At 30.3% G+C, this 144,179-nt stretch overlaps 11 protein-coding genes and 1 non-coding gene across 22 annotated transcripts; 9 read left to right on the plus strand and 3 right to left on the minus strand.

The window, feature by feature from the left end:
• The first annotated feature begins 26,247 nt into the window (after window positions 1-26,247).
• LOC123220170 (protein FAR1-RELATED SEQUENCE 5-like) lies at window positions 26,248-29,296 on the plus strand. 2 transcript variants are annotated; one of them, XM_044642207.1, is made up of 3 exons: window positions 26,248-26,531; window positions 26,911-27,457; window positions 28,826-29,296. In XM_044642207.1, exons 2-3 carry the CDS (start codon window positions 26,918-26,920, stop codon window positions 29,027-29,029), a joined length of 744 nt encoding a protein of 247 aa, XP_044498142.1. In that variant the 5' UTR covers window positions 26,248-26,531; window positions 26,911-26,917; the 3' UTR covers window positions 29,030-29,296. The 2 variants fall into 2 exon arrangements, with proteins under 2 accessions (XP_044498142.1, XP_044498143.1); XM_044642208.1 differs by having other exon boundaries at window positions 27,084-27,457.
• A 1,105-nt stretch (window positions 29,297-30,401) lies between these two features.
• LOC123221907 (protein FAR1-RELATED SEQUENCE 5-like) lies at window positions 30,402-34,177 on the plus strand. 2 transcript variants are annotated; one of them, XM_044644883.1, is made up of 3 exons: window positions 30,402-30,555; window positions 32,039-32,600; window positions 33,655-34,177. In XM_044644883.1, exons 2-3 carry the CDS (start codon window positions 32,049-32,051, stop codon window positions 33,865-33,867), a joined length of 765 nt encoding a protein of 254 aa, XP_044500818.1. In that variant the 5' UTR covers window positions 30,402-30,555; window positions 32,039-32,048; the 3' UTR covers window positions 33,868-34,177. The 2 variants fall into 2 exon arrangements, with proteins under 2 accessions (XP_044500818.1, XP_044500816.1); XM_044644881.1 differs by having other exon boundaries at window positions 30,436-30,555; window positions 32,001-32,600.
• A 9,678-nt stretch (window positions 34,178-43,855) lies between these two features.
• Window positions 43,856-49,155, plus strand: LOC123220031 (protein FAR1-RELATED SEQUENCE 7-like). The gene is made up of 3 exons (XM_044642028.1): window positions 43,856-44,137; window positions 46,390-46,963; window positions 48,157-49,155. The coding sequence occupies exons 2-3, from the start codon at window positions 46,397-46,399 to the stop codon at window positions 48,340-48,342; spliced, it is 753 nt and encodes a 250-aa protein (XP_044497963.1). The 5' UTR covers window positions 43,856-44,137; window positions 46,390-46,396; the 3' UTR covers window positions 48,343-49,155.
• A 2,266-nt stretch (window positions 49,156-51,421) lies between these two features.
• LOC123220144 (calmodulin-like protein 3) lies at window positions 51,422-52,271 on the minus strand. The gene has a single exon (XM_044642171.1). The coding sequence runs from the start codon at window positions 52,177-52,179 to the stop codon at window positions 51,553-51,555; it is 627 nt and encodes a 208-aa protein (XP_044498106.1). The 5' UTR covers window positions 52,180-52,271; the 3' UTR covers window positions 51,422-51,552.
• Window positions 52,272-84,138: 31,867 nt separating this feature from the next.
• On the minus strand, window positions 84,139-84,220 carry TRNAS-GCU. The gene has a single exon. It is a non-coding gene; the product is annotated as a tRNA-Ser (tRNA).
• A 1,378-nt stretch (window positions 84,221-85,598) lies between these two features.
• Window positions 85,599-92,018, plus strand: LOC123221585. Of its 3 annotated transcripts, none has more exons than XM_044644408.1 (7): window positions 85,599-85,756; window positions 86,309-86,447; window positions 88,001-88,127; window positions 88,224-88,336; window positions 88,805-89,914; window positions 91,406-91,443; window positions 91,527-92,018. In XM_044644408.1, exons 2-7 carry the CDS (start codon window positions 86,313-86,315, stop codon window positions 91,711-91,713), a joined length of 1,710 nt encoding a protein of 569 aa, XP_044500343.1. In that variant the 5' UTR covers window positions 85,599-85,756; window positions 86,309-86,312; the 3' UTR covers window positions 91,714-92,018. The 3 variants fall into 3 exon arrangements, with proteins under 3 accessions (XP_044500343.1, XP_044500345.1, XP_044500344.1); XM_044644409.1 differs by having other exon boundaries at window positions 85,604-85,756; window positions 86,313-86,447; XM_044644410.1 differs by lacking the exons at window positions 91,406-91,443; window positions 91,527-92,018 and adding an exon at window positions 90,258-90,567 and having other exon boundaries at window positions 85,600-85,756.
• Window positions 92,019-101,957: 9,939 nt separating this feature from the next.
• On the plus strand, window positions 101,958-105,815 carry LOC123220910 (serine/threonine-protein kinase-like protein ACR4). Its single transcript, XM_044643510.1, has 2 exons — window positions 101,958-102,451; window positions 102,568-105,815. The coding sequence occupies exon 2, from the start codon at window positions 102,815-102,817 to the stop codon at window positions 105,584-105,586; it is 2,772 nt and encodes a 923-aa protein (XP_044499445.1). The 5' UTR covers window positions 101,958-102,451; window positions 102,568-102,814; the 3' UTR covers window positions 105,587-105,815.
• Window positions 105,816-108,051: 2,236 nt separating this feature from the next.
• Window positions 108,052-113,800, plus strand: LOC123220911 (conserved oligomeric Golgi complex subunit 8). 3 transcript variants are annotated; one of them, XM_044643512.1, is made up of 13 exons: window positions 108,052-108,169; window positions 109,059-109,232; window positions 109,309-109,461; window positions 109,706-109,854; window positions 110,438-110,515; window positions 110,611-110,704; window positions 110,807-110,881; window positions 111,034-111,330; window positions 111,735-111,802; window positions 111,901-111,955; window positions 112,106-112,244; window positions 113,068-113,252; window positions 113,336-113,800. In XM_044643512.1, exons 2-13 carry the CDS (start codon window positions 109,116-109,118, stop codon window positions 113,627-113,629), a joined length of 1,704 nt encoding a protein of 567 aa, XP_044499447.1. In that variant the 5' UTR covers window positions 108,052-108,169; window positions 109,059-109,115; the 3' UTR covers window positions 113,630-113,800. The 3 variants fall into 3 exon arrangements, with proteins under 3 accessions (XP_044499447.1, XP_044499448.1, XP_044499446.1); XM_044643513.1 differs by having other exon boundaries at window positions 109,082-109,232; XM_044643511.1 differs by having other exon boundaries at window positions 108,060-108,169; window positions 109,087-109,232.
• Window positions 113,801-114,677: 877 nt separating this feature from the next.
• LOC123219914 lies at window positions 114,678-118,149 on the plus strand. 2 transcript variants are annotated; one of them, XM_044641883.1, is made up of 4 exons: window positions 114,678-114,875; window positions 115,136-115,228; window positions 117,186-117,649; window positions 117,760-118,149. In XM_044641883.1, exons 3-4 carry the CDS (start codon window positions 117,206-117,208, stop codon window positions 117,910-117,912), a joined length of 597 nt encoding a protein of 198 aa, XP_044497818.1. In that variant the 5' UTR covers window positions 114,678-114,875; window positions 115,136-115,228; window positions 117,186-117,205; the 3' UTR covers window positions 117,913-118,149. The 2 variants fall into 2 exon arrangements, with proteins under 2 accessions (XP_044497818.1, XP_044497817.1); XM_044641882.1 differs by lacking the exon at window positions 115,136-115,228 and having other exon boundaries at window positions 114,680-114,875.
• A 2,620-nt stretch (window positions 118,150-120,769) lies between these two features.
• Window positions 120,770-121,852, plus strand: LOC123220349 (tetrapyrrole-binding protein, chloroplastic). Its single transcript, XM_044642544.1, has one exon. It carries the CDS (start codon window positions 120,951-120,953, stop codon window positions 121,689-121,691), a length of 741 nt encoding a protein of 246 aa, XP_044498479.1. The 5' UTR covers window positions 120,770-120,950; the 3' UTR covers window positions 121,692-121,852.
• Window positions 121,853-127,559: 5,707 nt separating this feature from the next.
• On the minus strand, window positions 127,560-136,848 carry LOC123221870. Of its 4 annotated transcripts, none has more exons than XM_044644830.1 (12): window positions 136,597-136,843; window positions 136,376-136,452; window positions 135,972-136,047; window positions 135,789-135,885; window positions 135,660-135,711; window positions 135,195-135,256; window positions 134,167-134,230; window positions 133,700-133,757; window positions 133,520-133,606; window positions 132,563-132,656; window positions 131,834-131,937; window positions 127,560-127,770 (listed from the first exon to the last, which is right to left on the minus strand). In XM_044644830.1, exons 1-11 carry the CDS (start codon window positions 136,677-136,679, stop codon window positions 131,845-131,847), a joined length of 843 nt encoding a protein of 280 aa, XP_044500765.1. In that variant the 5' UTR covers window positions 136,680-136,843; the 3' UTR covers window positions 127,560-127,770; window positions 131,834-131,844. The 4 variants fall into 4 exon arrangements, with proteins under 4 accessions (XP_044500765.1, XP_044500768.1, XP_044500767.1 ...); XM_044644833.1 differs by having other exon boundaries at window positions 135,813-135,885; window positions 136,597-136,833; XM_044644832.1 differs by lacking the exon at window positions 127,560-127,770 and adding an exon at window positions 130,787-130,939 and having other exon boundaries at window positions 136,597-136,848.
• Window positions 136,849-139,489: 2,641 nt separating this feature from the next.
• On the plus strand, window positions 139,490-140,242 carry LOC123221326. Its single transcript, XM_044644151.1, has one exon. It carries the CDS (start codon window positions 139,650-139,652, stop codon window positions 140,061-140,063), a length of 414 nt encoding a protein of 137 aa, XP_044500086.1. The 5' UTR covers window positions 139,490-139,649; the 3' UTR covers window positions 140,064-140,242.
• The last annotated feature ends 3,937 nt before the right edge of the window (window positions 140,243-144,179 follow it).

Consider the following 144,179-nt stretch of genomic DNA (forward strand, 5'->3'; position numbering starts at 1 on the left):
CTTTTTCTAGTATAGTCATATTCATCCTTTCAGTTAATCCATTTTGTTATGGTGTGTTAGTGCAAGATATGTATCTTAGTATTCTAGATAGCTTATAGAAATCAGTAAATTGCTTATTACCAAATTCAAAGTCATTATCTGTTCTTAACACTTTAATATTTTTACTTGTTTGATTTTCAACAAAAGTTTTTCATTCTTTAAAGAAATGAAATGCTTGATCTTTACTTTTCAAAAAATACACCTAAACTCTTCTAGAATAATCATCAACAAATGTTAAGAAATAATATGCATTAGAAAGGAAATTAGGTACTTGTGGGGATCCCCATAAGTCTGAATGAATATAATCTAGCACTTGCTTAGATTTATGAGTTGTTGTAGTGAATTTTAGTCTTTTAACTTTACCTAAAACACAATTTTCACAAAAATCTAAAACACCAATTCTGTTAAAATCTATAAGTTTCTGCTTATCCAACTCTTGTAACCCCATCAAACTTATATGCCCTAATCTTTTATGCCATAAAATTTTATAATCAATTTTATTAAACTTAGAGACCATTGAATCTCTTACAACTGAACCCTTTAAAATATATAGACCATTTATCAATCTACCTTTCATCACCACTAATGCACCCTTCATAACTTTCAATATGCCTTTTTCATATTTATAGCTATACCCACTAGAATCTAACAATCCTAAAGAAATCAAGTTTCTTCTCAGTTTTGGGACCAACTTGACATTCTCCAAAATTTTAATAGAACCATCTAAAAGTTTAAACTTTATCATACCTATTGCAGTCACTTCACAAGACTCACCATTCCTCATGAGAACTTTACGCCCATTTACATTATTTAACTCTAGAAACCAATCCTTTTTAGGTGTCATACGGAAGGTACAACTTGAGTCTAAAACTAATTCATCTCTAGACATCTCTTCAAACAAAACTAAGACCTCTGCACTCTCATAGCCATCTAATATGTTTTCTTTCTATCAGGACAATTCCTTTTCACGTGCCCATCTTTGTGACAGTGCCAACAGACTCTCTTAGGTCTAAATTTTGACCTAGTGACTTTTCTATCTTTATATTGAAATTTCTTTTCAATTCTACCCCTAACTTGCAACCTATCTCTTATGGTTTTTCTTTCAAATTTTATTTCTAATTCTTTAGACCTTAGAGCTCCTAATACATCATCCAATGAAAGAGATTCTCTACCATATTTAATGGCGGCTTTTACATCCTTAAAGCTTTCAAGTAATGGGTTTAATATGATAATAGCCTGATTTTCATGAGAAATTTTTTCATCTATATTAGCAAGACTAATCGTGATTTTATTAAACTCATCTAAATTCTCTTCTATGCTTTTACTGGGATTCATTTTAAACCCAAGTAATTATTCTAATTTCATGTAAAAGGATTCTAATTTCAACCACAACTTTGTTGCAGTATCAACATCATCTACTTGCCTTAATACATTATCAGATAAGTGTAGAATTAACAAACCTTAGCTTTTTCAGAGTCTGTCATATTAGCACACCAAGCTCGTTCTCCATCGAGGGCTTTGGCATATTTTTGTTGGACCAGAATCACTCTCATTTTTTTCCTCCATATATTGAAGTTGATATTTCCATCAAACTGATCAATATCAATCTTTGTTGGTGTCATATTGCTATCCAACTGCCTTTTGGTCTTTTTCCACTACAAGAATCAAAAAGAAACACAACAGTATCTAGAATACAGTCAATTAAGTCTCCTTAAAGAATTAGGGTTTCTTTTCCACAGATTCTTCGCAAGACAGTAACAACAAAAGCAAGACTTAATCAAACTGAAAGCAAGGCACAACAATCAACAAATCATTATGGCTCTGATACCACTTATTATAATATTTTCCTAAGATTTGTCGATTATTAAAGATTAATAGAAGCAAAAAGAACAAGTAAGCAACACAATCAAATACTTGGTTTAGATTTCATAAACGAAATCTTATATTTCAGGAAGAGGTGTTTCCTCTAGTCCAATCCACTAATAATAATTCAGTTTCAACAATACAATAAAAGTTTCCAAGATTAACAATGTAAAATTACAACAATAACCAGAACAGAGAAGAGTAAAAGAAGACACAACCTTTTCATTGGACTAGGAAACTTAGAATCGATGTAATCGAAGCAAATAAAAAAACCCTATGAAGCCTTCAAAGAGAATTCAATACATCTGAAACCAAAGGGAGATGTAATCCATTTTAATTCCCTTCTAAATCTCTCTAATAAGGATGTTGACCTATAGTTTTACTTAGATGCCCTTGTATTCTATAATAAAGACATCCCAGCCTTACATAGTTAATATTAGAATGCCCTCGTCAGTTTGAGACACAAAATAACAACACAAATTGGAAATCTTCTTCATAATGTAGAAGACAAGCAGTTGACGGATAAAAGCGTTAAGGAATGGCTTGACAATCTTCAATACTGGGCTTATGATGCGAAAGACTTATTGAATAAGTTTGCCTACAAAGTTTTCCCATACAAATTGAAGGCAGAACACCAGACTAGCTACAACAAAGGGCTTAGCTACGTCCTTGCTTCTTTCCCTAATCTTTTGTACGTTGTCCAGATGGCATCCAAGATCAAAGAAATCAATAGCCAATTGGAAAAACTTCACTAACAAAGATCAGCTAAACGTGAATTTCAAGATCTTTTTAGAATGACACCAAGTAAGGTTGTCGTTCAAGGACCAGAGGAAACTTCAAGTGTCCCACCAGAACAAAGTGTTTATAATAGAAATGAAGATGAAATCATACTACTTAACATGGTGAAATGCGGTGTCGACATTCAAGTAGTAATAGTTGTCAGCATGGGAAGGATTGGCAAAACAACAATTGCTCAGATTGTGTACAATCACAAGTAGTTGGAAGATTTCAAGTTTGACCAAAAAAACTTGCGTGTGTGTTTTAGACACCTTTGATGTTCTCAAAGGAACTTCTTGAGCAAGTCTCATCCTTTGTTTCAAATAATTTGAAAGGAATGCAAGTTAAGTTGAAAGAGGCAACAAGTGGAAAGAAATTCCTAATAGTATTAGACGATATTTGGAAGGTAGAGTACAACAAATGGGAAAAGCTAAAGTCTTCTTTCGCAACTAGTGCACTTGAAAGCATAATGATCATGACAACCCATCATATAAATATTGCACAAACAATAAGATGCTCTCATACCTATCAGTTGAAGCTTTTATCTGAACAAGCTTGTAAGTTCTTGTTTCAGGAGCATGCGTTTAGGACTCATGCAACTATTATCCTTAATCAAATTTATAGTTCAATTTACAAAAAAGTTGTTAATAGGTGTGGTAGCCTACTACTAGCAGCGAAGATCCTCTATGGTCTTCTATGCTTTAAGCCCAACGATACTTGGGAAAATATATTAGAAAGCAAAATATAGAGTACATCTAATAAAAGTGATCACATTCTCCCAACATTAAAGCTAGGTTATCATTATCTTCCTTTGAATCTGAAAAGATGTTTTGGCTATTGCGTAATTTTTCCTTAGGATTACAGATTTGAGGAGAAGGAACTTTCACTTTTATGGATTGTAGATTGTATTATTTAATCATCTAAAAAGCAACCGAATGAGGTAGGTGAGTGTTTTCATAAATTATGTTCAAGGTCACTTTTCCAACAATCGAATTGTTATAGTTCTAAATATGTTATGCATGATCTTGTTCATCTATCAAAGCACTTGAGAAATTCTTCTCTATCCTTTTGGGTAGTCTTATTCTTACATGTTCCCACCATCATTGCATGTCTCCTTAATTTGAATATTTTAATATATAAGGTGAATCTTGAAAGAGTTTCAAGATGAAATTCATAAAACTTCAAGGGAGTTACATGTCACCTATGATGAAAAACCCAAATAAGAAGTTTAGCTTATGACATTTCTGTAGTAGCTTGTGATCAATCACTTTCTGTGGTGGTAAGACATTTTCTAACTTTGATAATAAATTCTTGTATCTTTTTTATATCTTTAGAACAATGACAAGTTCATGTCCTTTTTACAAGAACTATAAGAGTAAAAATCTCTTGAATCAGATCTCATAGATTTTGGAGATCAAGAGTGTTCTACTAATATAATTTACCAAAGAAGGCTTGCTAGATCTGATAAATTCCAGTCCTTACCATATCAACTAAATGGTCTCACATCTCTTAAGTAAGTTCTTAATAAGACTACTTTTAAAGTCACGTTATTTTCTGTTGGTTTTCCTATTTGCAACACAAATATTGATATTTGTCTATTTTTACTAGACAACTTGTTGAAATAATAAAGAAAATTGAAGATATTCAAAAAATCTCCTGAAGCAAATGGATGGATTAAAAAACATTACATCGCTTCAGAAATTTGTAAGTCACAATTATACTCTTGTATCAACTGTTTCAAGTATTTCTATAGTTGTGCTAATTTCATGTTATATTTTTCTTGGTTTTGCAGGTTATCTAGCTACAGGGTTTAGAAGTTTAGTACACAAACAACAACATGGCTACACAAATGGAGAAACAATTAGGAGATTTGAAGAGTAACCCACTAGATCATTGCTTCACAAGCTTAGGCCTCATCGTGTCACTATGGCATTGTAAACTTATATATTGTGATGATAAGAGGAATGTGAAGCTGGCAGGGTAGAAATGTTGGCAAAGGAAATTTATTGAAGCAGCATGTTATCAATTGCAATGGTGGTAAGACATTTCCTAATGGATAAAAATTCCTGTAAATTTTAAGATCTTTGTGATGATGGCAAAGCTTATGTATTCTCAACAGGATCAAAGAATGTCAAAAAAAAAAACCTCTAAGATCTTATCTCTTGAACTTGTAGAGATCAAGAAGTGTTCTCTACTTATATATTTTGCCAAAGAAAGCTTGTTAGATATGATAATCTCAAGTCCATACCAAATCAACTAAATAGTTTTAAAACCTTAAGTAATTTCTTAATATAAATATTTTCAAAGTTGTGTTATTTTATGTTTGTTTGTCTAGTTGTAACTTAAATATTGATATTTGTCACTTGTTAATTAATATAATAGTTTGGAGAAGGAAAGAAAAAGGAAGCCAAAGCATTTTCAACAGGATGCATGGCATGAACTTTTATGAATAAACTGGATGAGATTAAAAGACTTGCCTCACCCACTATATTCTTGTTCAAATTTGTGTGCCACATGAATTTCATTACATTTTCTTACGATGCTATAAAGAAATACATTATTGCATTACAAAGACAAAAGCCAAAATTTATAATATATCATGTTAGTGAATTAGGATATTTGAAGAAATAATTTTTTTTAATATTCCATTCTATTACTTTTAATGTGCCCATAATATAAACTATCGATTATTTAAAATATTTTAGTATTTGCTAATTCATCCCTTCTAATTTGTTTTTATCATAAGGGAGAATAATCCCAATAATTGCGAGTGTGGCAATATGCTATGTATGTTATTACTTTCAACTGACCTAACATGCACCATCTTTCAAAGTTATACTCTTTCAACATTTGACCAGATAGTTTACTCGGTTAAACTCTAAACCGTGGCGTTTTGTACAATTGGATTGTAATCTAATCTAGTCTAATTCTAAAAACGATTTTCAATAAACCATTTCTGTCTTTGACAATTTGACCACTTTGGGTTAGTTTTAAAACCTTTTATATAAAGTATTATTCAACAAAATTCATAATTTGGTTAATACAAATTTCATGACAGCAAAGTAAAATATTAATTTTCATTTATTTTACTTAATTTATATTGTACTTAATTGGAGTTTAAAAACTAAACCTCTTTTAATAGTAAAATTTTATAACTCATATTATATTGATTTCACTTTTGTAACTCTTATAATAATTTTAATTCATAACTTTAAAAAATAATTTTGAAGTTTTTCAAATCTTTTGAAAAAATACTATTAATAGCCCCATCAAAATTATCAATAAAGAGTATATTCAGTTGAATTTCCAATAAATTAATTTTAAAAAATCAATTGAATTACCAATAAATTACATTTACACACATGTTCCTAATTTCACTTTGTAAATTATTTATATATACTAATTTTTACACATTCAAAGTGTATGATTAATAGGAACTTAAAAATTATATGCATGTGTGCCCAACTACTTGAACATACTAATTCAAAATTGTCATTACAGTGTATTTTATACATGAAAATTTGTAATTTTAGTCTTGTCATTATAGTGTCTATATTATAGAGATGAGACATTCGAGTAACATTAAGAGCAAAAGATTGAAAATATAAAGATTAGATATTGGAGGAAATTGAGGTTTCAAGTACGAAACAAGATAGATAATTTTTTGGAGTCTGATTTTGTAATATATAGGAGGAAAGTACCAGCAGTCTTACACTATGTTCTTTCATTCTGAAACTAATTACCAGTAATCTTACCTTGTACACCTCTGAAAAATCTAATGCCAATGTCCCTTTGCTGCCAAATTCTCAGGAAAGATCCAACCCGATTCATGCCTGTAATCACCTATTAGATCCACCCCGATTCATGCCCGTAATCACCTCTTATTTCCTCCCTAGCAAAGTATATGTATGTAATATCACATTCATGTGGGTGTAGTTTCCGATGTGTCTCATTCTACTAGTATTGTGTCATATCTTATAAATTATTAAATTATTATTTGATTCTTCGGTTGATGATATTTGCTTTACTTATTTGATTGTCATTCATAGGTATTCTTTTAGGATTAGGATTCCTTATCAGATTATATTATATTTGTATAAATTGTACAATTCTTTATTAATAATATATGTTATTTATTACTATTGTTCTATACACAGTCTAGTTTGGTACAGATTAAGAACTTTTATAAACCAAAATGAATTATAATTTTGATTTGATATGGGTTACATTTTGAGCCAATTAAAAATAATTCACCTCCAAATATTTCTTATTTTATAAATAATAATTGAATTATAATTATCTATTGATGAAATAAACATATGAAATGAGCTGGAATACAATTAACATGTAAAAGAGAATAACAAGATAAATGTTAAAAAATAAGTGGTGTAAACTCATAATTTGTTGTATTATATTCAATCATATAAGATATAATTATCATTTTTGAAACTTCTGAGAGGCATATTAAAATTTTAAAACACTCTCAAACTTTTTTAAATTTCCAAAAACCCTTTAAAATTTATGAACACTCGTAAATTTTTTAAAAATTATGCTTCACCCGCAAATATACGATCATAAGTTATTGACACCCTTATCCATATTTGTACTAGTAAATTTGTTTTAATTTTTAATTGAAATTAATATAAATTAAGGATACAAAAAAAAACTATTTGATAAAAATTTTGGAACAAAGTGTTATTTCGTTTGAGGAGTTTTTTAGTCTTTTCAATAATTTTTTTAAATTTAACAATTTTTATAACAAATATAACATATGGGTAGGGAGATTGCTTTTTTCAGACCTAAAGAGTGGGAATCTACCATTTCATCAAACCTTGGGTAGGAAATAGTCATTAAGCCTATATATATTTTTAAAAAATACGATTTATGGATTGATTTAGTTTGAAAACCAAACAAACCACAACCTAAACCATAAACCATTTTCTAAAATTTATCAACCCAACTCAAATCAAATCGTAATTTTGAATAATTTGACTCAGTTTTATAGTCTAAATAAACCAAATTATACACATCATATCAAAGTAAAAAATATTACGTGTCCCTCAATTTTATATATAAAAGTGATAACATATCAGTGTTTGTATTCATTGCCAATATATAAAGTATTATTGTTAAAAGAATTAAGTTAAAAATATTCAATAATGCGATGCTAAACAAAATAGTTATTTTTCTGGTGTAGATATTTGAACCTAAACAATGTGGGTGCATAAGTTATACTTTTCATAAATTTGTACGGGAAAATTATCTATATATACTAATTTCTATACATTCAAAGTTTTTGACTAATTTGAACTTAAAAAAATTACATGCATATATGTATCCAACTACAAGAATGATGAAATATGAATAAATTGTATTCATGGTACATGAATTCATACATATCATAGATCTTATGTAAGGAAATACAAATCAATATATAATAATGTATAATTGAAAAACATATATTTAGGATATATTCTAACATAGAATACATATATTTGAAATATATCCTAATATATTTTAACATTTCCTCAAACTTAAGTAAGTAAAGAATTTGTTTATTTAAGTTTGTAAGTCAAAAGGTGAATATGCCTGCTATCTCATGTGAGCTAAAAGGTGTCATTGATTAGATGACAATATAAATATATCAAACAAATGAACTCATCTTTTCATGTAGGTGATAGTGTAAGCATACTGAATTAATAAACTCATCTTTCTACATAAATGAAAGTGTAAATGTGCCAAACCCTAGTTAATAAATACGAAAACGAGAAAAAAAGATACTCAAATAATACGAGAACATGAATAATACACTTATTTACTAACTAGGGGTCAAACTGATAAACTCATATTTTCACATAGGTAAAAGCATGAGTGTGGCATTGTTTTGTTACTTCTTTATGTCAGTGACATGATTATTACTGGCAATGACCTTACAAGAATTTATGATCTCAAAATCTTCTCAATTTAGCAATTTTAAGTGAAAAATCTTGGGTCTCTTAGTTATTTCTTAAAACTTGAAGTATCTTTAAGTTTTGACAAGTATTATCTCACACTTTTAAGTATACCTCTTATATTCTTTTTAAAGTCAAACTAACTGATGTTAAAACAACCAATACACATTTAAAGACAAATGTCAAGTTGTGTGCTAATAATGGTAAACCATTATGAGATCCAACTCTTTATCATAAGTTAGTTGGGAGCTTAATTTATCTCAAAGTAACTCATCCTGATATTGTTATAGTTCATGTTAGCTCTTAGATCTACTCAAGGGCACTTTGTTCCATGACTTGCATTTCTCCTCCTTATCATCATTAGCATTGCAAACTTATTTTGATGTTGATTGGGCTAGTGATCCAACCAATAAACGCTCTACTATGGAATATTGTCTTTGTCTTGGAGATCATATGGTTTCTTGGCACAGTAAGAAGCAATTTGTTGTTTCTCATTCCAATACCAAGGCCGAATATCAAGCTCTTGTTGACACCACCTTTGAACTTCTTTGGTTACGGTGGTTATTGTACAGTATGAGCGTACCTTAAACATATGGCACTCCTCTTTATTGTGACAATAAGAATGTTATTCAAATAGTTCATAATGATGTTTTTCATGAACGTATAAAACATATTAAAATAAATTGTCACATTGTTCGACAACATTTGTTTCAGGACATTCTATGTCTTATCTAGTTCCTTTTGCTAATTAACTTGCTAATATTTTTACCAAATCTCATCCTTTTGGACAATTCTTTGATTTAGTTAGCAAACTTAAGATGACATTTGTTTTGCTTCCTTACGCTTGAAAGGGGTGTTAAAGTAAGTAATCATCAATCAATCCCAAAAATCAAGTATTCAATTAACCCTAAAGATTAAGCAATCAACTGAATATTAAAATATGAAAGGATAGTCTGTATTTTATACACACACACACACACACACTTTTTTATTGAGTAAGATTTGGTAATATATCAAGTTAAATAAAAGAGAAAGCAAAAAATTAAATGAATAAATGTGATAATGATTCTAAATGAATATGACACGCCTGTTAATAATATGAAAATTGAAGGATGATTGTTTGAAATTATGTTGTTAGCAAATAAGGCAAAAATAAGATTAAAAAAAGGAGGTTAGAATTGAAATAATAGGTAATTATATGACATGATTTAAAACTGAGATCAAATTAGTTGGTCTGATTAAGAACTGGTGTCAAAGTCAATCTAGGTAATAGCTAAAACTTGGACAAATTAACCCAAAATTAAATCAGATAAATCATGTTAGGTTTCAATTTAATCGTTAGGTCAAATCAGTCTGATTATCATGTTGACATAAGCATATGACTAAACTTTGTTTAAAATTTTAATTATGTCATTGGTCCACTTGAACAATAAAATTAGTTGACCCACTAACCGACCTTTTAGCTAGGCAAGGTATAGTCTAGGTCTAAAAATATTACTTGTATGGTATAATAATATCATGGCCATATGACTATTTCCCACCCAAGGATTGATAAATTAACATATTTTCATATTTAAACTTGAAAAAGTCATTTTTTCACCCATATGCCAAAGTTAGTTGTTAGTTTTAACGTTCGAAATATATTTATGTTATTTTGTGTAAATATCATAACAGAGGTATAATTAATCGTCTTTTGTTCTCAAGGTTTAAAATATTATAATAACACCCTTTTTGAACTAAACTATGAACAATTTATAGAAGTGCGAATGTCATTTTTTAAAACTTATAAGAGATAAATAGATATTTTATTTGTACTATTTCAAAAATTATTATATTCACCCCATACATTTTTAAAATATAATATAACTGCAAAAGTTTATGATATTCAATCTACACCCTTAATTTGATGTATTCTATTCGGTTCTTTGTAATGTTACTGTTATTCTTAAAACTATCAAGGAGCATATTAAAATTTTAAATTTTTCAATTTTTCAAAAACCCCCTCAATTTTGTTTGAATTTCTAAAACCACTAAAAATATCATTAACACCTCTAATATTGTTAAAAATAATTTTACCCTTAAACATATGATTATATGTTATTGATATCTCTATTTATACTTATACTAATAAAATTTTTTATTTTTAAATTAAAATTAATATAAATTAGGTACAAAAGTATTTAATAAAATTTTGAGGTGAAATGTTATTTAACTTAAGGGCTTTTTTAATAGTTTAAATAACTTTAAAAAAGAAGTTAGTAAATTTCTTACAAATTTAACGGATGAGTGGGAAATAACTTTTTTAAACTTAAAAGATAACAATCGTCATTTGATCAAACCTTGCGTGGGATATAGTCATTTGAACAAATATAATTATACACGATAAAATTGTAAAAACAAAAAATTATAATATTCAATGATCAAGATGAAATTCTGTCATAAAAAATAGGTAAATTCTACACACAAAATAGTAAAAATATTTTTCTCACATTTTATCTATGCATTATACGTAGTCCAGCTACTTGAACATGGTGACTTTATGTCAAGCAAGGATCCCATTTCATTTTATTTTATTGAAGATGTGAAATCTTATAATAAATTCATTTTTTAGACATTCAAAGCGTATGATTAATCGGAACTTAAAAATTAGATGCATGTGTGGCCAACTACTTGAACATACCAGTTCAAAATTTTCATTACAGTGCATTTTATACATGAAAATTTGTAATTTTAGTTTTATCATTATAGTGCCTAAATTATATAAATGAGACATTGGAGGAACACTAATATAAAGATGAGATATTGGAAAATATTGAATATTGGAATACGAAAGGATAGTATATAAATGATAGGTGAATACTGAAAGTCTATTAGATTGGATCTAGCTTAAAAAGTGAAACATAAAATAAGATAAATAATTTTTTCGAAATAAGATTGGATAAAACAAATGATGAAAGTAACAAGATATAAGATACTAAATATAAATTTTATGTCCCTGTTGATTCCTGTGGTTTTTGTTAGTTTGGCATGCACACACCATGCAGCCAAACTAATTGTTGCTCCATAAACACTCACTCTTCTCACACTAAACTTCAAATTCCATTTTATCTTTAGCGAGTTCTTTCTTTTCTATTTATTTGTACATTTAGATTAAAACCTCTCATTCCTATAAAAGATTCTTCTATTTTTAGCCTCTTTTTCTTTGCAGTTATTCTTCACCTTTTAGGCTTCTTCTTCAAACTTCCACTTTCATTTTGACCCGGATTCTTGACCAGGTAGGATTTTATTATTATTATTATTATTATTATTATTTTGCCTACTGAATTGCTAGAATCAGATAATTCAGTGATTTTGTTTGTTTTTTTTATGGATTGTGCGATCTTAAAGCTGGTAGTGTCAGTAATGTTTATATTGGACCTGTCAAATAAGTTACGAGAGAATAGGTGGAGCGATAATTCGGGTCAAAGTGTAACATTTCAAAACTTTGGGGACAGCTGCAAAGGAAAAATATGAATGATATGAAGCCCTGGGCAAGGGGAAAAAACTCTGTTTTATGAACAATGTAGTCCATCATCATATTTTGGTTTGTCATGTGTATTTATACATGTATGTTAAAACAATAAACCAATAAGTACATAATTTTGGTAAACTATTTGAGTACAAAAATGATATATTATTATGTGATTAGATAATTTAAAATTAAAGATAAAATAATATCTAATCAAATAATGACATATCATATACATACATAAATTATATATACATTGCATTACTCATGTTAAAAAGGGTAAATTAGTAATTTAAAATTAAAGCAATAGAAAACACTAACAAATTTAGATGATGTGTAGATGTGTAATTTTTTTAAATTAATAGGTAAGATTATGTCATTAGACTAACCTTGATAGGTAATGAGTCTTTTGACCTTTCGTAAATTTGCGAGGCAAAAATCATCTATATATACTAATTTCTATGCATTCAAAGTTTCTTAAAATATCAACATAAAAAATTATATGGATATATGTATCCAAGTACATGAACATAGCAAGATTTGATAATATATAAAGTTAATGAAAGAAAATATAAAAAAGTAAATGAATGAATATGACTCTTCTGTTAATGATATGACCATTGACGGTTGTTTTAAATCATGTGGTTTGCAAATAAAGCAAAAAAAAGATTTATAGAGGAGGTAAGATTTGAAATAATGGGTAATCATTTATCATGTTTTAAAACTCGGATTGAATTAGTTGCTCTGATAGACAATTGGTGTCAAATTTGATCCGAGTTACGGCTAAAACTTGTTTTACCTATTAAACGAATTAACTTAAGATTGAACAAAGCATATTGTGTTATGTTATCATTCAGTCAATAGGTTAAATCAGTTTAATTATCATGTTAACATCAGCATATTTGTTTTAAAATTTTAATATATCATATTAACATCATTGGTTCCTTCGAACGATGTGGTTAGTTGACCTATGGATCAACTTTTAACTTGAGGTTGAACCAAATAAATTGTGTTAAATTACACAAATGGTGTATTATCATATAATTAAATATTACTTTATCTTTAATTTAAAATCATCTACTCACAATACAACAGATTACTGTGTAACTAAATTTTATACCAAAAATATATATATATAGTTTTATTGCACACGTAAAGGCCAAAAGCGTCTAATAGAATTTTTTATATATGATGTAGTCTAGAAATAAAATTTTAAACTAGGGGGTGTTTTGGAAAAATTACAAACCTAATAACTTAACAGTAAAAACATAATAAACAAAATCCCCAGAAATTATCATTGATTGGTATTAAACAAGAGTCCCCTTGAAAATGCCATCTGGGTATTCAAATTTTCATTCTTGAGTTAGGGTTTTGGTCACTTAAAAATCCCAGATTCTTTGTCAATTTATCTCAAATGCCTCACATTTTGGCTTGAATTTGCACTCTGGTATGTAAATATACATAATATAAATCTGTTCTTTTTGTTGTTAGCTTGTTGATTTCTTGTTTTTGTTGGAAATTTTCTTTGAATTGATTAATTGAGCCTTCATAAGTGGACTTTGATCGATTAGAAAGCAAGCCACTAAGAGGGCTTTTGATTTTAGGGATTTAAAAATTAATTTAGTGATCTATTTTTTATTACTTATATTACCTTATTTGATTTTTTAATGATAAAATATTACGATAATATTATATTATCAATCCTGACGTGATAGATAATATAGATGATAATTTAATTACCATCATCACTTTAAATATTAAAATATTATCAAGGTACTCTTGATTTTATTATAATTATATTATTATTTATTAATTTTTTGTGTCAAAAATAAATTTATTTTTAATTAATATAAAAAATAATGTCAAAATATTTAAAAATAATTATATTCAAGACATTTAAGTAAAATAATTTATTAGTATTCTTTTATTAATTTTAACCAAATACAATAATTATTTATACCTATTAAATTTTATCAAACATAGTAATCATTTATACCCAATAATCTTTTAAATAATTTATCTTCAAAGTAATTTCTTTATTTTGATAATAAAACATTATCAAAATCAAACGTCTCCTAAAGGGTTTAAGCTTAATCAGCTAAAAAAGGAAACTTTAAATGTTGACAATTTAGTCCAATAATGTGTCATCAAATTGCTTCAAAGTTTATGCAAATTGCATTTAGAAGAAATCTTTTGCACATCTGAGGCTAGATCTGGTTTTGATTCATTTTCTGTAGGCTTGTTACACTGTGGCTACTTCTTACACAATCAGGTATCAGGTCGGACACCAGTTTGCTGCTCATGTTGGCCCTGCTTAGTTAGCTTCTTCCGGAGGCAAGCGACTGCAGCTTCTGCAGCTCTGTACACTGAGTCAAGTGCATCCGCCTCTGTCTCTGCCTCCACTGCTGGATTTAAGAAGAATTACTGACTGAAATGAAAGAATGGTCACTGAGCACTCACTACTGACAAAAAGTTCTGACATTTTCAAGTGGGTGCTCTGCATATTTAACCTTTGAGTTATGGTATGTGTACAAATATCTTATATTATTAATAATATATTATTATTTGATTAAATAATTTAAAATTAAAGATAAAATAATATATAATTTCAGATGACATATCATTGATTATGTACAAAATTGTGCATATGGGTTGTACACTGTTAACCTTTTACTGTAAAATTTCCACAAGCATGCCTGTATTTTAATAAAAGTAAAATGCTAGTTTTTCGAAAAAGTAAAATGGCTGTCTCCCACCCAATGTTTGATTAACTAATTGTTTTTATCCTTTAAATTTGAAAATGTAATTTTTCCACTCATTTATTTAAAAAAATAAGGTAATTTTTTTTTATAAAATTATTGAAAAAGCGAAAATGTCTTCAAAAATTTATTAAATATTTGTATAAGTAATTTATATGATTTTAATAAAATAATAATAAATTGTTTATTAGTATAAATATAGATAGAGATATTAATTATATATAATCATATGTTTGAAAAAAATTATTAGTTTGGAAAGTATTAAAGTGTATTAATACTTTTTTTGGGAGTTTTAGAAATTAAAAAAAAATTAAGGGTGCTTTTGAATTTTTTCAATTTTCAATATGTACTTTAATAGTTTTAAATCACAGTTAAACCACTAAAAAATTGAACAAATTGAAATAAACTATTAGTGTAAATGTTATATTACAAACTATTTAAATTATAAAATGTATTTTCAATATATATGATGTGAATACGACGATTTCTCAAACAAGTTAGGGAGAAGATTCATTTACCCCTAATGAGTTTTAAAAATGGTATATACACCCATCACATTGTTTATAGTTCAGTCTAACATAGGTATTACTGTAATATTTCATATATCAGGTACAAAACAATATATAAGGAATGCCAAAATATTTTTCTTACAATCACAAACCTTTCATGCAAAACGTAGTTGAAGCTGGTAACCATATGCATTATGCATGTCTTATGTAATGCAAAAATTTCATTACATTTTCCTATATAATCCTATAAGGAAACACATTATTGCATTGCAAAGACAAAAGGCAAAATTTATTATATTTCAAGTTAATTTATTAGGATATTGGAAGAAATTAAAATTTTTTAATATTCTATTATATTAATTCAATTGCTTAAAAGTTTTTAGTATGCCTGTTTTATCTTTTTTAATTTGTGGTGAATAATCCCAAGATTTGGGAGAAACTAAAAATTTGCGGTGCAATTGAAATGTATGATGCATCGCATTCGTCTCAATCGACACAAAAAGCATCATCTTTCAGGCTAAATACTTCTTCGGCATTTGATCCAATACTTGGTTAAACTGTGAATCAGAATGCTTGAAGGGGTGTAGCTGGAGTTTTGTCTGGTCTAATTCTCAAAACGATTTTCAACGAACTTTTTCAATTTTTCCTTGTGGGTGATGCTTCAACTAGTCTGGGCAGGTTTTAAAACCTTGTTACAAAGTATCATTGAATAAAATTCATGATTGGTCATTACCTATCTTTTTATGTACCTATATATATAAATGACACAAAATAAATACTTGTTTCATTAATTAATAGTACTTTTCTTTTTTTTTTTTTTCATATGATAGATTCACATGTAATTGTAATTTTTTTTTTTTGATATTTAATATTTTTTGTTGTTTGTAGACATTCAAAGTGTATGAATAGTACAACTTAAAAATTATAGACTATGTGATGATACAATCTGGTGTAAAAGTTATTATTTTCAAATAAAAAAAAGTAAATATATAAACTTATATTTAGGTGTGAAAGTAGGTCATGTTGGATCGAATTCAATGTGATCTATCATGTTCATAGGTCAAATCATACCATAGTCCATTAATTCACGCCCTGCAGGCCATATCAACCCATGTGCTTCTATTTATCACCCCACCTAATTTTATAAAAAATTTAATTATTTTTTTAATTTTTATTGTTTTTCACAAGTTGTGTCAAGTGGAACTTTAATGCCCTTGACACAGCCCACAAAACCCTGGGCTTGCCATGACCTACATTTTTGTGGGTTATATCCTGTGGATTGTGCAAAATGCAAAATTGAAGGGGTTGGATCATGTCGTAGACCAACCCAACCTCTTTGACATGTCCATCTATATTTGATTTGATAACAAGATCTCAATTTTACAATAATTAATATTGATAAAAATATTTTATATATAATAATATATGTCCTTATATAATACCATTAATTATTGTAATTTTAATTTGTGAATGATAAGTCATTAGAATTAGTTGATCTGTTTGGTTTGACATAACCATTGTTTTAAATTTTGGACCGAAACAAAGATGATTTGTTTTGAGAAAAATAATTCATATATAGTAATATATGTTCAAATCCCAGATGAAGAGTTAAAAAATATACAATCGTTAGGACTCAAACAAAGTCGATTTTGTAAGCTAATCAGAAAACATTGGTTACAACTAGCACAACTTAAATTTTTATAAGGAAGGCTTTTTCTACCTATTTAACTCTTGTTTTTCCAATGCTTTATAGATGTAAAGTTATAGTAACAAAGTTTAGTTTAAATCAGTCTTATTCCAATTTTATTTCATTTATTATTTTATGTTTAGGAAAGCAAACAGAAAAAATTCACACAATATAATATTTTTCACACAATTCGTAAACATTTCATGAATAAATAATAAAAAATAATAATAATATTTTTTATTTTTTTTACTTACCAAAAAAATTATTCCTACTCCTAAATATAAAAATTTGAACATAACATAGATGAAACCTCATAATAAATGGCAAGGCCAGAGACCCATTTATATCTTCTTAATATAAGAAGTGATATTCTTGAAACTATTTATTTTTCTTATAATTATCATAAAATATTTAAGTACGATTATATTAAGAAATTGGAAGAAATTAAACTTTCAAAAACAAAACAATTAGGGTTTGCTTCCATAAAATTCATGTAGCAAAGTTATGTGAATGAAATTTATTAAATCTTGAATGAGAAGAGGAATTATTGTTACTTGTCCAAAATCAATTGCTTGTTATGGAGTTACCCATTTTATATAATACACCTTGCAAAATTGTAACATACTTTCTAAACTTATTAATATCGTGAATTAAATTTATCAAAAACTAGTGGATTTGTAAAAGTTGATTGAAAAATTATGATGAATTCTATGTATATAAATGACGATTCCTTCTTGTTTTCATGTACTCTAAGATGGCTTGTTGCCTTTACAAAGTCCGAAGCGCATTTAGATTTGTCAGTCTCCCCTAAGCATTTTCAAACGGCCAAGTAATGAGAAAGGAAAAAACAGGATAAGGATGAAAAAAGAAAAATATAAAATAGTTAGGGAGACACTATAAATTGTTTATACTATTAGGAGTGTAAATGATTTTAATCATATTATTTTATAGGAAATGACAAAAATATTCTTTACATGTTAAAATTAACATCTAATTTTGATGAATGGGTAGGAAATGAATTTTCCGGACTTTACAGGTGGGATAGTTGAATCATCAAAGTTTGGGTGGAAATAGTCATTTGGCCATTAAAGAATTTTATTATTTTTCTTCATGTTCTCTAATATGAGAAACAAGGGATGCGTAAAAAGTTATGATAATTTTCAAGTGAAGAATGGTAAGTGACTGTTTTCATGTTTTTTAACATACTACTTGAATATTGCAATTATACAATCAAGTCACTGGAATGAAAGCAAAATCATAAAAGGCCAAAAGACTATTCCCACCCAAGGTTTGATACAAACTAAACTTTCCACCCATTAACTATTGAAAATTTAAATACCTACCTATCTGTTAAATTTTACTATTACTATCAGAAGTAAAATCATCATTTATAAATTTTATTTAAACTCATATTTACCCGAAAATTTTAAAATGTTTATTTTTACCCCTTTAACCTCATATTTTTTAGGTTTAAAAACTGACTTTTAACTCCCAAGTCTAGAGTTTTAAACTCTCATCTTTTTTTTCCATTGAATCGCCCTCCCAACTTTCTAAAATATTTTAGTTTCACCCCTTCTCTCTCCCTTAGTTTCCTCATCTGATATCTGACGACCATCCACCACCTCTAACTATTAGCTCTCTCTTTCCTGCTTTATCTCTCGCTCCCAATCACACTCCCTCCCTTCTTTGATCATCTTTGTCAAAGACGAAGACTCATCAAACGAAAACCATTCGTCTTTGTTTGAGACAAAGACAATTTCATCTTCGTCTCCGACAAAGATGATCAAAGAGGGGAGGGAGAAGGAAGGTGGGAGGGAGAGATAGTCATTGGATATCGGATCTTGAAACTGAGAGAGAGAAAAGAGGTGAAACTAAAATGTTTTAGAAAATTGGGGGGTGGCTGTAATGGGAAAAAAGATGAGAATTTAAAACCTATACTTGTGGGGAAAAGTTAGTTTTTAAACTTGTAAAATATGATATTAGGGAGCAAAAAAAAATATTTTAAACTTTTGCATCCTTCTAAAATATAAGTTTAAATAAAATTTGTAAATGATGATTTTACCCCGACAGTAATAATGAAATTTAATATATTGATAGATATTTAGATTTTCGATAGTTAATAGGTGAGAAATTGGGTTTACAACAAACCTTGGGTGGGAAATAGTCGTTTGGCCTTCATAAAACAAATATTTAGTTTGGAGCAATATTATATATACCTAGTTTTTATTATCTAATTAGGTATCTATAAAATACGTCATCAAATGATTAAGTGTTATTTTATCTTTAATTTTTAAAATTATTCAGTTATATAATAATATATCATTTGAATATCTAATTAAATATTTAAAATTGAATACACATAATTTTATTGTTTAGTAGATGACATTATCTTAGGCTTCAGGTAATTATTTTGCTTAACATTGGTTAGTTCATATTAGATAATAAACTAACAAGTGATTGTGTTATAGTGCTACAAGTAGTTTTAGAATAGAATAATTTAACATTTATTTTCCTTTTCAAATTATACTATATTTATACAAATTAATATATCTTAATATAATTAAATATTTTTGAATTAGAGATAAGAAAACAATTAGATCATTCTATCATAATAAAACACATCAACTTGCATTGGTCATTTAGTAAAAAAAGTTAATAAATATAATATTATTCTTTATTTTCTCGTTTTCAGATTAATTTCAGACCATCTTTCATCCTCTAAAATTTGTAATTGTAAATAATAAAAGTTTGTTTATCCATTCTGAATACATAAATAATACATTTTTAATGTATGTTATCAAGTAATTAATGATTTTGAAATAATGATAAAATAATACTCAATCATATGATTGCACATATTAAGTATATATTTATTTATGTACAAAGTAGGTCGCATATCATTGCTCAATTGTAAAATATTAATTTTCAATTGTTTTACTTAATTTATATTGTATTTATTGTTCTTCTTAATTCTAAAATATTTAATTGGAGTGTAAAAACTAAACCTCTTTCAATAGTAAAATTTTTTAATTCATATAATATTGATTTCAATTTTGTAAATCTTATAATAATTTTAATTCCTAACTCTTAAAAATAATTTTGAAGTTTCCAAATCTTTGAAAAAAAAAGGATCAACAACTCCATCAGAATTACCAATAAAATATTATATTCAACTGAATTTCCAATAAATTAATTGCAAAAAAACAGTTGAATTACCAATAAATTATATTTATATACATCTTCCCAAATTTATTCTCGTAAATTATTTATATATATTAATTTCTAGACATTCAAAGTGTATGATTAATAAGAACTTAGAATTATATGCATGTGTGCCCAACTACTTGAACATACTAATTCAAAGATTTCATTACATTTTATGCATGAAACATTGTAATTTTAGTCTTGTTATTATAGTGTCTAAATTATAAAGATGAGACATTGGAGGAACAATAAGAGCGACAGATTGAAAATATTGTGATGAGATATTGGAAGAAATTGAAAATTCGAATATAAAAAGATATTATATATATATTAGGGTAATATCAAAATTATATTAAATTTGATTTAGTTGAAAATTTTTTATATAAACCATCATAAATAATTTTATTGGAATAATGTCTGGTTATATATATACAATACATGGTATGCTAAATGTAAAATAAATAACCTTCACCCTAATTTCAGCCTCCAATATTGGCTCCTTTGTTTCACCAGCAACCTTATTCTATTTTTTTTTTTTTAACTAATTATTATTATACTAATTACGAGTGACGTTTTTTTTTTTCACTCGTACAAGCTAGTGCCAATGACGGCAATGTTATTGTTGACAAATTCTCAGGTAAGATTTACTTCGGTTCATGCCTGTTATCATCGATTATTTGCTCCCTAGCAAAATATATGTATGCAACTGCACATTCATGAACGTGTAATTTCCGATGTGTCTCGATCGATCTACTGGTTTTGTTTCATATCTTATAAATGGTTGAATAATTATTTGATTCTTTATTAGATCATATTTGTTTTCCGTAGTTGCTAATATCTGTTATGTTTATTTGATTGTAATCCCTTCTCTTTTTTTTTGTAAAAATAGGATTTTTTATCGGATTGTATTGTATTTGTATAAACGATACAATTTTCAATTAATAATATATACTATATGTTCAAAATTTTCATGGTATTAAACAAGCTTCTCAATGTTATATAGTCACATTTTTTTTGGTAAATCAGGGGCAAAACCTGAAAAACAAAATGAGGAAAATAGATCAAGGGGACCTAAGACTTCCCTAAAAGAGCATTTAATGATAGTTGAAAAGTTTAAATCAAGGTTTTCACAATCGGACCGAGATAAAAACCGTTTTAAGTACTGGTTTCGTTCGAACCGGTTAGACCGGAATTACAGTTTTATGTAAAAATATAAAAAAATTATGTCTAATTAGTAATTACATATATTTGACACAATAAATTTTATACTGTGCATACTTTTCAGTTTTCATAATTAACAAAATATATGCATTATTAAACATAAATGTAATAAGTAATATGATAGGATCTCCTTCTGTGGATCCACAGCCACAACCTCGACCTTGCATCTGATTTCTTTGCTTGCGAGCTATGTTTGCACAAGAAAGTAAAACAGAGCAACGAAAATATATAGTCAAATTGAAGTGAAGAAAATAGTCCTCCTCATTCACTTTTCGAGAGCCTTTATATAGGCGTACAAGAGAAATTTAAGCCAACAAACACTGCAGAAACCTATCCCACTAATAGCCTTGCAACAGAAAATACTCCACCTAATTAAAGTAAGGAAATAACTGCCCACTAATGAAGAAACATGGGTCACGAAATGCTGAGAAATTTGAAACATGAGGCACAGGAAAATAACTGCTAATAATAAAAGAGAATGTGACCATGAACTGCTAAAAAAGAGGCACCACGTTTGACCATGCCCGTAACATAATAACAACTAACTTTACATCAAAATAAAATATATGCATTAAACAAATTCAATTTTACAAACACATACACTATTAATTGTTACAACATATATCTTACCATAGAAAACAATTATATCCCATATGAATAATATTATATGTACTTATTTTGTATATATAATTTTATACATATTTATATATATTATTATATAATTTAATATTATTTTTATCCATCCTTGTAAAGTAGATAATTGTAAGTTATGATAAAGCAAGTGTCTCTTCATGATTCACCAACCAAACAAAACGTAGTTCAGCCAGACAAAAATCAAACACAAGGTGGGCAAATCTTCACATGATATTCAACAAACACACAACCACAAAACTCCCACAACTGAAAATGTCGAAATCAAACACCTACAGAATTCAACCAATCTCCAGCAATCATAAGCGAAAACCAATACAACTTCTATCCCAATTCAAATATAAAATCTAAAAGCACAACTGCATTCTCTTCCAATCTATGATTTCTGTGTTTGCTTCCGGTCGTGGCTGCTAGAAGAGCAAGTCTGTGTTCCCTCGATGATCATCGGTTTTTGGACGCCACATCCAGCTTCATCTGTGCAGTTGTCGTTGCCTCTCCGACCACCACCACAGTCGCCTGACCATCATCCTTCGATCTTTGATACTCGTCGTCTACCACGTCGTTGTTCCTCTGTCACGATAATTTGAGGTTTTGCAGTTGGGTTTTGTGGAATTGATTGGGTTTTGTGGAACCGCCTAGACCGGTTTGGACCGCGGTTTAGGTTCGAACCGAAGGTTTAACCGCGGTCAAATCCGATTTCAACCTTATATCGATTCTGCCTTTAACAGTATTCAACTACAGTATCAGTTTACGGGTTGACCGATCGATCCGATTCAATTTTTAAATCTTTGGTTTAAATATAAACTAGATAAATATGTTTTTTGAATAAGATTTGGTAATATATCTAGATAATAACAGAAAATGTCAAAAAAGTAAATGAATAAATGTGATAATTTAAGTTATATTGTGATACATATAACTCGTCTGTTAATAATATGAAATTTTAATAATGGTTATTTTGAATTATGGTTTAAAAAAAGGAGGTTAGAGTTGAAATAATGGGTAATTATATGCCATGTTTTAGAACCGGGATTGATTTAGTTGGTCCGATTGAGAATTAGTGTTAATTTCGGTTTGGGTCATACCCAAACAATCAAATCGGTTGACTACAGACGAACCTTTTAACAAAGTTAACGCCTGATCCAAGCTCAAAAATATTAATAGTATGGTATAATGATATAATGATCTAATGACTATTTCTCATATAAGGTTTGATAAAATAACATATTTTTTAACCTTATTTTAAAAATTATCATATTTACCATATTTATTTTAAAAATTATTATAATATCAATAATTTGTAATATGACATTTATACTTATAATTTGTTGCATTATATTCAAATCTTCAAGGATACAACTATCGGTTTTAAAACTACTGAGGAGTACATTAAAATTTTTAATATGTTTAAAACACCCTCAAACTTTTTTTCAAATATCTAAAACCTTAAAAGTTTTTTATTAACATTGCTAATATTTTTAAAAATTATATTTTATTTCTAGATATACGACTTTACATCATTAACGCATCTACCTATATTTATTCTAGTAATTTATAATTATTTTTAATTAAAATTAATATAAATTAGCTGTAAAAAAAAATTAATAAAATTTTGAACTAGAATGTTATTTAGTTTGGGGTCTTGAGGGTTTTTTTAAATCTTTTCAATAATTAAGTAAAAATGTTGATAAAATTTTTAACAAATTTAATAAATAAGTGAGAAAATGACTTTCTCAAACTTAATAGATGGGAATCATCATTTTATCAAAATCTTTGGTGGGAAATAGTCATTTGACCTAATATAATTATACATGATAATATATTAAAATTGTAAAAAACAAAAATCATAATATTCAATGCTCAAGATGAAATTTGGTCACAAAGAATAGGTAAATCTACACACAATATAGTGAAAATATTTTTCTCACAATCTATATGCCTTGTTTATACTCCAACTACTTGAAAGCAAGGATCCCATCTCATTTTATTTTATTGAAGATGTGAAATCTTATAGTAAATTCAATTTTAAATATTAAATATTCAAATGATAAACACTATTTACATTATGTTTTATTCATAAATATTTTTACATATATATTGGTATGGTCAGGGAAACCAAAACTTTAGCATCTAAAGGATGATACAAACTCACTCTTTATTAAAACAAGCAAATTATAATTTTGGCAAAACGATAATCATGATGGAGGGTTAAATAAACAATAAAATTATGTACATAATTTTTACGCACAACTTTGTATATAAATAATAATATATTATCATGTAATTAGAGGTTATTTAATTTTTAATTTTTAATTATCTATTCACACGATGATACGTTATTATTTATGTATAAAATTGTATATAAAAGTTGAATACATAACACTACTATTATATAAAAGTGAACATCATAGAATCGAACATAAATTAAACTTGAAAACCTTATATCCTATGATTTAACCCTAAACCCACTAGAAATTATTATGGGATTATTTTGATTGTAGAGATTTCTTGTGTCTAATGTAAATAAGTATACAAGATAAATTATAATTGAATTTGTAGTTAATGAAAGCTCGATTGCATTTTTTTTATAGATCAAATATTCTCAAAGTTCTAAAATTCAGTTCTAGAAGTTCTATATTTTTTAAACCAAACAAACAAGATTAAATTCTATATAGGAAACAAAATGAAAAGCAAAAACCCTAAAATAACCCTGAATAATTTATGGATATTGGGAAGAAAATTAAAAAAAAAATTATATTAGGGTTGAGAGTTTACCAATTATAGTAGGAAAAAAATATGAATATGAATGGAGCTTTATTCTTTGTTATTTTACAATAATTATTAATATTGAGACTATAACAATGGATTGTTCGACTAGTATATGTAAGATTTATTAACTAGTATATGTAAGATTTATTAACTTGATGAACAATTTCTAACAAATAAGATTTTCCTCACCTAATCCTTACATTTTATTGTTACGAAAAATTATATATACTCATAATAAATATTAATTTAAATATTAATAATGATATATTTTAAATTAAATATAAAATAATATTTAATATATAGTGACACATCAATATTAATATATAAATTTATACTCATTATATGTACATATAGTATCATTCAAAATTTATTCATTAATTATTAGATGCATCTATAATATATATTTATTGATTAAAAAAAAAAAGCTTAAAAAATAGTGCATAGAATTTTTTTTAGACATGGAAAAAGCTTGAATACTTAGAGATACGTCGATATGATAAATATAAAAGAGTAATCTTATATATACAAATAATATATACAATTTTATATATAAATAATTATATATCATTATATAATTAAATAGTTTTAAATTAAAAATAAAATAACATTAAATCACATGATGATATATCATTGTTTATACATAAAATTATACACTTAGCGTTATTGAATAAAACAAATCAATCTACATATTCCTAAATAGAAAATTCAATACATATTAAGAATATTCATTTGAATTACCGATGAATTAGCAGAAAAGATTTACTTTAAACTTATCCAAGATCTAGAAAACTTTAAAATATTTTCATTTTTTTTACATGTATTCGTATAGTATATAAAAAACTTGGATCATAAATTTCATATATGAGAGAAACTCAATCAATATGATAATTTACAAGACATCTTATTTTTCACATGTAGATGTTGGAACCTAAATAAAATGGGTACATAATATATACATATGCACAAAATATGCAAAAATACTTGTATTTTCATAATGAGCAATGTTCTATATATTCAGTTCTGAGTATTTAATTAAATAATTAGATAATGCATCATCATATAATTAGATTTTATTTTATTTTTAATTTAAAATTTATTAATCATATTAAAACAGATTATCTGAGCGGAGGTTTAGTTGTGAAATACAGTAAAGCTAGCTAATGGATTTTGTTAGAAAACGGCGAAGAGGGAAGTCTGAGAAATTTTGAAACAGTATGGAGTGAAGGAGTATAGTTTTAAACTTGTGGGTTGTTTTGAACAAATACAAGCCTAATAACTCACGGTATAAACATGTTACCACAACAAAGAAACAAAAACAGAGCCAGTGCCCTGAAGCGTCACACTCCTGTCTTTGTCTTCATCTGTCTCCACAGCTGAAAGCTGAAACAAAACATGGCCAAAACGATCGGAAACATAATTAACAAAATCCCCACAAGTTTTCATTGATTGGATGCTAAACAGGAGTCCTGTTGAAAATGCTATCTGGGCATTTAAATTTTCATTCTTGAGTTAGGGTTTTGGTCACTTCAAAATCCCAGTTTCTTGATCACTTCATCCCAAATGCCTCACATTTTGGCTTGAATTTGAACTCTGGTATGAAATTTCCGTCATTTAAATCTATTCTTTTTGTTGTTAGCATGTTTTTGTTTGTTGGGTTTCTTGTTTTCGTCGGAAATTTTCTTTGAATTAATGAATTGAGCCTTGTTAAGTGGACTTTGATTGATTAGAGAGCAAGCTACAAAAGGGTTTAAGCTAAATCAGCCAAAAAAGGAAACTTTATATGTTCACATTTTCGTACAATTATGTGTTATCAATTTGCTTCAAAATTTATGCGTTTTGCATTTAGAAGAAATGTTTTGTCTATCTGATTCTAGATGTGGTTTTGATTCATTTTCTATAGGCTTGTCACTCTGTTATGCGATTATATTTAGGATTTAGTGCTTTCAATTTTTATTTTATACTATTGTGATAGGTTTGCAATGGCGAGCACCTCTGGCCAAGAATTTAGTTCAAACAGAAGTTATAGACGATGGTTAGCAGAAACTTTTGATGGCCACGAAACAGGCGATGATGACCTTTCAGGAAATTTGGATGGAAATGACTGTTTTATTCAATCATCTGATCCTAGTTTTCCTTTGACTTCAGATCCTCCAGAACCATGTATTAGAATGGAGTTTGAATCAGCAGAGGAGGCTAGGGAGTTTTATGAGATGTATGGACGGCGTATGGGATTTACAATCCGAAATAATCGTACACGCCGATCACTTAAAGATAATTCAATAATTGGTCGAGAGTATGTTTGCTCTAAAGAGGGTTTTCGTGCTGAAAAATATGCAAATAGAGAGAGTAGAGTTTTCCCTTCACGGCCTGCCACAAGAGAGGGATGCAATGCCATGCTGAGAATCGCTGCAAAGGATGGTGGAAAGTGGGTTATTTATGGTTTTGTAAAAGAACATAATCATGAGCTGAATCCAAGCAAAATACCACCCAGACGATCACATAGAATTGCATTCTCTGAGGTACAGTTGACAATTCTCTTTTTAACTGTAGAATATTTTTGTGTGTATTGTTTCTTTATAGTGGCATAATTGAAAGGAAAGCCAAGGGTATGCTTATTCTTTTGAAAAACCTGTAGAAACTCTACGAAGATATAATAGACCTGAAGGAAAATATTGAATTGTGATTACATTTCTGATCTTCATCTGTATTAAATGTCTATCATAACCATTATAGTAACTATAAGTTGGAAAATTTTCATTTGCAAATGGCAAAATAAGTGAACCCTAAACCACAAAGTGGCTACTTCTTAGACTATCAGGTATCAGGTCAGAGTTGAAGTTGATAAGACAAGTTTGCTACTCATGCGGGCCCTGCTTGGTTAACTCCTGGAGGCAAGGGATTGCTGCTTCTGCAGCTCTGTATACTGAATCAAATGTATCTGCCTTTCTGTCTCTATCCACTGGTGCATTTAGAAGAATTACTGAGTGAAATAAAAGAGCAGTCACTGATCACTACTAACAAGAAGTACTGACATTTTCAGCTTTGGGTTTAAATTCATATCAAGTCATGGTTATTTAGAATTTCCTGAGTTCAGTCCAAGCTAATATAGTTTCTTTGCAAGTGGGTGCTCTTGCGTATATAACCTTTTACTGGCACACAGTAAAATATCCGTAAGCACACCTGTATACTAGGGTAGTGCTAGTGAATTTTTCAAAGTGAGCTTTGAGGGTTTCAGTAATTGCTAGTAAAAAGTTGCTTGGATATGATTTACTACAAGGTAAATTAGGACTTTTTTGGCGAAGAGTTTATATGAGTCTATCTTGAGTTTACATAGATTTGTTTGAGGTTTGAAAAGAAGATGCTTTACTTACCTTCTTGCGTTTCTAAGCAGTTTTGACTTTGTATGTTGTTGAAAAACACCCTATATCCTTGTGAAGTCCATGATTGTGACACCAACTGCACAAAGGCATTGTGTAGCTTTCTAGGGATATCAAGTGTGTAATCAATGCCTACCCATTTCATTTCTTTTCTACGAAGTATGATTAGAACTGATAGACTCTTCTTCAGTAGTGCTACGCTCACACTCACTAGATACCAAATATAAGTTGCATAAATAAAGCATATTATAAAGTTTTTATTCTTGTCTGTGACTCATAGTTCTCTCCTCATATACATTTTCAATGATAGAAACTCGCTGACTTACCATTTTTTGTTACTAGAAAACAAGTTTGGATGGCTAGAATCATACTCTGCTCATGTGCCTTTTTGCTCAGACTCAATGGTTCTATTGAGTACTCATTTATGCGCCTTGAATTTACAATATGCTGTAAAACTTATGCTTTTGTAGTTTGACGACAATCACTTACATTCCCATTTTTTGTTTGCAGGACGAGAAGGATCTTCAAATTCGACAACTATCTACAGAGCTGCACCGCGAGAAAAAGAAATCTGCAGCTTATCAAGAACAACTATGTCTGGTATTAAAATACATCGAGGAACACACTCAGCAGCTAGCTTTGAAAGTTAACGTAGTGACTAGCAACATGAGAGAACTTGAATCCGAAGAGCAGGAAAGTTCATACTCTGACTAGAGTTGGCTTCATTTCCACCATGTTTTCCGGCAAGACTCAATAGTCATCCTATGATATTGGTACAGTTTCATACCAACTCAATAACAGCTTGTTGTGTTCTAATGGTTCAAATAATATGCAATACTTGTACCATCCAGTATCATAGAATTTTCCTTGCCAGTATAAAATGCCATTTGACTTGTATACTTAACAGAACCCATCTTGCTTTTGATGCAAATGTTTGTGATGTTAGTATTTTGAAACAGAAGAAGGGTCTTGCATGTTCAACAGGTACTGTTTTTGGAAATGCTGGTAACATTTTGAAGTGTTTTGAAGCTAAACACTTCTATAAAAGTGAAAAATAAATATATAAATTATAATAAAATCCAGAATTCCTATTCAGTTTTTCAAATAAATATCAATAGCACTAGCAATTTATTATGTGTGTTAGATTTAGAAAAATGTGTTACATATTTTTGCCAACAAAATGAAAGAAAGTTTTGGGTAGAACAAGGGAATATCTATCCTATGCAAAACTATTGGATTTGAACTGAGTCAGTTTGGTTTCATTTGGTGTTTGGCTTGAATGAGCTAAGCTCAAACTAAAGAAGGATTCTATAATTGAGTTTGAGCTTAGCCTAAGATCGGCACCAATTGAAGCAAATTTTGTTTATGATTCTTTTTCTGTTTATCTGATAAATATTTTTCTTCTTTAATAATTCCACTTGCCAGTGTTACTGTTTATTAGTTTGAGCAAACTAAGTTTGAATTTACACTGATTGTTTTATATTCGAACTGAATTTAAGTTATTTGTGATTGATGAATTATAATTCAAACTCATTTGAAAACAATTTTATTGTAAATTTAATTTGAGTAGTTTAAACTTGAATGTTGAAACCGATTCGAATTTAACTAGCTTGTTTTGAGTTCAAATTCAAACTTTAGTAGTTCAAATTAAATCCAACTCTAACATTTTTACCTAAACAAATTACATCCGGCACTAGTATGTTATAATATTAAGGATGTAAATGTCATTTTATTTTCAAAATTCAATCTTTTAAAAAAATATAAGATTAGCACAACGTGCATAAATAATGTCCACAAATTTTAGCATAAATAATAACATGTTACTATGTGATTGAGTGTTTGTTTTATTTTTCATTCAAAATCACTCAATTGTACAATAATATGTCATCGTTTATACTCAAATTTGTGCATATAATTTTATCGAAAATTTAATATAACAATTTTCCCTCTTTGAATAATTGTTTTAAAAAATAATCATATTTTAAAGTATAAAAAGAAAAAACCCACTTAAACAAAACTTATCTAGGTGTACTTTTCATCTTCAGGGTTATTTTTGAGAATTCGAAAAGTTAAGGGAATGTTTTGTCAAACTATAATGAGGGGTTAAGTGAATTACAATCTCGAACATCCTGGGCCGTTGGATCCCACCAACAAAAACAAAATCAATTCAAACAAACAAACTTTGTGGAGATCAGTCATCGCCTGATCCTAGGGTTTCTTCCCGCCCCGTCTTTTCCGAGGTAAGCTGATCGAATTTCCTCTCTGTCACTCTAAGCAATTGGTAGCGTTACAGTGCCGATAATTATCTAAAACCTGAGATAAATTTCTTAGAATACTCTTAATGAAGCTGTACGCCGATTGATTATCAACTTTTAATGATTTGAGTCTTCGAAAATTTATGGTGTTGGATCGGCTACCTTACTATTCCGGTAACTTGATCAAGTAAGTTACTGGCCGGGTAGCGTTAGTGAGTTGATACCCAAGTATGCCTTAGTCAAGGTGGATTTTTTTGGGGGCAAAATTAATTGTGTTGTGTGTTAAACATGTAAGTTAGAAGAGTTTGATTCTTGATTAATGAAGCTTGCTGTAGGGATGTGAAAAGATGATTAGGCATTGGCTCAATTAAGCCTGGGATTGTAGAAAAAGCATTTGATAGAGTCGGAATATTACAAAAATATCGTGGAAACTGATTGACAATGATGTTGCCCCGCCATTTTTTGTGAAGGAGTCGTTGGTTGCATTGCGAAAGGGCTGATCTGAATATTCAAGTTTGAGTTGGTTTGGATTAAATCCAGAGTTAATTTGTTTTTGAGCCTCAGGTCGTCAATTTCGAGCTGGCTCTTTTGAATTCAGGTTGTCTTGAGCTGGTCTTGTTCAAGCTTGGCCCAAATTGAATCCAGCCCTAGGTGTTAGCAAGATTTGACACCAAAACCTCATGCACAATCCCAAGAGAGTCTACTAATTGATCTAGCTAGTGCCCACATCATTGATATTTTATGAGTGTGGTTTTGATTGCTCTAAACAAGTACTTGCATATGGAACTTTTATGAGAAACTATATCAAAGTTAATGAAATTATTGAAGATAAGAAACTGTTTGGCTTTCTTCGTACTTGGGTGTGTTGTTATTTATTATGTTTGCATTGTGTGAAAATGGCAAAAAAACACCTTATGGATTGGTGGTTACTTCAAAACTTGCCCTTATTCCCATTTTACTGTCTCATCTTTATAAGAGTTGCTATGATGTTAGTGTTATCAGAGTCAATTCCTACTGTCCATTTTCTAAATCTGGTCTCAGTTTCCTGAATTTTGTAATTCCCATCAACTGGAAATTCGAAGAATGTTCCTGGTTTTTATTTATTTTACTATTCATTATTCTTTTATTTTTGTTCAATAAATATATAATTTCTTCCTAGGTGTAGTTTTCATCAATGTATAATGTTTGGATAAAATTTGAAGTGAAAACATCAATAAAGTACTGCCCTTGTCTAATCTCCAGCCTTATGCCTTAATGTCCTTCTATGCCAGAATTGCAGGTATATAATGGAGCATAGATAGTGAAGCAATAATAAATGCAGTCTTACAAAATTTTCAAAAAAAATAAAAAGAAAAATCAAGAACTTTATACTTACATTATTATTCCCTCAGTTGGATTCTTCTCCCCTTTCCTAATTTTTTTGGTGTCAGGATGATGATTCATGAAGAATGACTTGTCATTTGTGCAGTTGGAGCATAATGGATAACCAAACTAGTTTTGGATTTGATTCAGATGAGAGTGAGCTTGATGTGCAAGCCGAAAGCTTTGATGATGGAATAATGGAAGATGATTTTTCAAAGAATTTTGAAATTTTTGTGGCAGAGGATAAGAAGATAACAGAACAGCCTGATGAACATCTCTCTGTAATTAGTGAAACATTAAAGCCCTATACAGGCATGGAATTCAACTCAAGGGATGAAGCTAAAGAATTCTACGCTGCCTATGGCAGGCACACTGGTTTTACCATACGTATACACCATAATCGACGATCACGAGTAAACAATCAGGTTATTGGTCAAGATTTTGTTTGCTCAAAAGAGGGTTTTCGTGCAAAAAAGTATGTGTACAGAAAAGACAGAGTTCTTCCCCCACCACCTATCACCCGAGAGGGCTGTCAAGCAATGGTAAGGCTAGCTTTAAGAGATGGAGTAAAATGGGTTATAACCAAATTTGTTGAAGAGCACAATCATAAACTAATGAGTCCCAGTAAAGTTCCACGGCGTGGATCGGGGAAACTCTTAGTTAGTGAGGTATGTTTGTGAATGATTTTAATGATTCTTATGTGTGACCAAATTCTTATGATATTATTGCAGTTGAGATAATTCATGTTTTTGAATGTGAAAGAACTGTGATCTTATTGAAGTCATTGGAATTGCAAAGTTTCATTTTTGCTATAACTAAAACTGAAATGTTTAGGATGTTTGTAGAGAATCCAATTCTAAAAGATGCAATTTGTTTCAGTGTGCTTTTAAAGTTGATCTAGTGATTGTGCTATTTTATTAAAATCCAGCATAACTCTATTAGTGCAAAGGATTAGGTTAGTTCTTATATAAACTTGCTGAAATCCATGCTGGTATAACATTTAAACCCAGAGTGTCCATAAAATCTTAGCTTCTATGCCGACACCTCTGCTAGATGCAAGAAAGCAAACTTTGGAGATATATTGTTACAACTATTCATTGGGTGATTCAGCTGGAAAACAATAATAATAATTTTTGTTTTGGTGAGAAGAGAATAAAAAAACATGGAATTGTGGGATAAAGCTTGCCTTAAGGCTCATTGGGAATCTTCTTTTTCTTCATTCACCTGACTCTACAAAGGACTACTGTGTTGAGACATTTTTCATAATTTCTTATTTCTAAAAAGGAAAGAAAAAAATGGGGAGGGGCTATAGGGTTGATTTATATAGTTTGTTGTTCATCTTGGAGCAAGGTTAGCATATTACTGTTTATATAGGACAGTTTCTTGGCTCTAAGTTTTTCTATACTTCATGTATACATTTTTTTTGGTAAGTTCCTCTAAAGAAATTTATATTTAAAAAAAAAAATACAATGCTTATGGTTTTTTGTATGATTTATGGTATAAAGAATTTATAGTTTTCAGTGAGGTGATTTGCTTGTACCACATTTTTTTCCTGGAAGTTGACATTATGGTTCTATGAACATAATAGCATTTTCTTGATTTATTGACATTGCTTGATTGGTATCTGAACTTTTACACATTTCATTTTCATCATTCTTTTAATGATTGTGTTGAATTACTGTAATGACCGAAGAATTCACCCCAAATCTAAAATTTTGTTAGGATGACAAGGATAAGAGAATCCGGGAACTATCACTTGAGTTGTACAACGAGAGACAAAAATGTAAACGACGATGTGCTGCATACGAAGAGCAATTAAATATGATTCTGAAAGATTTAGAGAATCACACAGAGCATATATCAAACAAAGTTGCTGATGTAGTGCAGAGCATCAGGGAAATCGAGGAAATGTCCGAGGACTCAGAAAGCGATTAGAGTTGGCACATCTTGTACCATATCTTCAGCCTCTTGCATTCCTTGTTTCCCCAAGACTGGCAGTATGGTCTGACTTATCACTCTCAGGTGCCGGATTCTTAACTCCTGAAATTCACCTTTGGTCCATGCTCAAGTAATCATTTCAGATGAATAAAATTCAAGATTCCTAAATGGGATCATGTTTACCTTGGATGATCACTGGCTAGAGTTCAAACAAGGCTATGCTTTGCTTAGATGATTATTGAATTGCAGATTTTGTACTACTCGCAAATTATAATTCTCATTAAATCTATTTTTTGAATGCTTACAATCTTTTCTCAAGGATTTTCAGTTCTGTCATTGCCTAATGTTTTGGTCAAAAAGCTTTCAAGAGAATCTTTGAGAGTTTAGTCCCTTAAAGGTTGTGTTTGGTTAAAGCGGTAAAAAGATTACTTAGGTAATCTTTCTTTTATTATTTATGATACTTTATTTGGTGTAAGTAATAAAATATTCTGATAATTTTTTATTATCAATAAAAGTAAGGTGAGATTAAAAGATTATCAATATAATTTTGATTTTATTATAATTATATCTTTATTAATTTTTTAATAAAAAATAATTTTGATTAATATAATAAATAACATGAAAATATTTTAGAATAATTATATTTGAGAATATTTAAATAAAATAATATGTTTTAACTAAATATGATAATTATTTTTATATATTAATTTTTATTAGGGTTGGATTCGAGCCGAGTCAGTTCGAGCCGAAACGAGTCGGGTTCTGTTCGGCTCGATCGAGCTCGAGCTGGCTCGGCTTGGCAGGGCAGATTTTTTTAAAAATTTTTTATACAAAACGACGTCGTTTTGATCCATATATATACACAAAACGATGTCGTTTTGATATGAAAAATGAGCCGAACTCGAGCCGAGTCGAGTTCAGCTCGAATCGAGCTCGAGCCGAACTTGAGCCATCCCTAAATAAAGCGAGCCGAGCCCAAGCTCGGCTCGGGTCGAATCCAGCCCTAATTTTTATCAAATTTAATAATAATTTGTACTAATTAATTGATTAAGTAATCTATGACCAAATGCATCCTTGGTAGACCTGGTCATCGGCTGGTTTGGCCCATGAATCAGATCAAAATTAGTTCAGATAAAACCAAAATTGGAATCGATAAAATCGAAACCAGCCTAAACCGGATTCTAAAGGTTTGATTTTGGTTTATTTAGTTTTGAATCGTAGAACCGTTGGTTTATATCCAGTTTATGAACTGACGGTTCAAATCTTATGAATCGAAACTTTTAAATTTTTTTGAATTTTTTTATTTTTAAAATTTTAAAAAGGGGCAACAACGGTTTCTTGCATTTACAGGGGACCATTTGTTCCCTACAAAATAAATGCAGGGGACCGTTGGTCCCCTGCATATTTTAGAAATTTTGTACGGGTTCAAAAATCCGTTTCAACCCCCCCCCCCCCCCCCAAAAGAATTTTAGCATTTATGGTGTTTAATGACCGACATACAACAGATAATATTTATAAAGTAATTAAAAGAATATTAGAATAATATATATTAGTTTTTAAAATTTCATTTGATAATGTGGCTGCAAATACAACTTCAATTACTGATTTAATAAAAATTTGCAAGTCCAATTTAGGTGGTAGATTTTTTCATATTAGATGTGCATGTCATGTATAAAATTTATGTGTACAAGATAGTTTAAAATGTCTTAATAATTATATTAGTCCAATAAAAACAATAATTTCATTTTTATGGACACATCCGCAAACTATGAAAGAATGAGGTAAATTTTATAAACTACATAATAGAAAGTCAGAAAGATTTCTTAAAAATGTGTCGACTCGTTGGAATTTAATATATGAATTACTTAATGAGTCTTTTGATTATAAGGAATTATTGTGTACATTTATTTCACAAAATGTGTCACAAATTACATTATATTCCCAATATTGGGATGTTTGTAAGACAATTTTAAATGTACTAAGAAATTTTAATAATGCAACTTATACTTTAAGTGAGGTTTATTTTCTTACTTCTTATTTGTTTTTAAATGAAGCCCTTAATATTATTGAGACTTTACAAGAAGCCGAAAAAGATGTTATTTTAAAAGAAACTATTTTTTTAATGAAAACAAAATTGTTAACTTACTATAAAGAAATTCCAGAAATTTATCTTGTTACTTTTTTTTAATCATATGTTTAAATTAGATGGTATTGCAAATTATTTAACATTATATTATGAATGCAAGCAATTAGATTGTGAAGTTAATATTTTATTAACTATAACTACTATTATGAATTTAATTAAAGAAACTTATGTTGAATATTCATTAGTTTATGGTAACCAAGATGGTTTTTTTTTTCTTTCTACCACCTATTGCCCCATCATCAACCCAAAATATTAGTTATGGTGATCGTATTATGATGCAAAAGGGCAAAAAACCAAGAGAAACATCAGACTCCACCTCGGAGCTTGATATTTATTTAACCACTACTTTTGAGTTTGGTGACAATAATATTAGTAAAGACTTTCTAGTTTTAGAATGGTGGAGTCGACATGCATCAACTTTTCCAACATTAGCAACTATTGCTAAACAAGTCCTAGCAGCACCAGTATCAACTATCGCAATAAAACAACTTTTAATCAAGGGAGTAATATATTGGACGAAAGACAATCAAGTTTAGCTCTCGAATCTATTAAAGCTCAAGTATGTGTAGACTATTGGACAAGAGTCGAATTACGCCAACAAGATATGACAGTGGACTTCAATGAAGAACCTCTTGATTTAACTACGGATAGTTCGATGACGAGAGTCAGTAGTCAAGATAGTGGACGTGAATGATAAGATAAGGGGGTACCATCGGCTATCAGATACAGGAAAGTAAGAGAATTGCATACGCTTTAATTCTTCTAAACCCCAAGAGGATACGTAGGAAGCTTAATTGAAAAATTAAGTCCAAGCCTTTTTTATTTCTTTATTTTTAATTATTATAATTATTAATTAAAAAAATAAATTGGGCTATGTATTAAAATTGACAGTTCAATATTAATTTTGAATCGAAGCCATGAATCGAAATTGTCGATTCTGAATCGATCACAAATTGTCCTATAATGTTTTCAATTCAAAGTTCTTATTTTTTTGAATCATGAACCGGTGGTTCCAAACCGAAACCACCAGTTTATGAACCATGCCCATGACTAATCCCTAGGGTAAATACATAGGAGGGCAAAATCAAGGATTTGATCCCAAGATTTGACTATTTTTATAAATAAGTTAAGTTTAAACAAATCTAAACATTTGAGTTTGAATATGTTTGAATTGAATTTAAAGTTAATCAAATTGAATTTAAGTATTAATTTATTAATTTTAAACTAAATCTTTTGCATTTTAATTGATCTTAAACTAACTCTTTTATCCTTGAGTCAATCTCAAATCAAGTGTTGATTGGATTTAATTTAGATCAAATCTAACATAAAGCAATCATATAATTATATCTCCTAAGTGACCTTACTAATTGTAATTGTTTTTAGAAAAAATTATAACCTAAGATTATCAAAACCTGAAACAATCAGTAAAATTATGTAAACTTAAAGATGATATCAATTTAGATACAATGGATTATGTGACGTCATGTGATTAAATGATTTTAATTCAATTACGAACTAACACTGATCAGATAATAATACCAAGGAATGCAAAATCAGACCTAACTGGCCAATCGAACTGGTTGGACTGTGAACCAAAATTGTAGACGAGTACTATAGAAGAAGGAACCGTTTTAACTTTAGAATTGAGTTGGACCGCAATCGAACCGTTGGTTCGGACCTGAACCACAATCCAACCCAGTTTAGACTATTTTCGATTCAAGGTTTTGCATATAAAATAAAATTTGTTTTCGTTTCTACTTTCTTCTTCCTTGTTGTGCACGCAGCAGAAGTATAGTTCCTACAGGCGGCGACATCGTCCAACTTCTCTCCGGTGATTCAGCTCTTTCCGATGACAGTTTAAACGTCTGCCGACGACGACGTCCAAGGGTGTTGGATTCAATCACAGGCTCACAAGATAAGAGTATCTAGGGCTATATTTAGAACCTTTCACGACAACTTCCCAGGCTCTAACAGCTGCTGACAACGACAAGTTCTTGTTGCTACTATGACCAGCGATTATACATAAACAACAATGACTGCAAACTGGTCTTTTGTAAGGCATTGTGAACTGTTTGTTTATATTTGGAAATTTGTTTGAAGTTCAAACTTTGAACTTCAAAGTTCCTTGCGTTTGCTGTGATTATTACTATTTGTTTAAACTTCAAACTATATATAATATATAGTTTATAATATTAAGCCTGATTATTACTATTTGCAAGGATCAGCGAGCAATACTATTTAAAAGTGTACCAAAAAAATTATATTACATAATTTACTTAAATTACTATTGATGACTTAGCCAACAACACTGTTTATAATTATGTAAGCACAATTTTATAAACTTTATATATTGTTTTGAAGTTCAAACAGTATTTAAATTAAGTCTGTTTGTGTTTTATAAAAGGTTTGTTGAAATTAAAAGGTTTGTTTTATATACTATTTGTTTCAACTCTAAAGCATATTGTATAGTGTTTTTCAAAATTTTTTCTTCTAATAATGTGGTCAAATAGTGTACACTAAATTAACATTGTGATATTTTAAATTTTAAATTAACAGGTTTTAGCTTTTGGTGCTTGTCAATTTGTGTTATGGCTTTGGTGCTTGTCAATTTGTGTTATGATTTTTTGTGTTTAATAATAGGTCAATTTGTTATTGTTAATTTGTAATTAACTTATTGTTTTTGTCAATTTAATATGTTATTATTAATTTTTAATTGACTTATTGATAATTTGTAATTTTATTATGTATCTGTATTAGATGTCTGAAACTGAATGTATTTCATTCGTAATGTGATTAGTTTCCAAGAATTTGAAAGTTGACTATCAAATTTCTATAATACTCTATTTATATATAATAAATCAATGTATGACAATTTTTATGTATGTTAAAATTATAAAAGTTTTTATTTTTAACGCTTAGTATATATTTAATGATATATATATATATATATATTAGTATTTTGATTTTATTGTTATTTTTATATGCAACAGATAGGTAAAATGAAAATATGTCATCATTTGGATATGGGATTTCTTCGACATCATGTCGAGTGAAATGTGATAATGTTTGGGCACATGTTTCTGAGAGTGTAAATGAGAATGAAAAAAAAATGTTGAATTGTTTATATTATGGTAAGACAACTAGAAAAGGTAGTATATATAGAATGAAACAACATTTGGCTAGGAAAAAAGGAGATGTTGGTCTATGCACTAATGTTTCTCGTGATGTTAGATATCAAATGGTGAATGCATTAGATGTGATTACAGTGAAAAATAAAGAAAGACAAGAATTTCGTACGCATGCAATTTCTTTTGGTGCTAGTGCAATTATATCTTCATTTGAGGGTGATATTGCAGTTGAAGAATTTAAAAGGTTGTCTCCTCCTATGAACATGCCTAAAGGCAATACTGATACTAAATCTTCTAGAAAATAAATTAGACTTACAAATAATTCAAAAAGAAAAAAACCGATTAGGGTTGGTGATTTTTTTGCTCTAAAAACTACTAGTGGGGCTCAACCTTCAATAATGAGTGTTTTGGCTAGAAAAAAAGCCAAATAGAGAACCGATATGGTTGTTGTGAGGTTCTTATATGATACTTATATCTCTCTTAATGCATTAAATTCTATTTATTTCTAACTTATGTTAGATACTATAACTGCAATTGGGCCTAGATATAAGCAACCGACATATTATGAAGCATGAGTGAATTTGTTAAACGATTCAAAAAAGGAAGTGCAATTACTTATTGATAGTTACAGAAAAAATTGGGAAGATGTTGGTTGTACACTAATAGCTAATGGTTGGACAGACATTTCTAGTAGGTCGTTGATAAATTTTCTAGTATATTATCCAAAAGGGATTTGTTTTATCAAATCAGTGGATGCATCTGATGTTGTAAATGGGGCATACACATTATTTCGATTATTTGAGAAAATAGTATTATGAGTTAGGCCTAAGAGCATTGCCCATTGTGTGACTGATAATAGAGTTAATTATAAAACAGCCGGAGGATTATTGTGTGAAAAATATGAAAATATTATTTGGTCACTTTGTACAACACACTATATTAATTTGATTTTGAAAGATATTGGTGAAATGGATCACATTGTTAGAATTTTCAAATGTCCATCTCATGTAACAAAGTTTATTCATAATCATACATTATTAATAGTTTGGTTGAGGAAAAGAGAAGAATGAAGAGAAATTATACGGTCTGGTGTAACTCGGTTTGCTACGACTTTCATTGCATTACAAAGCGTTTTTGAGCATAAGCATGACTTACAAGCAATGATCATTAATAGATTTTTTATTGATTCCAGATATGCAAAGAGTAATCAAGGTAAAGAGGTTGTGACTATAATTCTGAATAATGATTTTTGGAATGAAATGAGTATAATTGTAAAAGTTATGGGTCCTCTGATGCGTTTGCTTCGCATTGTAGACTCAGATGAGAGCCCTTCATTAGGATATATCTATAATGGAATGTATAGAGTTAGGTTGGGGATAAAGAAGTTGTTTAAGAATAAAAAAAATTATACAAGTCTTATACTCAAATAATTAAGTTGAGGTGGGATAAGACATTGCGTTGAGGTATTCATGCAGCTGCATATTTCTTGAATCCTGCCTTTTAGTATGATCACGAATCTTTTTGCACAAAATCAGAGGTATTGCAGGGTTTCCTAGATGTTGTTGAGAGTAAAACATGTATGTTTAATGTTAGTAAGACAAAGTTAGTGGAAGAGAGTCGAATGTTTCACGATTGTGAGTGAAGTTTCTCACGTCAGCTTGCTATTGAAACATGGAAAACCACGCGACCTGGTATAAATTTATATGTTTTTTATGTCTCAATTCTTTTTCTAATTTATAAAATTTTATTACATAATTATTTACATGTTATTTTATATCAGATGAATGGTGGAGAACATATCGATACAGTACTCCTAATTTACAGAAGCTTGCAATTAAAATTTTCAGTCAAACTTCAACATCTTCAAGCTGTGAGCATAATTGGAGTGTTTTTGAACGCATACATACTAAGAGAAGAAATAGATTAGAGCATCAACGTGTAAATGATCTTGTTTTCATTTATTATAACTTATGGTTGCAAAATAGGTAACACAATTGTTATTTATGCATCATTATATTTTTATTATGAGTATTTATTATACATACTAAGAGGAGAAATAGATTAGAACATCTTTTGTGACAAAGTTTATTTATAATCATACATTATTAATAGCTTGATTGAGGAAAAGAGAATGATAAAGAGAAATTATACTATCTGGTGTAACCCAGTTTGCTATGACTTTTATCGTATTACAAAGTCTTTTTGAGCATAAGCATGAGTTACAAGCGATGGTCACTGATAGATTTTTTATTGATTCCAAATATGTAAAGAGTAATCAAGGCAAAGAGGTTGTGCCCATAATTCTGAATAATGATTTTTGGAATGAAATGAGTATAATTGTAAAAGTTATGGGTCCTCTGATGCGTTTGTTTCATATTGTAGACTCAAATGAGAGACCTTCATTAAAATATGTCTATGATAGAATGTATAGAACTAGGTTAAGGATAAAAAAATTGTTCAAGAATAAAAAGAAATTATATAAGTCTTATACTCAAATAATCAAGTTGAGGTGAGATAAGACATTGCGTCGAGGTACTCATGCAACTGCATATTACTTGAATCATGTCTTTCAATATGATCACGAATCTTTCTGCACAGAGCCAGAGGTATTGTAGGGTTTTATAGATGTTGTTGAGAGTAAAATATGTATGTTTAATATTAGTAAGACAAAATTAGTGGAAGAGAGTCGAATGTTTCGCGATTGTGAGGGGAGTTTCTCACATCAGCTTGCTATTGAAATGTGCAAAACCAAGCAACCTGGTATGAATTTAAACATTTTTTATGTCTCAATTCTTTTTCTAATTTATAAAATTCTATTACATAATTATTTACATGTTATTTTGTATCAAATGAATGGTAGAGAACATATGAATACAATAATCCTAATTTACAGAAACCTGCAATTAAAATTTTCAGTCAAACTTCAACATCTTCAGGCTATGAGCATAATTGGAGTGTTTTTGAACGCATACATATTAAGAGGAGAAATATATTAGAGCATCAATGTGTAAATAATCTTGTTTTCATTTATTATAACTTACGGTTGCAAAATAGGTAACACAATTGTTATTTATGTATCATTATATTTTTTAATATTTTTATTACGAGTATTTTATCACGTTGATTGATTATTTACAATATGATTTTACCCTGTTTAATAGTTGTATTGGTATATCACGTTAATTGGTATATTGTTCTTTAATGTTTTAATTTTTTACTTCTTCTCATTTTGACTATTTAGGCTATGTTACAAGAAATCAAATTTTGATTCAATTGATTATGAAAGTATCAATAAAACTGACTTCTGGATAGTGGCCGAGGAAAAAGAGTTTAGTGAACTTAATGTAGATGAATTAGATCAAATGTTTTATGGAGAGAGATCTATTCCCATCAATAACGATCCAACAATTTATAATTTTTCCCATAATTTTACAAATATTTACATACTTGTATAAATAATTGATTTTTAGAGTGAAAAAAATAAAAAATTCAACTATAAATTTTGTAGATAATGCTATTGAAGATGATGTTGTAGAAACTAAACAAATAATGTAAGGTACAACAGAAATGATGACAGGATCTTTTACTATTAGTGATGATGAAGGACGATCAATTACTTATTATTAAACTTTATGTTAAACGAATTATATTTTTTATATGTTTTGTTAAATGTTGAATTGAATATTATTTGTTCAGTAATTTTTGTGTTAGTTGGTTGGTGTTATATTTTATTTAATGCATATATTAAATTTGTGTTTTGTTTGGGTGTTCAATAATGCATATATTTGTTCAATTGATTTTTTTAATACATGTGTTTTGTTTTGATGCAAAGTTAATGGTTATTACTTATTAAATTAATGTTTAATAATACATATATTTTGTTAATTATGAAAAGTATGCATAACATAAAATTTAGTATAAAAAGCACATGCAATTAATTAAATATATTTTTTTTAAGTTATTATATACAACTAAAATTTTGATCGAACCGGCTTGTTCAAATGGTCTGACCGAATCTAGTACTTAAAATAGTTTTTATTTTAATCCAGTTTTAAAAACCTTGAATAATATATTATTATGATGATTATCAATTTATGTATTAATGATGATAGGCCATTATGTCATTAAATAGTATAATATTTAACAATAAAGTAATACTATATGTATCTACTTTAAATACACAAATATATACACACTTATATATATAATCATATGATTGAATATTACTTTATCCTTAATTTAAAGTCATCTACTCATGTAATCACACATAAATGTATACACAAAATGGGTACATATAATTTTATTATTAATAATAAAATTATATATACACAGTTTTGATACATAAATATATATATAAATATATTATTATGTGATTGAGTAATTTTAAATTAACAATAAAGTAACATTCAATCATATAATAATACATCTATATGTATATATATATATATATATATTAATATAATAAAAATAAATACATATAATATTGATTAATATTTAATTTGTCGTAAAAATAGTGAGATCACAATAATATTCTTTAAAATCTTTATAATTAATTATAAAAAAAATACTACAATTTCATCCCTAAGTTTTCACATTAGTAAAATGGGATCTTATGGAATCTTTTGGAATCTTTTGGACATTTTAGCGTTCCTATTGTTTGAAAATACTTCTATTAAATGGTGTGAGGACTAAAGTTATCAAAGCCAAAACTTAGGGCTAAACAGTCATTTCCCAGTTACATAGAAGTAATCTCAGTCCTTCTTTCTTTTGATCCCAAACCGATCTTCATGTCAGCGTGCATGAACGTCGTTGGCCCACGCGTTCACACCATCGGTACGATCTGGGCCGTTCATTTCACATCGAGATCCGCCATGTCTCATCTCAGCCTGACTTACCAAACCTGACAGGAAAGCCTGTTAACACAAAACTCAACTGCTTCTTCAATCCAGCGAGCTAAAAGCTGAGATCAGATCACTCCTTACTCGAAATACAAGTAAGCTTCCTCTTTTTTTTATTATTATTATTATTTTTTTGGAATTTATATTTTAGTTTTTCTGCTTTAGCAGTTTTTGAGTGATTCATGAAATGGATTAGAAAAATAATGTTCATTTGTTGTTTCTGCCGGTATACTGGAATGTTTAAGTTATGTTACCGGCCTGATAATGTTTGTAACTAATTTTAATGCAATGGCAACTACTGACAGAAGGAGTAACTTGATCGGTACTGTTACCGGCAAATGCCTTGGTGATGGAGTCCTGAACTGATTACTCTAAAATTAATGATAATTTGTTGTTTCTTCCAGTAATGTTATTAGAATGTTTAAGTTATGTTTCCAGACAGATAATGTTTGGAACAAATTTTAATGCAATGGCAACTACTGACCGTAGTAGTAACTTAATCAGTACTGTTACGAGCAAATACCTTGGTGATGGAGTCCTGAACTGGTTACTGTAGAAATTATGTTCATTTGTTGTTTTTGTTGGTAATGTTGCTGGAATGTTTTAGTTATATTACTGGTTCGACAACGTTCGATAACTTAATCGGTACTGTTACCAGCAAATACCTTAGCAAAGAAGTCCTGAACTGATTACTGTGGAATTAGTGATCATTTGTTGTTTCTGCTAGTAACATTACTGGAATGTTTAGATTGTGTTACTGGTCTGATTAAATTTGGAGCAAATTTTAATGCAAAGGCAACTGCTGATAGTATTAGTAACTTAATTGTTACTGTTACTGGCAAATACCTTGGCAGGGAAGTTCTGAACTGATTACTGTAATATGGATTTAAATTGAATGATAATTATTGCCTAGGAAGCACAGAAACGCAAAACGTTTCTGGAAAAGAAATATATTAAAGAAACGTTTGGGGGCCATTTTTGTTATGTTAACGAAATATGAAACGCATGTTTGGAAAGAAACGTGTCTCATATACTTTAGAATAGGAATCGATCTACATATTCATATTCCCAATTTCATACAATTATCCAATAACCTAACATTCCTCTCCATCCCAAGTGTCTTGACTCCTGTCCGTCTCCAACTCCGACTCTGGCGTCCGACGTCTAAACTCCTCTCCTCTCCTCCAGCTCAAACTCTCAACAAATCTGGTACATTATTCTTCAATCTTCATCTCTGTCAAGAATCTTCAATCTTCATCAGTATTCACTATTCAGTAGTGCATTAAGCACCAAAATATTTGGGGGTTTTAATTAACTTACTTATTTTTGATAGAGTATTAAAAGAAATTAAGTGATAATTTTTGTGTATTTTAAAGCTTGAGAAATGCTTCTTGTACCAATGGAATTTTTTTTTTTTTGGGGCTATCAGTGAGGTTTTTTCAAATGTGTCAATGGAGTTAAAGCTGTATCAAGCTTCTGTCTTTGAGTCTTTTTCAGTATGTGCCTCTTGAGTAAATTTTAAAGTAGTTCTAATAAGTTAAAAACGGCAAAAGAATTGAAAATATAATAATTTCAATGTTTGATTAGATATTATTAAGTTAGAGTGGTTGATTTCTAATTTTCTTTTTCTAGCTAAAACATTATGATGAACATCAATATTGTGGGCTTATTCATTTGTCATTTTGTATGGTCTTGTATTGAGTATTATGATTTGGAACTGGGATATCCGATATCATGGTGCTCGAATTGTGTATCATATCATATATTGAAAACCAATTTTTTTGTATCGTGTATCATATCATATGATACGCCTTTTATAAAATAAAATATTAATGAAATAAAAAATTTTAATTAACACATCATTATTTTGAAAAATATTACAAATACTCCTGAAAATTTAAAAATTTTCATATAAATTCCTACTACATCATTATTTTCTCTAAAATGATGTATCAATCCGTATCATTTATATTTTTCATTTCATTGGATACATATTGTACCATACGATATATCAATTGTATTATCTTAATTTGATATACCTTAGGATATATATCGTTTTCCACCTATATAGTAACGTATCGTAGGATATGTATTATGTATTATAAAATACTGATAAGTATGTCTGGTATATAATCAACTGGTTGAATTGTGTTTTACTGGCTGATTTATTGGCCTGTAACATTAAGTATTGCAATTGCATGGATAACCGTATATCATTAAAGAATACTTATTTTGTTTCATGTTTAATATTTAATATTTAAAATGACATATGGCTTCTAATTGTGATTGCAAAATATAAGATTAGGGGAAGTGGAAATATTTAATTAGATAGAATTTCGTATTGTAGGCACAAAATGGCAGGCTCCACTGGACATGATTATGTAGATAGTGATGGTGGCTCTGATAATGAATCTTTTGGAAACTTCGATGATCACGAGACCTCAGAAGATGGCTTGTTGCAGTGTTATGATTCACAGAGTGTTGTACAGGATGACTTGAATTTGATGATACCATCAGTGGAAGGTTTTACAGCTGAAAGCTCAGGGAGTATAGAACCTTATGCAGGAATGACTTTTCGATCATTAGACGATGCAAGAGATTTCTATTATGAATATGCGAAGAATACAGGTTTCACCATTCGAACAAATCGAATCCGACACTCATTAAAGAACATGGCTATTATTGGTCGGGACTTTGTTTGTTCCAGAGAAGGTTTTCGTGCTGCAAAACATACACTTAGGAAAGACAGAATTCTTCCTCCACGACCAGTTACGAGAGAAGGGTGTAAAGCGATGATAAGGTTGGCAGCTAGAGATGGAGGTAAATGGATTGTTACTAAGTTTGTTCGGGAGCACAACCATAAACTGATGACTCATTGTAAATTTCCTGGGGAGCTGCCAATTGTGAATATACTCAGTGAGGTATGTCTCCACTGCTTTAAAGAAATAGTGTTACTTGGTCAATTTAGCATCATTAATTATATTATTATTCAGGCTTGAGAGCTTTCTATTTTATTTCTTATTGAAATTGTTGAGGGGTTTAACCTGTCATTGGATTTTTGTGATATCCAACCTTCATTTTCTTTTAGCCTTGTCCCTGCAGTAAATTTAAATTTGAGTGCAACGTATATGTCTTTGTGCTTTGTTTTTACTTCATGCATTTATGATGAATAAAAAATAAGATCAGAGAGAACACAAAACAGACATTTGAATTTCCTGCCACTGGTTTCATTGAGTTTTACCTGTTGCAAATACTACAAGTGCAGTATTGCACTCTCTGTTGCAAGCATCAACCAGGAGGCTGTTTTTTCTAAATTCTTAGTTACTGTTTCTTGTATCAATGAATCCATCACTAGTTGATGTCTCTGCCACAATTGCTTAATTTTTTCCTTTGTTTGGACTGAGTGAGAGAAGTGACTAAAGACTGAAGAATCCACGACTTCATTGCTTTACCAGTGAGGTTTCAATAAAGGTTTGGCTCTGCTGGTGTTTTTGGCAGGACAAGTATAAAATGGTGGGTTCTTTCGGAATTTGCATAGTCGCCTATTTACACAATTACCAGTAGGTATACTGTTAAAGGTGAAAGGCTTCTATCATGTGTTAATATAGTTACTCTCTCATGTATGTCAGCCTCGCTAAGTTTACATTATCTTTCCAGTTATTCTGTCAACCTCTTCTAATGAATTTACACTGTCGCAAGTGGGACACAGATCTTTCTTCTGTTTTAAAAGAGAAGAATAATTTTTAAAAAATCTGATATATCCTTGACTCAGTTAGGAAGGTTTCTATTTCATACTCCTGAACCAGTAATGTTTCTAAATAACTTTCCAGGTAGCAAAATGCACATCATCTGTTAAAGGGTTATTCTGTGTGGTCATATAGAGTTCCATAATTAGGTTGAATGTTCATTGAAAAATTGCATATACGTTGAATAAGAGTCAAGTGGAAGCTGCTTGAGTTTTGTTGTTACTTCTGGAATGATGACACATGTACAAATAATAACAATTCACCAATCTTTCTTGAATGCTTTTGTTGGTGCAAAATTTTTATTGACAATTCTCTCTACTCTTTATCGATCATTGCATTAAAAATTGGTATTATAACGAAACATGCAGGAAGAGAAAGATAAAAAAATCCAGGATCTATACAATGAACTTCAGCATGAAAGAGAGCGGTCTGCGGCAGTCCAACAACAGCTATGCATGATTCTCAAAGAGCTTGAAGAACATGCTGAGTTTATGTCTATAAGAGTTGAGGACATTGTCAACAAGTTGAAAGAAATTGAACTTGACGATCTTTAGCTTCTCAACCAGAGAAAGAAGAGTACAATATTTTCTATGGAATAGGTAATTCAATCTTAATCTGACCATCGGATTAGAGCATCAGATTCACCATGTTTATCATCTGGCCTTTATGACGTGAATACTTATCAGAGAAACACCACAAAAAAATAAAATAGTAAGTATCGTAGTGTTCCTTCTGGTGTTTCCCCACTCAGCAGAATTCAGTTCATATCCAAGCTGATGAATATGATTATTTTAACATTTTACTTCCTGAAATTGTAATGTTGAGTTTCTTTCAATCTGACTCTTCAACTGGGGCACTCTAGCTGGGGAGATGGGCACGCTTAGAAAGTCACATGTGCAGTTGTTCCTGTAAGCTGATTTCTCCGAAGGAGGTTTAATAAAAGGAGTTATATTTGTTCCTTTTGGTAACTGTTGGAGCCTTTTCTCTTTTGGCAATATATTGACTCAAGCAGGGATTCTGCATTGATGTTCAAAAGGATTAAGATGTCCACAAACTCCATTTTGGGATACATTTGCTGCCCTGTTTGATCTCCACAAGGTACCTGCAAAATGTCAGTTAGTTTTTCGAATACATACCTCGTCTGTAAGACGACTTTCATAAGGATTTCTTAATTATTGCAACCTATTCATTTTCTGGGTTCGTATTTTCAGATACAGATTGAACAATGGTTAGAATGCAGGAATGAATTACATTGTTAAGAATTGTTAGGTGTTAACTGTCTAGTGCGAACCTTGCACTCACCAAATAAGGATTTGTACTATATTCAGTTTGAGCAATGTTACATGCACCAGTTTTGAATATCTAAATAATGTATCATTATATGATTGGATATTATTATTCTTTAATTTAAAATCACATAATCACATGATGACACATCATTTAAATATTTAATTGGATACTCAATCTAATAGTCGCATAAACACAAGTGTTTACTGGGTTAAGTTTTATAGGGCTAACGTGAATCATTGGGTTAATTGAGGAAGGATTAGAAGCTTGCAATCTACCCAAGTCAAGTATTGTTTGATTCGAACTCAAGCCTTCCACTCAATTGTATTTATGCAAAGTTTGAGTTCAACGAGCTCAACAATTGCAGGCTCAAGTTCAAGATAAGAGTAGTTGACTCAAGTTTAACACAAAAAATGTGTTAAATCTATAACTTATATATTTATTAATTACTATTATATTTAAAGTGAGAAAATAAGATTTTAATGATGTAAGTAAAAATTTTTAAACTTTTATAGATTTAGTAATATTATAATTAAGCCAAACTGAATAATAGTAAGTTTGATTTCAATTCGACAATAATTAAGTTGAACCACGAACAGCTCAACTTGTTTGCAACCATAGTATAGAGAGAGAGAGAGAGAGAGAGAGAGTTTTATTGATCATTTTCACCGGTATCGTGTATACGATATGTACTGTGTATAGTAAGATTTAATAACTAGGAGTCTTGCAAGTTTGATATCCTTATTTTGTAAGTATAATGCTCCTAGTTTAAACCGAAAAAAAAAACGTGCCGTAACAATACAGTGTAACGTGTCAACAATTTTTTTACATTAGCAAATACAATATTATAATAATAGATAATATTTATGGTTGATGTGTCATAACGAGATTTAAATTTTAATTATTTAATTAATTTTTAATTTAAAATCACTATCAGAAGGACTGATACACCCCTTGTCAAAAAGAAAAAATTAAATATAACGTATATTCATATGAAAATCCCACCAACGAAGTATTAAAAAATTACAATATTTTATTAATATATCATTATAAAATTGAATGTTATTTTATATTTAATTTAAAATTATCTCATTATATAATAATATATTATTTAAATATTTAATTAGATATTTAAAATTGGGTATTATGTAAGTATTTAAGTGTAAATAATGAACATAAACTTGTGCATAAATAATAATATTTTTATCATGTTATTGAGAGATTTTAAATTAAAAATAAAGTAATACTCAATCACATGATGACACGTCATTGTTTGTACACAAATTTATATTCATTAGGCCAAATGGCTATTTTTCACTCAAGTTTTAATACAAATATAAATGCACACTCGTCAGATTTTAAAAACTTAAACATTCACTTATAAACTAATTTTTGTTAAAATTTTTTATTATGGTTAAAATAAAATCATTATTTTAATAATATTATTAAAAAAATATAATTTTATCACTCCAACCTAAACATTTCCAAATTTGAAAAATGTCCATTTTCCGCCACCCCATATCTTTTTTTATTCCTTCTCCAGCCACCACCTGTCTCTGGCGACTTCTCCTTTTTCCTTCATTCGGCCAACCGTCTCTCACCATCAAAATGGGTGGTTGGCACATCGGGTTCGATGAAGACACACCTTAGGGATCTTTTCATTCGACAAAGAGATGAAGAGATCTCCTAGAGATCTTTGAGACATTACATCATATCGTTGTCGAAAGATAACTCGATGTTAGAGAGAAGCAAAAGTCGACGTCGGCTTTGTCAACAGAGAGAGAGACACTAGAGTAATCGAAAGTTAAAGAGGGGGGTTGAACTAAAGTTTTCAAAAGCTTAGAGGGGCTAAAAAGAGAAAAATGAGACTTTTCAAAGTTAGAAAACTTTAAACAGAAATAAAATTATTAATTTTTAAAATCTCGAGGAAAAATATAACGAATTATATATTTTTTAAAATTATTATTAAAATAATAATTTTATTATCTATTATAACTAAAAATTTTAATAAAAAATAACTTATAAATAAATATTTAAATTTTTAAAACCTCAAAGATATATATTAATCTCTATATTAAATAATCCTTTAGCTTATTCATTATTTCTACCTATAACTTATTCATTATGTCTACCTATAATACTATTCTAATTTTATTATTAAAAAAATAAAAACAGAAAAACAAAAGCACAAAACACTGGAACCATCATAAGTTACAACAATTATCTTTCTTGCATTGCGGTGCACTTCTCTTCTTCACTCTTTTCCTCTTTTCCAAGCATGATATGAGTTGAAAAAAAAAATTAAAGTGAAAATTTTAATCAAATATTTCGGCATGAATAAATAAATTAAATAAAAATACTTTCACATATCGTGTCGAAATTAGAAAACAATAAAAGAAACATTGAACACGTGTCTCCATCACACAAAATTCCACCAAAATATGTACACCCCTTGAAAGAAAGAAAGAAAAAATATTTCAACCCAAAGCACTGAATCCTCCACTCTTCATCATCTGCTTAAACTCTTTATAATCAACCATCCCATCGCCGTCCACGTCGACCTTCATGATCATCCGCTTGCAATCCTCTGCGGTGCGGCCTTGTTTGAGCCCCAACGACGCCAACACCGCCTTCAACTCGTCGCACGTGATGAACCCATCTCCATTTTGATCAAACACATTGAACGCCTCTCGCATGTCCTCTTCTTCCTCCTCCTTTCTCTCCTCCATCAACGTCTTGTACAGCGTCCCGAACTCCTCAATGTCGACACACCCATCTCCGTCCACGTCGATCCGTTCGATCATCTGAGCCAACTCGGCCTCGGGAATGACGATTCCCAGATTCTGCAACGAGTCACTCAGCTCTTCCTTCGAAATTCTCCCGTCCCCGTTGCGATCAAACATCTCGAAAACGCGATCAACCTCTGAATGATCCATTTTTTCAAAGGAAATGAAGTTTTGTGGAGGCTTTTGAGGTTGTGGCTGTCGCGGCGGAGGGTACCAGGCAGTTGGGAGGAACGATCGTAGCTTTTTTGGAATTAAATAGAGGAGAAAAGAGTTGAGAAGATTGTGAAGAAGGAAGAGCCTTAAGAGAAAAGATGGCATCTGGGAAAGTGAAAGAAGAAGTAAAGAAGGACGAATCAAAATTAGAAAAGAAATTCGAATGACTGAACATGAATGCCGGTGAGAAAATGTTGGAAGCTTAATATAGGAAAAGCGGCCTGCTTTACGCGTATTTGGAATTTGCAAGACGGGTGGAGAGAGAGTCGATATGGGTTAATTTTCTCAAAGTCCAATATTTTGGTTAAAATCTGAAGACATCCTAGAAGGTTCGGTCTGATTATCAAAAACATATGACAAAACCTAGAGGTAGGGTTGAATATGAACCCAATAAAGTTGAGTCCAAATATCTCTTAACTTGAGTTCAACTCAAATAAAAGATATTTCGACTCAAGTTCAACTAGAATTCATTGAGCCAATATTAAAGATTATTCGAGTTCGATTCAAATTTGATTCGAATTTATAATTTAAATTTATGACTCAAATTTATAGTTTGAATTGACGATTCATTAACAAAACAACATCATTTAACAATTATTTAATATAATTCAAATTGAGTCATCAATCAAATTCGAATCAAATCAAGTCTCTTATCTAGCTCGTCAACTAAATTGAATCGTATCTTTTAATTTGAATTTAATTCATATTCAAAGTAAACAAATTTATTATCTTATACAAGAGAGTAAGTAATCTCCAGATCTAATTATCGATTTTGTAACATTATAGGTGGGTTTCGAATTTATTCTCTCATACTTGAACATCTTACATATTTGTAACTCAAGTTACCCTAAAAACAACTTTTGAAATTTTTTATTGAAAAATCCAAACTTATATTTTTTATTGAACAAAAAAAAAATTAACCACTAATATCATTAAAAATTAATTCTAGAGAATTTTTTAATTCAAAAATAATGATTTGGATAATTTTTTGACCTGGCAATTGCCGATTTTTATAACGCCTATTTTTGTAACGTCTTAAACACCAAATTCGATGTTTTGGGGGTGTCTTGTTAGTTTATAAAGGCTGAGGGTTCAAAAAAATATTAGGGGCGTTAAATTAAAGAAATAGCCGCAATAATTAATTAGGGTTTGGTGGCCGCAATTAATTAATTAGGGGTGTTAAATTAAAGAAATAGCCGCAATTAATTAATTAGGCTTTCAAAGACGCGTTGCTATAATTGAAGTTGTTTGGTTTGGTGTCTTTACTTTTAATATGGAAAGGACGTGACTTGTGGCTTCAAACGGTTATATTATTTGTTCATTTTTCTTTTTTTTTTTAAATTTATTTTGTCTATTTTAGTAATATTCTATGCAAAATATTCAACGAAATAATTAAAATATTCAATAAATAATTATTTATAAAATAAACTAACTTGAAATCCTAATTAATAAATACAAAAATAGAAAAAATGGGTATGCGAGTTATATAGATATAATATAGTTAATAATAAAAAATACGTTTATAAAAAAGTGTTTCTAAAATTTGCATACAGAACAAGTGTTGAACAAGTATATACGGATTTAATACGGTATATCATCAATAATATATTTCTAAAAATATTATAATATCATAATTAATAATTTTAATACTTTTCACGAATCTCTTATTGAAAATCAATATGATAATTTAAATATAAAGTATTTAATTAATTATTAAATATAATATAACATAATACATAATCAAAATTCTTTATACAACCCACAGAGGAGGAAAATGCAAAATTAAGACTGAGAATTAAGAAATAAATGTTTTTGGGTTTTTTTTTTTAAATGGTAGTAGTATTTTTGTAAATAATTAAAAATAAAAATAACAATTGTGTACTTTAAGTTTAGCCAATAATTCAAAATACAGCAAAAATAAGACAAACTAAATATGATATATAATTTACGTTTAATACGGGAATGGTATAAAATACGCGTTTAATATGTTTTAAATTAAAAAATTCTTTTGAATGTATTTAATACACGTATTTACTAATTAGGCTTTAAATAATATATTTATTTGGCTAAAAAATCTAACTTCAGATTTGGCCTGATTAATATAAACTTTAATATTTAAATCAATTTAAAATTAATTTATTTTATGAAAATAAACATAATTCTTGATTGAAACTAAATTTGTTTAATCTGAATTCAAATTTAAGTTTAAGTAACCGAAATCAAATTCAAACCCACTTGTTAAAATATTAGACTGAGTATCAACTTTTTTTATATTTCAAGGGTTTGATTTAATGTTATAATATTCTTATTTTTTTATTTATAATTATATGTTATAAATGTTCTTTTGAATATAAATATTTATAGGAATTTAATTTTAGGGAAGTTATTAAAAAATAAAAAATTACTTTAATGAATTAAAATTAATTGTTAGAAAAAGAAAAGGTAAAAGAGAGACTACATTTATTTTTTTTTTATTGACCAATTTTACTTTTTAATGGGTTTAAAATGCTAGACCGTTGATAACGGATCTGAAATTGAGAGACGTTGGAGACTGGACCGCCCCGAAAGAGAAGGCTGGCTGATAACGACCGTTGGATTCCTCTTAACGGCTACTTGCGCAATCGGTGGAGTGGTGACATGTGGATTACTCAAAAAAAGTCCTAACAATTTTTTTTTATAATAAAAAAATATTTACAAATTTTATATCTCTATATAATATAATTTTTTATCATTAATTTTTAATTATTTAATTATATAATGATATATCATTATTTATATAAAATTATGTATAAAAATTATATATACAGTAGCACCTTTTTTTAATTTCTTTATTAATTTGGGCTGGAATTAAAGCCTTGGGTGGCTTTGAAAAGGACAATAAAGTGATACATTATTATTTAAGCATATATTATTACTCTTACTTTAGACTTCACACTATTGGAGTATACAATAAGATTATAATCGAATTGAGATGAATCAAATATTATTGGGTTCAGGCTCAAATATGGTTTTACATGCGTTTGACTCAAGTTTATAGTCTGAATCCGTGGCCTAGATTTGTTATTCAAATTCGTAATTTGAGTTCTAGATTTATTAACAAAATAATTAGGTAAAACGACGTTATTTTAATAATTATTTAATATAATTCAAATCGAATTATAAGTTAAATTCAAAGTCAAATCAAACCATCCCTCCACTAGTGATTTGAATCAAAACAAACCCTCTTTAACTTAAATTTGACTTGATTTAAAAATGAATTAACAGTTTTTTACTCAAACTAAACTTAAATTCGAATTAAATAAATTTTATTTAAATCGAATTAAATCAAACCAAAATTTGAGATCAAATCAGTTTAATTTGATTTGTTCTTAGGGTTGGATTCGAGCTGAGCTTGAACTCGGTTCATATATACTTGAGTTTGAGCTTGTAAAAGTCAAGTTTGAACTCGGTTTGAATTCGATTTGATTCATTTTTCGTTATTAAAACGACATCGTTTTAATATATATCGATCGAAACAACGTCGTTTGTACCAAAATTTTTAATTAGAAAATCTGATGAATAACTCGAGCTCAACTGAGGTCGGCTAGGGTCAACTCATTTTGGACTCATCTGAGTTAAACTCAAACTGACTCGGTTCAAGTCCAACGCTATTCATTCTAATGGATTATATAGATAAATTAATAAAAAATGTTAATAAGTCATGATTCCCAGACAATATCTCCCATGGAAAAGAAAGTTGGAGTCTTTGCACTCTTTGTCGGTGGCTTTCATTGGATTTTTCCAGCTGAATCCCACTGTTAGAGTGCTCTATGCTCAAGGCATCTTATTTTGAGACTTTAACAACATTGTCTTGACTTATGGTTCAGAGACATTATTACTGAATTAGGAAAAACTGGGAGATCTTCAATAAAATAAAACTTAGGGGTGTTTGGCAAAAAGATAGGGAAATTATTATAGGGAGGAGGACTATTTCCCACCCAAGTTTTGATGCGTTTTCAAGATGCCACCCACGCCAGATGAAAATCCAGTTTTCCCACCCATGACCAAACTGCCATCTATTTTTTCAGTTAGGAACAGGGGCAAAATCTTCATTTACTATTTAAAACTTTAAAATTTCACCGTTTCCCCCTTCAGGTTTCAAAAAGTAAATAACCCATCCTCAAAGTTTGAAAACTTTAATTTCACCCCCTAAGGTTTTGCTTCCTTCTCCGGCCACCATCGACGGCCGCTGCAATCGATCGATGGGAGATCTCCGACTACAAAGGACGACAAAGGAGATCTGGACGACGAAGAACAGATTTGGACGACGCGACAATGAAGAACAGACGGAGATCTGGAAGAACAGATCTGGACGACGCGACGAGCGACGAAGGACGACGAAGAGTCGTCCTTCGTCGTCTGGGTGGAACGACGAAGAGATCTCCGTCGCATTGTGCGACGAAGAGATCTCCGTCTCTTCGTCGCACCGTGCACCAGGAGAAGGAGATCTCCGTCTCTTCCTTCTTCGGCCACCACCGTCGTCGCACCAGAAGAAGGAGGAGGTAGGTGACTACGCCGGAGACGACGTCGGGAGATGAAGTGGCAGAATGGGGGTGAAACTGCTAGTTTTGAAAGTTATGGGGGGCGGCTGTTTTTTTGAAAAATTTGGAAACCCTAGGTTTGGGGGTGAAAATGTTAGTTTTCAAAGTTTAAAAACTTTAGGTAAGGTGAAATGTTAGTTTCTAAAACCTAAGGGAGGTGAAGGAAAACCTCACATCAATTTTGGGATGAATTTTGCAGAGGAGTATTTTTGTCATTTCATCTAATAAGGGTAAAATGGACATTTTACCCTTATGCAAACAGAAACCATCCAAATTAATAGCTCATGGGTGGGAAAACTGGATTTTCATCTGGCGTGTATGGTATTTTGAAAACGCATCAAAAGTTGGGTGGGAAATAGTCTTTCTCCCATTATTATAATGTTCTACCTTTTTATTATTTATATTAATAATAAATAATAAAAAAAAATTTATTATTGATAATATTGTGATGAATAATATAATTAAACTTACGAGTATTTAAATAAAATAATAATTAATAATTTTTTAGTACCTTTAACTAAACACAATAATTATTTATATTTTTATATTTTTATCTTTAACAAATTTTACTAAATTAACATTTTTCTAAAATATTTAAATCGATTCGGATTATATCAAGTTACTTTCGCATAAATTGAACACTACTTTTTTTAATTTTATGTCATATTAGATTGACGCGAAATAAATTTCAAATCGTGGATTTAATGTTATAATATTGTAATTTTTATTATTTATAATTATATTTTAAAAATTTTATTTTGAATATAAAGATTTATGGGAAACTAAATTGAGGGGATTTATTAAAAAATAAAATTGTACTTTAATGCATTAAAATTAATTATTGAAAAAGAAAAGGTCAAAAAAACAGCTAATTTATTTTTTTATTTTATTGACTACTTTTACTTTTTAATGAATTTAAAATGCTTGACCGGATCTGAAATTGAGAGTCGTTGGGGCCTGGACCAAGCCAAAAGAGAAGGCCGGCTGAAGACGGCCATTGGATTCTTCTTAACTGCTATTTGCGCGTGATTGATGAGATGGTGACATGTGGATTACTAAAAGTGTCCCTTTCTTAAATAAAAAATTTTAATCTTTTGTTATACCGGGAAAAATAATATTATGTAGATATAATTTTAAATATATAAATAATATTTTATTATATAATTAAATAATTTTAAATTAATATAAAATTATGTTTAATTATATGATAATATATTATTTATATTTGAGAATTAAAACTTTGGACGGCCTTAAAAGGGATAATTAGGTAAGATTACACATTGGGGCTACATCGAGTAGAGACAAGTCAAGTATTATTCGGTTTGAACTTGACTCAACTGAGTTTATACAAAATTTAAGCTTGAGCTACAGAATTATAAGTTCGAGCTTAAGATCGAGATAGAAAATGCTTACTCAAATTTGACTCTTAAAATTATAATTAAACTACATCATTTATATATTTTTCAGTTGGTCATCTTATTTAAAGTTAGATGTTGGGTTGCATATGAGAAATTTAAAAGTTGAATGGACTAGATAAAATTTGTCATGGTAAGATGTAAAAGTTTATCGAGAGGGAGGTAAATATAAGTTTGGAAAGTAAATGTAACATTTTGGGAGTACACATACAAAATTACAACTTTTAAGGGTATATTGATATTACATTGAAATCAAGTTGTGAGTGGTCATGAACATCTCGACATAAATCAAGTTGCAAGTAACTTGCGAGCGACCCAGTTGGTTTGCAACCGTATTAGACACACTAGCATCTTTCGAATGCATATATTAAAGTGGAATGTTTTACTTTTACATATGATTTAATTTTTTTATTTTGATAATAATATTTACAATAAAATTATATATACAATTTTTGTTCATAAACAATGATATATTATTATGTGATTAAGTATTATTTTATCTTTAATTTTTAACTATCTAATCATACGATAACATGTCATTGTTTATCTAAGTCATAAGTCATGATTTCCACTCAACCATCTTCCAAGTAAATAAAGTAATGAACACTCTTTGCCAGTTGGCTTTCATTGGATTTGTCCAGCTGAATCCCACTAGACAGTTACATAATTGACACAATTTTGCCCAATTGTAAGCTCAAACTTTGACTAATTAGAGACTTCAAGGGTTAACTTTAGGATATGTGCTCTTTGCTCAGGGCATCTTATTTTGAGACTTCAACACATTGTTTTGACTTATGGTTCAGAGACATCATCACTACATTGGGAAATTTTGGGAGATCTCTAAAATAAAATAAAATTTAGGGGAGGTTTAGATCATGGTATAAAATATTTATTAAAATAATTTATTTTTTATTATTTAGTTTATTTTATTTAGTTTATAAATAATAAAATATTTTGATAATCTTTTATATGTGATAGATAATATAAGAGATAATTTTATTATAACTTTATTTTAGTTATTAAAAGATTATCGAAATAATCTTGATTTTATTATAATTATATTTTTATTTATTAATTTTTAAGATAAAAATAACTTTATTTTCAATTAATATAATAACATAAAAATATTTTAAAATAATTATACTTAAATATATTTAAATAAAATAATATACTAGTATTCTTTTACTACCTTTAAACAAACACAATAATTATTTATATCTACTACTTTTTAACGAATTTTATTAAATATAGTAATAATTTATATTCATCAATCTTCTAGGTATTTTATCATCAAGATATTTTTTTAATTTTTGTAATAAAATATTACACAAACTAAACACACTTTTAAAGTTATTTAAGAATAGCCAATGCATGTGCTATTGTTTTTGGTATTTCAATGTTATCAGCAACGTTCTTAGACTTGAACAAGTATTTAACCTGGTTAAATTATTACTTTACGGACTGATTGATCTAACCAATTGGATAGATTGATAATGTCTTATAACATAATTAAATTTAAAAAAAAAATATTAGTCATACTAACATTAACATAATGGTCAAATTTGTTTGACTTGACTATTAAACTACGATGCATCCAATTTAAAACCAGATCAATCCTATTTGATAGTTAAGACAAGTTTAACCCATGACTTATAACGAATTTGTTACTCATTTCTGATTAAAATGACTTGTTTGATTCTAAACTTGAATAATAGTTTTATCTTTGATCTCTCCTCTACCTATGTTAAGTCATTTTATAATTATAAGATAAAAAGATAGAATTACATATAGATACAGTATCAAAGTGTTCATAAAACAAGTGTGAAGAATCTAAAGATTTAGTCTTTTTTTAATTATACAAAAATAAGATAATTAGATCCCGATTTAAATGAAAATGACAACTTTCCTTCGTAAACACAAGATGAAATATAAAGATAATCTCGTAAATGTTGAGAGATATATTGTTAAATTTTAAGTAAAATTCTTCTTGTTATCTTTGAGTAATGCATGAACTCTCCATATTCTACTTTGATCTACAAGCAGATAACATATTTTATCGTTGACCAAATAACTATTTTTGGATATTTACCTTTCATGTATTGTTCTATATATATAAGTCGGGTCAAAGAATAGAGCAATAAAATTAAAAAAAAAATTATTGTATAATGAATTGATTAGTTAATGGTAACAATATGCTCCATATGGAAGAGACAGGAAGTCTATTTGTATGCCAATTTAATTACAAGTAGTCACCAATTAATGTAATATTCATGCTACAAATTGTATCATAATAAATTCATGGCCAAGTCAATCCATATTATATTAATCATATGGATATATTAATAAATTTCTTTCTTTTATTACATAATATTAACCTAAAACTTTGGATCACGATCGAAAATGTAATTAATAAACATGTTATCGAACCAATCTAATTGATTAGTTGAACTACAACCTAATACAATTCACTTAATTTAACTTTAGATTAATTTGATTTGAAACCTATGCTAAATTTCTCATCAATTACTAATCAAACCAATGGATCCAAATTTTAAAACACGTATCTAAATCATATTAACTAATCAACACTATGATACAAGTGTTATAATTATAATGAATTTTAACTATTAGATTAGACTAATATGAGGTTAGGTCGAGTGAATTGTATTAGGCCAATCTGATCATTATGTTGACATTAATATGGTTAAAACTTATTTTAAAATTTTAATTATGTTATGTTATCGCTATCAATTAGATCAATTAACTTATAGACCAACCCTTTTAACCAAATTATGGTTTGATTCGTGGCACAAAACATATTATCGAACCAATCTAATTCATTAGTTGAACTACAACCTAATTCAATTCACTTAATTTAACTTTAAATTAATCTAATCTGAAACCTATGCAAAGTTTTCTCGTCAATTACTAATCAAACCAATGGATCCAAGTTTTAAAACCCTTATCTAAATCATATTAACTAATCAATATTATGATACAAGGGTTATAATTGTAATGAATTTTAACCATCAGATTAGACTAATATGAGGTTAAATCGAGTGAATTGTATTAGGCTGATCTGATCATCATGTTGACATTAATATGGTTAAAACCTATTTTAAAATTTTAATTATGTTATGTTATCGTCATCAATTAGATCAATTAACTTATTGACCAACCCTTTAACCAAATTATGGTTTGATTCGTGGCACAAAATATTGATTAAGATAACAATGAATTAAATAGATGTTGCACATTGAAGAGACAAGTATGGTGAATGTATGGCATTTTAATTACAAGTAGCTCTACATTTAGGAAGCACATGGAGTATTCATGTGAGCTGGTCTTTTCTCTCTTTTAGTTTTTTTTTGGAGGTAAAATTAATAAGTGACCAAATTGAATAGTCTAATTTAATATTGCCTAAGTCTTGCCCTAACATAAGCTAGCTCCCATTAGATATGTCAAAGGGTCAGGTTGGTTCACGACACATTTTGTAATTGAGGTAAGGCATGCAGGCCAATCAGGCATGTTCCATTAAAAAATAATTAAAATATAAAAATATAATTTGGTAGATTGATCCACAAAAACACCCTAATTAGCCGACTAAGGCAAGACTCTGAGGGTTTTGAGCCATGCCACAGACCTAACCATTTTTGCAGGCTTTGACATGACACGATCCATGGCACGACAAGCTACACTAAATTTTATCCGATATAACCCATTATTATGTCTAACTCTCATTGCTCAACCCCAAAGATGGTAAAAATAGAACATAAATATTACTATAGTGTTGAGGTAATTTTATTTTTTTTGTAAAGGTGAATCTAATTTGGGTCATTTGAGCTTGAATTGTTATTTAGCTCAACTCAAACCCTCTCACTTAGTCAGTGTCATCTCATATATTTTTTGTTTAACCAAACATTTTTTTTCACAATTATTGTTCATATACTCTATCAATAAAAAGAATAAAAAAACTCAAGCGCATGACCTTTAAATAGTGTCACCTATCATCTACTTATGTTTTGTTTGGTTTTCTTGGAAATGTCCATTTTAACCTTTTATAAAAATTACAAAAATATCATTAACACTAGATAAATATCTAATTATCAATATATTTTTATTAATTGAAAATTTTATTACTTAGATTTCTAAAAAATATAAAAACTTTAAGCAATTTTAAAATATTGTCTTTTGGTCTTTTTTTTTTTTGTGTAACTATCATTTTTAAAACTAGTAAAATTTATATTAAATTTTAAAAAATTTGAAAAGACCTTTAAATTTTTTTAATTTCCAAGCCCCTAAAATTTTTGGACAAAATATAAATACATCCTAGGTGCATTTGATTGTCAAAAAAAGATAACAATATGTGAAGGTACCAAACTATCTTCTTCTTTTTTTTTTCTATCGAATGAATCAAAATTTGTTTGAATTTCTATTGAAGTTATCGAACTTTTGATTTTTTTATTAAAAAAATCAAACTTATATTTTACATATAAAAATAGGTTTAATTGCTAACATCGTTAAAATTAATGACTTGGATTTTTTTGTTTTAATTCAGAAATGACAATCAAGATAATTCTTTATAGGGCAATCGCAAATTTTTATAAAGCCTCTAACATTAAGTTTGATGTTTTGGGGGTGTTTTTGTTAGTTTATAAAGGCTAAGGAATTTGAAAAGAAATAATTTTGGGTGTTAAAGTTAATAAATTGCCACAATTACAAATTGGGTGTTAAATTTACGAACTTATCAATCCATAAATGGGTAAAAAGGGTTTTTTAAAGCTTAATAATAGTAATTTTTGGGTGGGAATAACTCATTTGGTCTTAAATATTGTCTGTATTTAGGGTTGAATTCACTTTTGATAGAGTCTTAATAAGTTATAATTTGAGATCGATAAGTTAACAATTAAATTCAATGAAAAATTAATTTAACTTTAGATTTCATCCAATTGTTTAAGTTTATTTGTACCTATCTATTTGAATTTGATTTTTGTTTTAAACAAGTCAAATTCATAGTTGTAATTTGATTGGTTTAATCCAAACTTAAATTTAAATTCGAGCAAATTCTATAAAATCCAATCTTACTTATATTATCAATGGGATATTTGAATTTTAATTAGGCGTTTATTAATATTTTTATTTTCATAATTATGATTCTATTTTATAAATTTTATTTTGAATACAAATATTTCTGGGAAATTAAATTAATGGAATTTATTTAAAAAATTAAAAATACATTAACGGATTAAAATTAATTGTTGAAAAAAAAAAGGTAAAAGAGAAACTATATTTATTTATTTATTTTTGTTGCCTTTTTTTACATTTTAATGAATTTAAAATGTTTGACCGTTGATAACGGATCTGAAATTGAGAGACGCTGGAGACCGGACCGCGCCAAAAGAGAAGGCCGACTGATCCCGACCGTTGGATTCTTGTTAACGACAACTTGCGCGTTATTGGCGTAGTGGTGACACGTGGATTACTAAAAATGTCTTAACGTTTTTTTCTCTTTTCTCAATTTAAATTGGAATTAAAGCCTCGGACGGCCTTGAAAAGGACAATAACAGAAATCAGTCATTTTTATGGGGCCCAAAATTAGAACCATTCTCTAATTTTTAAATACTCATTTATAAGAAAAATTTTATTAAAAATTTTAATTAGAGTTAAAGATAAAATTATTATTTATTAAAAAATTAAAAATTAAAATTTTATTATATTTTTCTCTTCAGATTTAAAAATTTCATAATTTTTCTTTATCTAGAATTTGAAAAGTTACAATTTTTTTTTCTAAGTTTTTTTTCTCTTCTACTGTGTCTTTGACTATCAATTATCTTCCCTCCAATTTTATCTCTCTTTTTGGTTTATCTCCCTTTGCTATCCGACAACTTTACAGATAAAATCATCTTGACAAAATAATATTATTTTGACAATTACTGAATATAACTTGAATTAAACCATAAATCAACCAAATCAAACTATCCTTCGATTTGCAAGCCGAATTTTGTCTAACTTAGATTGGACTCTATTTAAAAAATGAGTTAACTTTTTTAACTTAAATTCAATTTGAATTTAAACTAAACAAATTTAGATCAAATCAATTTGAGTTAATTTGTTGTAATAGATCAAACCATCTAAGTTCCAGCTAACCCATAAATTTGTATAGGTAAATTAACTTGAAAAAAAAAAAGTTCTTTTTAAGTCAAGATTCCCACTGAAGTATCCCTAAAGAAAAAGAAGAGTTTGAGTCTCTTGCACTCTTTGCCACATGGCTTTCATTAGATTTCTCCAGCAAAATCCCACTAGACAGCTACATAATTGACAAAAACTTTCCCCAGTTGTAAGCTCAAACTCTGACTAATTAGAGTCTTCAAGGGTTGACTTATAGTGTGCTTTTTGCTCTAGGCATCTTATTTTGAGACTTCAACTTTCGAAACATTGCTTTGACTATGCTTTAGAGACATTAAAACTAAATTGGGAAGAATTGGAAGATAAAAAAATAAAAAAAATAAAGTCGAAAGGACTTTTTATTATATTTTTAAATTAGTATCTCTTAACTATTAAAATAAATAAAAATACACTCGTGAATAATTAAAATTAATAGCGTCAATTAAATTTTAAAGGTAAAATTATTATTTAATATTAAAAATAATAAAATTTTATCTTTTTTTTTTTTAGATTTAGAAAACTAACAATTTTCTCTTATGATTAAATTTTAAAATATTATATTTTTCCCCTAGAGTTTTTTCTTGTCTCCCTTCTCTTTTACTGACATCGTCACTAATTGATTCTCTCTTTCTCCCTTTTTTCCTCTTTTTTGGTGTCTTCTCCTTATCCTTGTCACCAAACAACATCATCATCTTCTTCCAGTGATGAAGACAAAGATGAGGTCTTCATCACTAGAAGACGTGATGAAGATGAAGAGAAGACGCCAAAAAAGAGGAACGAAAAGTGAGGGAGAGAGAAGCGGCCAGTGATGGTGCCCAAAAAAGGGAGGGCGAAAAAAAAAAAACCCTAAGAGGCAAATACAATATTTCAAAGTTTAATTTTAGAAAAAAAAATTATTAGTTTTCTAAATCTAAAAGGAAAATAAATAATGTTAACTGATACTATTAATTTTAACTTTCCATGAGAGATGTTTGAATTTTTAATAATTAAGAAATATTAATTTGAGAATGCAATGAACTTTGGGTGAGAATAAGCCCTCTGGCCAAAAATAAAAATTAGAGCTCTTTAATAATAGCCAATGCATATGTTATTGTTTCATGTTCCATGCTATCAATAATGATATTAGACTCAACAAAGTTTTACCTTCATAAGAGAATTGGTTTACAAGTTGATTGATTTGATCAATAAGATGGACGACTAATGATGTTATATGACATCATTATATTCATTAAAAGTTTAAAAATAAATTTTATTCATACAAACATCAATATAACGATCGAATTAATCAGACTTAACTATTAAATTATATTTTAACATAATTCATACAATTCAAAATCAGAATAATTCCATTCAATTTAACTATTGTCTATATCGAATTTGTCACCAATTTTCAATTAGACCAAGTAATTTGACTGTAAACCTAAAACATCACTCTATATAACCTTTACCAGAATATCGATAATAAATAATAAAAAAATCTCATTAATAATCGTCACACACTACATTTGAACAAATCTTTTTCTTCGATAACATATACCAAAGAAAACTTTAATATAACATATACACATACATTCAACCAATGGAAACACCTTGTTACGCAAAATTATCACACCCCACATAAAAAAAAATAGAGAAAGGAAAATAGTCTCTTTATATACAAAGACGGCATAAAAATTAATATTTTATGTATAAATATTTTCTTACTAATAATTATAAATAAATTGATACATCAATATATTATTATGAATTAAAGATAAATTAAATTATTAAATCACACGATGTAGGTTCAATTATTTTTTAATACTCGCACCTAGGTCAACAAATTTAATTTTATAAAACAGGCATGCCATCGCATTCAACACGGCCAAAGATGGAAATTTAATATTAATAAAAAATAGTTTTTCAAGATATGAAACTTTCCATTCTGAGTTGGATTAGATTTTATCTATTAATTATTCATATTTATATTCAGGCAAAAGACTTATTCTCACTTAAACATTAGTGTTTTGTTGGAGATGAAGATGACGACGAGAGAGCAAAATGACGACTGAGATGGAGAGATAAACTGATTGTGAGAGAGAATACCGATAGACGGGAAGTCGTTGTTCGCTAAAGAGAAGGAGATCAAAACCTTAATAAAGAATTTATCATTTTTCAAACCTTCAACAGTGAGGTTGAAAGAAATTAAATAGAAAATCTCGTAAATGCTAAGGGTATATATTGTCAAGTGGAGTTTATGCATCTTTTATTTATATTCTAGTTTAATATAGAAATAGATGACATATTTAGTTGTTAACTAGATAGCTCGTTGTTAGATAATCCTTCTGAATATTTTTTTCTATATATGAGTTGGGTTAAATAATAGAGTAATAAAACTATGTGTATCAAGTTTAGATTACTCAATTGAATACATAAATTATATATTATAACTCAATTACATCATGACACATTATTAAGTTTTCGATTAAATACGTAAAATTATATGAACATAATTTTATTCCAAAGAGTAATTTTACTGTACAACAACTATAGTATCACATTATCACCTTATAATTTTATAATGAATTGATTAGTTAATGCTAACAAGATGCTCTATATGGAAGAGACAAGAAGTCTATTCATATGCAAATTTAATTACAAGTAGTCACCAATTAATGTAATATTCATATTACAATTTGTATCAGGCCAATGGACTATTTCCCACCTATTGTTTGGTGTAGAGACAAATACACATTCGTAAAATTTTAAAAATTTAAATATCTACATAAGATTTAGTCCATTTCTATAAACCCAAAAATTTTATATTAGGGTTCAGGGTAAAACTGGTATTTTATCAGTATTATTAAAATAAATAAAATTATATGTCATTTATCTCCTCTTTGTTTGGAAACAAACAATTTCTTTCAAGATTAAGTTTTACAAAATTCATTTTTCCCCTTCAGGTTTATTGGATTTCAAAAACAAATCCGATCAACTAATCGACGAATAGTGGTCTCCCCTCTGGTGTTTCTCTCTTAACAGCTCTTTCTCTAACCAACAAAAATTTCATCTGGACAATAAAACGTTTATTAACTCTAACAAAAAATTATTGGATGTGTGAAAATGAACTAAACCTTGGATGGATATTTAAATTTTTAAAATTTCACGAGTGTGTATTTATCTTTGTACCAAACCTTGGGTGGGACTTAGTCGTTTGGCCTTTGTTTTATAATAAGTTCATGGTCCATCTACATTATATTAATCATATGGATATATTAATAAATGTTTTCTCTTGTGTTACATAATATTATTAACCTAAAACTTTGGATCACCGTTAGAAAATTTAATTAATAAACGTGTTTCTCATACTATAATATAGGTTAGGATTCTTTAATCACTCCATAAATAATACCACTAATTCAAATGTTCACTCTTGTATCATAGTGTTGAATAGTTAATATGATTAAGACCAGTGTTTTAAAACTTTGATCGGTTGGTTCAACTGGAAGTTGGTGAGAAATTTGCTCTAGATTACGATTAAAGCGGGTTTTAACAACTGAACTATATTGATCCGAGATTGAATCAAGTGAATCGTATTATATTATAATTCAACTAACGGTCAGATTGGTTCTATCGTCATGTTAATGTCAGTTTGTTTAAAACTTATTTTAAAATTTTTATTATGTTATGTTGTTATTATCAATTAGACTAATTAACGAGAAGTATACAAGGTTAGGTAAGTGCATAGAAATTTAAATTATAATGATGACAATAAGAAATAGTGAGTTAACTCTCTGTCTACTATGTCTGACACTTGACGATGAATGAAAATAATTTAGTGAGAGAATGTATGAATTTTATATAAGTTGGGATTAAGCACAAAAAGTTTTTAACATAATTCAGTCTATTGTTTGAAAGTTTACATCCATAATAATATTATTTATATCATTAGAAAGAATTTTCGATAGAGTTGTGATGGTATTATACAAGAATAATAATTTTATCTTTGATCTCTCCTCTACCTATGTTAAGTCATTTTATAATTATAAGATAAAAAGATATAATTACATATAGATACAGTATCAAAGTGTTCATAGAACAAGTGTGAATCTAATGATTTAGTCTTCTTCTAATTATACAAAAATAAGATAACTAGATCTCGATTTAATTGAAAATGACAACTTTCTTTCATAAACACAAGATGAAATATGAAGATAATCTCGTAAATATCAAGGGATATATTGTTAAATTTTAAGTAAAGTTCTTCTCGTTATCTTTCATTAATGCATGAACTATCCACATTCTACTTTGATCTATAAGCAGATAACATATTTAATCGTTGACCAAATAACTATTTTTAGATATTTACCTTTCATGTATTGTTCTATATATATGAGTCGGGTCAAAGAATATAATAATAAAATTATGTATCCAATTTTGAATATCAAATACTTAAAACTTTATATATTATCACCTTATATTAGTATAATGAATTGATTAGTTAATGGTAACAATATGCTCCATATGGAGGAGACAAGAAGTCTATTTGTATGCCAATTTAATCACAAGTAGTCACCAATTAATGTAATATTCATGCTACAAATTGTATCATAATAAATATATGGTCAAGTCAATCCATATTATATTAATCATATGGATATATTAATAAATTTCTTTCTTGTATTACATTATATTAACCTAAAACTCTGGATCACGATCGAAAATTTAATTAATAAACATGTTATCGAACCAATCTAATTCATTAGTTGAACTACAACCTAATACAATTCACTTAATTTAACTTTAAATTAATCTGATCTGAAATCTATGCAAAATTTTCTCATCAATTACTAATCAAACCAATGGATCCAAGTTTTAAAACACTTATCTAAATCATATTAACTAATCAATATTATGGTACAAGGGTTATAATTATAATGAATTTAACCATCAGATTAAACTAATATGAGGTTAAATAGAGTGAATTGCATTACGCCGTTCTGATCATTATGTTGACATTAAAATGGTTAAATCCTATTTTAAAATTTTAATTATGTTATATTATCGTCATCAATTAGATGAATTAACTTATTGACCAACCCTTTAACCAAATTATGGTTTGATTTGTGGCACAAAACATTGATTAAGATAACAATGAATTAAATAGACGTTGCACATTGAAGACACAAGTATGGTGAATGTATGGCATTTTAATTACAAGTAGCTCTACATTTAGGAAGCACATGGAGTATTCATGTGAGCTGGTCTTTTCTCTCTTTTAGTCTTTTTTGGAGGTAAAATTAATAAGTGACCAAATTGAATAGTCTAATTTAATATTGTCTAAGTCTTGCCCCAACATAAGCTAGCTCCCATTAGATATGTCAAAGGGTCGGGTTGGTTCACGGCACATTTTGTAATTGAGGTAAGGCATGCGGGCCAATCAAGCATATTCCATTAAAAAATAATTAAAATATGAAAATATAATTAAGTAGATCAATCCACAAAAACACCCAAGTTAGCCTACTAAGGCAGACTGAGGGTTTTGAGTCGTGCCACAAACATAACCATGTTTGCAGGCTTTGACATGACACGATCCATAGCACAATGAGTTACACCAAATTTTATCTGATATAACCCATTAGTATGTCTAACTCCCATTGCTCAACCCCAAAGATGGAAAAAATAGAACATAAATATTACTACAATGTTGAAGTAATTTTATTTTTTTGTAAAAGTGAATCTAATTTGGGTCATTTGAGCTCGAATTGTTATTTAGCTTAGCTCAAACCCTCTCACTTAGTCAGTGTTATCACACAATCATCTCATATATATATATATATATATATATATATATATATATATATATATATATATATATATATATATATATTACCAAAAATTTTTTTTTTCACAATTACATTAATTTTGAAAATGGTTTTTGAATATTATATAGATGTGTTTTCAAATATTAAAAATACTATAAAATATTTTAAATAAAAAAAGTGTCCAAAGATACCTAAACTTGACCCTTTTTTGGCACTGGGGATAGTAGGTCATGTCAGACTTATGAGTTGGGTCGTTTGGTTGGTTGGCTTGACACGACCTGTTACTGTACAGACAATTTAAAAAAAAAAAAGGTTTTTCCAAAACTTCAACAAGTGCACGATAGCTTCTATACTTGCAGAAGTCATTAGGCTAGGCTAGAATAGCCATTCAGATTTTGAACTTTTTTTAAATTTCTTTTCTTATTTCTCTATATAAATCTACCCACCCCCCCACCAGAAACTCTCTAAACCACGTTCAAAACCTAATTTCTTTTAAATTTTAATCAAAATTTAATTCTATCTAGCAACTTAGTTTTCGTTTATTTAAAAATTTTGTATTTTTACTAGTTATTTTTTTGTGTTCAATTTTTATTAATAAAATAATTTTTTAAAATAATTATTAAACTTTACTAATTTATATTTCCTTTCAAATATAACCGAAGATCATAAATGACTGGTCAATCCTCCAAATTACATTTTGCATATATCTTCAAATAATGTAAAATTATTTTCTATATTACTTATTGTCATATTCTAATTAAATAAAACTCTTCATTTTATCAATGATATTACATTAGGACTTATTTTCTCTAATTACATCTTTTTGACGTACGTAACGTTTGAGTCAAAACAGTTGTTATTCATATACTCTATCAATAAAAAGAACCAAAAAACTCAAGCGCATGACCTTTAAATAAGTCATAATTTGAGATTGATGAGTTAACAGTTAAATTCAATGAAAAATTAATTTAACTTTAGATTTCGTCCAATTGTATTTGTACCTATCTGTTTGAATTTGATTTTTGTTTTAAACAATTCAAATTCATAGTTGTAATTTGATTGCTTTAATCCAAACTTAAATTTAAATTCGAGCAAATTCTATAAAATCCAATCTTACTTATATTATCAATGGGATATTTGAATTTTAGTTAGGCGTTTATTAATATTGGACGAGTATCATTTTTCGTATTTCAGGATTTAAGCCTTCAATTTAATGTTATAATATTTTTATTTTCATAATTATGATTCTATTCTATAAATTTTATTTTGAATACAAATATTTCTGGGAAATTAAATTAATGGAATTTATTAAAAAAATTAAAAATACATTAATGGATTAAAATTAATTGTTGAAAAAAAAAGGCAAAAGAGAAACTATATTTATTTATTTGTTTTTGTTGCCTGTTTTTACATTTTAATGAATTTAAAATGTTTGACCGTTGATAACGGATCTGAAATTGAGCGATGATGGAGACTGGACCGCGCCAAAAGAGAAGGCCGACTGATCCCGACCGTTGGATTCTTGTTAACGACAGCTTGCGCGAGATTGGCGTAGTGGTGACACGTGGATTACCAAAATTGTCTTAACATTTTTATCTCTTTTCTCAATTTAAATTGGAATTAAAGCCTTGGACGGCCTTGAAAAGGGCAATAACAGAAATCAGTCATTTTTATGAGGGCCAAAATAAAGTTATCCTCTAATTTTTAAATATTTTTTTATAAGATAATTTTTATTAAAAATATTAGTTAGAGTTAAAGATAAAATTATTATTTATTAAAAAATTAAAATTTAAAATTTTATCATATTTTTCTTTTCAAATTTAAAATTTTCATAATTTTTTAATCTAAAATTTGAAAAGTTACAATTTTTCCTCTAAGTTTTTTTCTCTTCTATCCTATCTCCGGCTAGCAGTCATCCTCCTTCCAATTTTATTTATCTTTTTGGTTTATCTCCCTTTGCTATCCGACAACTTTTCAGATAAAATCATCTTAACAAAATAATATTATTTTAACAATTACTGAATATAACTTGAATCAAACCACAAATCAATCAAGTCGAAAGCTGAATTTTGTCTAACTTAGATTAAGCTCTATTTAAAAAATGAGTTAACTTTTTTAACTTAAATTCAATTTGAATTTAAATTAAATAAATTTAAATCGAATCAATTTGAGTTAATTTGATTTAATAGATCAAACCATCTAAGTTCCATCTAACCCATAAATTTGTATAAGAAAATTAACTTTAAAAAAAAAAACAAAAAGTACTGTTTAAGTCATGATTCCCACTCAAATATCTCCAAAGGAAAAAGAAGAGTTTTGAGTCTCTTGCACTCTTTGCCACATGGCTTTCATTAGATTTCTCCAGCTAAATCCCACTAGACAGCTGCATGATTGACAAAAACTTTCCCCAATTGTAAGATCAAACTCTGACAAATTAGAGTCTTCAAGGGTTGACTTATAGTGTTTGTATCTGTGCCCTTTGCTCTAGGCATCTTATTTTGAGACTTCAACTTTCAAAACATTGCTTTGACTATGCTTTGGAGACATTAATACTAAATTGGGAAAATTTGGAAGATAAAAATAAAATAAAATAAACTCCAAAAGACTTTTTATTGTATTTTTAAATTAGTATCTCTTAACTATTAAAATAAAAAGAATACACTCGTGAACAATTAAAATTAATAGCATAAATTAAGTTTTAAAGGTAAAATTATTATTTAATATTAAAAATAATAAAATTTTATTTATTTTTCTCTTAGGTTTAGGAAACTAACAATTTTCTTCTATGATTAAATTTTGAAATATTATATTTTTTCTCTAGAGTTTTTTTCTTTTCTCCTTCCTCTTTTTCTAGCATTATCACTAATTAGTTCTCTCTCTCTCTCTCTTTGTTCCCCTTTTTGATGTCTTCTCTTCGTCTTTGTCACTAGACAACATCATCATCTTCTTCCAATGATGAAGACAAAGAAAAGGTCTTCATCACTAGAAGACGTGATGAAGATGAGGAGAAGACGTTGAAAAAGGGGAACAAAAGGGGAGAGAGAGAGAAACGACTAGTGATGGTGCCCGAAAAATGGGAGGGAGAAAAGAAAAAAATCCTAGGGGACAAATGTAATATTTTAAAGTTTAATTCTAAGAAAAAGTTATTAGTTTTCTAAATCTAAAGAAGAAATAGATAATGTTAACTGATACCGCTAATTTTAACTGTCCATGAGAGATGTTTGAATTTTCAATAGTTATAAGATACCAATTCGAAAATGCAATGAATTTTGGGTGGGAATAAGTCCTTTGGCCAAAAATAAAAATTAGAGTTCTTTAATAATAGCCAATGCATTTGTTACTGTTTCATGTTCCATGCTATCAATAATGATATTAGACTCAAACGAAGTTTTAACCGCATAAGAGAATTGGTTTACAAGTTGGTTGATTTGATCGATAAGGTGGATGAGTAATAATGTTGATATGACATCATTATATTATCATTAAAAGTTTAAAAATAAATTTTAGTCATACAAACATCAATATAATGGTCGAATTAGACTGACTTAACTATTGAATTGTATTTTAACATAATTCACACAATTCAAAATCAGAATAATTCCATTCAGTTTAACCATGACCTATATCGAATTTGTCACCAATTTTCAATTACACCAACTAGTTTGATTATGAATCTAAAACACCGCTCCATATAACCTTTAGCATAATGTCGATAATACATAGTAAAAAGATCTCATTAATAATCGTCACACACTACATTTGAACAAATCTTTTTCTAAGATAACATGTACCAAAGAAAATTTTAATATAACATATACACATACATTCAACCAATGGAAACACCACGTTACGCAAAATTATCACACCCCACATAAAAAAAAAAAATAGAGAAAGGAAAATAGTCTCTTTATGTACAAAAACGACTTAAAAATTAATATTTTAAGTATAAATATTTTTTTACTAATAATTATAAATAAATTGATATATCAATATATTATTATAAATTAAAGATAAATTAAATTATTAAATCACACGATGTAGGTTCAATTATTTTTTAATACTAGTACCTAGGTCAACACATTTAATTTTATAAACCAGGCATGCCATCGCATTCAACACGGCCAAAGATGGAAATTTAATATTAATAAAAAATAGTTTTTTAAGATATGAAACTTTCCATACTGAGTTGGATTAGATTTTGTCGATTAATTATTCATATTTATATTCAGGCAAAAGACTTATTCTCACTTAAACATTAGTGTTTTGTTGTAGATGTGGATGACAACGAGAGAGCAAAATGACGACTGAGATGGAGAGATAAACTGATTGTGAGAGAGAATACCGATAGACGAGAAGTTGTTGTTCGCTAAAGAGAAGAATATTGAAACCTTAACGAAGAATTTATCATTTTTTATATATTGTCAAGTGGAGTTTATGCATCTTTTATCTATATTCTAGTTTAATTTAGTTGTTAACCAGATAGCTCGTTGTTACATAATCCTTTTGAATATTTTTTTCTATATATGAGTTCGGTCAAAGAATAGAGTAAAAAAATTATGTGTATCAAGTTTAGATTACTCAATTGAATACATAAATTATATATTATGACTCAATTACATCACGATACTTCATTAACTTTTCGATTAAATACTTAAAATTATATGAATATAATTTTATTCCAAAGAGTAATTTTATAATGAATTGATTAGTTAATGCTAACAAGATGCTCTATATGGAAGAGACAAGAAGTCTATTCATATGCAAATTTAATTACAAGTAGTCACCAATTAATGTAATATTCATATTACAATTTGTATCAGGCCAATGGACTATTTCCCACCTATTGGTTGGTGCAAAGACAAATACACACTCGTAAAATTTTAAAAACTCAAATATCTATATAAGATTTAGTCTATTTCTATAAACCCAAAAATTTTATATGGGGGTTCAGGATAAAATTGTATTTTATCAGTACTATTAAAATAAATAAAATTATATATCATTTTTCTTATCTTTGTTTGGAAAACAAACAATTTCTTTTAGGATTAAATTTTAAAAAAATTACTTTTCCCTTTCAGATTTGTTGGATTTGAAAAACAAATCTGATCAACTAATCCGACGAACAGTGGTCTCTCCTCTGGTATTTCTCTCTCAATGGCTCTCTCTCTAACCAATAAAAACTTCATCTAGACAACAAAACGTTTATTAACTCTAACAAAAAATTATTGGATGCGTGGAAATGAACTAAACCTTTGGTGAATATTTAAAATTTCAAAATTCCATGAGTGTATATTTGTCTTTGTACCAAACCTTGGGTGGGATTTAGTCGTTTGGCCTTTGTTTTATAATAAGTTCATGGTCCATCTAAATTATAGTAATCATACGGTCCATCTATATTATATTACTAACCTAAAACTTGGGATCACCGTCAGAAAATTTAATTAATAAACGCATTTCTCATACTATAATACAAATTAAGATTCTTTAATCACTCCATAAATAATATTACTAATTCAAATGTTAACTCTTGTATTGTATCATAGTGTTGAATAGTTAATATGATTAAGAGCAGTCTGTTTAAAATTTGTTTTAAAATTTTTATTATGTTTTGTTGTCATTATCAAGTAAACTAATTAACTTATAGACCGATCCTTTAACCAAATTAAGGCTTGATCATGTCAAAAAAACTTTGATTATGAAAATAATGAAGTAAACTAGTGATCAAAGATGGTGAGATGTTGCACATTGAAGAGACAAGTATGGTAAGTGTATGGCATTTTAATTACAGGTAGCCCTAAATTCAGGAAGCACATGGCATCGTCATAAGAGTCGGTCTTTTCTCTCTTTTAATATTTTTTGGAGATTAAAAAATATTATTAAAATTAATAAGTGACCAAATTGGATTGTCTAGTTTAATATTGCCTTTAGTCCTGCCCTTACATAAGTTGTAAAGCTTGACGTATGTCTCCAGCTATCTCCCATTAGACATGTTAAGGGGTCGGATTGGTCCACAGCACAACTTGTAATTGAGGTAAGGTAAGACCCATAGGCCAGTTAGGCACAACCCTGTAAAAAATAATTTTGATAGACAAACTTGTAAAAACACTGAAACAATCCCCTAAGACAAGACTCAGAAGGTTTTAAGTCATGTCACAAGTCTAATCATGTTTGCGAGCCTTAACATGACATAATCTACACAACCGGTCACACCAAATTTGGTTTGATATGATCCACTATCATATCTAACTCTTATTGCTCAGCCCCAAAGATGGTAAATATAGAACACAAGTATTACTACAATACCAAGGTAACTTTATTTATTATGGGGATAAATCCAGTTCAAGTTATTCGAGCTTGAATTGTTGTTTAGCTCGACTCAAATCATTTCATTTAATCAATGTTATCACACCATCATCTTATACATAAGTTTTTACAAAAAAAACAAATTTTTTCATAATTATATTAATTTTGAAAATGGTTTTTAAATATTATTTAAAAGTGTTTTCAAATATTAAAAATACTATAAAATATTTTAAACAAAAGAAGAGTCCAAAGTTGTTTACATAGAAAACGTCTTATTTCCAATGGGCTTTCTAGTAGACAACATCAAGCAGGCCCATGTAAATCCAAGGCCCAACTCAAAATCAGCCTAAATTTGCAAGAGTTTAGCTTGAAATTAATGAGATGGGACTTGAATTCGATCTAAAAATAATTTAATTTTAATTAGAACCGAATGGTTTTAAACTTAAATGTTTAATTTATACTAATAATCTTCATAATAATATATCTTTTTGGTGATATTTTATTTTTATTAATAAAAAATTATTCAAATCAAATGCACTTTAACTAGTTTAATTTAACTCTTAAATGTGGGATTTTGTATGACTTATCAACTGTGCATCAATATATTGCTATTCAATCCAAGGATGAAACTCGTTTTCATAAGACAAGTTGAATTTGAGTTCTAGTTCATATTTAAATCGATTCTTTTATATTTAAGCTAATTTTGAACTTGACTTTATTTGAGCTTGATAAGGATTTAATCCAACCTAGAGGCAGTAGTAGGTTGTGCTAGACCAATCCAGTTCACCTTCAATGCAGCTTATTATGCCTGTGGCTCGTGTCAGGTTAATGTTGACATAGTAATGGGTCTTACACACAGAGTCGACTTGTATAAATATTAAAGTTTATGGCAAGACCTCTGTTATAACAAGCTATGTCGTATCACACACTTAATGGGACAGTCCATTAATTATATATATTATTTATCTTTTTTATTTTTTAATTATTTTTTGTTATGTCTTTTGGATTTCCCAAACTAATTTTTTTGGTTTTTCTCATAACATTAATAATTAATAAGTGTAGATTTCCCACATTAATTTTTTTGGTTTTCCCATAACATTAATAAATATTTTTAGATACATCATATTAATTCCTTGTATTCCTGGTGTAGTAACAAATAATTAATAATTTATTTAAAAAATTATGAATAGTATCAACTCGAGCCACAAGTCACAAGTCAAGCTTCACAACCTAGGGACACGACCTGTATAGCCCGTGAGCCTAACACAACCCATTATATTGCAATCGAACCGCTGCCACACCTCTCATCAATCCTTGTATAAGTACTTTTAAATTCAACCTGTTAAACCTTGCTTCCTATAGCATGACAAGACACTTTATATGTTGGGCTCATCTAATTTGGACCACATTAAAGTTGCAAACACTTGCTGTAAAGTTGTTTTTCAAATATACCACATAACTAAGTTGTTTTTATGTTAAAATAGTTGAAATTATGTATTTAATGATAAATTATATAAAATTATTTTTAATAATATTTTTAAACAATTAATTAATTTAACTGTTGATTAGACCATAGTGTCCCCTCTTATAACATAATTGTCGTCAGAATTTTTTATCAGGGATAGAAGTAAAATCGTTAGTTTATTAATACTATTAACAAAATATAAAATTTATTATATTTTCTTTCTAAGTTTTAAAAACTAATATTTCTTTTATTTAAAATTTTCTAACTTTAAAAAGTTATATTTTCTCCCACAAACTTTAGGGTTTTTTTCTTCTCCTCTCCTTGTACCATATCCGACATCAACGACCTCCCCTCTGTACTCTAAACCGTTAGTCAGTGCATGAGAAGTAATCTGAAACAAATCTCTTCATCGGAGACAAAAAGATCTGTTCTAGGTTACTTTTCATGCGCCAGCCAATGGTTTATGGTAGAGAGGGAAGATAGTTGGCGATAGATGTGGTGGCCAAAAAGGTGAAGAAAAAATTTGAGGGGGCAAATGTGACTTTTAAAAGTTAGAAAACGTTATAAGGGGTGAAGTTGTTAGTTTTTAAAACTTAGCTGAAAAATATAACAAATTTTATATTTTTTAATATTATTAATAAAATAACGATTTTATCTTTACTTCTAACAAAATATTCTAACGACAATTATGCTTGAGTAAAATTTTTAGTTTTTCAAACCTCACAGACATGACTTAAAAAACGTAATTAAACTTGAGTGGAAAATAGTCCTTTAGCCTGCATAAAACTAATATTATATTTTAAAAATACATTTATATTATATAATTTTAAAATTTTTAGCATTATATCTTGCATAAATCCTAACATTAAATTTCAATAGTCTAATCTTAAATTTTCTTAATCATTGAAATTTTTTATTTTATTTTTAATATTTATTGGTTTGATGAAAATATAATACTAAAACGACGGAAAACGAATGAAGGACGAATTTAAATATGAACAAGAGAGATTATATTGAAATTAGGAAATTGAAAAAATAAATTAACTTAATTATGTTTGATCTTGAATAAGAGTAATATTATATGTATATATTTTAATATATAATTTGAGTGTATTGATAATGTGTCATCATATGATTGAGTATTATTTTATTTTTAATTTAAAATCATTTAATTTTATAATAATACATCATTTATATATATATAGTTTTATTGTTTGTATAAAATGTGAAGAACAAAAATCCAAATCCGAATTTCAAATTAGGGGAAATTGACTTATTCAAATTTTATAGGTTATTTTCAATATTAAGTGTCAATTTAGTACAATTTATTTAATCCACATTACAAAATTATTGGATAAATAATCAATTTTTTAAATTATTAGATTTAATAATTTTTTATTTTTTAATCCAGAATTTACAATATTAAACATATTAAATATTTTAATACAAATAATTAGTCTATTAAATTATTTGTCAAATAATTACGGTTAAATTACAAGTGTTCATGATCTAATAATCATTAATTGTGCCGAATGGACACAAAATAAGATTTAATTATTTTTTAACTATAAAATATGTGTATTTAAATTTATTGGATGACGATCAATTAGACAAGGACTAAAAATTATTTCCTTTCTCACATTCAGTTTGATACACTTGAATTATTTTAACAATAAAATTATTGGTTCTAAAAATGATTTCGAATGTAACAACCATCTCTATCTGAAATATGATTTGAAGAGATGCGTATAACTTGAATTTGATCAATTACAGCCAGAGGTATCAATGGGTTACGTCAGACTCGAAACCTAAATAGTAATAGACTTTCAGATTGGGTCGACACATTAATATATAAAGACCCAAGGCCCGACCCATAAATATGGGCCTTAACTGGGCCAAGATGGGCTTTAAATGGGTTGGCCTAACCCATTTAATCAATATTTAAAAAATTTTATTTAAAATTTTTAAACATAAATTATTTTTCAATTATTAAAACCGAGGATAGTACCCTAAAATTTTATTTATATTCTCTCACTTATGACAGAAAAATATCATGATTACATGATGAAAAATATTATAAATTGTAACATAGTATAAATAAATTAATTTATATACTATATAAATTATAAAACATAAATAAATATATACTATGATAATATTCAAATGGATTGAATTCATTAGATACTTGATCTATTTATAATATTTTGTAACGATAAAATTAAAATAAAAATAAAATTATAAATACAAAAAATTATTATTTATGAATTCAATTATTTTCTGAAAGAGAGTTAATGAGAGAAAATGAGATTGAAAATATAATGAAATAATTGAGATTGAAAGATTGAGAAATTTGTAAATAAAAATGAAAATGAAGAAAGATTGAATGGATTTATATTGACAAAAAAAAAAATAAGGAGGCCAAGACTTCTACCACAAGGCAGAAGAAAGCACACAAGACAAAAGCAAGAAAAAAAAAAATATTTTTTTTAAACAATATTGGGTCAGGTCGGGCTGGGCCAACCCATAGGCTTAATATTAAAGCTCGAGGCCCGACCCAACAAACTATAGTATCAAACCATATTTTCTCGTATCGTACTTTTTTTCGTGCTTCATACTAAACTTCCATTCGATCCGACCCAATTAACATGTCTAATTACAACGGAACAAAAAGGGCATGTTTATATACTTTTACTCGCATTTACATGCAAAATGGTATAACCTAAAATGCTTTAATATATATAAATATAATAAACTCAATCCACACAACCTCAAGTGTTTGAAATAAATCCAACATCACAAAACAAAGTGCATAAGTACTATTCATGCCTCAAATTGGAAATAAAGTAAACACCACATAACTAAAAATTTGCAAATAACGAAAATGCCCTTTAACCTCATGCATTGATCTGAGCTAGACCATTGTTTCCCTTACATGCTCTATTGTTCATCTCTACCTACAAATCCATGAAAAACAACACATAAGTTAAAAATACTTAGTAAATAAGTGACCTATTGACACGTTGCACGTAAAATCATAAATCTGGTGTTTCAGCACTAAGTTACTATATGGTTAATCGAATGTTTTTAGCCATCCTCGTATGCCCATCTGTTTCCTCTTGACACTCTTACGCCCTAAATACATAAACCTTATCATATAGATGACCCAAGCCTAAGCCAAACTCGACATATCTTATGCTCTTGTGAAAGCAAGTGACATTTCAGATGTCTGCGACCATTATGCATCATGCACATGTTGGTTAAACTATCAGACTAACTAGCTCTGATACCCCAGTTACATGAGAAAACTGATCATAGTCTCTCTTTTATCACATATACATAGCTATAAGACTACTAACTAGATTACCATCCTAGGATGACCCTTATCACGAGCATATATGTGATGTATCAAACTGACCACATGAGGAAACTAATTGATACCACTATTCCATACCATGACACTTGAACTGAAAATAAGTATCTATTGCGTCTTAGCTTTGAATGCATGATTTATCTTATGGGTATCTATCTCTCGTATAACTTTATTGCTTTCACATATATCGCAACTTACACACACAACTAGTTGTTATATAGATGTACACTACTTTCCTTAATTTTCTTTATTTTAGACTTGAATCCACCTTAGTCAGTGTCCATGTCGTCTTCCACACAATTAGGCACTTCAGATTAGCTAGCTATCTTAATTTTTTCTAACTTTTTCCTTACTTCAGCATACAACATAAACGTATATTAGTCTTTCTACACTAGGTGAATAGGCACCATATGTCCTTGCTCCTCATTCATCTTTCTGACCCTATGAGCGAGCATATAACTTACTATAAATGAGTGTTTGCCTTTCTGTTAACGACTGGCCTATGACCGTTTGACTAACATCGTTAAGCCTTGAACGTTTGTTCTTCTCCTAACCTCCTTGTTCAACTTAATATATCAGAAATGAGCATTCGTCCCATACCAAATGATTATTCAAGCTAAAACTTTTGGAATGGATGTTCGTTGAATGAACAAGGAGTTTTTCTTTTATCTAAGGGATGAAAGTGCATTCATTGCGATTTGGAAATCACACACCTTATTGGTTTCTACGAATTTCAACAAACCAAATGCAAACCAAAGTCTTTATTTCATTAATAACCACTTTTAGATACTTCTAATCATGATTCCAATTGGGCATAACCACTAAACATGCTTAAACTTGCATATCGTAGAATCATTTATCAATAAATCATGACCTAATAATCCATAGTTGTGTATGTATATAATCCAACATGCAAATTTTTAAAATTTTAGGTTCAAACACTAGTACCAAGTCATTTAACCATCATTATATCACACTCATAAGCATGAAAACCAATTAAGCAAAACCATAATCGCCAAAGCACATACTAAAACGCATCAAAAAATAAATAGAGGCCAACCTCTTACTTGGCTTTTGTCAACAAGCAAAAACTTCATTTGCAACCTTCTTTTGTTGCTCTTTGATCACACTTGTCTTCCCTTTAAGTTTCTATATGGCTACTCAAATGATATATGATATAAAATTAGCCAAACAACCAATGCCCATTACTATTTTATGGATAAAATTACATGAATGGTCGCCCTTGCTCCATGGACAATCATTCATCTCATTGTTCAATTAAAGCACATCTGAAATCACTAGGAAACATAACTTATCCAAGTTCAAAATCTACAAATGCATGAACAGGCATTCACCTGACCATGCACAATCTTTCATTTTCTTACATGTAACCATTTTCACACGCTCAACGTAAAATGATTGTTATGCCTTTCATTATACATGAACGAGCGTCTACCTTTGTGATGAACGTTCGTTCACTCCTTATATATGTACACTTAGTTAAATCACATTACCATATGGAGGAAAAGACTAGAACACCTTTGAACATATTTATGGGTGTTACATATAATTTGTGTACTAATGATAGCGTACCACTATGTGATTGAGTGATTCAAATTAAAAATAAAATAACACACAATCATATATTGACACTTGACTATTAGGACATCAAAACGCAAGTTGAAACTCCAACTTGATAGCTCAGCTCAAGTTGGAAAGCTCATTGTCGATTCTTCATCGAAACTCATTCTTTGATGATTCATCTACTTCATCTCTTTCTCTAACGACTCATCATCTTTTTCAGTATCATTGTTCATCATTCAAACCTACTCGACCTTGAGCTTGAAGTCACATTCTAAATTTAAGTCGAGTTTGTGCTAACTTATGTTTAGACTTGGTTTGAATAGATTCCACCTCAATATATTTTTTATTATTAAATAGTTTAGAGTCTTTAGACATAAAATAATACAAGTCATGAGTATTAATAAAAAAAATAAAAAATATGTCATGAATAATAAAATAAAGGCCAAAGGACTATTTCCCACCAAAGGTTTGGTGAAAAGATAAACACACATGCGAAAATTTTCAAAAAATTAAATTCTACCCAAAGTTTAGTTCATTTCTACCCACCAAAAAATTCTATTAAGGTTAAGAGTAAAATTATTATTTTATAAGTAATATTAAAATAAATAAAATTATATTCCATTTTGGTTTGGAAAACTAACAATTTCTCCCTAAGATAAAGTTTTGAAAAATTAACTTTTCAACTAGGATTTTTCTTCTTTCTCCGACAACTAGAATCTATTCCCACCGTCAGTCAAGATTATCACCATCTTCTTCTCCTACTGTCAACTTTCCTATTGAAGTAGTTTCGTTGGATGAAGATAATTTGTCTTCGTTTGACCGATTTGTGATGACTTAGACAACGTTTTACAATGAATCACAAAAGAACAATCAAAGCGAAGAAGGAACAATGACAAATTGAAGAACCACGAGATCCGTTAGCCTTTCTTCTTTGATTCGTCTCACATCGACCACAAACGGTGTCTCCAGAGCAGCTGGATTTGGAAGACAGGTGAAAAAAGCCAGCTATCAGTTGGAATGGTGATAGCCAGAGAAGAGAAACAACCCTTAGAGATGAAATATTAATTTTTCAAACTTTAAATGAGAGTGAAGTTGTTAATTTTAAAGTCAGAAAAAAAATAAGATAAAATTATATATTTTTTAATATTAATATTAAAATAATAATTTTATTCTTATATTTAAAGATAATTTTATAAAAAGTTTAATGATAAATGGATGTTTGAAATTTTAAAAACCCACAAGTGTATGAATAAATAGAAGACTTTGAATAAGAGAATAGAAGGAATTATTTCCATCAGAGCTCTCGCCGGTGCTACAGGACATTGAGTAAAGTAATAACAGGTCATTCAACAAGAAAAGAAGTTTTTTGAAAATACAACGTCGCCTGAGAGATTCGAACTCTCGCGGGGAAACCCCATGTACTTAGCAGGCACACGCCTTAACCACTCGGCCAAAGCGACGTTCTTGCTAACCATCGAAGAACAAAATTATATTAACAATTATAGTCTTCTCTTAATTTATACCTTTTTTTTTAAGTTTCTCATTTGCCTTTGTGAAACGGGGGATGCGGCCCCTTGAAAAAAAATAAAAATACAAACAAAAGCATTATTGACCCCTTTTTTCAGGTTGAAAATTTTGGATATGAACATTGACCGCAACCTATGATAGACCACGAAAGGACTACCAAACAACCTCGTCTTGTTTTGTAGTCGGGGGACCTACTCATCACGTGAGCATCCTTACTTGTTGACAAAGAATCTCACAACTTGGGAAAGGAATTTTTGTCATTGAATATTTACGTTTGTAATTAAATTAAGGCCAGAGGTTTATTTCCCTGCCAAGTTTAATTGCATTCTCAAAGTAACATTTATAGGATTTAAAAAACTTAATGCTCCACTCATAACATGATTGTCATTAGAATTTTTAATAAGAAAAAAAATAAAATCATTATTTTATTAATAATATTAATAAGATATAAACTTCATTACATTTTCTCTTTTAAGTTTTAAAAATTAACAACCTTACTTCTGTTTAAAGTTTTCTAACTTTGAAAAATTATATTCCCCCTCTCCAACACCGATAATCTTCCCCCTTCACCTTAAACCATTAGTCGATGCACGAGAAGTAATTTGAAACAGATTTCTTAGTTAGAGACGAAGAGATCTATTCCAGGTTGCTTCCCATAAGCCGATCTGTTCCAGGTTGTTTCATGCCATTGACATGAAACAAAATCTCTTTTATAAGGATTCCAATTGTTATCACTCGTAATAGTATAAATTAAAATTTTTATATTTGGAATGAATATTGGCCTGATGGAATTGAACTCTAGTTCAGTTCGGTTTACATATAACTAAGTTCGAGTTCATAAAAGTCAAGCTCAAACTCTATTCGAATTCAGTTCGACATATTTTTCGTTATTAAAATGATATCATTTTAATACATATTTATCAAAACGACGTCATTTTGTATCAAAAATTTTAATTGAAAATTTTGATGAATAGCTCGAACTTCAGCTCAACCGAGCTCGTATGAGGTTGACTCGTCCAAATCGAGCTTAAACTTGAGTTCGAATAAGCTCAGTTCGAGTCCAGTCTTGGGTAGGTGTATGGATAATTTCGACAAAACATATATTTCTTGAGTATATCCATATAAAAAATTGTTTAAAAAATATTTAAAGTATACTATTTTAATTAATTTTCTTTTTAAAAATCATTTATAAAAGACTGATGTGTAAAGATCATTAATCTTTATTTATTTACAAAACACCCTCAACAAATCTATTTATTTACAAAAATGCCACTTCGCTTTGCGTTCCAACTCCAAATCTCCGCAACTATCGGATACAAAAACAAAAAACCAAAAACAGATTTGAAGCTTTGGAGCTCTTTCTCTCTGGCGTGCGCTAGACGACTTACTCTTCTCAGTGCTTTTGAGTACAAAATTTCTGCGTTTTCTTTCACTTTCTCGCTAACTTTCTCGGAAAATCTCCCGATCAGGTAACGAACAATCACGCTTCGTTTCTACTGCTTCGTTCTTTTTACTCTCACTCTCTCTCGATACAAACCTTAACAAAAGAGGGGAAAAAAAAAAGACAGAGGAAAGGAAAGGAAAAGAAAAGAAATCAAGGTCTCTGCCTTAAGACGCGTTTTGTAAAGAAAATTTTCCTTCCTTACCGAGCTACCAAACAGACAAAATGTATCTGGCTTGGTTTATTTACCTGTTTGTTTATTTTAAATCTCAATTTTGTGTACTTAAATTTATTGTTTTTGCGCGTATAGTTGATTCTAGAGATCATATTAGGTTTCCAGATGTAAAATCCTGGTAACGTTACGGGAGATTTTGGTAACTTTGGAACTTCAGAGCTTTAACGTGCAGCGTGACAAACTTTAACCTAAAATAAAATTTCAGTTTGCGGTATAATATTTTATTGCTCATTAATTTAATGTTGAATGTTGTAAGTATGAAACTTAATGTTGGTTGATGTAATTTGCTTGTGTAAGTTATTATTTTGGAACTTAATGCAAGATTTGTTGGTTGTTTGTGTTTAGATAGATGAAGAATAAAGGAGATGCAAAGTTGCGTGCAAGACTGTCAAGGAAGGAGCTTCAATCTTTGTGTAAGAAGTATGGTTTGCCTGCAAATAGGTCAAGTTCAGAAATGGCTAAATCTTTGGCTTCTTTCTTTGAGGTACTTGATTGATTCTTTCAGTTTGTGTTGATGATATGATCAATTGTTGCATTGGTATTTACGCTAGATGCTTTATTCAATTCTTTAGTGTTAATTTGCAATGGACTTCATGTTCATTCACAGTAATGAATTTTTTTATTTGATTCTTTTTTATGTACCAACACCTGATGAACCTTTTTTGTGTGCTAGGAAGTATTATTAATTTTTTGGAAGAAAATTTACATTATGCATCAACACTGGGTAGCTCTAGAAATATAGTAGTTAATTGCGTTTTTGGATGATTGGAGTTCAGAAATGGCTAAATATGTGTGGATCAAGTTCCATTTCCAAGATTATGGAAAATGGACTATTCGGTGGTGTTTTTGAACCTTATTATACTTGAAGTTGACTGCTTATTCGGGGAAAATTTCCTATATTACATGAGATCACTCTATCATTGATGAGTTTGTGACAAGGACATAGTTTTTGTTTTGGTGTAATTGGGGCTTTGGAGTTTAGAAGGGTTTTCTTGATTTCAGCCTAGGTGAAGGATATTTGGCCAAATAGTTGGACAAGTTTTATTAAGATGTTATGAAGCCTTCTCAGAAGGTTTTGGTAACATGATGAAGATACCATTTAAGGTTTCTGCATTAATTCACATTATCTGGATGCATATCTGTAATCTTTGTTGGTAACTTAAAAAAGTCTGCTTCCACATACTCATTACATTGGAGGGTTTTGTAATCTCCTAATACGTGTCATCTATTACTTTTCCAATGAGAATCATCAAGGCCTGCTTTTGACACCATAGTTTCTTTCACAATTATTAATATTTGTGGTTACAATTTATCAAGAGAACTACAACCAGGAGAAACTCATTTTGCTGAAGCAATCCTGTCACCTTAGAAGTTCTCTGAGACTTTTCCCTTTTATAACAGGCCATGTTTCTTTTCTCAATTTCTTTTCTCAATAACATATGTCAATCTCTCTTGGTATATGCCTTGTGCAAGTATGTTATTATTTCTTAGTGTTTTCTACTGGTATTCTGTATTCCAAAGCAACCATAATATCATTGTGTTCATTAGCTTTAACTTTTTAAAGCCACCTATTTTATTGAGATTGAATAAAATAACATTTGAATGGTGAGTGGGTGAACTTCATGATTTATGTAAGCTGGCACTGGTTTTGGAATAATCAGCCGGAAAAGTCTTTTTCTTTTGTCTTTCTTTAAATGGCTTCTAAGTTCTTACTTACATGTATTAATGTTGATGTAACATTGATTCACCATCTTGTAAATCTATATTTCTTTTTATAATATATTATCATATTTCTTACAAAAGAAAAGCTAAATATTTATTAATCTCACTTCATACTTATTCTTGGTAAATAGGTGCTCATTGTTTGTCCACTTTTTTTGTTGTTTACCTGTCATGAAATTTTCTATAACAAGTTTCCTTCTGTCACCATCCTTTTTACTTCACTGTTTAAACTATTTTTTCCCTTAAGATGTGAAATCTGAACTTCCTTTTTCCAAGCCAATATATACACCATCTTGACGTTTGACAAATTTTCAGAAGAACACAAATTCAATACTCTCTGGAAAAAGATTAGGTGAGGTCAGAGCGGTTTCAGTTCCTGCATGTTGCAAAGCAGCACTGCTGCCTGGGGCATCGGCTAATCCTTTGGAGTATCCCAGAGAAGGTATGTATCATTTAGCAGTTGGTTGATGAAACTATGCTTCAATTTTATTTTATTTTTTAAAAGAAATGCTTGAATAATGATTTGGTGCTTCTGCAGATAGACATGAACTGCACTCCTGCTTAAGAGAGGGAGGGAACAGAAGAAAAATTTCTCAAAGTTTTAGAAGTAATGAATTCGATCATTGCTCGGGGGATAAAACTTATGATGGGGTATGGTACTCTTAATGGATGTATATGTTCCTGTGTGCTATTTTTGTCAGCAAAAAGTCTGTTGACACAAGATAGAGCCATATAGATTTAACATTGTGCTTTCTTTTGCTTTTAACTTACTAGAGAGATCACCAGAGAGGTCCAAGTGTTGGTTGACTTTATTTCACACAATTTACTTCATTTCTTCCCCTCTCCCCCTTTTAATTTAAAAAAAAAAGAGACGTAGTTCTTTTCCTTGATCACATATGGTGGAGGATTTCATGGCTGCTGCTTTTCACATTAAGCGAAGGCAAGATAAGAATTACTTTAAAAGACAATATTCTTTCCTTTTAAGAAAAACAGAAATTCATCTGTACTTTTAATGCTTTAGTTCTCATGGATTTGAAGAATGAAGATGTTATCTGTCTGTATATATTATATCACTGGAATCTAGTGTTCCTGAAATTTTTAATGCATGTGTAAATACAGGAAAGCCATGGTTGCTCCATGTTATGTTTCCAGGCAACATCAAACTGTCATTTTGTTTCTCAATGGGGTAGGAATGATTTTGACAGCCAAGTGTCTCCCACGACAAACTGGTGCCAGGATTCTTCAGGTATTGCAAGAGATAACTGGGTGGAGGATATTTACCCAATTCAACAAATAAATGTAACAGATGTAAACTCTGATTCATGCCCTACCAAAGACATTTTCCCTTCTACAAGCACTTTTAAAGCAGCTTCTTCATCTTCTTTCGAGTTTTATGTCCGCAATGAAGAGGGGATTAACCTTTGTGTTGACCTGAGTTCTAGCCCATCAGACTGGATTCAAAAGTTGAAAAGTGAAGTTAATATTTATGAGAACATGTGTCAGAACAAGTCTTCTAGTTTTCCTCAGGAGCTTGGGCACTTCAGAGAGAGTAACATACAGCTAAAAAATTCCTTTCTACAAAATATAGATGGTCAACAAGTCAAGGATGGCAATGTGCCTTCTGGCTCTTCCCCAAGTGAATTTATGAAAGAAAATAAAGACTCAATGCTCAATGAACCTGATGGAGGTGATGGATCTTTAACATCTATTGCAATAAAACCAAGCAGCATTGCTGTGGTTGTGTCTGAGCATTTACAGGAAGATAAAGGACTTGTCTCTTCGGAACCCAATTCTGATGTACCTGATGGTACTCGTTCTTGTACTGATGAAAATGGATGTTCAACAATTGTCGATTCAGATGTTAATACTCCTGGGAAAAAATTATCTAGAAATTTTTTTGTAAGTATATTAGATTGTCCAAAAAGTCTTGCCACATTAGAACATCAGAATTCAAGGCCCAGCAGTGAATTCTGGGAGTACTCGACAGTGGAAAACAGTTGCAGCCTTGCAAATTCTCAGGTGGTAACTGCTGGTTGCCCAACTGGTGGTTCTAAGGAGGTGTCACTGTTGGGGGCTGAGATTCAGCAGAAAGACGCATCATCCATACCTTGTAAAAATGGTGAATTTGTAATGGACAATACAGAAACAGAACAAAGTACATTAGCCAATTCAAGTGAGCCTGATATTGGCATTGGCAGGACTCATTTGCCTACATCTGTTGAAGAATGGGTATGACCCTTTTTTTCTTCTAATTTTCAGGCTTCTACCATAAGTGCATTAAATATCAGCATATTACTGCACTTTGATTCAGTGAATTAAAAGGACAGTAAGATACTGCTCAAAATGTTTTCTTGCCTGTACTGTGGTTTGCTTGCCTGTACATTGTGGAGAATATATGGGCTTCAGAACTATATTACAATGTGTTTTGTCATGGTGTTGCATGATTATTATGTCTAAGATGAGTTTAAGATATAATGGGCAGTCAAGCAATAGAGAAAAAAAGAAAAACTTGAAAGATAAGTGAAAACTAAATACAATTTTTTGATTTATATTTGCACTGTTTTGATTGCAGAAACCACATTTGGCGACTTTTTGCGTTAATTGAAGTGAAAGGAATTGAAGAGTGTTTTAAGATGCTTATGATGAGGGGTTTGATTTTTGGTTGACATCTTTGTGGGCTTCAATTTCTATGCACTCTTAGGATGCTTCTTTGTTATTTTTTAGTTTAACTGGTTGGAATGCTGTTTGGGTTCAATTTTGTATTCTTCTCTGTTTAACTCTATAAGAGATGTAAAGTTATGCTTTGTTGGGTTGACTTCGGGAACCTTCATTGTAACATTATTCATATTTCTTAATGAAGTTCTTTCACTTTGATAAGAAAACTAATTAAATAAAAGAATGAATGAAAAGGAAAAAGAAGGGAAAAAAAAGAAAATCACACATTTCATGTTGTTGTGTACTTGTTTGGAAGTTTAATTTTCAGACATATGAGTTGATTATTGTGGGTTATTTGAAGTGAAAGGTATTGAAGAGTGTTTTAAGATGCTTATGATGAGGGGTTTGATTTTTGGTTGACATCCTTGTGGGCTTGGATTTCTATGCAATCTTAGGATGCTTCTTTTTAATTTTTAATTTAACCAATTGGAATGCTGTTTTGGTTCAATTTTGTATTCTCCTTTGTTGAACTTTATTAAAGATGTAAAGTTATGCTTTGTTGGGTTGACTTCAGGAACCTTCGTTCACATTTCTTAATGAAGTTCTTTCACTTTTTTATGAAAAATAATTAAATAAAAAAATGAATGAAGAGGAAAAGGAGGGAAAAGGAAAAAGGAAATCACACATTTCATATTGCAGTGTTCTTGTTTGGAAGTTTAATTTCCACAGGAGACTGCTTAGTCAATTTGACTATCTTCAATGGATGCTTCCTTGTTATTGGGTTAGTTTTATGAGTTGAAAATATTTTTTCTTCTAAAAGAAATTATTTTGCATTTTTTTCTTCTCATATAACTCCTTCAGCTTCTCCTGGCTTGCACAACAAACAGAGAGCAAAAACAATTATCATGTTGGCTATTTTTCCTTGCACAGTTTTAGATTATTAATTAAAGATTGAAATTAGTAGATCAGGTTATCTGTTCCGAAAATTTTGCTGCTAGATATGTATTAAGTTTATGCTTGGTATTTTGCATGCACCACAAATTATGTCTACACTATTTTTTGCAGGAAGGGAACAAACCTGTCGATGGAGGGGAGAGCTCAGAGTAATTTTTCTGTTCTCAGTGGAAATACATATTGTTCATTTTACTTTTGTCATTGTCTTAGCATATGTATATAACTATTTCAGATGCTCACAATTGGATAATTCACTTGGCAAGACTTGTTTAAGGGTTCATAACTCAAGATCTGACGAAGAACGTAACAAAAAGAGGCCTCATATGGACAGTACGAGGATTTTAAGAAGCGCCAAGCATATGGCTGGGAAGGTCCTCCTGAGGAGGTCCAAACGGCTGGTTCCTAAAGTTCTTCCTTGATTCTTCCCTTTAGTCATCCAATTGCATAAAATGAAATCATTACATGATCTGCATAACGTTTTTATGATGACCTCAAAGGTGCAATAATCATAATCATCAGATCATGTATTACTCTTATATAATGTTTATCCTCTATAGCCATTTGATCCAATTCATCTGCTTTTCATTATACCCAAATTGAACTGGATGATCACTCATTTATTCTTTTTAGTGAATAAATTTGGTGCAAAAACATAAACAAGAACTAGAAAATGAGCATCTAGAGTGATTGATGTTTTTATCTATATATGGAAATTTCTGGATTACTTTGAGGTGTGTCAAAGTTGTCTTTTTGACTGTGAAATTGTTTGCGGGTTGATGGTAGTTTCAGAAACTGTTTTTTCTGAATAACTATATTTTCTCCAAGAACATCTTGCCTTTGAAATTTTTCGGAGTGACTATCTTTATGCACCCTCCAGTGAGCTATTAATGCCTGTAATGCAGCTTACCACTTCTGAGTGACAGCAATGCATTTCAATATTTCGAAGCCCCAGTGCAGAGCATAGTAAGTATAAAGCTTTTCTTGATCTCACTTTTTTCGAAACATCAGTATTGTTTGATGTTGAATGAAACCGATGTGTTGCTTTGTTTTTGCATACCATTTTGAGTGAATTTTGTGTTGTATTTAGTATTCAAATCAGCTGGTGTGGTGAAAATATGGAAAATCTTTGTTAACTCAGTGACTGTGCCGTCACGGGTTGATCTGTCTCAGGAGTTAGATTTATGAGTTCAAGTTTTATACAACTTGTTATTGAATGATTCCATGGTTTATAAATGTTTAAAATCTTGGAGCATGTTTTGTATTCGTAATTTTGCTGCAGATATTAGCTTATCTTTTGGCATGGACCAAAGCCTTTTTATCCTCATCTTTTCTCACTACGGTGGCAAATTGCCTTTAATCTGATTCAAGTGGAATAATATTACACTTACTATCTTTTCTGATTGGGTGATTTTGAATTGAATAATATTATTTGCATTTAGTTTTGAGTATTCAATTGAGTATTTAAATGTTATATCATCGTATGATTAAATTTATCGTTTATTCAAAATCATTTAATCGTATAATGACACATTATCTGACAATTAAATTGGGTGCTCTCACATAATTTTGTTCTTTTGAATTAGAGTTAAACTAATCAATTAAATCACTCAATGACATTATGATACATCAGTTTATGTGAACAAGTTAGTAAAAAAAAATAATGTGTAGTATTATTCATGTAAGTAAATACTAGGGTTGGATACAAATTGAGTTGAACTTAAACATGAGTTGATTCAAGTTTGGTTTGGATGTATGATAGGATGGTTTAAGCTTGGTTCGGGTTTGTCGAACTTGGATTTAGGGTAATTAGTTTGAAACTCGAAGCTCGACGTGTATTTGTGGTTATTGTTGTGGTTTGAGTTTATGGTTTGTTTGTCTGGCTAAAATTTGTAGCATATTTTAGTAGTATTCATAATAATGTTGTTTTAAATGTCAAATTAGTATTATTTTTCTTATTATTAAAAGGGATATTAATTAAAATTGGTAAAAAAAATTTCGCGTAAACCTTTTTAGGTAAATGTACAGCGGTTTCACTTTTATAGATAAATTTATTTTTAATTCTAAAAATACTCTCTTCCAATTTATTACGTCACTCTCAATAATTTATGTTATACTCGGTCGCTTAAAATTTTTTTAATAGATTTGATAATTTTTTATTCTAACTATTACTAATTCACGTTCTAAGGATTAAAAACATATTAAAAAATTGATAAATTTTTGTTTATGTTTCAAATACAGATAATAACAAAAAAATAGCATAGATGAGGAGAATGTTAAGTGCGAACCGATGTTGTATTACGGTGTGTATGAGGTGTAAAAGGTGTGTACATGATATGTAGGGTGCATGCAGAGTGCATATACGATGCGTACAAGATGCGTGTGGGGTGCGTACAAAGTACGTGCATGATGCGTACAGGGTGCATACAGGATGTGTGGTGCGTAAAACTCATTTTAAAATCTAACACATGTTCGCATCTCTGTTTTAAAAAATATAATAAATATATATATAACAATATAATATATATTTAAAAATTATTATTATTATTATTATATATTATATTAAATATTATTATATATTATATTGTTATAGGTATATTTATTATATTTTTTAAATATTATATTATATTAGATTTTAAAATGAGTTTTACGTACTGTGCTCCCTGTATGTACTCTGTATGCACCCTGTATGCGCATTGCACGCATCCTTTACGTCTCATATGCACTATGATACAACATCGATTTACACTCATTATTCTTCTCATCTATGCTATTTTTTCGTTACTGTCTATATTTAAAACCTAAACAAAAATTTATCAATTTTTAAATATATTTTTAATCTTTAGAACGTAAATTAGTGATAATTCAAATAAGAAATTATCAAATCTGTTAAAAAAATTTTAAACAGTCGAACATAACGTAAATCATTAAGAGTGACGTAATAAACTAGGAGAGAGTATTTTTAAAATTAAAAATAAATATGTCTATAAAAGTAAAATCGTTATATGTTTACCTAAAAATATTTATGTAAAATTTTTTTTATTGATTTTAATTAATATCTCTTATTAAAATAATAAGGTTTACTAATCTTTTGGCTTGTCTTGATTAAACTTCAATCAATCTCAAATAAAATCAAGACAAATGACTGGTTTGTGAGTTGGACTAAACCAAAATTCTCTTTAACTCGGTACGTTTAGTTTTCAGATGAGTAAAGAATTCTGGCTCACGCTTGATTTGAGATAGACCCACGTGAAGTTGAGCCGAGTACAACCCCTGTAAATACATCAAACGTGAGATTTCTGTCAATTTGCATGGAATTTGAATTTTTTGATTTCTTTTGCGCCGTGTTTTTTATTCTGTGAGGTGTTGATTTTGTGCCTTGTCATTTTACAAAGGCCAAAGGAGTATTTCCCATCCAAAGTATGCTGATTTTTCAAAGTTCTTTATGTTAATTTTAAAATTTTTATTTATCCACTTATAACCATTTAAATCTGTTAATTTTAAGGGTAAAATTGTTATTTTAGATTTAATATTAAAAATAAATTTAAATATGATTTCATATTTCCCTCCTAAATTTAAAAAACTAACTTTTGTCCCTTAAACCAAGTTTAAAAAAATCACATTAACCCTCTAAGGTTTAGTTTTAAAATCTGTTCACTTTCTCTAACACTATCGTCGACTGTCTCTTCCTCTCGATGGTTTCCCTTCGTTCGACAGTCTTCCTCAATTTTACCCCAACCCCTCTAGTGTTGAGAGTTGTCGTCTGGGAAGATAAATTATTTTCTTAGATGAAGACGAGTCTTCTTCCCAAGGAAAAACGAGTCATCTCATTTTCATCTGGGAAGACGATTTCTCTTCCCAGATGACGACTCTCAGTGTTGGAGGGGTTGGGTTGGAGTTGAGGGAGGCTATCAGAGGAAAGGAAACCGTCGGGACTGAGAGATGACCAATCGGAAAAAGTGAACAAATTTTGAAGCTAAACCCTAGGGGGGTAATATGATTTTTTCAAACTTTGTTTGGGGGAAAAAGTTAATTTTTAAACTTTCAAGGGGGAAAATGAGATCAAATTTTTAGGAGTTAGGGTTTCGTAAATTTAATCAATCATAGGTGGGTAAATGATATTTTCAAAGTTTACAGGAGAAACTTTAAGATATCAATATACTTTGGGTGGGGAATAGTCCTTTGGCCTTTTACAAAACCGTGATATGTCATTCTAGCTAGTCTAATCCAATGTATATGGCAACAACATTAACGACATGATGATTCAAGCCGCAGAAATAGGTATTTCTAAAAAGGGCAAAAACTTATTCCCAACAAAGCAAAAAGTCTTACACTTTTATTAAAATTTATTAAAAAATTATTCCCAACAAAAGCAGAAATAGGTCATTGAATACAAATCTGTCTTTCTTCGAAGTGGCTGAATAGGTTTTTTCATTAATAGGATTAGATTTGATTTAGATCGAACCAGAATAAGATTTAAATTAAGATTAATTTGAGATTGACTTAAAATTTATGAATCGAGACATAAATATAATTTAAAATAATTTAATTTTAAATTTGATTTGAATTAAATTAAACTTAATTTATTAAACCAAAACTTGAATTTAAGCTCAAGGTAGAATACAACCCTGTTTGTTAATAAATAATTAAATTAAAAAATTAAAAAAAAATCATCTTGACAACATTATATAATAAAAAAAAATTCTCTATGTATAGACAAAAAATATAATATATTGACAGAGTTGCCCCTTAATTTCTTGCCAAGATACTGAAATTTTCAAACAAAATCACAACTTATTGGCGATTTTAAGGATTGTGTTCCACAGCAAACCTAGCAAATCAATAAGAAAAAATCATTTCCAACCTGTTGACACACAAATAAAGACAAATTTTATGTACAACAACAACAGAATGCTAAATTTGTTTGTCATTATTTGAAGGCCAAATATTTTTCCCACCCAAGTTTTGCCGGAATTACAAGATTCTCTCCATTAAATTTAAAAAATTAAATATTTATTTTTATGTTAAAATTTATTATCAGAGTTAAAAAATAAAAATATCATTTAAATAAAAGTATTAAAAATTAAAAAATTATCATATTTCTTCTATTTAATTTATAAATCTAATAAATTTTTTTATTTAAAATTTGAAAAGTGATTATTTCTCTCTACGGTATTAAATTATCATTGGAGATGACAAAGTTTGTCATCTTTTTCTTTGCTTCTCTCCTTCTCTCTCTGGCAAACTTTTCGATTTTTTTTCTTTTCACCCAAATCATTTTCATCTTAAACAAAAATGATTGATAATAGAGAAAGAGAAAGAAATCAGAAGAGAAAAAGAACACGATTAAAGACAATGACAATCACTGTAAATGGAGTCAGTTTCAAAAGGGCCAAAGGACTATTTTCTACTCAAAGTATCCTCTAATTTCAAGTTTTTATCTCTTAACTTTGAAAATCTTATTTATCCACTTATAGACGATTAAAATTAATAGAACCCTAACCCTCTAAAATTTTATTTCTTTTCCCCCCTAAACCCTAAAACCTAACTATTTCCTCTATAGACCAAGTTTTAAAAAATGACATTTTCCCCCTAAGGTTTAATTTTCAAACTTTGACATCATCTTTGGTGTCATTGTCTCTCTCCAGTGATCTCTCTCTACTCAATTGGATACTTGATCGACATCCGATGTAGTTTGGGAGAAGAAAAGCTTCATTGAGAAGATGATCATATTTCCAAATAAAGATGAGATTTTCATCTTTGTCTTTTCGATGAATCTCTTCATCTCCCAAGCTTTATTTGACGCTAATCAGAGGTCGAGTTGAGTGGAAAGAGATCGTTGGAAGGAGAGGGAGAGGCCACCGATAATGACACCAGAGATGACGTTAGAGTTTAAAAACTAAATCGTAGGGGAAAAAATGTAATTTTTTAGAACTTGATTAAAGGGGTAAACTTTTAGTTTTTAGGGTTTTAGAGGAAAAAAATTAAATTTTAATTTATTTTTAATATTACAAATAAAATATTGATTTTATCTTTAAAATTGATGGACTTTTAATCTTTTATAGATAGACGTTTAAAATTTTTATAATTAAAAAGTAAAAATTTGAGATTAGAAGATTCTTTGAGTGAGAATAAGTCCTTTGACCTTTCAAAACTCTTTCTTACTTAAATTAATTCTTATTTGAATTCAATTTGAATCCACATTTATTTGCCTCTTGTTATAATTGGGTGATTAAAAATAACAAAAATAAATGTGAAAAGTTAATAATATTAATTCTTCGTGGGGCTCAATGCTTTTGTCGGCAATATATATTTATAATGATATAATGTCTCGCCTTCTCTTTGACTGTACAAGTAGTTAAATTTACGTCATTTTAAGGGGCATTTAAGTCATTTTAATTTTGAAGGGAGAAATTTTAGATAAATATCTACTCAGCCCAATATAGCCTGATTTGAACCTGAATCGAGCTGGTTCCACTTTATTTAATTTAGTTTAAATTTATTTATTTTAAATATAAACTAAATTTAAGTTAAAAAATTTGATTTGTTTTAAAATTTAGTCGAACTCAAATTATAAAGAGTTCGATTTAGTTTGATTTATAAATTACATAATTATATTAAATAATATTTTTTATTAATAAACCGTAAATTTAAATAATAAATTCTACTCATATATTTAAACTATAAATTTGAGTTAAATTCAAAATAGATCATTTTTATTTGAATTGAATTTAAACTATTTTTAATATTGATTTGATAAATTTAAATTAAACTTAAATTAAATTATTTTTTATTTAAATTGATAAATATTTAAACCCTATTCCATTTATACCCACTCCCCTATAATGTATAGAAAATTAATAAAATTTTGGAAATTCACAAAGAGAATCATTAATAAGTAATTGATATGAACGGTTAGATCATGTTCTAATCAAATCAGCCATTAAATAATTTTTCCTAACTTTAGGGACGAGTAGGGGCTGCTGACCCCACTCAAATAATTCATTAATTCCGTGTCAATTTTTTGTTTTTTAAAGTTTTGATCTCACTATAGTTTTCAACTTAAAATTATATCCAGCTATTTTGGATAAAAAAATAAATAAATAAATATATATATTATATAATTAAATATTTTTAAATTAAAAATAAAATAAAATAATATTTATTCATATAACTAATAATACACTTTAATATATATATATATATATATATATATATTATATCAATAAAATTATATTTATTTATTTATTTTGAATATATAAATAGGTACGTTTTTATATATGTTATTATATGATTGAGTGATTTTGAATTAACGATAAAGTTACATTCAATTATGTAAGGACAAATAAATATGTATCTATTTATATATTTAAAGTGAGTATACATAATACTGATCATATTTATATACTCAAAATTAATACCTATAATATTACTTTATTTTCAAAGTCAAGAATAGATCTGAATCTTTTTTGATATATATATATATATATATATATACACACACACACACACACATATACACTTGATCGAATCTTAAAAATTACAAAAAATTTTCTAAGCAAAATAGTTTAAATAAAAATAAAAACAATGTGTAAACCATATAAATTTGTGGTATAGTGTTGTATTACTTCCATTGGATCGTATTGAACCGATTGTTGAATTGCGAATCCTTAAATGAAACTTAATCAGATTGGATAGGACATCGAATCCCAACCAGACCTATTCAATTTAGGTTTCAAAACTATGTTTTAAGGATTTAATTATGTATTTAGACATGTGATTAAGTAAATTTGAATTAAAGATAAAATAAAATCTAATCAATATATTATTTAAATATTTAATTAAATACTCAAAACTAGGTACATTGACCACCATATTGGGTAACCACATTGAGTATGACAAACTTCTAGTCTAGTGACTGACCACACAATCATTGAATTAAGTAAATACTCAAAATTAGATGTATTTAGTATTACTTTTTTTATTTATATATATTTTTTGTAACAAGGAAACTCACCTGAGTCAGATGGTTACATCAGGTTGAAACCAATCATATCAAATAAGACAAACTTTGGATTCAATGACCGATCCCACAACCATTAAATCAAGTAAATCAAGAGTTTAATCTTGATATTTTGTTAGATGAAACTTGAACTCATACTCTTTTATATATGAAACCTCATATTTTATCACCCAAACTACTTTTTAAGAGTTTTTGTGATTTATAATGATCTACTCCTTCATTCAAATTTTTCTTTTTGTCTTGTACATTTAATAATTTAGATTATTATTGGCACATAATAATGCCTAAAGTAATCTTTTGTTCACCTAATCACTTATAGTAAGACTTTAGCTCACAAAATATTAACTCCACACATTAGTCTACCAAACTTATCTCACTATCAAACCTAGGGCTGACAATTCATGTTGTGTGTCTTTTCGTATTATATATCAAAAGGCGCTCAACGCAGACATGACTGATTTAACTCCTTTTAGGGACAACTAACATGGTGTCGTGTCATAATATAACCCATTTGACATAGAAAAATATGTTTTATATTTTTCACTTTCGAATGATTTGATTTGATCCGTTTTGACATAAAACGATATAATTTAAATACAATATTTATATATAATTGTGTTCGAGTTATGAAAGATTAATCAAACACAACTTGTTTACCATTTGTGTAAAAAATATTCAACTGAAACTTGTTTTTCGCATATCATGTTCATAACATAAATTGACAGCTTCAATAAAACCTTTAATAAAGGCCAAAAGACTATTTCCCACCCAAATTCAGACACTTACCATTGATTAACTTCTGTTAGAATTTTTAATTATAGAAAATGATAAAATCATCATTTTACTACTAAACTTAAAAGTTAATATTATTTCCTTTTAGGTTTTAAAAACTAACACTTCACCACATTCTCAAAGTTTGAAAAGTTAATATTTCACCTTTAGGGTTTGTCTCCCTTCTTCGGCCATCACCATTCTGGTCAATGGCTAGCATTTTTCACCTATTTTTTAGATCTGACCACGAAGAATGACCACCCATCACCACAAAGAATGATGTTCGTCGTCTTTTCTCTAGATAACGAAATTTTGTCCTTCGTCCTCTAGACATGAAGGAAGCCACTGGAGAAGGAGAGAAACACTGAAGAGGGAAGCCACTAGGGGTGCAAAATCATTTTGTCAATTTTTAAAACCAAATAAAAAATCATGAACCAAAATCGAACCGATTTAAAGATTAATCAATTTTGAATCGAACTGAAAATACCAATTAATCAAACTGCATTTTTGGTTAACCAGTTTTTGAACCCAATTAAAAAAATTATCATATTTTATTATTTTTTCAAATTTTTTGAAAATATATTTAATATATATTAATTTTTTGTTTAAATTTTTAAAAACAGGATTTAAAAATTAGACAAACTAGTAACCGAACTGAAAAATTAATTTTTCTATATTTTTGAATCAGAATCCCATCTAATTTTTCAAATAACCTATTTTTCGGTTTAATTCAGTTACTTGATAATTTTGAACACCCCTAGAGGTTGCTATTAGCCAAATTGTTGGTCAGATTTGTTTTCCAAACCCTATGGGGAAGAAAAATTTTTTAAACTTAATCTTGAGAAAATTATTAGTTTTTTAAACTAAGGTGGAAGTTTTATGTAATTTTATTTATTTTAATATTATTAATAAAATAATGATTGTACACTCTATGATTAACCGTTTTGGTTAAGTTTAACAGTTTAACCGTTTATAAATGAGTATATAAATATTTAAAATATGGTAAATGTGTTTTTAAAATAGATTAAAATTTAGGTAGAAAATACTGCTTTTTATCATTTAATAAACGACAATAATGTTATTATATTATTTAACCCAAAAAAGTCAAAGACATTTAGCAACCCCTACACCAAAGCCAAATTGCCCTTTTGAAATTATTTTCTGCCTTCAAATCCTTCGATGGGTCAAAGCCACAATTGTCTTTTTATGTTGATCAATAAAAAATGTAAAGTGATGCAACCTTTTCACTATGAAAACAAATTACAATATATATACTTATAATAAATATTAATTCACATATTAATAATAATAATATATTTATTATATAATAATATATTATTATCAATCAAATAATTTTAAATTAAAAATAAAATAATATATAATTATATAATGATATATTGATATTAATACTTATAAGTTTATATAAATAAAGATAAAAAAAATATTTAATTATATGAATATACCCCTATATTTTTTTTTTTTGAATCTAGTGACTGATCACATGAACACTCGTAAGTTAAAAGTTTGATTTTTATATCTCGTTATAAAAAATTTAAACTCATATTTTTTTATATATAAAACATTTTTTTTTATTATTCAAATTACTCCAAGTTAATTTAATTAAATTAGACTATTAATAAATGCATGCAGGTTGAAAAGAAGAAACAAACAAGCAAAATCACAGCAGGAAACACCTAATATCTGTTAAAATTTAGTAAATAATAAAGAAAAAACATTGAATTCATGCATGAAATGAGATAGCATAGATAAAAATTTTCGAAAAAGTTTTGCAGTAATTGAGGCATGGAAAAGATCATCTGCACATTAACTTCGCATTTAATGTCTTCACCAACATTTCCACATTTTGAGATGCTCTTGTTTTATGCCTTCTTTATTGCCTCTTTCTTCTCTCCATCTCCCTATTCACTCCCTCCCTGCACCTCTGAACCACCATTTCAGCTACCCTTCTTTCGCTTCCCTTTTCAGCATCCCTTATTTCTTTTTCTTCGTCTTCACTTTCTTTTTTTCTATTTGGTTTTTGTTTATGAGTCCACATGCATGCATGGGAAGAAGAGGGATAACTGCGGTTTAAGGTCAGTTTTAGTCTTACTTGAAGTGGACCGTTGGCTTGGAACAGAAGTCAAGGAACGAAGTTTATGTTGGCTTCAAATGTGATCGAGTTCATGTTTGATCCAATGTTGTAGAAAAAAAAAAAAAGAACAAGAATGTGTTTTTTAACGAGGGTTTTTGTGAAAAATTGAAACTTTTGATGATTTCTTATCTCTGGAAGTGTTGTTTTTGTGAGACTACGGTGACTTTCCAGCTTCTCTTTTGACTAAAGAAGGGATTTCTCATCCGGGTTTTTCGTAAGTGTGGCTGTATTAGTAGCTTCTGTTTTGTTGTTTTTAGTCACATTCTCTCTTCCATTGATGTTTATTAACATGTAAGTTATGGTGTTTTCTCTCATTGTTCTCTTTTGAAGCTTGGGGTGAAAAATAGAAGAAAATTGAGTTTCATTCTAGAAGGTGGTTTCTCTATGAACAAGTGTTTCTTCCGAATCTAAGCACTCAAGGATATTAGCTTTAGTTATCTGAATCTCAAACAAAGTTATGTAACTCTGAAGCCGTGTATTCTTAATCTGATTACATTCTTGGAGGCCAATTACTTAAGTACTATAAAGTCTGGCTGGGGGAATCTTTCATATTTGAACGATTGAATTGGTTGGTTTGATGGAAAATTTAAGCTTTGTGACAAGAGATTTCCCCATCTGGGTATTCAAAAGCAGCATTTGGAAAGCTGGATTTTTTGTGCTTGTTTTGGTTTTTTCGAATTTTTTGTGCTTAGTTTGTGGGCTAGGCTCAATGTCTTCAATTGCCAGTTCTTATGGTGAAAAAGGTGCGGTTTTCTGTGGCTTGAAGTCAGATGGCTCTCATATTGTGACTTGTTATGGATCCAATTCAGCAGTTATCTATGGCACTCCTTCTCATTTGCCATTTATAGGTCTAACTGCTGGTGATGGCTTTGTTTGTGGACTATTAATGGATACAAATCAGCCATATTGTTGGGGAAGTAGTGGCTATATTCAATTGGGAGTTCCTCAGCCTATACTCAAGGGAGCTGAATATGTTGAAATCAGTGCTGGTGATTATCATTTATGTGGTTTAAGAAAGCCCTTAACGGGAAAGTGGAGAAACTACTCATATGTGGATTGCTGGGGCTATAACATGACTAAAAACTATGTGTTTGATGGGCAGATTCAGTCGATTTCAGCTGGTTCAGAGTTCAATTGTGGCCTGTTTTCACAGAACAAGACTGTTCTATGTTGGGGAGATGAAACTAGTAGCAGAGTGATCAGCTTAATTCCCAAAGAAATGAAGTTTCAAAAGATTGCAGCTGGTGGTTTTCATGTTTGTGGGATTTTAGAAGGGGTGAATTCTAGAGCCTTTTGTTGGGGAAGAAGTATAGACATTGAAGAAGAAATCCCCGTGCCTTCTTCTGGTCAGATGAATGTTGATTTGCCTCCTAATGATCCAATGTTTTCCATTGTAGGAGGAAGGTTTCATGCTTGTGGAATTAAGCGCAATGATTATGGAGTTCTTTGTTGGCAGTTTGTTGTCAAACCAAACACACCGCCTCCTAGTGGCGTTAAGGTCTATGAGATTGCAGCTGGAGACTACTTCACTTGTGGAGTTCTTCAGGACAAGTCTTTGCATCCAGTTTGTTGGGGAGTTGAATTTCCAGCCTCTCTTCCTTTAGCAGTCTCTCCTGGCCTTTGCAAAACAACGCCTTGTGCTCCTGGTTCATATGAAATTAGTGATGAACATGCCCCTTGCAAGTCTCCAAATTCCCATGTTTGTTTGCCCTGCAGCAACAGTTGCCCTGCTGAAATGTATCAGAAGGCTGAATGCACTTTGAAATCAGATAGAGTTTGTGTTTACAATTGCTCAAGTTGTTCCTCAGTTGAATGCTTCTCAAATTGTTCTTCATTGCTCTACAATGGTGTTGCAGGGAAGAAGAATGAACGGTTTTGGTCAATGCAATTGCCGGTCATCGTTGCAGAGGTTTCCTTTGCTGTGTTTCTTGTAACTGTCATTTCTCTAACTGCTATTTTATACGTGAGGTACAAGTTAAGGAACTGTAATTGCTCAGCAAAAGGGTCATCAAAGTCGTGCAAAGGCAGTGGTGTTAATGCTTCCTACCAGAAGGATAATGGCAAAATTCAACCTGACTTGGATGAACTCAAGATAAGGAGAGCTCAAATGTTCAGTTATGAGGAACTTGAGAGAGCCACTGGGGGATTTAAGGAAGAATCCCAAGTGGGAAGGGGCAGTTTTTCTTGTGTTTACAAAGGGGTACTCACAGATGGGACAATTGTTGCGGTTAAAAAGGCGATAATGTCTTCAGATAAGCAGAAGAATTTGAAGGAATTCCACACAGAGTTAGATCTATTGTCGAGATTAAACCATGCACATTTGCTCAATCTGCTAGGCTATTGCGAAGAGGGTGGTGAAAGGCTTTTGGTGTATGAGTTTATGGCTCATGGCTCTTTGCACCAACATCTTCATGGGAAGAACAAGGCCTTAAAGGAGCAACTGGATTGGATTCGAAGGGTGACAATTGCAGTCCAAGCAGCAAGAGGGATTGAATATTTGCACGGATATGCCTGCCCGCCTGTTATTCATCGCGACATCAAGTCATCAAACATCCTTATCGATGAAGAACACAATGCTAGAGTTGCTGATTTTGGTCTCTCTCTGTTGGGACCTGCAGATAGTAGTTCCCCCCTAGCTGAGCTACCTGCTGGGACCCTTGGATATCTAGATCCTGAGTATTACAGGCTCCACTATCTTACAACCAAGTCTGATGTTTATAGCTTTGGGGTGTTGCTTCTGGAGATCCTTAGTGGGCGAAAAGCTATTGATATGCAATATGATGAAGGCAATATAGTTGAATGGGCAGTTCCTTTGATCAAAACCGGAGATTTATCTGCAATTCTTGATCCAGTCTTGAAGCCTCCACCTGATCTTGATGCCTTGAAAAGGATTGCAAATGTGGCCTGTAAATGTGTGAGGATGCGAGGAAAAGAGAGGCCATCAATGGATAAGGTAACAACAGCCCTCGAACGCGCACTCGCCCAACTGATGGGCAGCCCCTGCATTGAGCAACCAATTTTGCCTACTGAGGTGATTCTGGGGAGTAATAGATTGCATAAGAAATCATCACAGAGGTCTTCAAATCGATCAGCCTCTGAAACAACTGATGTAGCTGAAGCTGAAGATCAAAGATTTGAGTTTCGAGCTCCTTCATGGATAACCTTTCCAAGTGTTACATCTTCCCAGAGGAGAAAGTCATCAGTTTCAGAAGCAGATGTTGATGGTAAGAACTTGGAAGCAAGAAATATGGGCAACATGGGAAGTGTTGGAGATGGGTTGAAGAGCTTGGAGGAAGAGATTGGACCTGCTTCTCCTCAAGAAAACTTGTTCTTGCAGCACAATTTCTAACTTCATTCATTGTGATGGCTTTTGTTCAGCTTCCTGGTGGATGATTTGGTTGGAAAATTGACGAGGGAAACCGATTGAAAGGATGTACTTTTATGGATTACTAGTGCTACCATTGCTGTTTCTTCACTACTGCCAGCTCTTATTTATGGTTGTGAAGCAATTTCATATGGATTATGAGAAGAATGTTTACGGCCAATAAAATTATGTTCACACATCTTTTAGTTTACAATTGAGTATTTATATTATGTAATTAGTGTTATTTTATCTTTAATTTAAACTTATGGTGATACATTATATAAGTATTCAATTATGTATTATAAAACTGTATAGGTATAACATTACTCGTGTGTGAAAAGTATGTTTATGAAGTTATGGAAAAAAATAAATTATTGTACAAATATTTATTACTAATTAATTAATGAAAAAATTTTCAAAATTGAGAAAGTTAATGGGAAATGGGAGGAAAATAGGGAGAGAGTAATTGATATTAATTAGACCAAGCAAAGCAAGCTAGTTGTCACGAGTATGCGGTCCGCACATAAAATGGGTATAAGTTTTAAGTTTTTAGACTGGTACCCATGTAAGTATAATTTTGGCCAAAGGACTATTTCCCACCCAAAGTATGCTATTATTACAAAGTTCTTTCCTTAACTTTGAAAATCTTATTTATCCACTTGTGAATGGTTAAAATTAATGGAACTCTAACCCCTTAAAATTTTATCTCTTTTTCTCCCGTAACCCCTAAAAACTAACCATTTTCTCCTAAACCAAATTTAAAAAAATAGTATTCCCCCCCTAGGGTTTAATTTTCAATCTTTGACGCCAAATTCGATGCCATTGTTGACGATGAAGCTTTCCTAACGCACTACCATGCTCCGACGACCTCTCTTCCCTTCTTCTAAAACACCAATCAGCCTTGATCTGGTGTCGTCTTCGTTTGGAAAGTTAAAGAGCTTCGTTGGGAGATGAAGCTTTTCATCTTCCTAGACGAAGACTACGCCAGATTTGGGCTGATCGATGTTCTAAAGAAGGGAAGAGAGGCTGTCAGAGCATGGTGGTGCATCGAAAAAGTTTCGTCGTCGGTGATGACATCAAATTTGACGTCGGAGATTGAAAACTAAACCCTAGGAGGGGAATGCTATTTTTTAAAACTTGGCCTAGGGGGAAATGGTTAGTTTATAGGGGTTGGGAGGAAAACTGGATTAAATTTTAATTTATTTTTAATATTATAGATAAAATAACGATTTTATCTTTAAACCATTAATTTTAACCGCCCATGAGTGAGTAAATAAGATTTTCAAAGTTAACGGGGGGAAACTTGAGAAAACAGCATACCTTGGGTGGGAAATAGTCATTTGGCCAATAATTTTTACAGTTAGGTCAGGTGCACCCATTTTACCCACACTGATATCGACACAGTTTGTATCCGATTTAGTCCATCCATTTGTCAAATCTAATATTAATCCTATAATATAATTTTGTAAATTGACAAAAACATCCTTTATTTAGTTAAAACTAACGTTTAAATTTGACAAAGGATGAGAAAATATTACCTTGTTGATTCATGATAAGGGTAATATTGTCCGATTACTTGAAAAGTTTCAATTTAAAAATATAAAATATTTATAAAGACTAATTTTCTAAAATTTACATTATTAAATCTAGAAAATAAAGGTAATTTGTCAGTTCACTCTGAAACCCTACATTTTCTTTAAATAAAATAGAACTCTTTGTGTATGACTATTTTTTAAAATTTTACCTTAACAATGTTTTTAAAATTTAGATTGCACTTTCATCTAGTTATATAAAAATAAATCCAGTAATTAAATCAAATTAATCCCAAATTTTATAAATTTTTACACTGAAACCAAAGCTGGGGTTCACTTAGACAGATTTTCCTTTAAGTTTTGGTCAAATCGGTTAAATCGATCAATCTGATCCAAATTTCATATCATTATTTTTATAAGGTATTTGGTTGAAAAAGATTAAAAATTACTCAGATAATTTAATTTTTATTATTTACATTACTTTATTTGATTTATAAGTAATAAAATATTATAATAATCAATAATATAAGTAGTACACTTTTATCTTAGATATTAAAATATTATTAATATAATTTTAATTTTATTATAACTATATTTTTATTTATTAATTTTTTAGATAAAAATAGTTTTATTTTTAATTAATATAATAAATTATATAAAAATATTTTAAAATAATTATATCTAATGATATTTAAGTAAAATAACATATTAGTATTCTTTTATTATCTTTAACCGAATCTAATAATTAATTATATACCAATTTTAATAAATTTTATTAAAAATAATAATAATTTATATGTAATAATCTACAAAGTAATTTATCTTCAAGATAATATTTTAATTTTGATAATAAAATATTCAACTAAACGCTCCCTCAAGTTAAATTGAGATGGGAGAGGGTAATTTTGTCCGTTCAATTGAAAATTGTCATTGTTACAAAAATCAGATGTGGCTATTTTTCCAAAACTTTACGTTGCTCATCTTCTCCAACTTCGGTTCGGCTTACAAAAATTCTCCATCTGCAGAAAGCTTGAAGGTATTCATATGGCCCTTGCAATCAAATCGAACTCGATTAAATTCTCTTCTATTAATAAACTCTGTTTAATATTTTCTTATCTGCAACTTTCATTTCTGCTTAATTTCGTATTTTTCAACTCACTCATTCTTGTTTCTAGATTCGTCAATTGCTTAGTCTTGAGCGTTGTAGATGTTGGAGATATTGCTAGTGTTACAGATTTTAGAATTTGAATTGATTCTGTTTTAATTTTATTTATTGATTTTTATGCTGGATTTGATTTAGATCAGTCGAGAAGTATATTAAAAGTATGCAAATGCTGTAGAATTTTTGCTTTTTATTTCAGTCTTGTTTGTTTGTTGTAACTGAATTTCATGGAATAATGTTCGATTTGTGATCTGGTTTCTTTTAAGCAGTGACTTTTACACTATTGTTATAGCTTTTTATTTGATTGATGTACTTTTTGTTTATATTCAATTTCAGATTTGATTAATGACGTTAGATCCATATATGATTTCGAAGATATGTTGAGAAAATTTGTGCTTGTTGTAAAAAAATAAAAATTTCTGCTTGATTTCGCGGTACTAAACTCATTCAGGTCTGATGTATTGAGTTGGTGGACTCAAATTCATGTTCCTAGATTCTTGAGTTGTTAATTGAGTTCATTGAAGCTGTCCTGTTTGGTCTTGTTTGTTACCATCTTTCTGTGTTTGTTGCGATTGAATTCCACATCAATTACCTTGATTTGTTGGAAATTCAGTTGGAGTAGTTAAGGTTTCAGCTTTTTTTTTTTTTTTTTTTGGTTCTCAATTCTTGTTTTTTGCAGTGACTATTTCTAGCGATAGATCAATGTTTGTTTTGCCTTTTTTCCTAAATTCTTTTTATGTTTGATTGGTGATGTACTGGAAAGAGAGTTGGCTGAATTCTATACAGCTCAGGTCTTGAGATCCAAACCCCTTAATTCATAATGGAAACAGAAATTGGAGAGGAGGCCGCAATGTCGACTATCCTGCCTCTTGCCTCTGCCTCTCAGCAACCTTATGTCTCTGAACTCCTCTCTTTCACTCTTGATCGCCTCCACAAGGTATGGAGCTGCTCAGTTGGTTCCAGAAATTTGGTTTCTTGCAGCTTATGTACTGAATTTAAGTTTTAACTGAAAGGAACCTGAGCTTCTTCGGGTAGATGCAGAGCGGATTCAAAGGCAAATGCAAGAGGTGGCTGTGGGGAACTACCGAGCATTTATAGCTGCAGCAGATGCATTGCTTGCAATTCGAGAGGAAGTGTCTTCTATTGATAGGCATCTCGAATCTCTGGTAATTTGAATTGTTGTTTGCTTATGTAGGTGCATTTATGACTTTGATTCAATGAGTATGAAGAATATATGAAGGACAGAAATATCGAATACTTATATACCGTTACAAGTTGCAGATCCAATCTATGAATGAAATCACCATAGATGGTCTGATTAACTTTGCAGTTTCCATGATTAAAGAATATAATGAAATAAAGAATACGTTGGGACTTGATTTTTTTTTTTTTCCTTTTTGTCATTTGCAGATAACTGGATCCCCAAAACTGACCTCAGGTTGTACAGAATTTATCGAATCTGCTGAACAGATTTTGGAGAAAAGAAAGATGAACCAAACACTGCTTGCAAATCACAGTACTTTGCTTGACTTGCTTGAAATTCCCCAGCTTATGGACACGTATGTGTTTGAAAAAATTATGAAGATTACTTTTTTATAAAATGAACTAATGGCCAACATGGCCCCCAAGGTTACAAATGGTGCTTGCCATATATACATCATATATTTATTTTCAAAACCATCCATGCATTTTGTGCTATAACTTGTGTGTTTCATAAAGTTAATTTCCATGTTTTTTTATTCTTTAGAAGGATCCCACTCATACCAGCACATATGCTATAAGTTGTTTATGATTTTCATGAAGATGGAACTTGCTTTGGTTGTTTATGGTTTGCTTGATTAACTTAAATGAAGCTTTCCTGCTTTCTGACCAGTACTTTATCTTTTTGACTTTATTATATGGATCTTCTCTTACCAGAAAAAAAGGAAAAAATATATGACATGTAGGATCCATATTTAGCCTACGAAGTTTATTCAAGTCCCTTGGCCTGACTTTTATTTAGAAAAATAAATTCTGGTTTGTAATAACTAATGCTTTTTTGATGGGATCCCACTATAAGCTTTAATACTGCTGTCTAAATTGTGAATACTTGTGTGGTAAATCAAATATTAGATAGCTTCATTCCTTTCCTTCCTTTTGCAGATGTGTAAGGAATGGAAATTATGATGAAGCTCTTGATTTAGAAGCATATGTTTGCAAACTTTCAACTATGCACCCCAAGTGAGTTTCTCTTTTTTGCATATCAACTAATATCATTTTGGCTGTAAACTTCTAGAAATGTGTTTACTAATATTTGGGTGTTCCTATCCTGAAAGATTACCAATTATTCAAGCATTAGCTTCTGAAGTCAGGCAGACAACCCAATCTCTTCTTTCTCAGCTTCTCCAGAAGCTTCGCTCTAATATTCAGGTATTATGTTGTTAGACAACGTGGAAGTTATGAATATTGTCTTTAGCAGGTGCATGAATTGGAAATTTATACTTTTTTTGTGGATGAATCTATGAATTGCAGTTACCTGAGTGTCTTCGAATTATTGGATATTTACGTCGAATTGGGGTATTCAGTGAATATGAAATGCGTTTGCAGGTAACATATTCCAATCCTGTTTCTTGTCAGTTCCTTCTCTCTGTTGCTACGGTAGTGTTAACTGCTGAGTCTGTGTTGTTGAAATTGGTTGAATGCTTTCCATTGGTAGACGCTTTAATTTCTTTATCTGACCAGGAATCTTTATGTTTCAGTTTCTAAGATGCCGAGAGGCGTGGCTTACTGGAATTCTTGAGGAGCTGGACCAGAAAAACGCTTATGAGTACTTGAAAGGGATGATAAACTGTCATAGAATGCATCTTTTTGATGTTGTTAATCAATATAGAGCAATATTCGCTGACGATACATCAGGAAGTGAAGAAAATTATGATGGTGGCCTTCTTTTTAGTTGGGCTATGCATCAAATTACTTCACACCTTAAAACTCTTAAACTCATGCTCCCAAAGATAACTGAGGGTGGATCTCTTTCAAATATTCTGGATCAGTGCATGGTGAGAATGTTACTCTGAATATCTTATCTCTGCAATTTTTTTTATGCATACTTACACAGCACAGAAATACCAATTCACTCAAATTTTCTTTTGCTTAAAATTGTATCCTTTTCTTTCTGGTTATCCTCTAGAAGTACCAAACCTGTTGATACAAATCTTTCCTGCTTACTTGAGCTTGTTTCCCAGATTATAAGCAAGTTTTAGATGACTTGTGTCACTGTTTAACAATCATATTTCAGTTAAGAAGGATTGCAACTTGACTTTGTATATCTTCTACTTTGCACTTTTGCTTTAGAGTTGAAAAAGGAAAATCTTTTGTTGCAGAATGGTAATCTTTCTGGGGATGAAGTAAGACTTTATTTAATTGTAATTTGATGGTGATTTTGTTTTTTGGGTTGTTGCAGTATTGTGCTATGGGACTTGGTTGGGTTGGGCTGGATTTTCGTGGCTTGCTTCCACCACTATTTGAAGAGTAAAGCACATCAACTTATTTTATTTTGGGTGTAATGATATCTTTATTCACTTTTATCTTATTTATTCTATTGTAAAAATGAACTTGGGTATCTTCAGGGCAGTTCTCAACTTATTCTCAAAGAATATGAGTACAGCAGTTGAAAATTTTCAGGTATGTACTCAATTGGTAGATTTTATATTTTTATGATGCCCTAGGATTCTGTAGTTCACCCTGAATTAAAATGCAGTTACAAGCACAATAGGATCTTGGCTTTTGTTTGATTCAAGAAGTGTAGTAATATTTTGTCTTACTTGACTCCAGTTAGTTTTGGATTCACATCGATGGGTCCCATTGCCAGCAGTTGGCTTTCCAGCCTCTAGTGTTGGTGAAGAATCTCAGGAGGATGTGACTCCACCATCTTATCTAATGGAGCATCCACCTCTGGCAGTGTTTGTTAATGGTAAATTTGTCTATGTATTTTCTGACTTTTTTCTTCTACCAGTGCTAAATCTTCCTTTCTCAACTAAAATGCTCCCTTGTGAATTCGGATGCTAGTTATATGCATATTTTAGGGAAAAAAAAAAAAAGCATAGTTTGGTTAGTGAATTTGTTAGACCTCCCATAGTCTACCCACATAGACATAGAAGTGAGTGCAGGGGAAGAAAATTCCCTGTTGCTGGTGTCGTGTGACAGAATCTCCTTGAGGTGTGGGCTACATGTTGGCCCAAGAGTGGGTTGAGGTGGTGGGTTGTGAAATAAATGTAAGTGATCACAGGAGGATTGGGAAGAGAATTTTGGAAAAAGTTTGGGAGGTGAATGACTTCTCTAATTGCAAAGGAATTTGTTTTCTTGGCTTGCTTATTTTGCAAATTTTCAGTGTAATCTCTCTGCGAGGGATGCTGTTTACCTGTTATCTGTGTTTTCTGGGTCAGTTCTCATCAGTATTGTTTTGATCAAAATTTCAAGTTCAAAAATGGTATCAGTCTATGTTTGGTATCTAGGCAAAATTACAGTGACCCATTGACCCTATGCTTTTTACCCTCTTTGCTGCTTAAGATTTTTGTATAGACAAACAATGAAACTTTCATTGAAAATGTTCCAGCATAAAGTAAAAAGCCAAGGGGAAATTAGCCAGATTCCTGAATCTTCGAAGTAGCAATACTTGGATTTGTTGACTGTCATTACTCTTGATTATTTAGCATATAATTTTATTTGTTTCGTAGCTTTGTATTAGAGGACTGCTAATCTTTTTTGCATTGCATTCTCCCCCTGGGGCAATTTAGGTGTTTCTGCTGCAATGAACGAGTTACGCCCCTGTGCCCCGTTGAGTTTAAAAAATGTGCTTGCTAAGGAATTAATTAAGGGGTTGCAGGCTGTATCTGACTCTCTAATGAGATACAGCGCGACTCGGATGCTTAGAGAAAATGAATCTGGACTTTTCCTTGCTCTCTGCCGAGCATTTATAGAGGTGCAATTTTTATGACTGCTGGCTATTTATCTTGAAGCTGTTTCTTCTAAAAGCCTTCACATTGTTATGAACTCTGCCTGCAGGTTGCTTATCCGCATTGTGCCACATGCTTTGGACGCTGTTACCCTGGCGGGGCTGTGCTTATCATGGATGCAAAGAATTTATATGACGGAGTTGGCCGCCTATTGACGCTGTCTCCGGCAAAGGAACTCCCAAAACCAGTGATTGGTGGAGAGGGAAACAGCATACCAGAAAATGGTAAAGTCTCGGCAGAGGAAAATGGAGTTGTGTCTGATGTCAACGAAATCGAAAGTAGCAGTGAGGACCAGAAGGAGCAGAAAAGTCCTGTGAAGACGGAGGAATCCAAGGAAGAGTGAAAAAAGGTCTGCCAATGAGCAACGGATCTTGTAAGAGTTTTCTGATTTTTAGCTTTAGCAGAAATGGCGGCAACACATAATTTTGATATTGTGTAAGGATGTTTTAATATTGTAAAATATTGATTTGTAGTCTATTAAGCATTAATAAGATTTTTGTGGATATTCAACTTATATACAAGGTAGATTCGAGGAGCTTGAACAATGGTTACAAGGGTAAAATAGTAATTTTATTAATAAAAAGTTTTAAAAAATAATTAAGAAGGATGTCCTTTCCATTTAAGTTTGGAAATTTTCAACTAAGCATGAAGCTCAACCCCATCAAAATGTCCATTCATCTGCCCAAACCCATTGGAATGGTCAAACGAATAATACCATGTGAACCTGGTTGAAGTATACAATTAGGTATATATTTATACATATCATCAAATAATTAATGTTATTTTATTTTTAATATAAAATTATTTAATCAAGATGATATATATCAAATATATATTTGTTTGTGTATTTAAAGTAAGTATACATAATTTTATTGATTATCAAATACAGTATTTTGATTCTTTTATAAGTTTAAAATTATGTAATTCAATCTCTGTAATTCAAGTTTAGAAACCCTAATTGTCATAATCATCATTTATCTAAACTCACTTTATATAATTACAACGCACTTAAGCTCAAACCTATCAAAATTGTCATTCATCCAAACTCTCACCCAACAAAATTCATCGTAAGAAAGATGAAAGTGCAAAAGGAATTTAATAATAAATTTGATTTGTAAAAGACTATTATATAAATTTATTAATTTAAGGTGATATTGTAATTTTGAAAAATGAAATAGTAGAGGATAATTTGATAATTTATTTTTCTGATATTGTGTCAAGATTATTTTCAATCAAGGGAGTTAGATTTTTAGGTAAAAAAGTATGATTTATGCATTCAGTGGGTCGCAATGTCTTAGAGCCAAACATTGGGGGGGAAATAGATATCGCAAATTTAAATTTAATTCATTATTGTTATTTAAAAAAAAAAAAAAAAACTCCGTTTCGGCTCCACTGAAGCGGGCCAAAAGGAGCCTTTTGAGGGTAACTGAACAAAACAGAACAATTTCGAATCTCAAAATATCTCGAGGATTCTTAAACCCTAATTTACAAAACAGAATCCTATAGATTCCCAATCTTCAAAATCCTTCTCTGAGTGAAACTGGCTACCTTTCGTGACGCTTATCGCCTCGACGAGTTTGGTTAACCAGGTATTTTGGCTTTTGTTTTTTTTAAAATAAAATTTGTAATATTGAATGTTTTTAAACGGTAGGATTGAGATCATGTTGAGTAATGGCTTCAAAATCTTAATGAAGCTATTTTTACTATTATTTTTTTTAGAATATTTGGGATTTAGAACGAACAGAAAAATGATGGAGTCCAAGTTCAAAGAAAAAAAAAGTGTAGGATTAGTACATTTGGATATTATTTGGATGATTTGACTCTTCATGCGAAATTTTTTGTAATTTAGATAGGCCCAACAGTAAAGCGAAGAAAAGGGACGATGCAAAGTGAGCAATAGAATGCTTTGTTGCTAAATTTATCATCAAAGGTTGTTGAATTGGTAAGTTATTGGTTCTGTGGTTTTTGTGAGTATTTGTTTCGTTGATTTTGATAGAAAATCACTAGGAAGGTGGGTAATCAAGCTGCTGACGCGTACTTTAGGAAATGCTGTTAGTTGTTGGGATTCATGCAAAGATAAGAAAGTATATTGCGTGTAGGTGGAGGAGAATGGACTGCTGGTTTGATTAGTGTTGTGAGTGAAGCTGTTAGAATTGTAGAATGGAAGAGAGATTTAAATGCAGATAAGTTTTCTGTTGCACATTGGTAGGGGCTGGATTCGAAATGAGCTAGTTTAGCTTAGTTTGATTCAAGCCGAATTCAATTTAGAGGTTCAATTCAGTAACTTCGTTTGAGTTTAGCTCGTATCCCTCTCTGGTGACACAGTTTATCCCGCCGGTGACCTCCAACGATATCTTCGGCCAGTTCGAACAACCTTAAATTTGAGCTGGCCATTTAGGATTTACACCAAACTTGAGCAAGCCCATGTTTGGGTTTGGCTTGAGTTGAATCCAACCCTATATATTGGTTATTCTTACGGCTTTGTAGACGGTTTTGATATTATTTTTCTCAATACAAATAAATAAGTAAATTGCTATTAGAAAGCATGTCCAAGTAAATATGTGAATCAAAATGATAGATGTTGAGGGTTAGAAGGGTGTTAAAGTCTGTATTGGAATTCTTTGTAAAAGCTCAAACTCATTTTGTTACATACTAATGGTGGTGTAATTAATAAGTATATAATGTAGATATATTTTTCTTTTGTTCTATTTATCTTTGTTTCTTTAACATATAGATATATAAGTGTATTGTTTTTTGTCTTAAATTGTTGTCAAAGTTTTATTCTTAAGTTAGTTTTATTGTAAAGATCTTGTTATGAGAAAAACTTTGCCTCGAACAATGTAAAATCGGAGCCAAAATGAAGTAGATATTCAATTTTTAAGAAGTTGCAGCGTTTCTTTCATTTGGTGCAGTAGGTCAGAATATTTTGGGAGATAGCAATCTTCCTTTAACTGCTGGTCAATGACCTTTGACCAGCAATTCCGGCCAAATTCTGGCTAGTTACCAGCCAAGCTGTATAGCTCTCTTCATTCTCTATCCATCTAGCCAACACTTGTTCCACAATTCCTTCTTAAGCATGCATATCAAACCCTTAAATCCAGCACACTTTTCTTCCATAAAAAGTGATTTTCCAACCAACTGCCATGTAAATTAACTTGATTTCATGTTGGTCTTTTAAAGTAAAGTCTCACTCCACCTCTTAAATGCCCCAATCAAGATTTACCATTTATGACCATATTAAGCTTTAGTGATTGTTCTAACTCTGAAATTTTGATTTATAATTTTTATTAATTATCATTGTGTGTTTTAGAAACTCATACAACTTTTATAATGCAAGGTTATCTTTAATGTACTATAGTAGGAGGTAGAGTGAATGGGCTATTTTCTGCTGGTTAGAGAAAATGCTCTCATTGAAGGCAAAACCAGCAAAGAGGATGATTGGTCGTCACAAGAGGATGTGTTTTGTTTCAGTCTCATTGCTTAAGTTGATCAAAGCCTTCAGACATTTGTTAGGAATCTTTATGGTTTTACTGATTTTGTTTTAAGAAATACTTAAGCAGGTCTAAGATAAGATACTTTAAAAGCTAGTCTAATAAGTATGTGGTTAGAATTTTGTAACTGTGTATATTTATGATAATCTTGGTTTGGAGTTTATAATAATTGGTTTACTTGTTAAGCTGGTATTCTCGCCATTTGTGTTTGTAATTTAATAGGGGTTTGAATATATGTATACAGTAAAATTACTTAGGGTACTTGGTGACTTATCTAGCTAGGTGGCTTATGTAGCAACTGTTCTTTGTTTTGTACTCGTAAGTGTATTCAAAACTCTTTTTTTTTTAAAAAAATTGAAATTGTGAATCATATAAAGTATAAAAACTGCATATCTTGGATACTGTCAGATTTGAATTCTTCATCCTGCATGGAGTCTACAGCTCATGCTGATTATGCTGCATTTGAAGATAAGGTGAGAAGGACAGTTTACCTTGACAACCTCTCACCACAAGTTACCAAATCAGTCTTGAAAACTGCTCTTGATCAGTTTGGGTCTGTACAGAATGTTCAATTTATTCCAAATTACATAGAATCAAGGACTGCACGATGTGCTCTGGTGGAGATGAAGAACTCAAAGGAAGCCAAAGCTGTTATCTCAACTATGTCTGAATTCCCTTTCATGATGTCTGGAATGCCTAGGCCTGTGAGGGCACGTGCTGCTGAAATGGAGATGTTTGATGACCGTCCAAGTAAGCCTGGTAGAAAGATAATTTGCCGATGGTTAGACCCTACTGATCCTGATTATGATGTAGCGCAAAAGTTGAAGAGACTTGTCAGACAACATGATGCTCAATCGGCATTCCTGCTCAAGGTAATTCTTGTTTCATTACAATATTGACTGTATTTTCTTTGAGTAGTTTTTAAATCTTTAAATTTTTGCACCTGTTTCATTGCTATGAATGATTGTTTGTCTCTTTGTAGCAACAACTGGCCCAGGAAGAGAAGCTTGCAAAGAACCAAGAAGAAGTTCTCAAGGCAAACTACAAGAAGTATGAGATGGTAGAAGGTGTCTTAGCCGATGGAACTGCTCGGCGTTTGGCACGTGAATATGACTTACGAATATCAGATGACTGATAGATTCTTCCCTTTTCTGTCACTGGTTTCCAGTCGTGATTTGAACAGAATCTAAGATGTGGCTTTCAATTTTCACTTTTGTTAGGGTTATCGTTAATATTGTTATGTATCATGGTACCATTTCACATCTTTTGCCTAGCTTCTTAACAACTAATCCAAAGACTTTCAGTAGGATTACAATATCACATGTTTCTTTCATCAGTTTCACGCTATTGCATTATGATTTCAACTGTGTCATATTATGATTTTGAATGTTTTACTGATCCAGTAGAATAGGAGTGTGCTTCATTTTGATTACGTGATAGAACCCGGTTTTCTTTATTATTTATTTGTAGGCATATGGGTGAGTGTTCCTGAATATATTTGTGCAATATGTGCTAGACATTGGTTATATTTTGCATTTGATTATGATATTGGTAGGGGTATAGGTGGGGGATATGAACCGATTCAGATTGAATCCCCGAGTTTATTTCGAACTGGAGCTCCAGTTCAACAGTTTAGTTCGAGATTAATTTGTTTATTCATTCGATGACATAGTTCATTATGTCAGCAACACAGTATACCCTTTTGACGATTCATTTGGTCAGTGGTTCTTCATTGACATTATTCATTAGCTCAAAGGAGTTTGAGTTCGACTCAAGTATTATGACTTTAATTCAAATTCTGGTCGGGCTTAAGTTTAGCTTGGCTTGGATTGAATCATCCACTCCTATGTATCAGTGTCTTGACATAAAATCAAAAGCGCTTGACATCGATAAGGTTGAAATGATTTACAAATATTTTGTTCTAAGTTCAAACTCATAATGTTAGAATTTATCAGATGTGATTTGGCACACTCATAAAGATGATTTTCTTGCATATGCTGGTACGAAATGCAGACTGTAAAAACCTCTTTGAGGGTGTTAAAAAAAGTAGGCCGATAAAATTGAGGTGAGTCATCTGATAGGAGTGAAATATATTTGTATTCTATAGTATTAGGGCAAACAAGAAAAACCCCGAATCCAAGGGATGAACGTAATTTGTTCTAGTCTCACTTATAAAAAGGCTTCATAATTTACAGGACAAATACGGAAGAGATAGCAATTAGAGGTGGTAAATTGGCCCACGAGACTGGATTTTTTGTCTGTCTCTTTTTTAATAAAAAAAAGATTTTCTAATAAAAACGAGGGAAAATGTTAAAATCTCTACAATCAAGAAGAGGATGAGAATATAGATAAATTATAAATATATACTTAATTTATCTTACTTTTTACATATTTTTTAAACTTTTTTATATTGAATTACCCTTAAAAATTTTGAATTATTATAAATATGTGTAACATTTAATAAATATTTCATTATTTTTCTAGAGAAGATGAAAATGAAAAAGTGTAGAGAATATTCCTAACAAGGATGTGGAAAGGAAGGAGAGAGAAACTTTCTTTGTGGGGAGGGGATGAAGATTCTTTGTTATCTTTATATCAAGGATGGACAGAGACAAAGAAAAGTTCTCTTTGTGGGGTGGGGATAGAGACGAAAACAAAGATAAAAATTAAGGTATTTGGTGTCTACCCATCTCATTACCATCTCTAATAGCAATGTTATTTATGTTTAACTAATTTTGGTATGAATTAAAATGTATTATTAGATAATGAGAATTATTTTAAGGCCAAATGACTATTTCCCACCCATGTTTAAGTGTTATCGCAAAAACACACCCGTGAGGTTTGAAAAATTTAAAATCTCACTCATCCGTTAAAAATCTCAGTTAGAATTAAAGGTAAAATCGTGTTTTAACCAAAAAACTAAAGTTTTATTTCTTTTGCCCCCTCAGCTTGAAAATCTCACAATTCAGCCCCTACCTGAAGTTTGAAAAATCAAAATTCCCCCCTTAGGGTTTGCAAATCAAGGTCGGAATCACCAGAGATGGTCGTCTTCGGTGGCGTTAGCTCTCCCTCCCCATTTAACTCTCCCTATCAATCACTTTCTAACGACCGACGCAGACTACTTTCTCAGATGAAGACGACCGTTGGAGGTCTCAGACAAAGACGACGTAGCCATCTGAGACCATCGACGATCATCTTCATCAAAGACGAAGACACTCCGATGAAGACGACTTCGTGTTCATTAGAGGAAATGGCGGGGAAGTGATCGATAGTGAGAGTTGAGCCTAGATGGAGAGCCAACGCCACCGGAGATGGTCATCTCTGACGATTCTGACCTTGATTTACAAACCCTAGGGGGAAAATTTTGATTTTTTAAACTTCAGGTGGGGGCTAAATTGTGAGATTTTCAAGCTAAGGGAGGGACATGTAACAAACTTTAGATTTTTAAAATTTTTATTAAATAACTATTTTAACCCTAATCATAACTATGATTTTTAACAAATAGGTGAGATTTTAGATTTTTCAAACTTTATTGGTGTGTGTTTGGGATAATATTTAAACTTGGGGGTGAAATAGTCCTTTGTCCTTATTTTAATTCTAGGACCAAATTTGAATTGAATCCAGTTCAAATTTAGGTCAAATCAAATTTGATTTCGTTTAAAAAAAGTATAGTTTAACAAGTTCCCTATAAACTAGTTTGAGTTTGACTTTATTTAAGAGAAGTTGAACTTAAGTTCGGAACTATACCAATCAATAAAAATAACGTTGTTTGATATATATTATCAAAATAATATTATTTTAATTTATTCAAATTAAACATTTTTTAAGTTGCAAACTTACTAGACCAATTACCCTAAACTCAAACGTAAATTCGATAATATAAAACCCTAAAGACCCGGGTTTCGAGCTGGTAAACACTAAGACTAATCAATTTTTGTTGGGAAGAGATATGGAGTGAGGATTCAGCCTCACCCATTACCAGCCAATCAAAACTCTTCTTTGTATTTCTCTTGATGACTGACTTGATTCTATCCTTTCGTATCCACTCTTTACATGTACTCTCCACATCTTCTCACCTTTTAATCTCCTTTTCTCTCTTCATTCAAGCACTAAAATTTACTATTTTTCATCCTTCAAAGCCCCCTATTCTCCATTTTCTCACTTTCCTCCCAAATGGCCACCAGTTCCCTCCACTCTCTTCTCCTTAACCGCCACCACAACCACCTTAACCATCACCTTCCTGACTCCACCACCACCTTCTCCGCCCCCATCTTCCTTAAACCCGCCTCCGCCACCACAACCACAACGTCCCTTTCATCCTCCTCCACCATTTCCACTACCCCACCAACCGCCACAACTTCTTCTTCTTCTTCGTCTTCTTACAGTTCTCCCACCGTCACCTCTCAACCCATATCCTTTGACCTCCTTGAACAACACCTCTCTGATCAAAACTTCCACCAAGCCGACGAGGAAACCCGCCGCCTCCTCATCGTCCTCGCCGGAGAGTCAGCCCAGAAAAGAGGCTACGTCTTCTTCTCCGAAGTTCAGTTCATTGCAGCCGCCGACCTCAAAGCCATTGACGAGCTCTGGAGAAGCTACAGCGACAGCAAATTCGGCTACTCCGTTCAGAAAAAAATATGGCAGAAAGTGAACAAAGACTTCACGAGATTCTTCCTCAAAGCAGGGTGGATGAAGAAGCTGGACACTGAAGTTGAACAGTACAATTACAGGGCGTTTCCGAATGAGTTTATGTGGGAGCTGACGAAGGAGACGCCTGAAGGGCATTTGCCATTGACGAATGCGTTGAGAGGCACGCAGTTGCTGCGAAGTATTCTGAGCCACCCGGCGTTCGAAGGAGATGAAGAAGAAGGAGAAGAGATAATTGTAATTTTGGAGGAGAGAAAAATACTGTAAATAAAAATAATCCTAGAAATGGGGCGGTCAAAAATGGGTCAAAGGTTATTGGGAAGACTGTCTATAAACCAAATTATGGCTTATGAGGGTGACAACATAGGTGTTTATAATCCAGTTTAAGCTGTAAAATTAAATTTAACTGTTTAAAAATTATGATTTAATTCGATTTAGTTTGTAAAATAATTTGTTTTAAGTTAGAATTTTCAAACTATTTTTATATTTAACTAAACAGTATATCATATTTTTATAAGATATATATATATATATATATATATATATATATATATATATATATATATATATATATATATATAAAAACTATAATTGATGAAATATTTTAATAAATAATTAGGTGTATAACTTGTTTTTTCATATTTATTTTGTCATTTTCTTTATATATATATAAATAAATAATTTTAAAAAATTCAAATTATAGTAGTTGAATTATATGTTGTATCGTATATCAAAAACTCAATTTATCATATCGTATAATATATTATATGATACACTTTTGAAAAATTAAAATAATAAATTACTAATAACATATTATAATTGAGATTTCATCATTTTAAAAAATATTACAAACACTTTAATATATTATCATTTTTTTTTAAAATGTATCATTTCATAGAGATAATATGTATTATATTATATGATATATTTACCTATTGTATTAATTTAATATACTTTATAATACATATCATTTTTTATTTATATCATATCATGCTATAGAATATAATACATATTATTTGTCAAACTATATCAAACTAGATTATACACATCCTAAGTGACAGATTAAAAGAAAATTAGAATATTTGCATTAATAAAAAGAAATTGGGAGTTTTCTTCTAAATTTTCTAATAATATTTGGAAATGGATTCAACCCATCATTATTTTTTAGAATATTAAAAATATGACTCAAATGATATGACATAAATATAAAAAGTTTTTAGGTTGAATTTACAGTGTTGCTTCAAGTCAAATTGAATCAAAATAAAAATTATTTTTAAATTTAATTTAGATTTATAATAATTATTTCAAATTTGATTCAGTTGAGTTGATAAATAGAAATGTTAAAAAAATAAAAATATCAAAAAAATATAATAATAAAAAATTACAAAAAAGGGAAAAAAAATTATCAGAAGAATAATTAATGAGATACTCTTTAATATCGACATTAACCACAAATTAAGCGTAAACTCAACTAACTAAAATTATTGTAATTTGAGTTTAACTTATTTATACTTAATATGTTTAAATCCACCGTAGTTAATATATAACTTAGTTAAAAAAATAAACATTTGTAAATATAGTTAGGAGTGGATTTGAGAGGTAACTCGAGCTTATGGGGTAGCTTGATTCAAATAAACTTAAACTTAAACTTGAAAAATGTTCAACTCATCTAACTTACAAACTTGAAAAAGCTTAATTCAAATAAGTTAAATCGATATTATTTTTATTAATATATATTAAAATAATATTAATTTGATCACTTTTGATTTAATTATAATATCAAAATAAGCTCAAATTTGAGTTTGCTTTTGTATTATAATTGAATTTGAACTTAATTTCTTTTAAACGGAACTACACACAAACTGTTTTAAGAGAAACTTGTTAAACACAAACTTAGAATCAAAGTCAATTTATTCAAAATAATCTAGACTTGAAGTCGATTCCACTCCAACCTTAACATGTAGATGTATTCGAGGTAAAATCTCATCAAATAAAAAAGCTTGTGCCCCACAACCAAAAGATGGTAATTAATTATGGTGACAACTGACAAGACAAAGCAGGGCAAGTCCTATTTGTTTTTATTGCTTGGTTTCTTGTGGCTAGTAATACATTCCTTGGCACATTTTTATTCACCCATAAACGCCAAGCAAATCCATCCAAATCATACTTGTATTCTTTCACAGTAAGAAATACAACTAATAGTCTTCCACAATAAGAAATACATGGCTACAAACATAAAATATTAACACCCAATCAAATAATGACACATCAATATTCATACCCATATTTATACCTATTGTTAATGTGTGTGGTCTTATTCAGTAATGTTGTCTTACATGAATTAATTAATTGTCTTAACCTTTTTGACATTAAATAACAATTCATAATTTTGTCGAGGACTTTGTCGGGTTGATTTTGCTTGGGTTAGTAGAGGAATAGAAATGAAATGAAAGAGACAAATTCTTGAGGACTCGTATAGTTCTTTCGAGAATTTATAAAAATGAAATTCGCTCTCCAATCTTACAATTTATATGGGAAGGGCTAAAAGCACCAACGGAGACATCAAATTTAAGAGGAGAACAAAGTGTTTAATATAAAAAGGCTAAAGGATTTATTCCCACCCAAGGTTTGTTGCAATACCAAATTTCATTTTTAACATTTCAAAAATATAAATATTTATCTATCAATAGTTAAAATTAATAGATTTTGTTAATTTAATTTAAAATTATTAATTTACCCTTGTTAATATCTATTATTCGTATACATGGAAAACCAAATTTTCTAAAAGAGTGTATTTTTTAGAAAAATAACATTTTCCATCTACCTAGATTTCCCAAACTTATCTTCCAATCTTCTCAAAATTTTCATCTTAGCCACCCCCCTAAGTTTAGAAATATTTCACTTCCACCTCCATCTTCCATAATTTTCTCCCTTCATCTTCGGCCAACAAAAAAGTCCAAGGCACAACCGGCATTGTTGACTAAGAAATCCAATGAAGAAAGTTGACGTTGCCGATGAAAATTCAAGACTGAGGCGAAGAAAAACCCAACTTTCCTTTGCACGTTCCTGTGAACGAATAAAAAAAGGAGAGGGGAGAGGAACCAATCCTCTCCTTCCTCCTTCGATGTCGCGATGTCATTGACTATCAAAAAAGGGTCAACAACATTGAAAACGAGCAGGAGATTCAAATCTCTCACTCGTTTTTCAACCAAAAAATTGTGATGAGAGTGCCAAAAAAACCATTAGGGAGGGAGAGAAAGTGCAAGCAAAGGTTTAGGATGGGAAGAGAGAGTCGTCAGAGACAAAGGTGGTGGTCGGAGAGGGAGAAAAACCCTAAAGATTAGAGAGAAAAAGTCATTTTTTAAAACTAAAAAAGTTGAATCTGGGGTGAAATTATTAATTTTCAAAACCCAAGAAAAAAATAAGATAAAATAATTATATATTTTTTAATATTAATAATGAAATAGTATTTTTACTTTTACAATTGACTTAGAAATATAACAAAAGTTAGATGATAGATGAATATTTGAGTTTTTGAAAAGTTAAGAGTAAGAGTTTCGAAATGCATCAAACCTTGGGTGGGAACCAGTCCTTTGGCCATATAAAAACTATAACATCAAATTCAACCATTCGAAAATATTATAGTGTCAATAAAGATTTTATATACATATATATAATATTGCCATAAGCGTTACATTTCCACTTTTAAAATAAGAATTTTTATCTTATATTATTAAGGTCAAACGACTATTTCCCACCCAAGGTATACTGCAATCTCAAGTTTTTACCCTTTAACTATGGAAACATCAAACACCCACCCATGAGCAGTTAAAATTAACGATGGTAAGGGTAAAATCGTTATTTTCTCTATAATATAAAAAATAAACTAAAATAGAATCTACTTTTATCTCCCTAAACTTTAAAAACAAAAATTTTCTCCCAACCTAAGTTTTAAAAAATCGTAGTTTCACCCTAGGGTTTCGTTTTGAAATCTCCGACGACATCTCCGATTTCATTGCCGACAACCTCTCGCTCCCGAAGCATCCTCTCCTTCCAGCGATCTTTTTTCTCTCATTTGGATGTCTGATCGGCATTGAAGAAGCCGTAAAAGACGAAAAACTTCGTCGAGAAAAACGAACCAGACGAAGACGAGACATCTCGTCGTCCTCTGGGAAGACGAGTCGTCTTCATTTGGGAAGACAATCGTCTTCCCAAACGATGAAGACGAGATCGATCGATCTCGTCTTCGTCGTTTAGAAAGATGATTTCTCTTCCTAGACGATATCTCTCTGCGTCGGATGGGTTGGGGTGGAGTTGAGGAGGGTCGTCGGTGGAAGAGAAACCGTCGGGAGGGGTAGACTGCCGACGATGGCGCAGAAGAAAGTGAAAGAGTTTGGAAACTAAACCCTGGGGGGGGGGGGAATGCGATCTTTTCAAACTTAGCTTAGGAAAAAAATATTAGTTTTTAAACTTTTAAGGGGGAAAATAAGATTAAATTTTCAAGGATTAGGGTTTCATTAAATTTAACCAGTTATAAATAGGTGTTTGGTATTTCTATAATTAAATGGTGAAAACTTGAGATTGTAGCATACTTTGGGTGGGAAATAGTGGTTTGGCCTATTATTAACTTAGTAACTTAATAGGAAAGTAGTTATCATTATTAAAAGGAATAATGGTAAATTTATCAATCTTATCACCTTCTTACTGTTAATGATAATATTCTTTAATTACCCACTAATTCTAAAGTTAAAAGTAATAATTATTCCCTCAATCAACCACTTACCAAAAAGTTAAAATAACATAATATAAATGGTTACAGTTTATAATATTAAATTACTTTCAATCAAAGCACTCTTCCTAGAATCCCTTTTTTTTTTTTTTTTTATAACTATTATATGAAGGCCAAAGAACTATTTCACCCCAAAGTTTAAGTACTATCTTAAGGCCACACCAATAAGGTCTAAAAAACTTAAAATTCTATCCATTCGTTAAAAATCATATTTATGGTTAGAGATAAAATAATCATTTAATAAAAATTTTAAAAATCTAAAGTTTTGTTACATTCCCCTTCTCAATTTGAAAATCTCATAATTCAGCCCTTATCTGAAGTTTGAAAAATCAAAATTTTCCCTCTAGAATTTGCAAATCATGATCGAAGTTGCAAGAGATGGTCACGTCGTCTCCGTCTGAGACCTTTGATAGTTGTTTTCGTCTAAGAATAAAACAATTTGATAAAGATGATTTCGTTTTCATTGGAAGAAATATTCTATGCTGGTGATTAGGAAGTGATCAACAGAGAGAGTTGTGTCTAGAGGGATAGCCAACGCCACTGGAGACGGTTATCTCCGATGACTCTGACCATAATTTACGAACTTTAGGTGAAAATTTTGATTTTTCAAACTTCAAATAGGGAGGAATTGTGAGATTTTCAAGTTGAGGAGGGTCAAAGTAATAAAACTTTAATTTTTTTGTTAAAAAACGGTTTTACTTTTAACCTTAACTAAGATTTTTAACAGATGAATGAAATTTTGAATTTTTCAAACCTCACAGGTGTGTCTTTACGATAACACTTAAACTTGGGTGGGAAATAGTGGCCTTATATGAATGAACAAAATATATTCCACAGACCTTTGGTTTACAGGAATAAAATATTATTTTAATAATTTATCTTTTATTAATAATATTACTTTATTTAATTTATCAATAAAAAAAAAAGTCAAAATAAGAGATAATATGATTATCATATCTACATTAGATATTAAAAAATTATCAAATTAATCTTGATTTTGATATAATTATATCCTTACCTATAAATTTTTTAAAACAAAAATATCCTCATTTTTAATTAATATAATAAGTAACAAGAAAAATATTTTAAAATAATTATATATAAAAACATTTAAGTAAAATAATATTTTAGTATTTTTTTATTACCTTTAACTAAACAAAATAATTATTTATACCTACTAATTTTTAATAATTTTTATCAAATATAATAATAATTTATATCTAATAATATTTTCAATAATTTTTTACTTTTAGTAATAAAAGATTACCTAAATCAAATGGCCATCAAAAGATTCTAATATAAATTTTAATCTACCGCAAGATAAAAACCAAAGTGGCAGAACAGAGTTGTGAGAACCTCCTCATATTAACAAAGAGTAAGCATAATTATTAATTAATTTAATCAACTAGAAGATCCCAATCCAGCATGTACACCAAACAATTCAAAATTGGTCGGCTGTACATTGAAACAGGCTTGGTCTGCAAGTTATGCGACATTAAGCTTTTCCCAGAGCTAAGTCAATCTTCCTCTCAAGTTCGCAACAAAAGATGATAAAGACTGGAACAAAAATGGTAGGGGAAAGCAAAGAGAAGAACTCAGAAAAAGTGTTATGAGAATGTTGCGAGGTGAGTAGACAGTGCTGGAAATTGCTTATTTATCTAAAGTTGTACAATTGAATGGTATTCATATACAAATGTCCCTAATAAGAAAACTCTAGATACATGCACTGAATAGAAAAATATTAGCCAACCCAAAAAGTTTGAATGCTTCGTTAAGAATTTCTCTCACGGTTAAGAAGGTTTGGTTGTTCTTCTTGCTCTCACTATCCTTTATAAAATAAAGTGTTATTTGCAATTCTTTTCATAAACAAAACAATCAAAATTTCTTTCTATTTAAAAGCATTCCTTAAACTCGTTATAAAATGATTAATTTTTCAAGAATGTATTCACTATGTTTAATATTCTTCATAAACCATGATACATATGCATTAAAATTTTGTTAGGGCTATAGGAATGAAACATGTTAGTGAAATTTGTATGTCAATCATTTGCAAACATTGGTTGTTACAATGCATTGCTTCTAGATGAAAATTTATCGAAGATGACCCTATCATATTTGAAGTTATTTTACTAATCAAGAAATATTTAGGCCATCATTTTTTTTATATTGTTGAAAAATATTTTGTGTAAATGTAGGTGAAATTAATTGAGACTTATTTGTGAGTATAAGAAGGGCTAGAGAAGAGAAATGAATTAATATATTTTTAAAATTTTATTGTAATTTTAATAGGCAAATACCGAAACTTCCCTAAGACTTGGGGTAGTAATAGGGGGAAAGGTTCCCTCAAAATATAACTCAAGTTTCTCCTCAAAGAAAGTGTTTTTTGCAATGGATGTACATATAATCAATCAATGTAAATATATCCTATTAGCGTCCATGTTATACATGTTATGTTTCATCGTAGATTAGTTGTATATGCATTTGTTTCAAGAATTTTTTTTTTTTTTTTGGCCTCTTGTAGATGAGAAAAACTGAACCTTGGTTGCACTATATGGATATGTATTTGAACCAATCACACAGTGCCTAGATTACATATATGTTATCTAAAGTCTCTTTGTTAATCAAATAACATAGTAATGTGCAACAAATACATATTGTCATGACTCGCTAGTTTTCGGCATACCACCATGGTTTGAATGGTATTGAGGATTCACAGGGAAGCCTTCTTTGAATCTTGTTCTTGTTTTTGCTTGCCCCACTCAATTAGCGTAGACAATTTGTTTAGCATCCGACACTCCCTCACCATGTGTAGACCATCTCAAAGAAAACATTTCAGAGGCAATTTCTTGCTACACCCAATTTCTGCTTTCTTGACTATTCTTGAGGGTCAGACTATCCTTACACTTGATGGTTTCCTAAGTGCTCACTTTGGCATAGTGGTTTGTTGCTCTTTAGTTGCTTGCTCTCCCCAAGCTTTTTAAACTCAGCAAAGGACTTGGCAATCATTGTGATAATATTGAGATCTTGTGCGCTCCTCTATGATTGGACGCTCTACAAAATGGTAGTCACGCAGGGGAGCCTTGTTGTCATGCCCTCAACACCAAAACCTTTTGAGGTTGAGGTTCCCGATTTGAAATCGTATAAAAGGACGAGGAGTGCTAAGGAAATTTACAATTCCTTCTATGCGTTGAGTAGAATTTTTGAGTTGCCAACATTGATGGAGATGCCAACAAGATTGACCATAATAGCCTTTATCTAGGGGTCATTGTCATGGTTTAGCATAGGAAACAAAATGGTGAGATTGAGCGAGGCATTTGCAACATTAGATCATATGAAAAGTTCAAGGCAAAACTCAAGTAATTCTATTCAAAGAATATCGAGAATGAGGCTAGGGTCAAATTGTGACAACTCACTCACAAAGGCAACGTGAGAGACTATGTGAGAGTTTTTAGAGTTATTGCTAAAGATCACGAATTTTCCAAATGAGGCATCTTTATATTCATGGATGGGTTGTAGACATGGGCAAAGTTGGACCTCCAATAGAGAGATGCACAAGATTTCAATATTGCCATGTTGATTGTCAACTCTCTTATTGAGTTTAAAAAGTCCAAGGAAAGCAAGCAAGGGAAACGACAAGGGAGACAACCACCATGCCGAGAAGCTGAGTTAAAGTTCGCTTAAGCTTGAGCTTGACTCGTTTTGAGTAGAGCCAAGCTTGAACTCATTTCAAAGGTGTTTGAATTTGGCTTGTTTGAGAGGAGTCAAGTTAAGTTCGACTTGAGTTAAACTCGGCTTGGTACTAAAACAATGTCATTTTAATATATCATTTTAATACATATTGGTCAAAATGACGTTGTTTTAGTTGATTCGTAATGAATTTTTTAGACTCGCGAGCTTAACGAACCAAATACCCCAAAAGCTTGAGCTTAAGCTCAGGTTCAAAAATATTAAACTTTCAGACCCGAGTCTAAGCTCGAGCTTGAACAAGCTTGACCCAAATCCAGTCTTATTTGAGAGACCAACAAGTGCAAGGGTAGTCCCACCCACAAGGATAGCTAAGACAACAGAGATAGAAGCAATGGCAAAATTGCCTCTAAAGTGTTTCTCTGCAATACTTCAAACGTGGCAAGGAAATGCTTGATATGGAACAAATTGTTCGCGCTAATTAAGGCATGAGATGAGCAAGAGTAGTAACAAGATACAAGGAGGGATTCCTTTCAAATCTTTAATGCCACTAAAACCAAAGTGGATGTGTTGAAAACTAACAGATCATGACAATATACATTTGTTGCACGGTGCTATGTATATTCAATCAATCAAGAAACTTTAGATGAACATGTATAGAATCTACACACTCTGTGATTGGCTACAATACACATGCATTTGCTACAACCAGGGTTTAGTTTCTCTCATCTATGGGAGACAAAATAAATTTTATGCAACAGATGCATATACAACCAAACAATGATAAACATACCATACGTATGACATGAGCATTAATATGACATAATTTCATTAACTGATTATATGTATATTTATTGCACAAAAGACTTTCATCAAGGAGAGACTTGACTTATACTGTGAGTAAACTTTTCACCCTATTACTGCCCCAGGGAGGTTCAAGTATCTTTCAATTCAAATGAACAATAAAGTTTTAAAAACATAATAAATGCATTCCTCTTCTCTAGCGCTTCTTACAGTCACGAATAATTATGAATTAATTCACCTATATTTACACAATATATTACAACAATATTACAATATAATAGCCTATAAATTTCCTAATTAGTAAAATGACTATAAGTATAATTAGGCCATCTTCAATTAATTTACATCAAGAAGCAATGCACTATTAGAGTAGAGAAATGTCATGTATACACATTTTTTATACACAATTTGAGTACATAGACAATATATCATCATGTTATTAGGTGTTATTTTATTTTTAATTCAAAATTATTTAATCACATAATGACGCATCATTTGTGTATTAAAAGTATGTACGTATAATTTTATTGGTTAAGAGTAAATTCTAGCAATGAATTGACCTACAAATTTCACTAACATGTTTCATATCTATAGCCTTAACACAATTTTTTATGCACATATATTAGGGATTTTGTATGATACTAAACATAGTAAATAAACTCTTGAAAATTAATCCTTCTACAAACAGTTTAAGGAATGTTTTCAAATAGATAGAAATCTTGCTCCGTTTTGCATTTGAAATATTTACAAATAACACTCTATTTTCTAAAGGATAGTGTTAAACTCAAATATTAATCTCATATGTTTGACCTATATGTGAAAATGTGGTTTAGAAAATACATAACTCATTTTCTTCATAAATGTAGGAGTATCGAGCATGTTTCTATGTTTTTGTTTGGAACCAAATGTGTTTTCAGACTTTGAGAATATGAAATTCAACAGCTAGTTTTTATTATCCAAAACAGACTAATAAAATTTCTGAGACACTATTTCCTTGAATGAGTTTGAGATGCATGAACTTTGTGATCTTTAGTTAAATCAAAGTTCTAGTTACACGATTTAGTAGACTGGTCTGACATATACAACAAGAATTTAAAATCTCATAAATATATTAATGGAACCAAAAACTTACCAAATAATGTACTAAGCACAAGGGCAAAGTCTCCTAGTATATTGATGTGTACCGTCGCAAGAAAGCATTGATTGTGTTCGGGTGTACAAGCATGCTGTGGGATTCTGAAAGAGCAGGGCAAATATACAAGACTCAAATTTAGTTCTGAGGAAATTAATTTATTGACAAAGGTTTCATAATTTCAATTTGCATGGTTTTAAGTTTCTTATTTGACTTTTTAGAGGTTAAGGTTGTTCTAGTTCTGTTTGTTCTGCAAAATTAACAGTGGGAAAGGAAGTTCATCAGCATGGTGGGATATGAAAAAAACAACTAATTCATGTATGGTGATAAGGATCAACTTCTACATAACTCATATCTCCTCCAAACACTTGATTAATTGCCATCACCTTCACACTCGTATCGCAATAACTGTGAAATTTCAAGCTAAATGCCTCATAGACCATTATTTCTTTACACAGTTCATGTCAATGGTGTTGCCTTCCTATAAGTTCTAAGAAAGTAGAGATTATTAGCAAAATATCTATTTTTGACACTTGAACTATTATAGGATGTTTCCATACATTAGCATAAAATAGAAACTAGTAACTAGTAAATTAACTATGTAGTAATCATAATCCTTTTCCACCACCATGAGTTGTTCAAGCACATTTTTCACTCAATTTCAAGAAAAAAAAAAAAAAAAGATGAAAGAAAGAAAGAAAGAAAGTTTATGAAAGAGAGGAAGTATACCAAATGGCTGGGAGCGTCATCAACAACTTCAGCAGGTTGATCTGCTCCCATGCTTACCAGACATCCTCCTTTGCAACTGAAATACTTTTGGATACTATTTGGTTGAAAGAAAAAGGTAAAATAAAGAGATAAGGAGTCTGATCCAAATATAAATTACAACATAATAAAAATAGTAGAAGCAAGAAACATCTGAATAATTAGAACAAGCCACAATTTCATTGCATTCCAATCTTGTTGTAACATTTTAATGTTGCTTAATTAACAACACATCAACCAAGGAACATCAGTCATGCATCATTCAATGTGCTATAGTGTTTGAAGTAAAAAGAAAAAAAAGAGAGAGAGACAACAACACAGTTTTATATAGGTTAACATACATTATGTTTGGCAAATGCAATATTACATTTGGCACATGTTATATAGTGCAAGTAAAATGTTATCAAGTCCATACAAACAGCCAACTAGCTCTTTAAAAAGAGTAACCTTCACAATAAAGAGAATGCAAATAAGACAAAAAAAGAAAAAGGGATTGCCTTTTAACATAGAAAAAGGAAAAAGGAAAGAAAATAGGTATACTTTTTAATTAAGATTAAAAAAAAAAAAGTATGTAAGAGAATCAATCATGATGAATTTATATAATAGATGAACAACACTATGTGCACACACTTTTGAGTACACAATTGAGACACAAATTATGTATTATCATATGATTGGATGTTACTTCATCCTTAATTCAAAATCATCTAATCACATGATGACACATCATTTATGTATCTAATTGCGTTCTTAAAAATGTATAAACATGGTTTTATTAATAGTAAATTATAAAATCCAATAATTCCGATAGATTAATTACTAAACGTAAACAGTACCAGAGATGTTTCTGCTACAAAATTTGAAAGTTAAACAATAAATGTATTGAAAAGAAAAGGAAACAAGTAACGGCGCAGAACTTACATATCACATTGATTAAGCAACAGAAGCTTATTTACCACACAAGACTGTCCTTTTGATTTGCATACTGAATCACATGAATCACCTTGCCTATCAACCAGATAAAAAGAGGTGAAGCGAATTAGTTATATAAGCATAATAAGTGCAAATGAAGGAACCGAAATAATATGAAAACTCACTCACTTTCCAATAAAAATGTTAATTCCATTCAGCCTGGTATCTGGCTGGCTTACACTGGCCCCTGCACAATGAAAATTTACTTGCACCATTTAGTTCTTCTAAAAGGTTGTTAATGTTTCTTTAAACAGAAAAAATATACAAAATCAAGAAAATGATAAGAAATTTGTTACACAAGCAGTAAATTAATTGTCTTTATTTACATAGAATTAAACCAACTTAGAAACTTTGTTGTCATATATATTTCATTTATATGGATTGAACAGTCCTTATTAGAAGTTAAGAGTCCTCTGCTCCAAATATCCTTGACAAACACCAAAAAACAAAATGAAACCATCGATTACATAGTGGTTGTATAATGTATGCATTAATAGTCAGTGAAAACTTGGCCTGAAGAATCTGTTTTGCAAGCCATCAATTACATAGCAGCATACTAAACATATTTTGCAACAAAAATTCATATATAGACTGACCTGAAGAGTTTGACTGCAGTGAAAAGCAATGATGAAAATCACTACGATAAGCATTTTCGTGAACCTGAAATATTCAGACTCGTTTAGATATTAGTATCATGGATCATAAAACAGACCATGAATTTATTTGCTGATCACGTTAGTTATCAAAAGAACTACAAATTGTTTATAATTGTGTAGAAGGTGAAACATGAGTTAACCAACAGCTGGTGAGAAAATTTGAACTCATATCTACACCACATAGTTAGGATGCTAGTGCCATGGCTTTTCAAAAGCATACCAAGAGCTCTCTCTCTCTCTCTCTCTCTCTCTCTCTCTCTCTCTCTCTCTCTCTCTATATATATATATATATATATATATATAATTATTTTAATAATAAAGTTACTATTTGAGGTCCAAAAAATTAAAGTAACTACAGTCAAAAAGTCACATTACACCATGATACTCAGACGCTGAAATCAAAGATCTAAAACATATCAAACTGATAGTTAAAACACCAACAGATTGCTTGAAATTTTCTAATTATAGAGGCTTTTAAGAGTTATCTCACTTCTCTCCAACCTCCAAGAAATATTCAGAGAGACTGTATAAGAGTACAGCTAGCTAATTGCAGTTATGAATAAAAAGATGCACCATAAAACTATGTATTTAATTAGCTTGTGAAAAAATTTCAGAGTTCTAAGCAGATATCCTCAATTTACATAGTCTAAAGACGGACCAACACACTTTAATCAAACTACAGTTGATATTCACCTCATTTCTGTACACAATAATATTCATTCCAAGTTCAGCTAACATAAAATAAAAGAATGGTTTCATGAATGTTCATAGTAGTTGCAATCCAATAGATGGTCATCAAGTACTCTAGCAGGGAATAACTACATAATTCAGTTCACCAAGGACCACGTTCAATTTTTGTATTTGATCTTTCTCAGAAGCACTATCCCTGCTCCACTTCTGGCTTATGATACTGTTTATTGTCTTATTAATTATTGAAGCATTCACTAGATTGAAGTAATAAGACTTACCACACTCTCAGAGTTATGGCGACACCTCCCAGCACAAAAATCAAAAACACTTTGAAAAGTTCCTGCCAGAAGAGTGAAAGAATGAAAAATGAGATAAATCTTTTCCTTGCAGATATTCCAATTGAAAAAGTGCTCTGTGAAGAAATCCAAGCTACACTTATTCCTTATCATTTCAATGCATGCAGAAAAACCAACTACTTTAGAATTAAGATTCCAGGAATTGCCAAAAACCCATCTGAAATACACACACACTCCAAGTTCATCTTTTTATTACAGCTCAGTTTTTCTTTCTCAATCTAAATCACTAACATGCAACCATCAGCTTCAATAGAAAATCAAGACTTAAATATCCGTAAAATGTTTACCTAACAACAGTAGCCAGTAAAGTGCCCAAATGGAAGCCCTAAAAGCTAAAGCTTTCTAAAGAAAAAGCAAATTCCTGTCTACCACAATTTAAGAATTTACCAGCAGTTGCAGGCTTAGCTATCTTTGTCTTCAGCACTTGCTCCTTTTGTGTCTGCAGGTTACAACCCAGAAAAAATTTCATCTGAATATTATATGATTTAACATCAAGAAGAAGAAAAGGAATACAACCAATTGAGCAGTCAAAGAAAATACTCGTGCAGGATTAACACAGCATGAGACACAAAATTCATAAGAGTTGCAACACTGTGAAAGAAGATCACATCCCCTGAAAACAACAGAAAATTATTTCAATATTATCAAGTACTCGTGGTCAAGAACAGCTACTCAGTGGCCAGCTTAGGAAAAACTCACTGACAAGAAAATTTCTCTCCTTTCACAGGACAGCAATGTGACTGGGGATCCAAAGATAGAGCATCACATACATACCCTACAATGTAAATGATGATTATAGAACAAACAGAATCAAGAAAAAATACCATGCTGCAGGCTTGTAAGAAGCAATATCTAAATGAAGTTAAGGTAAACTTAGAACAGTTACAGAATTTTGAGCATGTCTCAATGAGCCCCTTTTTTTTACAAATTAGACTGTAAATTGATTGACAAATTAAAAAAACCACAAAAAACAGATGTCAATTCCGGTTACATGACAAAGATTACTTCGGAACAAAGTGTCATAGCTACAAAAATGGAGGAATCGCAAGCATTTCTCCAAGATTTTCTGCGAAAATACGAAGCAAGAAACTGAAATCACTCACCGTTATCATCAGACAATAAATATCTTCCTTGAACAGTGGTTCTACACAAGGTTTTCTCGTGAAAACCAATATTATCCCTGTAATTTACAAAAAGAAATGAAAAAGAAAGGCAGACTTTAAATTTTCTTTTCCATTTTCCCGGGAACCAAACGGAAAGTGAAAAACGAAAAATTGAAATTGAGAGAAGATTCTTTGCGCATGGAGAAAGGGAAACAGAGTACCTGATCGCTGAAACGGTGGACGAAAATTGGATGACGAGAAATTGAAGAAATAGAAACGATAGATTTAATTGACATTTAGACATTCTGTTTTGAGTTTGATTTGAAAATTTGGAGTTTCTTTATCTCGCTTTTTCTATAAAATCAGGGCGTGTTTTCTATCCGACCCGAGCGTGAGGCCGGCTCAAGCTACAATTCCATATTCGGTTCAGGTTTATTCCAAAACCAAATTAGTTTTCCGCCCAAGGTCTGACGGCATTATTAAAGCACCCTCAGAAAGTCAAATTCTCACTCATGATTCAATTTTGTTAATGTGGATATCAAATTACCATTGTATTCTAATCAAATTAAAAATATATAACTTAAACTCTAAAAATATTAAATTTCTAACCTACTTTAAAATTTGTTATACATTGTTAAACCTTAAAATTTTTCAATTGATGTATACGCGGCTCCATTGTCATCTTTGGATTTCAAGTCATTCTTAAGTCTCCATGCAACCTTTAAAGCTAAGAAGAATGAAGTTCTAGCAAATCTCAAGTCAAAAGAAGCATTGCACCTTCAATTTTGGCCTAAAACCACTTTTGGATATAGTCTTATTACATCCACCTAAGGTCCAAATAAATAGCTTACTTCAATTGATCCAAAAGTTCAACTTTTAAAGTTCATCAATGGCCCAAACGTCCAAACATCATTTTGAGAAGCCCAAAGAGCCCAAAATTGGGTTTTAGTTACATTGGAACTAAATTAGAATTTAGTTGTTTTAGTTAGAAAACATCATTCCTAAAGTTAAGGAAAAAATAACTAACTTTTGTCTTTAGTTAATTACTATGTATGGACTTGGTTTAGAATAAATGACTTAGCTTAATTCATGTCATTTTAGTTGACTTCTGTGGGAAATATTGTATCATTGTCATCCATGCCTCCTATATAAAGGGGCGGATCTTCATTTGTAAAAAGGTTTTTGGTTTTGCTCTTGAAAGAAAATTTGAAGAAAACTTGTTGGCTTTTTTTTCTTATTTCCTTTATCCAATCATTCTTGGTGGAAGATTGGTGGTGGAAGAACCCAAAGTTGGTGGAACTTTCCTTTATGCCTTGGTTAATTTTCTTGTTACCTTTGAAATTCAAAGTGTGAAGATTTGAATGTGTATTGTATGCTTCGGGGTACTGTTCACGGTGTGTGATTTTGCAATTTCTAGTTTTTGTCAGCAAACTTTGAAGCTAGTTTTGAATGTCTTTTTGATTGAGTTGTGGTTGACATTATATACCGTTAGAAAGCTTTTTGAATGCTTTTTCCAATTATATATAATTTGCATGATTTGAAGGTCATTTGATTGGATAAAAATTGAAGACAAATTGTTGTTGTGTCAAATAAATAGTAACTTCTAGAATTGAGTTTGTGTTGTTGCATTGTCTTGATGGAAATGCACCATTCAATTATCAACAATAAAACAATCAAATCATTCATAACAAAGGGGAGTTATCATCAACAAAGATGAAAAAGACATAATCATTGTAAAAAGAGGAAGACTAAACACGCACAATCATTAATGATAATAAATTCAGTTAACTTTTTTATAGCAAAAAATCGAGACAAAATGTAATTGTTGATGACAATAAAATAAATCTAATTGATTAAAGGTCAATCCAACTTTTAAAAATCGATTGAGATCAGGCTGAGAAGAGATGATTGGTGATAAGGAGGAGCAATGATAACAAGGAAAGAAGAAAGCTAGGGTAGAAAGGAGGAAATAAAAACATTATGGGAGAAAAGGGAAAAAAAAATACAAAGAATAACAGAGAAAAAAAAAATTAAAGAAAAAGTGAAATAACTTTACTATTTGTTCACTTAATTTCAAAATGGAAGTAGCCAATGGGTGAGAACTATATTTTTTAAACTTAAAGAGTGAGAATGTTATTTCAAAAAACCTTGGGTGGGAAATAGTATTTTGACCTTTTTTATTTTTTAGTTAGGCCAAACGATTATGTCCCACCCAAGGTATGCTGCAATGTCAAGTTTCCACTCTTTAACTATAGAAACACCAAATACTCATTTATGGTCGGTTAAATTTAACAAAACTCTAACGGTAGTAAATTTAATCTCATTTTCCCCCCTAAAAGTTTAAAAACTAATATTTTTTCCCTAAGTCAAGTTTGAAAAGATCGCATTTCCCCTCCTAGGGTTTATTTCCAAACCCTTTCACTTTCTCCGGGGCCATCGCCGGTTGTCTTCCCCTCTCGAAGGTTTCTCTTCCACCGACGGTCCCCTCAACTCTACCCCAACCCATCCGACGCAGAGAGACGTTGTCTGAGAAGAGAAATCGTCTTCCCAGACGACGAAAACGAGATCGATCGATCTCGTCTTCGTCGTTTGGGAAGACGATCGTCTTCCCAGATGAAGACGACTCGTCTTCCCAGAGGATGACGAGTCGTCTCGTCTTCGTTTGAGAAGATGAAACTTCGTCTTCCCCGATGAAGTTTTTTGTCTTCCACAGCTTCTCCGACGTCGATCAGGCGTCCAAATGAGAGGAAAGAGATCACCGAAATGAGAGGATGCTTCGGGAGGGAGAGGCTGTCGACAATGGAGCCGAAGATGTCGCTGGAGATTTCAAAACGAAACCCTAAGGTGAAACTGCGATTTTTTAAAACTTATGGTGGGAAAAAATTCTAGTTTTTAAAGTTTAGGGGGGTAAAAGTAGATTCTATTTTAGTTTATTTTTAATATTATAGAGAAAATGACGATTTTATCCTAACCACCGTTAGAGTTTTGTTAAATTTAACCAACTATGGGTAGATATTTAGTGTTTCCGTAGTTAAAGGGTGGAAACTTGACATTGCAGCATACCTTGGGAGGGAACTAGTCGTTTGGCCTTTTAGTTATTCTTCATCTTCAAGGGCATATGCTATTACATTATTGCGCAGTCGTCTTCTCAACCAGGCGTTCCAATGAAATAAAATTCAATTTGTATTAATAACTTCTCCAATTTGCTCGATAATCAACACTTCCCTTTTCGAAACTCATTCAGATCGAAACTCGAAATTCTCTCGATTCTTAAATGTCGACGGTCACGGCCGCCCACAACCACCGCCACGTCCTCCGTCTGATCCTCTCGTGTCGCAAAATCACGGCGCAAGTGTCCAACACATCGACCTCCTCGATCGTCGCCATGGCCTCGTCGTCCCATCACGACTTTCTCACGCGCTACCACTCCAAACTCAACCGCTTCCCCCGCTGCCACCGCTTCTGGGACTCCACTACCGCATCGCGCGTGGGCGACAAACTCGCCTTTCAGCTAAAAGAAATCGGAATCGAATCCGTTGGTATTGATCTCCAGGAAGAGCTCTCCAGGCCACCGCATCAGTTGACCATGGTCCTGCCGCTATTTGATTCGGTGCGTCGCGCTGGTGTCGTCGTTGATGGAGCTGAGAAGTTGAGACCAATCGGCCAGTCTCCGGTTAGTCTGGACTAGGACAGTGAGAGAACAATTTTTTGTGCCGGGGGTTAATTGTAAGATTTGAGAATGGGTGTCCTATTCGAATAGTCGTTTATCTATTTTGGACTGCAACATTTTTTCAAAGTTTTGTATTTTGATTTGTTACAGGTTATACATTTTTCTTAAATTAATAAATTAATCGGCCATTTTATTAACAATTATTAGATATTTAGTACAGAAATTAATCCATTTTTAATGCGTTTACACCATTTTAAACAACCTTTTATGGATTATATAGGTAAGTTTCTAATTTAATGCTCGATTAATTGTTGAACCCTAGTCTTTAAAATATTTTTTAATCTAAAATTTAATTAAATCGGAAAATAAATTAATGAAAAATAAGGTTGTTTCATTTAAAATTTAGTTAAAACGAAAAATAAATTAACTAAAAAAAAATGATTGTTGGCTGATAGAAATTGTTTATTAGTAAGGCCAAAAGATTATTTTCACTAAATGCTTAGTGTATTTTAAAACTTTTTTTTATAATTTTTAAAAATTTAAATACTTACTTATTTGTTAAATTTTACGGGATATTAATTAAAATAAGCATATTTTTTTCCGTTTATACCTTTTTAGGCACACGCACAGTTCTTTTACTTTTATAAGCAAATATATTTTTAATTCCCAAAATACCCCTCAGCTTTTTCCTTCTGTTTAATTAAAAGAAAAAAAAATTTTTGAAAAACTTTCAAAATCGTGTATTTGTTACAGGGTGCGTAAAGTGCGTACGGGCGTAGAGTGCGTGGTGCGTTATTCAGCCCATTTGGTTCCCAACTTCCAAAAACACACTAAAAAACCCACCCATCTTCTGCTATCTATTTTGGCTGGCTTTACTGAGATCGGCATTGTGAGATAGTGGATCGAGAATGTCGTCGGATTTGTCTGAGGTAAGTGGATCTCTGGATGCATGCTTTTAGTTTGAGTTTAGTATTTTGGCTGGATTTTATTCTTTCTGTGTTGCCGGCGATGGAGAGGAAAACGCACTGGATTTCTCACCGCGCACTGTGCACGCACCGCGCGCACTCCATACGCACCCCATACGCACTTATACCTATATTGCAAATTTTCTGTTTTTTCAGGATTTTGTTCAGGCAATTTCAGTTAATAATGAGCCGGGTGAACGACGTTTCAATGATGCGTATAATTTTACTGTTATAATCAAAGTTAGAAGCCATGTTGAAACAGTAAAGCATATCAGAGTTTCTCTTACTCCTCGGCAAAAACGAATGTTTAAAGAATGTTGTTTGGGGCAATTTTTGAATTTAGAAATTCTTAAATATAGTTCTCCTCTTATTCATTCTGTATTATTCCGACAAATTAATAAGGGAGTATTAGGTGAAGAGTTTTGGTTTCGGTTGAATGGAGTTGATTGTAGATTTGGTCCTGTTGAATTTGCTCTGATAACAGGATTAAAATTTGGTCAAGAAATGGATAGAAATGATAGAATAATAGGAGATTTAGAGTTAAGGAATAAGTATTTTTCAGGGATTAAGCATGTAACTTATAGTCATTTGGTCAAAGTTTTTAAAGAAAAAGCATGGGGAAATAATGATGAGGATGCTGTTAAAATAGCTGTTTTATATTTGCTTCACTATGGGTTAATGGGAGCAGATAATAGGAAGGCCATTTCAGAACATACATTAAGTATCATTGATGATTGAGATGCTTTTAATAGATATCCATGGGCGATACCTATTTGGAAGATGACTACACAATCAATGAGTCGAAATCTATAGAAAAAATACGAGGAAATTTGTGATGCATATCCACATTTTTCAGAGGATATCCCAACTGTATCATATGCGATAATGGGATATGTAGGGGCTTTTCAGGTAATACAATGTTATTGTTTATTTTATTTTTATGTTAAATATATATTTATATTAAAGATATATATTTAATATGATGTTGTTAATATTGTAGATTTGGATATACGAAACGTTACATAATTTAAGGCGTTTCGTAGTTTGTAAGAGTAAAGACAGTATTCCTCGAATGTTAAAATTGAAGAGTTTGGAAGGTCCAAGTTGGGAGAATGTTTATCGAATATTTGAAGCTTCGGAAGTATGTTATTATCCTATATATCTATTTATTAAATATCTATTTTTTAAAATTTTGTGACTAACCAATTTATTATATTTTGTAGGATGTTGTGACTCCTATTTTGATTCCATCCACAACCGAGCAACAGTTATCATGCTACAATGATGTTATAGAGTATGTCGGTGAAAACGAAGAGCATGATAATGCCCGTGTTCCTATAAGCTCTTCTCCTGAAATCCAATCTCCACTTTCAGATCAACATAGGCATCGAAGCACACCTATCTGTAGTCCTATCATATCAGCTCCGTCTATGCATAGCCCCATCATGGCATCATTTCAGCCGACTACAGAAACAACCCCCCATGTCACTACCCCTGGTCCTACTTCGAATATTGAAGATAAATTCAATCAACTTCAGCATCTCATTGAAGGGTTTATGCAAAAAGTTGATGAGCGATTTGGAAATATTGACGAACGACAAACCAATCTTGAAGTATGTCAAGCGTCAATAGAAGCCAAGTTATCTGAGTTGCAACATACGTATAACGCAGTCCCTTTCATTCAGGTAAATTTTTTTCCATATTATTTATTATTCAAAATTTGTGATTATATTTTTTTGATTATTGATAATATTTCCTTTGAAATTTTAGGATGATGCTGAAGTGGAGATTCAGTTTTCCGGAGAGGATGAAATGGAACTTCCGCAATCAACTGGCGGTTTGGTTGAAACACCAATTCAACAACGATCCAATACTCGTAAGACTTTACGAGGAAGGATTGTAAAAAAGGGTCGGTCACTTCGGAGTCCATACATTGATCCATTGAGGCAACGTCGTGCACGAGAAGTATTCAAACCCTCACACCCGGAAGGAGAAAACTATAATATGATAGAATATTTAAAATGGTACTAGGAAAATCCTGAAGTTGCAGCGAACACTTTTTTGTTTGGGCTATGTAGAAAAATTGACTGGTGGAAAACATTATGTGAAGATAATTAGTGGTTGACGGATCAGGTTCGTAATATATATTCACTGATTATTTGTTTATATATCCATTATTATGTTATTGTAATGATTTTACTATATATTTATATATCTGATGATACAGCATATCGATTCTTATTTAGTGGTGTTGCGACATGCATTTCCATCGGCTAAATGGACTTGTGTTGAGACATCTTTCGATGGGTGGTTGGCACGTGAGATCAAGAATCGGGAAAAAGTTGGACTTGATAATTACCAGTGGCCACGGTTATTTCTAGACCTGATTGAAGGAATAAATGATCCAATTTTAGATCGTGGTTATATCCCACGGGCTTATGTGGATAAGGTTTGTTATATTTTAATGTTATTGACTAATAAATCAATTTTAGGGTTGTTTGATTTACTTTTGATTGGTTTAGGGTTGTTTGATTTACTTATTGTTATTTTGTCAGATTTATATTCCAATTAATTTTGAATGTCAGCATTGGGCATGTGGTGAGTTGGATCTAAATGAATGGATTCTAACCGTTTATGACTCATCATCGACTTTCTTTGACTCTACGGATAGCTTCTCTCGGGCGATGACACATTATTCTTATCTTCCAACCATTATAAATACAACGAGTTATTGGCAGGTTAAGGGTGTTGAGCCTCGGACAGAGCCCTTGACAATCAGAAGACGGACGGATGTACCGCAACAGGGTACGGGCTCTGGTGATTGTGGGATATTTACTATTTATATATTGGAATATCTTGCAACCGGATGTGATTTGCTTTTTACTGCCACTAATGCATCTTCCATGCGTTGTAAAGTTGCCTCCAAGATATGGAAACACGGAGGAAACTCATATCCTGATGCGTACGAGTGATTAATTGAATTATGATTATATGTTATGGTTTACCATTGTTATTTTATTTATATTATGTTTATCATTTTATTAGTTGTTTCTGTTGCATTGTGATTGATTTTTGTCATTCTATTACTATATCTTTGGTTGGTTGATGGTTGGATGAAGTGATATTAGTTGATGGTTAAATGAAAGCAATTGAAGTATCGGTAGAGTAA

This window comes from Mangifera indica, chromosome 7 (genome assembly GCF_011075055.1).
Source record: "Mangifera indica cultivar Alphonso chromosome 7, CATAS_Mindica_2.1, whole genome shotgun sequence".
NCBI classification, from domain to species: domain Eukaryota; kingdom Viridiplantae; phylum Streptophyta; class Magnoliopsida; order Sapindales; family Anacardiaceae; genus Mangifera; species Mangifera indica.

Coding starts and splice junctions, on each gene's coding strand:
- LOC123220170 (XM_044642207.1), top strand. CDS start 26,918: ATGGCGAGCACCTCTGGCCAAGAATTTAGTTCAAACAGAAGTTATAGA. Junction 27,458..28,825: donor ATAGAATTGCATTCTCTGAG/GTACAGTTGACA, acceptor TTTTGTTTGCAG/GACGAGAAGGATCTTCAAAT.
- LOC123221907 (XM_044644881.1), top strand. CDS start 32,019: ATGACTTGTCATTTGTGCAGTTGGAGCATAATGGATAACCAAACTAGT. Junction 32,601..33,654: donor GGAAACTCTTAGTTAGTGAG/GTATGTTTGTGA, acceptor AAATTTTGTTAG/GATGACAAGGATAAGAGAAT.
- LOC123220031 (XM_044642028.1), top strand. CDS start 46,397: ATGGCAGGCTCCACTGGACATGATTATGTAGATAGTGATGGTGGCTCT. Junction 46,964..48,156: donor TTGTGAATATACTCAGTGAG/GTATGTCTCCAC, acceptor CGAAACATGCAG/GAAGAGAAAGATAAAAAAAT.
- LOC123220144 (XM_044642171.1), bottom strand. CDS start 52,179: ATGCCATCTTTTCTCTTAAGGCTCTTCCTTCTTCACAATCTTCTCAAC.
- LOC123221585 (XM_044644408.1), top strand. CDS start 86,313: ATGAAGAATAAAGGAGATGCAAAGTTGCGTGCAAGACTGTCAAGGAAG. Junction 88,337..88,804: donor GGGATAAAACTTATGATGGG/GTATGGTACTCT, acceptor GTGTAAATACAG/GAAAGCCATGGTTGCTCCAT. Junction 89,915..91,405: donor CTACATCTGTTGAAGAATGG/GTATGACCCTTT, acceptor TATTTTTTGCAG/GAAGGGAACAAACCTGTCGA.
- LOC123220910 (XM_044643510.1), top strand. CDS start 102,815: ATGGAAAATTTAAGCTTTGTGACAAGAGATTTCCCCATCTGGGTATTC.
- LOC123220911 (XM_044643512.1), top strand. CDS start 109,116: ATGGAAACAGAAATTGGAGAGGAGGCCGCAATGTCGACTATCCTGCCT. Junction 109,233..109,308: donor CTCTTGATCGCCTCCACAAG/GTATGGAGCTGC, acceptor TTTAACTGAAAG/GAACCTGAGCTTCTTCGGGT. Junction 111,956..112,105: donor CAGCAGTTGAAAATTTTCAG/GTATGTACTCAA, acceptor ACTTGACTCCAG/TTAGTTTTGGATTCACATCG.
- LOC123219914 (XM_044641883.1), top strand. CDS start 117,206: ATGGAGTCTACAGCTCATGCTGATTATGCTGCATTTGAAGATAAGGTG. Junction 117,650..117,759: donor AATCGGCATTCCTGCTCAAG/GTAATTCTTGTT, acceptor GTCTCTTTGTAG/CAACAACTGGCCCAGGAAGA.
- LOC123220349 (XM_044642544.1), top strand. CDS start 120,951: ATGGCCACCAGTTCCCTCCACTCTCTTCTCCTTAACCGCCACCACAAC.
- LOC123221870 (XM_044644830.1), bottom strand. CDS start 136,679: ATGTCTAAATGTCAATTAAATCTATCGTTTCTATTTCTTCAATTTCTC. Junction 135,257..135,659: donor AGCTAAGCCTGCAACTGCTG/GTAAATTCTTAA, acceptor CTCTTCTGGCAG/GAACTTTTCAAAGTGTTTTT. Junction 134,231..135,194: donor GCCATAACTCTGAGAGTGTG/GTAAGTCTTATT, acceptor TGAATATTTCAG/GTTCACGAAAATGCTTATCG.
- LOC123221326 (XM_044644151.1), top strand. CDS start 139,650: ATGTCGACGGTCACGGCCGCCCACAACCACCGCCACGTCCTCCGTCTG.